The 144,179-nt window shown below is 38.7% G+C and overlaps 4 protein-coding genes across 6 annotated transcripts; 1 reads left to right on the top strand and 3 right to left on the bottom strand.

Moving 5' to 3' along the window:
* Positions 1-59,486: 59,486 nt before the first annotated feature.
* Positions 59,487-78,551, top strand: LOC110161414 (NXPE family member 3-like). 2 transcript variants are annotated; one of them, XM_055153900.1, is made up of 8 exons: positions 59,487-59,544; positions 59,658-59,697; positions 64,975-65,089; positions 71,431-71,946; positions 76,635-76,930; positions 77,035-77,102; positions 77,200-77,394; positions 77,498-78,551. In XM_055153900.1, exons 3-8 carry the CDS (start codon positions 64,991-64,993, stop codon positions 78,049-78,051), a joined length of 1,728 nt encoding a protein of 575 aa, XP_055009875.1. In that variant the 5' UTR covers positions 59,487-59,544; positions 59,658-59,697; positions 64,975-64,990; the 3' UTR covers positions 78,052-78,551. The 2 variants fall into 2 exon arrangements, with proteins under 2 accessions (XP_055009875.1, XP_055009874.1); XM_055153899.1 differs by having other exon boundaries at positions 59,498-59,544; positions 59,614-59,697.
* Positions 78,552-79,995: 1,444 nt separating this feature from the next.
* On the bottom strand, positions 79,996-86,368 carry LOC110161711 (angiopoietin-related protein 5-like). 2 transcript variants are annotated; one of them, XM_020926519.2, is made up of 7 exons: positions 86,292-86,368; positions 86,143-86,217; positions 85,449-85,467; positions 85,253-85,344; positions 84,599-84,716; positions 83,836-84,021; positions 79,996-80,532 (listed from the first exon to the last, which is right to left on the bottom strand). In XM_020926519.2, the coding sequence occupies exons 2-7, from the start codon at positions 86,209-86,211 to the stop codon at positions 80,231-80,233; spliced, it is 786 nt and encodes a 261-aa protein (XP_020782178.1). In that variant the 5' UTR covers positions 86,212-86,217; positions 86,292-86,368; the 3' UTR covers positions 79,996-80,230. The 2 variants fall into 2 exon arrangements, with proteins under 2 accessions (XP_020782178.1, XP_020782179.1); XM_020926520.2 differs by having other exon boundaries at positions 85,449-85,464.
* A 1,344-nt stretch (positions 86,369-87,712) lies between these two features.
* On the bottom strand, positions 87,713-104,779 carry pkp2 (plakophilin 2). The gene is made up of 13 exons (XM_020926637.2): positions 104,486-104,779; positions 103,425-103,495; positions 102,064-102,644; positions 100,988-101,126; positions 98,108-98,315; positions 97,069-97,246; positions 95,122-95,239; positions 94,302-94,463; positions 93,319-93,495; positions 91,949-92,102; positions 90,331-90,523; positions 89,041-89,128; positions 87,713-88,445 (listed from the first exon to the last, which is right to left on the bottom strand). The coding sequence occupies exons 1-13, from the start codon at positions 104,676-104,678 to the stop codon at positions 88,377-88,379; spliced, it is 2,331 nt and encodes a 776-aa protein (XP_020782296.2). The 5' UTR covers positions 104,679-104,779; the 3' UTR covers positions 87,713-88,376.
* Positions 104,780-107,391: 2,612 nt separating this feature from the next.
* Positions 107,392-123,960, bottom strand: LOC110161788 (diphosphoinositol polyphosphate phosphohydrolase 3-beta-like). Its single transcript, XM_020926619.2, has 5 exons — positions 123,556-123,960; positions 113,913-114,023; positions 111,580-111,624; positions 111,404-111,491; positions 107,392-110,374 (listed from the first exon to the last, which is right to left on the bottom strand). The coding sequence occupies exons 1-5, from the start codon at positions 123,649-123,651 to the stop codon at positions 110,157-110,159; spliced, it is 558 nt and encodes a 185-aa protein (XP_020782278.1). The 5' UTR covers positions 123,652-123,960; the 3' UTR covers positions 107,392-110,156.
* Positions 123,961-144,179: the final 20,219 nt, after the last annotated feature.

Genomic DNA, 144,179 nt, shown 5'->3' with positions numbered 1-144,179 from the left:
AAATGTATGACAGAATCTGTGCATATTAACACTTATTGTAGAATTTTAACCTTTTAAAACATGCCCAAATTCCCCAACCAAGGTACAAGGTTCAAGATCTGGAGATGGGTTGTATGGCAGTTGTCCCGCATTTACCAGTTTCATAGGATCACTACAATCTACTGAACCTTACCATATCTACAGACACAAAAAGGAAACTGTGCTCTATTTTTTGATCCATCCTACAATGGAACTGGGAAAAAAGTACAGGTGCAGTGGGTAATAATGGAACTGAAACTGCTAAGTCTTGATCAGGAGTACCAAGCTGGAGAAATAGGCTTCCCTTGTAAGTATTTTAAAATTCATGAACAAAATATATGACTTCATAGGTTTGTTACTGAAACGTTTGGCAAAGTAAACCATCAAAATGCTACAGTGAATATACTGTGTCAGCTACTTGTGTTCAAAACCAAAGGAGCATCGCCTCTCAGTCTATGCAGATGCAGCTCTCAATGCTTTAAATAATGCATGGCCCCACTATGTTCAATACATATTTTATCATTACATGACAAAACAACTTGCAGGCGTTACAGCCCTATGAAATGTGTGTGTCCAGGGCTCACACTAACCCTGCTTTGAACTGTGTGTAAACAGTTGCCTTTCATTCTTTTGTGTGGACGCATGTACCAACCTGTTGCATGAGCATAATAGACTTCAGTTCAATTAGTAAGTCCTTTATGAAGCAGTGTGAGGTAGAGTAGAACTGGAAGTACGTGTGTGAACAAATACCACAGATGAATCAATACTATGCAAATGAATCAGTCATTACAGAAAGCCAAAGTACGCCCATGAGCAATTTACACATAAGTGACAGGGTGACTTTGTAAGCCTAAAGCGCCATATTTGAACCATGGATTCAGCGAAATTATGCAAACAAAGGTAAGAAGAGGTCATCCAATAGCTACTTAAAGCCCCACTATGTAACCCATCCATCCATCTATTTTCTTCTGCTTTATCCAGGGCCGGGTTGCGGGGGCACCAGTCTGAGCAGGGAGGCTCAGACTTCCTTCTCTACACACACCTTCCTCCAGCTCTACTGGGGGGGATCTCAAGGCATTCCCAGGCCAACCCAGAGACATAGTCCCTCCAGCATCTTCCCCAGGGCCTCCTCCCGGTGGATGTGCCTGGAACATCTCGCCAGGGAGGTATCCAGGAAACAGATGCCCAAGCCACCTCAGCTGGCTCCTCTCAACATGAAGGAGCAGCAGCTCTATTCCAAGTTCCTCCCAAGAAGGCCGGGTACTCTGCACTGCTGTTTGGCCCATATGCCAACACCAAAGTGAGAGACCTGTCCCCAACCTGAAGGTGCAGAGACCTGACCCTCTTGTTCAGTGGGGTGAACTCTAGCATGTGGCAGCTGAGCTGTGGGCCATCCCACTGCCATTCCCCATGGGCAACGGCAGAAAAATGGAGGGTCAAACCCCCCTCAAGGAGTTGGGTTCCAGAGCCCAAGCTGTGCATAGAGGTAAGCCCAACTATATCTAGCCAGTACCTCTCAACCTCCCGCACAATCTCAAGCGCCTTCTCCCCCCGTGAGGTGATGTTCTACGTTGCCACAGTCAGATGCTCTGTCTGTAGACTGGGTTGTTGAGACACCCATCCACGATTGCTGCCCATTCTTCTATGCACCCAACCCCTATGATTCCCTCTGCGAGTGGTGAGCCCAGAGAATGGTGGACCCAAAGTATAACTTTAACTTTCTGAATCATACAAATGACACGCCACCTACAGAAAGCAAGTGGTGTTGCTTTGAGAGCATCTTGTATGCTTGGATGTATCTGAATTAGGTTTTATTAAAAAAAAAACTCCAGTGCATGTTTTACCTTATAGAAAAGGCTTGTAAATACTGAACATCTCCACTCAGACATAGCACACATGTGTAGTCATTCAGTTAGTATATGATCCGCCTTGTCTAAATACTTCTGTGGTCTGTGATACTAAAAGTACATGGCTAAAATGCATGCACAGTTTAGAACAGTCCATTGTGTAACTGTTCGTATGAATGGAAGTGTTTATCATTTTAACCATTTCCTTTGTGTAACTGGTGATCTGTATTCACACCAATGTAAATGAGCCATAACATAACAAATAGTGCACTGTACTGTGTCGAAGTTTCTTTTGCCAAAATAGTTGTGGGATTCCCTGTGAAATTATGCCAAATACATGTGGTTCACTTGACATCAATAACAATGGCAAACTCCCTTCATCACAAATGTATAGAGAAACTAGAAAACATTTCTAGAATCTCAAAAATAATATTTGCATACAGTGTCTCTTTTTTCTTTGAAAATCACCGGACAGTTTTTGTCAAGGTTCCGGTAAATCATACTTAAACAACATTATACTTTCATTATGACAAATCCTGTGTAGTCAAAGAAGCGGTTAATGTCAGTGTGTCCTTATGCATCACACATGTCTCACTAGTGTTTAATGTCTTTGTAAGGTCAGTGTGAAAGCAGGAGCAATGTCAAAGTGCAGTGACTGGGAGTTCACCACTGGGAGAGAATAAAGGGAACTGTGGCAACATGCAATGCTATTTAATTCTAAAGTATTGAATTATGTAAAAGCAAAGGTATCTGTAAAAAGACACATATTCTGATCTGATAATTCAAGAAAATCAAGAGAAAATTCTAGAAATATCTTCATGGAGACCAAACCAGACCAACATACAGGTCAGATTTGTGGAGAGGCAACCCCACTCACAGTCAGAATGCATGTTTTTTGTTTGTTTGTTTGTTTGTTTGTTTTTTCTTTTGTTTTTGCTTTGTTTTGTTTTAGCTATAAAACTACCTGTAATTGAATAAATGCAAAGTAGTGCTGTTTAATGTCATACTGTGGGAAATTCAAAGCAGAGCAAAGACATATCCATAGAAATCCCCAAACAAAAAGTTACATATTGCACCTTTAAGCTCTTATTAGCTACACACTTACATTTAAATTGACACCCCCATCCTACAGTGTCTACCACAGGAATGCCTACAATGCAAATTATCCTCTACATAGGTTTAGCCACAGTAAAGATTAAAGCTAGGATTAGTCTCATGTCAGACCTATACCTTAAACAATGGTGTTTATTTCACTGTGGAAGCCCAGTCCAGGTGGTTATGAGTTTTGGGTGGAGCCAGTGAGCAGCGGGTTCCACCCTTGGGTGCTTTACTAACCTGTTAGATCTAATATCAAAGGTGTCCACAAGCTGACACCTATCACCCAGAGGCGTCTCAGGACATTAAGGTGAAAAGGCGCTCCTTGATGATAAACCACAATTAGCACTCCACTGGCCTGTCTGGTACTGACCCTACAGGGCCTGGTTCAGCTGCAGACTCTGTTAGTGGACAATAGACTGTGATCAATGAGTTTGCAAATGAACATGTGCAGAAGGGAAAGGTGAATCACTGTTAAAATCTTATCTCCACAAAACCATTGTATTTTAAATGAACCATTTTGGACTTTCGTGATTTAAAAGATTTTGCCTAAATCACAATCACAAAAGTATCAATTCAAAGTATCAGTTCAAAAGATTATTTGATAAGTATGCCATGTCTCTCAGTTTCCCTATATAACCAAACATATATTTCTATCATGGAGAAAAATGATAGAACTGTCAGAACTGACTTTATTGGGCACACTGTAAATTGAAGTCTGATCCCAAAATTTCTTGTCACCAGGGCTTATCACTTCATCACTATTATAAAATCTTAATCATAAGATTCATGGAATCGTTTAGAATCCAGAGGAACCGATGGCCAGTGATTCAGTACGAACTTATCCACAAACTTGTTTTACTACAAACTGTGTAGAGAGCAGTGTAGTCACATTTTTGCAGTACCCTCTTTAGACTTAAGTGTTCAAATAATGCTTTATGCATGTATTTTTCATGCATATTTGGACAGTTGGTTGGGCCAAGCCAAATATCGGCCTCTGCTGGAGATGCAAGGCTGATAGCCAATATGCTATATATATCGGTTGGTCTATCTTTAGTGATTTCCAAAGGCAACAAAACATGCACAAGAGACAATATGGAGAAGGATCACTAGGGTCCTGCACTGTGATTGTCACTACTTTTGATCAAGATTGACCTGATGAAAGTATACAAGTTTTCACCCAAGGGAGAGAACAATGACAGCAATACAGAGAGATACAAGATGCTTTATTCACCTCTCAAAAGAATAAAAGCAGTTTAAGCAGAAACAATTGAGGGATTGAATTTATTGGATGTTGCACTGTCATGCCCTGAGCCTTTATTGCAAGCTTGTATTGTCAGTTCAATTGCCCTGAATGTCTAGTGTATCTAAACGTCTTCAGGAAGTCCTCTCTGTATCAGGCATTGGCTCTGTTCCCTTAGATATCTGTATTATCAGCAGACCTGAGCCTTTCTAAGGGACCACCCCATGGAGACGGGGCCACAATGCTATCGGGACAAGCAAAGTCAGAGATGGACAGGTATAGACTCCAGTGCATTAGGGATTTTTAGTGTCGGCAAGATAAAGGAAATCATTGCAAAAGAAATGCAGATTAGAGGGTCAAATGGGACGTCATGTGAGCACGCTGTCGGGAAGAGTGCGCCTCACCTTCAAAACCACATGATCTGTATCGGCGTCTGTCTCCCAGGGAATTGTGGGAGAGATAATAGAAGCCACATGCAGGGAAAGTGGCGCTGGGTACAATGATGGTAAGTGTTGAGGTTACAGGCATAATGAACAGGTTTGCAAAATAAGGACTTGAGTATTATAGGCTAAGATATTTCGACTGCTTCAGTATTTTCACATGTTTTAGCTTGAACTTGGCATAATTAAATTAAATGTCAATAATACAAGGGGCTAACCAAATCACAGAGGAAGGAGAGATTAATGCAGAACAAAGAATTTTGAGGACCACAATAAAGGAAAACTAAAATGGGAAATTAATTTCTTATATAAGTTACACACAAATGAAGACTATGACTATGGAAAAAGATGTCTACCTGGGAATTCATGCATTAATTTAATACTATACAGACACTCTGGCTAGTCTAGAATGAGGTGTCTCCATATTTTTACACAGAGGAATATCAGTCTGGTTCCCACAGTCTCCATTGCTTCTCGGGACAGATTCAGAGAGTACCATGCAATCAGGTTTGTTTATTTCAGTGATGCATGTGAAACAAAGGAGCTCATTGGTCACCTATCATTTACATACAAAATCACATTTCTCCCACCTCACCTCAGTTATACAAAGTTTAGTGTCTCACTCACTGATTCTGCAGAAATCCACAATGTTTTTCAGTCTCCTGGTATAGTATTTTTTTCTTTTTTTTCATCCTAAGCACCAATATTTGTTTTGATACAGACGGACCAGTCATGCCCCTTACTGGTGAATCGTGCGCCTTCTGAACTCCAGGAAATATAACTAGAGACCAGACTCACAGCTTAATAAAGTAATGGGGAAATGTGTATTCTGAATCCCAACAGGGCAAACACCTCAATAAATCTTTCAATACAGGCAGGTTCTATACACACAGAAGATGCAAAAATACACAAAAATAAATCAATGATCAATATATTATGATTGCATACAATTTTTAAATAAACATGTCAAATAATGCACAGGAAGTCACATTCAAGAAACAACAATCATTCAAAACCTGGCCAAACCCTCAATGATAGGCTGTCACAAATGTGTTACAATGACAACAGCTTCTACCACTCTGTTTCCTGTGTCTAAAGCCCAAATAACAATCGGACGTCAAACTGTGAATATACATCAGGATGCTCAAAAGTGAGTTCACATGACTTACATCTGTCACACATTAGATTATATTGTGGCAAGGTCAAATACAAATTGGATTAGAAAGAGAATGGGAGGATTAAAGGGTATTCACAACAAGAGGATGTGAGTGCAGAGGATGGTGTTTTCATGTATGCATTTTAGAAAAGTCTTAACTGGATACAAACATTAGTAATTTTAAAGTATGGCTGAAGTGTATTACTGTAATTATGGTGATGGCAAATTTGAGATCTCAGACAGGTAGTTCTGATTAAGCTAGGCCTGTCATGATAACAAATTTTGAAGTGTGACATATTGAAATAAATAAATATAAACAATAAATAAAAATTACTGAAACTTGACACTGACACAATAACAAAACAGCAGATTTATACCACAAAAACTATTCTAAATCAACATACAATAAATACAATATTGTAAAAAAATCATGAGCTGCATAAATAAACAGCAGAATGAAACAAATAGTATTTAACTTGCATCTGTAATGAGCCATAGAAGTTATTTATTCAACCTTTTCAGGCTTAATTTTTATCGTATTGCTAAAAAATAACCAAAAAGCGTGAAGAAAACGATAAATATTGATCCAAAAATATTGTTCCAGCTTTGATATACTGAACGATAAGTCAGCACACTAATTACTGTGACAGATCTAGATCAAGCCAAGATGAGTCTCTGTACAACTGTGCACTATACCCTCTACAGGTTGCCCCGGTGACCTTGGAAGACGGGAAAAATGCATAAAATTTCTCAAAATAGCAGAGCAAAAGTAGCAGGTTTGTGTAACAGTTCACACATGTTGCCATTCCTCATAGACTCCTCATTTGTATCTTGTTGACAACTAAAATGCTCTGTTGGTTTTATGTGGACAGAATTGGACAGCGTTTAAAGATGGGGCTGGAATGTGGATCCACCTCTTTCTGAAACAGCATGAGTTTATTCGGCACCTGGAAACCATTTGGCCTTATCATCTGCCCCTGCCCTCCCTCTGTTCTCCCTGTGTTCTCTGGACCTCTCTAAACTCCCTTTCTGTCTACTACACACTGGGGACAGCACTGTAAAAGTGAAGTCCAACAGCTGCTGAGCACACAGTTCAAATCTGTTGGCTTTGAACCTGAAATTATGGATTTTATCTGGACTTGTGAGGACTACACTGCTTATTGTCACTATCACTGCAATGTGTCAAGTATTATTACACCCACACATCTGAGCCTTCAATATCAAAGAAAAATGTTTCTGCACAATGTTGAAGTACAGTTTTAGACAGTAATATCAAGGGTAAAGAATGTGTTTGTTATTTCTGAAATGAAACTAGACTACAAGTTTATTTTGTTTTCCACATTTAACTGCATTTGAATGACAATAACAAACAATACCGTTTATTTTAACAAGAAATGGAAGTGATATCGCCATGATTCACGTGAACATGTTTCCTGCCAGAGATTCAAATTCACAAATCCATGCAGTGTAGTTTCAGTGTCTTGCAACAAGGCATGTGTGAATAAAATATTGCATAAATGGAGATAACAAAACCATGGATTTTTCAATGCCATCCTTTAGTCTGGCTCTCGCTTTTCTGCGTCAGATCCGCATCGACCCACGCGCACAGAACCTCCCACCACCACGCGCTCACACGTCCCACGGCGGAGACCCGACCCAAAACCGCAAGAGACTCATCCAGGCTACCGTGCGCCTTTACGCACAGCTGCACACTGAGCTACGTGCCACAACGTGCAGCACTATAAGAACTTAGAACCACTCACTTGAAGAAAATAATATCGTAATTTTTCACACAAAAAGAAAGAAACAAAAATACTATCTTCAAGATAAAACAATTCTCTCCGCCTGGAGAACCTAAGAGGAGGTCTACAACCCTCATTAAAACAAATGGGCACACAAGCCCCTGGCTGCGAGGTGCATTTTGGGTTACGACACTATTGTAAAGCTTTGGCTCAAGATGTTGGTGGAAAATTTCTTGTGAGACGAGAAAGTATGCATCGGCTTCCCACATTTACGCACGACGCACGCAACAATCCATAACGTCACAGAGCTTCCCACAAACTATGATAATGTAATGGATGTGATGGTTACATACTAAAGTAGAACATCTGATTATTAAGTCTGATTATTATTTGTTATAAACATTTAGTACCCATTGTTTAGTAAAATTAAACAGAGTATATGTGTAGTTTACTGGCCTTATACACTGGACTGGGTACATGACACTTTTATTTAGAAAGATCCCAAAACATAAACAATTCAATGTAACTCTCAGCTCGTTTGGCGCGCACACGTCATACAGGGAGCGTCTACGTTAAACAAACATACATCTACCTAGCATTTTTACGTGACGTACCATACAATGCACAAGAATGCATTTGTTTCTATGCTATATCCTGCAGTCTTACTTTAATGCTATAATGGTTCTTGCAAAACATGTGCCAGACTTTCTGTTCCCACACACGCATAAAAACACATGTGCCAAGAACGCACGGAAGGAGAGGCACGCAATAGTACGCTGTAGTGCGCATTGTTCAAATAAACTGTGTCAACTGTGCCATATCATCTTTCACTGGCACAAACTCCACATCCACGCTCAATTAGCAGCAGTTACACTCCAGTTCTGTCCATTAGTCCACGTCAGTCCAAAATTACAGACAGGACCACATCCCGCGCGCGTCTCCACACTTTCTCTGCACTTTCTCGGGGTTGGATAAACAGACTTTGACTTTGAACAGCAGGAGTGTGTTTGTGTGCTCAGCGAGGCCCAGCCCTGAGTTACCTGCGCGAGGGACGCTGAGTGTGCCTTTGGGCTGCGCACGTTCTATCAGGCTTTACCTGCGCGAGCTCCGGCTTAACAGCACATTTGTGCACGGTAATATCACGCAAAGGCTGTACCCATGTGTAAACGTACAATTATATTCACTACAACTGATTTAGATCAATAATATGTATCAACACTGCCTTTACAAAACTTATTTTCTAAGTTTATCTTTCTGTAGCCTGTCCTTAATACGCTTCTAAAACCATTCAAATGTTCACTTCGAATGCATTTAAGACCAGTACAGAATGTGTGTAAATTACTTCTGAATTACCTTTAGCACATTAGAACAGACTAGAACAGCATGAGATCCCTGGATGAGGTCTCCAGGCTTAAACCCAAATCCACGGGGCGCTTACAGGGAAAGTAAACAGCACTTCTTACCGTAATAAAGGTAACCATAGCCTCGGCGGGTGTGTATCCAACAGCGTCGACATGAAGGTGATTGAGTTTTAGAGAATCCTTTTGGCGAAAACTTCCCACTGTTCAGGTCCCGAGTGTTGCCGCCTGTCTGCTCCGCGCGCCACACGGCTCTGTCCCGAGCAGAGCCGGGATCAGCCTGTAAAGCTCGCTCTGGTCTGCGCGCGTGCGTCAGTGCGCGCTTGCCGTGTGTGTCCTCTACATAATCTCGCGCTCTCGCTGCTACAGGACAGATGGCCTGGCGCATGATGCAGTTCCGACCTGTCTGCAGCGGAGTGGGCCTCGCATGAAGTAGGGAAAAGAACCCCCAAAGAGCTGTTGAATAATTTGATTAGTTTTCCCTGACTTATGTTAAAACTATATCTCAAACATATTAGCAAGTTACGTTAAGTTACATGATTAATAATAATAATATGCCCTGATGAAAAATGCTCAGTCAGTCAAAAAGAGCAATATAAACAGACGAATAAGAAGTGCATTGCAGTATAATATTTGGCTGTGACCAGTCTGCCATGACTGAGCAGTTTGCCACATGCATGTCTCTAAATGCTAGCTCATCCTCTAAAGTAGGTTAAGTGTTGCATTTTTAACAAGTACAAAAAACCCTCATCTCCAGCTCTGCCCTTGGATGCCCCACTAGACAAAATAATTATTATCCCGGACAACTCCAAATTCTTCAAATATTTAAAGAAGAGAAAGAACAAGAGGAGGTGGGAAAGGGGATAATGCATATCATAAATGCCAAAGACGTCATGTGTTTCTTCCCCTATCCACAGGATGCTGTTGGCATTTACCGGCCTGGTATTTTTAAGTGTAAATAAGTCTGACTAAATTTTTTGTGTCAAATGAAGTTACCAAAGTGACAGGGCTAGTCCCTTGTCAGAGTTTTGTCAGAACAAGGAGAAAATAGTCATCTATTCACAACTTATAACACAACTTCTAAAGCATTTTATAAAGTGTTTTATATGCAGTCTGAAAGACTGTTCTGTCTAGCCAAGAATAATATTTGCACTATCAAACATGCTCAGTTTTAATCACACTAATCTTAAAACAACTAAACCAGTAAAACCAAACATGACCAAAACTAAAATAGCAGTAAATAAATAAAACCAATATTTCTTAAAAAAGAAATAAAAGGCACAGGTCACCAGGTGTTAAAAGGGTTTTAAGACAAGACTAAATGTTGCAGATAATTTGCGATCTTCATATAAAAAATAAATAAATAAATAAAACATTGTATATCAATAGTATGATGTTGTCAAAGGTGCACTGTGTAACTTGTTGGTGGGCAGTCCACCATATGCTTTTCTCCATGGAGATGCTAATGATTTGTCTAATATGTTTCGCAGTATGGTAAATCTTTCTACCAGAGGTGGGACCAAGTCATTGTTTTTCAAGGCTTAAGTCAAGTCTCGAGTCACTGGCCCGTAAATCCAAGTCATGTCCAAGTCATCTGCTTTGAGCTTCAAGTCATTTCAAGTCTTTAAACCAAAGTAGCAAATATGGCTTAGATTTGTGCCATTTATATGAATTTTAATCAAAATTGTACTTAAATAGTATATGAGTATTTATATAAGAGTTGTAAGAAGCACAGTTTTTTTCTTTTTAAATGTTTTAACAAGATCTTAAAGTCTCAATCAGTCAATCTGCACTGAAATGAAAGGATCATGTTCTATGTAGTTCCCTCTGCTTTACTGTATTGTGCTGTATATTACTGTAGTACATTTGAGGATACAGTATCACAGTACTTCAGTTACATCCAAAGTAACAAATAGAGAAGTGAGAGGGACATGTTCCAGTTTGTTCCTGTAAAATTAAGTACTGCATTTATCAACTGTAAAGAGAAAAATATTTCCTAAAAACATAGATTTTTTGCAGAAGCATCAAGTTTCTCAAGTCACAGGGCTCAAGTCCAAGTCTAGTCCCAAGTCTTAGTCCATTTGATCAAGTCAAGTCTCAAATCCTAAAAATAATGACTCAAGTCTGACTAGAGTCCAAGTCATGACTTGCAAGTCCACACCTCTGCTTTCTACTATGGAGATCAGACCAAGTTACAGGTCAGATCTGTGGTGAGGCAATCAGCTCACAGTCAATATGCTTGTTTCTCTAGGTATTTTTGAGCTATAAAACCACCTGTAATTGAATAAACCTAAGGTAGAGCTGTTTAATGTCATACTGTGGAACATTCCAAGCAGAGCAATGGCATACCCCTAAAAACAAACAGGTGACAGACCCTCAACCAAAATGTTACATAGTGTACCTTTAATTCAGGTTCACCAACACACTAACACCTGGTTAAGCCTAAACCATTAGACCTGAGCTTCGCTGACAGGCTAAATCCTGACCAAATTGCAGGCCACATCCCATATAACCCATGGTGGATTATATTTGTTAGCACAGTAAATTCCCCTTTCTCTACACTGACACCTGAATGCGTCCTACTTGTGGACATGAGCAGTAGCCAACATTAACAGCTCCAAAAACAAACAAGATTTTTATTAAACTTATCAACAGGCTGCAATAGAGAAGGCAATGTTTTAGTCATGGTATTATGCGTGCAGAGTTGCTTGTCATTATATAGGAAATTAGCTGTTTGTTGACAGAGCCGTATTAATTAAAAAGAGTTGAATAAAGCATGTAATCAAGGGTCAATTCAATGAAAAGGTTTCATGCTAAAATATAATGAAAAAAGACAGGTGCATAATAGACTAAATAAACAAATGACTATTGAACAAAAGGGAAGCTATGAGAGATGGGGACAAGGAAAATGTTGAGACTAAACTGTCCCTGGTCTGTTGCTATCAGTCAATAATGGCCCGTTACCTTTGCCTGTTAACGAATCACGTCTCATGTCAAATCCATACGCCACATGCAGCAGCAGAACCGTTAGCCTCCTTAGTCTCTTCATCTAATTTTAAAGAATGAATATTGTGCTTGAGCTTGTCATATAGTTATAATCTACTACAACCATGGATTTAAAAAAAAATTGTACCAATATGACCAGATGACTCTGCCAAATCTTTCATGTATCACTGAAATAAAACTGGAAAACAAAGTAAGTACAAAGCAGTGGGCGTATGCCGGTGGCAGAGAACACGGGGCTGACTGGCAGCATGGCATCTTGAACATAAGTGATTAAAGACTGCTCAAACATGCACGAATCACTCTAAATACAACAGAGTGAGTAAATGAGAAGGGAAATCAACAAGTTCAACAAAAAAGAAAATTTTATTCTGCATAACAGGTCTTCTTTAATCAGCAGTTTCTTGATAATATGGGGAAGATTTATTGTATTTCCTTGTAGTTGTGACAATTGTGGAATCAAAATTAAGCCATTTCATTTCAGCCTACACAAAAACAAATGTAATATCCTTTTATTTGTTTATGTCACATTAACTTTACATTCTTCACAGACAGGGCAATGTGCAAATACAGTTGCATTAATTAACAGAATTTAGCCAACTCCACAGAGAAATCCAATCCAATCTGAGAACAGGGAGGTTCTTTATAGCCCACAGATGAGTCTTTATCTTTTTGGCTATAACAATAATAATATTCAATTGTGCAATAAAACTTTAGTGCAGTTGCAGTAGCCCTTGCGAGCCTCATAAGCCCTGGTGCTGGTGTCTGTTTTCACACTCCACATGAAACTTAATTGTGAGTGAAAGTTCTGCATATCCTACTGTGTGATTTTTATTCTCCTGATATATTTGTGCTTTGGCTGTTCGAGGGTTACTTGAGATGTGTAAATCTTCAGATACGATCATGGTTTTAACTTACTGTTTGAATTGGGAAATGCTCAATAAAAAGGAGAAAATTCAGTGAATGTTTTGATTACACAGATTGCTTCTTGTTGATGTAGTTTATTGCTATTAACCCATTTCAGAAGGAGTTTGCCTGTAAAAAAAAAAGCTCAGTTCCCTACCCAGGCAGTAACTTTTCAAATGCAGTCTATTAAAAAAAAAATATCTTAATTCTAATAATAGTAAAAAATAAAACTTCATACAGTTGAATGTATCTTGCATTTATCTGCTGTAGTGTTATTTAGGAGAGAGTTACTTGATTGGGCAGCTGTGGAGGTGTGGGTCAAACTGTATATGTTGTGTAACCAGTGCAGGCACATTTGCATAAACGTGGCCAGTCTGGTTTCAGTTTAAAGACAGCTACATTTAAAAGAAGAAGCTGGAATGTGAAATGATTGACAGGATAATCATGTGTGAGCAAAACAGTGTCTTCTGTAAGATACAGAACTGTAGACATTCACTGAGACAGGGTGCGTTCATCTTTATTGTTTTTTGGTGAAAAAATTATAATAATGCATTAGTCCCACTCTACACTTGGTGGTGGTAAGCTACAATCATAGCCACAGCTGCCCTGGGACAGACTGATGGAAACGAGGCTGCCAATCTGCACCAGCACCAACACTCAGGCTCTTATCATGTTTATCATATAGAAACAATCCATAGCTGTCTTCTGATTAATTTCATCTGAAAGAAAGTGCAGAGCAGACTTGGGTGCAGGAGCTAAAGTGCTTAACTGTGATGTATACGGTTCATGTCTTATGAAGAAGTGATACAAAAAACAACAAAGATAAGATTTTCAGGTGGAGTTACCATAAAGTAGGTCCATTTGGTTGCCCAAGATGTCATTATCCCAGAACGAAAATAATTAATAATCCCTTTTTTTTTTCTTTGTGAAGATGTAACTCTGGAAAAGTCAAGATGTGTTTAATACAACTATATATCTAATGCTGACAACCAGTGTGTATTGATCTTCTTTGTGAGTCTGTGATTGTTCAGAGCTCCTTGTTTATTGTATGCTTCCTCATATGGCACCCTTACAGTGTTGTTTTTCCCATCTGATTTTAACAATATGATGTTATGTGACAAAGTAATTCTCCAAAAACATAAAAACACATAGTTTTAAACATGGCAGTGATGTCACATAGTGCATTTTGGCAATTACATCCCTGTTGCTTCACTGTGGTCATTTGTAGCATATTTGTACACTGTGTAATTCGTTCAGGCTGCATTAGCACACTGACTAGGGTAATATGACTAATATTTGGGCTCCCAAATCAGAGTTTCCCATGAGCCTCTTGACCCCAGGACCTCGTCAGTGTAGTGTACAACATGAGAGCTGGTTTGGTCTGAGGCTCAGGGTGTAGAGCTGTGCCTTCAGGTAATACAACCATGTTTCTATTAATTTAATAAAAAGTATTCACTGGTTCATATCAAAATATAATATATAAAACCACCTTTTATGTGAATATACTCCAGTTTGCTGATAAGCATTTTATATAAAGTCTAATTGCAATTTTCCATTTACAGTTTGGAACAGGATGGGCACTGTATATAGTGATATGAAATCTATACTTAATAAAACTAAAGGTAAAAAATAAATACGTATGAAACAATTGAAGGAAATTCCTGCTTTTGCCCAAATGCACAAAAAATCTTAAAATTTAAAGCAGTTGACAATTCAAAATGAAATTACTCATGTACTTGCTGTGAAGCTTGAGTGGAAGCCTCCCTGCAGCCACAGTTCATTTAACCAAAATACAGTTATTAAATCAAAAAGGTATTGATCAATAATGCACAAGGAGATTAACCAACAGACAGGCACATTAACCAATTACAATGTAAAACGTAATAGAAAATGCTTGTATTTGACACATACCTTTTCTATCCCACTTGGACACGGTGATTCATCTCTGGTCTAATGCTGAAAATGCACAGAGTGGGTGAACAGGTTATGTGGCCTGTTGCCAAAGGTGTTCCCCTGCCTTTCACCCAGTCCAGTGTGATTCATGTTTGTTTGTGTTAGAGGAAAACCTCCACAGCTGTTCAGATTTCCGCACAAAGACAAGGAGATCTGGACTGGGCTTAGATACAGACACTAAAAGGATTAACTATACTGTGTCCAGTGTATGTTTGAGAGTAAAGTGGAGAGAGAATTCTCAGCAAGAGCACTTAGTGTTGCTGCGTTACAAAACACACACAAATATGAGATGATCTCCTCTGCTAGAGGCTTTTTTATGTATCACTAATCCTACAATGTGCACATGCGTTTAGTTGGTACAGGCTATAATACAATAATCATTCAGAAAAAGAGAACACACAAAATAGAGTTGGTACGTCTCATACACTGGTTGCTCTGGAGAAAGATGCTAAATTAATCTGATGTTGTACCTTTGAGCACAACACCTCCCCTTGTCTGTACCAGTGTGTCAAATAGGTTAAGCATGCACTGTGTGTTTGTGGGCCCATTTTGACTTGTTTTTAGGTTGAACATAACTGCATGGTGAAGCCTAAATTCAGTTGGACTTAAACTGGCAAAAGGCAGAACATACACACAATTAAAGGAACTCATAAAGGGAATATTGAGGCTTCTATTGAGAAAAGATAATTAAAATTTCCACAGCTATATATTTTAAATGTGAGATGGGAGCAGGATTTATATTTTCTTTATATTTACAATTAAACTCAAAATATTACAATGTATTATTCATGTATTATTGTTGTATTATTGAAGCCATTTGTATTTTTCTTGTTTTTTATTTGCAGTGTTCTGATGCAAGATCCATCCATTTGCTGTAAACATATAAATAAAAGAAAACCAAAAGCAGATGTAGCTTGTAGCTGTGTTTCTTGCTCATAATACAGTAGTGATGTGGGTGGCAGCTCCTCCCTGTTGGCCCAGTCAGACGTGTTGGTTTAAGCTGTGGCAGTAAAGAACACAGTGGGCCATGAGAGCTTTGTGTTGGGCAGAGGTGAGTTTTGAGTATTGACTTTCCCCACACAGATGAATGTAGTACTCGTATGTGGGGACAGAGTTATGTGAGAGGCATGTGTGTATGTGTCCATGCGTGTCCACCCTGAACAACAACAGACAATTCTTCAAACCGAATGGCCCCCGGAGCACACGCTCACACAGGCTGGAAATGTATCTGATGAGCAATAAGACCTGGAATCATGGACTAATTCAAGGAAGGATACTGAATCATGAGGATATTGTCTATGTAACGCCGCAGTCATCCTTTGAAAAAAAAAAGTATTCTGTCTAAAACTTTTGTCCAGTTGACAGAAGTAATTTTTTAATTCTGATATTGTAGTATTCGTTAAAATGAAGATACATACACATATACAATTTTGGAATAAATGAAAACAACTATGAATATATTATGTCAGCTTTTTCCATTTAAAGTACAGTACAGTTTATTTGGAACTTGCAACCATTTATCTACTTATTATTATTATTTTCAGTTTAATTTAACATTTCTTTATTAAGAAAAAAATCTATATAAATACTCTTTGATCACAGATTTTTGATGAGCACACAATGACATGATTCACTACATTATTCATTTTCTCAGTCCTCCTCTAGGATGAGTAAACATCTGGGTTTCACTTGCATCCAGTCGACCAAATACATGACAGAAAATAAACAACATGTTGTCTTGCTAAGGCGACATGTTGTTTATTTATATATGGCAATTTACTGCTCATTGTTTCTCTAGTGAAAGAGCATCCTCTGCTTGGTTTTATTGGTCAAATACATTTGAACTACAGGTCTTAAGAAAACAATGGTGTTCTTAAAAGGCCAAGCCTGTAGAATCTGTGTAGGCGTGTCTCTAAAGCTTTTAAACGGTTCTCTCACAGATATACAGGAGATTCAAAGCATCTGCAGTCAATTATAGCCTCCGACCTACACCACAGACGGATGTAAAGTTAAGATTTACAACCTGAGGAAGAAAAAATTTATAGAGAAGTCAATGGACAGTAAATGTCTGCTAACATGATCATTTTATATTTTTGTAGCTCTATTTTCTGATTAGAGTTCTCATGTCCTCTCTGTGTCAATAGGATAGCTGTCTGAATGTCTCTCCATCAAAGTCTTGTGAACTTTGATTATTGTCCAGAGGTCTTGGGTACTAAGAGTTCAGTTAACCCCTATGGAAAGAGGATGATAATGAATGAATTGATGAATTTAGAGCTTAACCTTGAAGTTCTTTATTTTCTGTGACCACTGATTCAAATGTTAACAAATGGTAAATAGTCATATTTGTATATAGTGTATTTCCACAGTCAACACTCTCAAAGCCCTTTGCATCAAGGAACCACTTACCCATTCACACACACATTCACATACTTGTATATGTAGACACTCGGGGCAAGGTGGATTAAGTGTCTTGCCCAAAGACACAACAATATTTTTCATCCATGGCAGCTGGAATTCTCTACCAGCCTGTTGGTCAGTGGATATAACAGTGGCTCAACCAACAATGTTTCTGTCAAGAGTGGGATTCATACTAACAACCTTTGGATATGTCACTAAAGCAGGGGTCTCACACTCAGATTACCTGGGGGCCACATTAGATAAAGTCTGGGCCACATTGAGTATTCGATTAATAGCGGTTGCACGAAAAAAAGAGAGAGAAAGAACAACATGCAACACACTTTCTTAATCTTTAATAACAGTCCAGAATATGAAAATGTATTCAGAACTTAAGTTTCAACTAATACGTCTACTCTTCTTCTTTTGCCTACTCCTTGCTGGTTGAAACCTGGCTACGATTCATCTTGTACAACTGAGAGATATTTGGCTTGTAGGAGGAAGCATATGAGATCCTCAGGATGTATTGAAGATGCTCATCAGTGAGCCTTGACCTGTATTAGGTGCTTTCACACCGACAGTATTTGGTGCGCACCAAACGGTCCATTTGAACCAGAAGTGGTTAGCTCGGTTCGTTTGCGTTGGTGTGAAAGCGTCAATCGGACTCTGACCCGGACCAACTCAAGCGGACCGAGACCTCAAAAAAGAGGTGGTCTCGTTTCACTTGAATCCGCACCTCTGGTGTCTGTAATGACCACTGTTGGGCAAGTTACTTTAAAAACGTAATGCGTTATTTATTACTTATTACTGTAATTTCGAAGTAATTCGTTACATTACAATATTACTGCATTTAAAATGTAAGGCATTACATTACTATTGCATTACTTTAAGTTACTCTCACCAAAATAACTGCGAAGATGCTGAACTTTTGCGCCGTATATGGACTGAACCAGGACTAAACCAGGTCTAAACCAGGTCTAAACCAGGACTAAACCAGAGCTGAACCAGGACTGAACCAGGACTATAACAGGACTAACCTCGGACTGATTCCAGGACTGAAGAGGAGAACTAAACCAGGACTGAACTAGGACTAAAACAGGACTAAACCAGAACTAAACCAGAACAAAACCAGGACTAAACCAGAACTGAACTAGGACTAAAACAGGACTCACTGTCGGGACGGGCTCGAAGGTGACCGCAGGAGAAAGGAGCGGCTCTGCTCTGCACCTCATGGAGGTAAGAGCGGCTGTTGCCCGATCGCTCTTTATGGACACCGTGCTCCGCGGGCTCGCGGCCCTGATTTCAGCAACTATTTGCGGGTACCCGACCCGGTGTAAGACTCTGCTACAGCACGTAACTTCTACCTTCCTTCAGCGTGTCCAGAAGTCCAACTTTTTGTGCGATAGTGAGCATCTTCCTCTGCCTTTTGGGTGCGAGCGCAGGAGCCTTTGTCAGTGCAGAACGTTTTGTCGACGTTGTGGGTTTTGTCGGGGGAGAAAACTTGCAAACATACAGCACTTCGGTCGACTGTAAACCAGGTCTAAACCAGAACTGACCCAGGTCTAATACAGTTCTAAACAGCGTAGAGTTCTGTGTCGGTCCTTTCCCGCGGTTACCTGAAGGTCTACGCGGCCACGTCTCCGGCGTTTCCCCGCTGCTGATATCGCGGTGATTTTAGCGAATTTGTATGAAGAAAAACACACCACTTCGATCCAGGTTAAAAAAGCATTGTAACGCGCGTTACTCACATTTGTACCGAGTAAAATATTACTATTTTTTCTCCTGTAATGCCTTACATTACTGCGTTACAGCAAAAAGCAATGCATTACTGTAATTCGTTACTTTTATAACGCGTTACTCCCAACACTAGTAATGACACGCTGTACGCTGTACGATTCCAGCGCAGTAACAGATTGTTGTCCAGACGCAGCCGCGATTCATTTTCAAATTATTTTACCAACAATGGCCAATACAGAGAATGTAACACACGAAGATCAGAGCAAGAACGTGCGAACGTGTGGCTCCAGAGTGAGTCAAAAATGGGGGTGTGTACTTCTGTTCAGGACCTGCACAGGGGTCCCGGTGTTCCCGTAATCATGTTTTCACACCGCTAGTTCGATTATTTGGTCCGCACCAGGCAATAAAATTGTTATTATGTAGCAAATACACTCCAGTGTGTCCGCGTTCACACCACCGGCAAACAAACCAAAACTGGTTCGATTCACGTGTCTCTGTTTCCCCGGTAAAACAGCGATACTCCAGTTATCAACACCGATGTTCCTGTTAAAACCACGGGCCATCCTCATCTCAAATTATCACCATGAACTCATAAAACAGCAACATGTAGAACTTTGTACAAACTCACCGCATCAGCCCAGAGCTCGGGTAACAGCAGCAGCCAACAGCGCTCACAGTAGCGCGCAGCTCCTCAGGACGGGGCTGGGGTCTGGTCCTTGGTCTTCTGTTACAAACTCGTTGGTCAGATGGTCCGGAGGCTCTGTCCTCCATGTGCTGGTTCCAAACGGTGGCGAGCAAGACCAGTGCTTGATGGACTGAGTCCGAGCAGGTACGTTCCGTCGTCTGCGCGCTGGTTCTGTGCGGGAAAGCGAGAATGCGCTGTGGACTACAGGTCCGGGCGCGCTGCTCCGGTTCTCCGCGCTCAAGAACCGCGGCTGGTTCCGAGGTGGTGCAGCATCCGGACAGAAGCGTGAGTCCAGTTTGGTTTGTTATATGTTGTTCTGAGCGTCCGTCCTCCGCGCATTTGGTTCTTCCCGGGGAAAGCGCTTCCTCAGGTCGAGGCTCCCCGCTCCAGCTCCTCTGAGCCCGGCCTGAACTGGAGCTGCCCCCGCTGGTTCGGGACTCTGGTTTGGATCTAGTCCGATTGTATTTCTCACACTAGGCTAAAAACAGGGACTTTTTTTAAGTTGTATCAATTGAATGGGCGATTGCCTATTGCCATGAAATTATTTGGTTAATTAAAGCCTAAAATAACAAATGGTTGGTTGGTTGCTTGCTGCGTGATCACGGGGAACACCAGGTCGTCTCTGTGCGTGTAGGTCCCGAACAGGGACCTACACGCCCCAATTTTGACTCACTCTGGAGCCACACGTTCGCACACTGATACTTGTTCTGATCTTCGTGTGTTACATTCTCTGTATTGGCCATTGTTGGTAAAATGATTCGAAAATGAATCGCGGCTGCGTCTGGACAACAATCTGTTACTGCGCTGGAGTCGTACAGGTGTCACTTCAGGCAGAGGAGACGCGTGTCCCTCCCATGATGCATTTCGAATAGTCCGTTTGTCCATACTGTCTATGGTTTGGACCCGGGTTCGCGTTCACACCAGAGGAATCGCACCAAAGTTGGTCATTTGGTGCGGATTCAAGCGAACCGAGACCACCTCTTTTTTGCGGTCTGGATCCGCTTGATTTGGTTCGGGTCGTCCGAGTCCGATTGACGCTTTCACACCAACGCAAACGAACCGAACGAACTAACCACTTTTGGTTCGAATGGACCGTTTGGTGCGCACCAAATACTGTCGGTGTGAAAACACCCTTAGGCTTGAATTAACCAAATAATTTTATGGCAATAGGCAATCGCCCATTCAATTGATTCACCTTCAAAAAATGTCCAACTTTTAGCCTAGTGTGAGAAATACAGTCGGACTAGATCCAAACCAGAGTCCCGAACCAGCGGGAGCAGCTTGGGTTCTGTCCGGGCTCAGATGACGTGGAGCGGGGAGTGAACAGCGCTTTTCCCGGGAAGAACCAAATGCAGACACCAACTAAACTGGATTCACGCTTCTGTCCGGATGCTTTGCACTACCTCGGAACCAGCCGCGGTTCTTGAGCGCGGAGGACCGGAGCAGCACAGACCTGTAGGTAGTACACAGCGCATTCTCACTTCCCCGCACGGAACCAGCGCGCAGACGGCGGAACTTACCCGCTCAGACCCAGTCATTGTGCACTGGTCTTGCTCGCCACCGTCTGGAACCAGCACATGGAGGACAGAGCCTCCGGACCATCTGACCAACTCGCTTGTAGGACGACAGAAGACCAAGGACCAGACTCCAGCGCCGTCCTGAGGAGCTGCGCGCTACTGTGAGCGCTGTTGGCTTCTGCTGTTACCCGAACTCTGGGCTGATGCGGTGAGTTTGTAGAAAGTTCTACATGTTGCTGTTTTATGAGTTCATGGTGATAAGATGAGGACGGCCCGCGGTATTAACAGGGAACATCAGTATTGGTTACTGGAGATATCGCTGTTCTACCGGGATACAGAGGCTCCTTAATCGGACCAGTTTTGGTTCGTTTGCCGGTGTGAAAGCGCCACACTGGAGTGTATCTGCTTCTCATATGTCAAACATGGATGGAAGACCTTTGTTTTTGCCTCGTACTTTTTGCTAACATATCACCAAGCCTCTGGAATAGATCACTGCAGTTTTGTCATGCTTGCATATTGACAGCTGTGTTTACCGCTGAGTGCGTGTGGATTTCGGCGACTCACAGGTGGAGCTTGGTCATCGGGTTGCCAGCAAGTTACGCACCGAGTGTTGAACAGGTAAACAGACTGTCAATGTCTTATTATTTCTTATTACCTCCTCCAATAAAGGTCCCATATTTATGAACAGGGGAATTCTGTCAGCGCCTCCTCTGCGCTCTGATACTGTGGTTGTGGGAGCATAAGGTGAAGTGAGCACACGTGTACCACCATGTGTGGTTTGTTTTGGTTCTTCGGTGACGCCGTATGTGCACGTGTACTTGTATTAACAGATCCACTTAGACTCGTTGCTTCACACCTGCTGTAAATTGAGTTTTGGGATGAAAACTGCGTTAATAATCTGTTGTGAATCTGCATGGGCACCGATTGCAGCTTCATCTGTCAGTGCGGCCCGCGGTAGAGGGGTGGGATTGTTCGTACATCTACCACGGGCCGCACGGACATTATTCTTTGGAATTAAGTGGAGGGCCGCAAAAAATCCTTCCGAGGGCCGCAGTTGGCCCCCGGGCCGCGAGTCTGAGACCCCTGCACACATGTCAATAATGAAAAACTCAGTGTGCAAGATAAGTGCAGTGTGATCTTTTAATTGTTTTTGTTCCACCTAAAAGGTATTCAAATGCTTTCAGGTTTGAACCAAATCCATAGCATATTTTCTCTTGAAAACTGAGATTTTTTTTGTCTACTGCGCATGTGGAACTTCTGTGACAGTGAGTGAAAATGTATCTAAACCAAGATTGATCAAAAGTAATACAGGGAAAAGGTTAGAATGAAATTAATTGACTAGAATATAATCCTGTAATTTCTCATATTGTCTGACTCGACAATTCTAGACCCACCAAGCATAGGGACTAGACAATAACATGTCCCATCTTTTCTTGCTACTTTGGTCAACATTCATCATTCAGTGTATTGTCATAAATTGTGACAGCTGTCTAATTGTAGTCCAGGGAAAAGCTGTATTTCTTATGCAATGGTATGAGGTATGAGGAAACCCTTAATTTGTATAATGTGTTTACATAGCAATAAAAAGGAAAAGAAAACTCAAACAAGGTGGCTTTACGAGATTAGAGACTGGACCCAAGGCTGAAAGAACGCTCGCCAAACTGCAGAGAATCACTATTTAGAAAGGGACATTTTCAGTAAACACCAAATTACAAAACACTTAACCAAGTTTACAGGGTTTTTGCAAAATGACCTCAAAACTAAACTTGGACACTGGCTGGCCACTGGAGCCACTGCGACTTCAGAAAAAGTCAGTAATCTTCATATCTGTCAAATGCACAGTTCTAACAAACCACATCTGAACATGGACTTAGATCAGCCGTGGGTGCACTGTACTGGGACCTCACTCTTTAAAGGGCATTCTTCTGAGAGGGAAATGGTAAAGAGAAATTAAGGACATCCCAAAATTCAATCTGTGGTGACCATTCCATGTGTGAAAGTGGTGTCTCTCTGAATCACTCTTTTGCAACTTGAACCCAGAAAGACAAAATCTATGCACAGAACAATATAACAGTGTATTCAGGTAGTAAACGGGCCTCTGTTTGCTGAACAAGCAGTAATAATCAAATGAGATTAAATCCATGTGGAAACATTTTACAGGGGTTCAGGAAAGGCAAGTATTTATAGTATTGTTTAAATTCCTCCTCTCAGCCCTTAAGTTACAGACTTGACTTCCAGTTTGTATAGGGGGTGTAGGTTCCCTTAAGGTAAAAGCACAGGTTACGACAGGGTCAGTGGCAGCTTTTACTTTGAAAGGATCACATTTCGAGCCAGTTTCATGGGTCATGGCTTCACTTTAGCTCACAGCTTTGACATTCAAACTGTAGACGCAGGTGAGAACATATACAGGCTACGCTAACTCCCCATCTGCAGGGGGGCAGGCAGGTACGTTTTAACAGCATGATAAAGGCTGCTTTAAAAGGAGCCATTAGAGGAAACACAGGCTGGACTAATGCATTGTAAACAGCTCAGTTAAAGGTTTAAGACATACCCTATACACTTTTACTTTTTAACTTATTTTCATCAAATACATACACAAGAGTTATAACTTATGTGATTCAAATATTCCAACTTTGGAAATTTGAACAAATATAAACCAAAATCATTTCCATTATCATCCTTTATATTCATACAGTACAGAGTTTAAAAAGAGAGAAAGAAATAGGACGTAATCACATAGCAGTTTATTGTGTCATGTGTGATTATTCTGAGAGGTATGGAGCTCAACACTGACTGCTCACTCCGGTTCAGGAAGAACATTTTCTATTAAATTTTTCCCCATAGACTTTTAAAAAAATTATAATATCAAGATCTGAATGGCATCACGGAGGTTAAGCAGCTTTGTGGTGACTAATATCCATAATGTGATTGTTTTAAGTTCAAAAAAGCTGTTTAAAATGCAAGATTCTGAAAAATGTTTTAATAACCTTGCAGTTTATAAAGTTTCAGAAACAAATTTAGATTAAAATTATAGATCTTGTGGTGATTAGTTAAGATATAGCTGATTATGCCTGATCAAGCTTTTAAACTTTTAATATATGAACAAAAATGAATTGGAATTCTTGTTCTGGGGAGGCCGATCATAGTTCAAAGCAGTGCAAATGTACTGTGGAAACTGACTGTTACATCAAGTATGTTTTTAATTTAGTTTAGTTTAGTTTTACAGGTTCACCTCTCAAGTCCTCAGGTAGGGGTTTGATTCTGAGAACATACAAGAAAAAAAAAATATATATAGAAATAGTAAACAACAAAATGTGTCCAGGAAGAGAATATTTCAAATCTTAATCTGATCTGTTCCAAACGTATTAGTAACATATGCACAGTATTACATTAGTCTCATATGACCAACTGAGGGATTTTCTGTAGCTTCCAGCACTTCATGTTTGTTCACATAGTCTTCTGCCTCACACATATTCAGTCCCCAGGCAAAAAGTGACATGTTATGACTTTAATTTAAGATATTGCTATCGGAAACAGACATACATGCTCTATGGGAGAAGTCCTCTTATGAGTCATAATGATGCACCCTTCCCTCTGGTTAGAACGGGTGACTTTCTTTTCAAGAAATATAATCAAATTGTAAGACTTTGTAGCAGCAGAGGCCTGGGGTTCCCTTTCAACTTTAAAGGTTCTATATTACACAAAATGCATTACACAAAATCTGGTGAGCCATAAACTATAATGCTGTTATCTCCTCAAAAACATACCCAGAGTTGTGTTTTGTTTCATTCACACATGTTTGAGTAACCCTTGTTTATTAGTCACCATCACCAAAGCTCAAAATGCTCTCTCAAAATCTTTTTTTTCCAACAGCTGCCTTTTACCTTTTGTTCAGTAGAGATTGGCAATCCCAGATTTGAATTTATCCAACTTATTCTAGTGAAGGCATACGGATCTTAAAAACACAGTGGAGCACTTCCTGTATTAGTGTACAACATCAGAAGGTAGAACAGGCTGTTTTCCATTTAAGAGAAGAAAGCCTAAATATGTAGGGTTTGCGTGTTAAACGTGTGTATGAGACAAAACACAACTCTGGGTATGTTTGTGATGAGGAAACAACATTATAACAGATCATAAAATAGTTTAATACAGGCCCTTTGATCATGCACCAGCAACATGGCTCAATATGGTGACTGACTGATGCTCTGATGTTCTAATCATTGCCACATTTGACAATAGAATATATTCCTTTGAATTTTTCCTACCAGATTTGGCAACGCAACAAATCACCAGTGATACAAGGGCACTGTTTTCAAGCACAAATCCGCCAGTGAAGTGATGTAGTTTGAACTTTGTTTGGGAGGTCAGAGAAACAAGAGGGAGGACGGAGCTCACAAGGGTGGACATGAGAGGAGGAGGAGGCAGGAGGCAGCAGGTGGAGGGATCAGGGTAACTAGATGCTGTGGTTTGGTTTACCCCACAGCAGACAGACAGCGTTAGATCACAGGGGCAGATACTGGGGCCTGCAGAATGGACAACAGCTCAGACCAGCCAGGGTTAGATTGCCCCGCTCGATAAAACTACAGTTCCCATATGGGACAGGAGCAACAGGTAACACTAGAATAAGTGGTCCGCCTGGAGTAAATACAGGCTCTTCTGATGCAGAAACGAAGGAGCAACCACAGGGCAATTGGACCGATTACAGAGAGAAGGACAGAGCTTGTTTAAAGGACGGAGTCACGGAATTGTTTTTATTTATTTATTTTTACTTAGATTAAGGTGCGGTGATAATTTACTTTTACTTAGATTAGTTGGTAATGCAGTTTTGTTCTTCTTCTTCTTCTTCTTCTTTTTAATTTTATGTCTGTCTGTAGTTGGTCACCCATGTAACAAATTATTTCCAAATACTATTGATAATTTTGCATATTTTCATCTATTGTTTTATATACTTTTTGAACACCAAATTTCTACTATTTAAAATAATTCAATTAAAAAAAAAAAAAAAAAAGTGGTTTCATTCTTGATTTCCACTCACATTTATTATGTTGATTAACAAATTAATCATTGCATTAGCGCCTTTGAGGACACCCAAAGAGCTTTACAGTGCATTATTCATTCACACTCTCCACATGCGGTGCCCTCATCATTTTGATCGACCGCAACTATATGAACCATGAATATAAGAAAGGCTGAAGTGTCTTGCCCAAAGTCAAAACAGCAATATACCTCTGTATTGGCAGACACTGAACTGCTACACTTTGAGTTTGGGGGGAAACCCTGAATGAAATTTATAGCTCTTCCACTACGCACATGCACCAATGTTACTGACTGGACCTAGATAATGCAACTGTTTTAACTCCGTAAAATGTTTTGTCAATCATAGTAGCTGGTGTTCCTCTCCTCCATGTGAGTCAGATCCTAGAATTGACACCACATGTATCTCTTTGGAGTGTGTTTGATTGACAGCTTAAACAAAGACACCAGAGCTACACTTATACTTATGGGCCATAGTGCACCTGTTCCTCTCCCCTCAGACCGTCTGTGTGGGCTGCTGCTGTGTGTGTGTATGAGGTTTGTCAGGGGTGGGGCTATAGAGCCTCAGGACACTTTGTTTCCATAACCCTGGACTCACTACAGTTTCTAAAAGCTTCAGGAGTGATTCATTTAAAATTATTGTAACATAAAAGTCATGCTCAGATGCTTAAAGGCAAAAATAAACAATATGTTCATGACAAACCAAGTCGTCACCTGTGTATTGTGACTGTAAAATGCACAACCTAATAATTATATATGTTTCAGTGATTCAGTGCACTGACTATTACTGGATGTTTAACCTTTCAGAGAACAGAGAGCTAGTTCTTCATGAGCACCAATAAAATGATCAAAAATAAATAAGAAAAAAAAAAAAAAAACACACATTCTTGGTGTGGGATGTTTCAATTATTGTCACGTTACTAACTGTGACATGAAGCTTTAGTTGCCTCTGAGTCTTGGACATGTCTCACTCACCTCTGATAAGGTGCAGCTTCAAACGCTTGACAAGGGCAACAACAGCTACACCTGGTGGGGAGAAACTGAACAAAAACATTTCCTTTAGTTAGCATTATTCAAGAGGAAAGATGAAACAGGTGTCCACGTGGCCCTGACACCAGTACCCAGTAACGCAAATAGATACACTGAAAGCCCCACTGTGGAACATCTATGTAGAAATAAACTAGGCAAAGCAATAATAGTTCTATAGTGCAATTTTAAGCCACTTGTTGGCCCGGACTTGGAGCCTTTTTCACATGCCACTGCACTTGAACTGGGGGGTTGCTCTGGGGTAAGGAGGGTCACAGGTGTACGCCCGTAATAAGTTAGTGCTTCACCAGTGCATTTATCAGCAGCAGATCGGTTAAGGACTGGTTTACGTGTAAAATTGTTTGCTGAAATGCCAAGGATTCAGTTTTTGAGCAGTGTCTTTGTTATTCTAAACCTGGATTTATTGAACATTGGCAAAATAATGTGCAGTACAATTCATCTCAACTGTCACAGAAAACCACATCTGTTTATACCAGTGCCATAACTATATGACTTTATTGAGCTTTTAACAATGTAGTTTTAGTTAAAAAAAAACATAGAATTTGCTTTACTGACTTAGGTCCCTGTTACTGTAAAAGCCAGTACTGCATCTTTATAATTTAAAGGTCTCTGAACTTTCTTATCTTTTATAATTGCAGAGTAGAATATACATTTTATTAAACAGCTGCAAAAAAAAAAGACTCTTTAATGGTCTGTAAATGGTCACTCTCCATTTGCCCGATGAAAGCCTAGTTGCTGAAACATGGCTGTAAATAAAGCTCACTTAGTGCGAGTTAGGCAGTGTGGGATTCATTCTATTTTTGATTTTGATGAGCATCACACAGACCCCCACCAGTGCACCTGGCTTCAAATATACAATGTGCAAAGCAGCTGAACAAATGCAACAAATTTATCTTGTGTTATTTCTTATAAATTTATAAAGTTCTTATTTGAACAGTTGCAGCTTTCTTTAGAATTGTGGTGTGTATTTTATGAAACAGCTGAACAAATGCTATTTTCCAGACAGATACCAGACACCTGATTTAAAATGTTTGGCAGTGTATCGACAGTTTTCGACAGAGCAAAAGCAGTCTTCCAAGAAATCTTGGCCAATATTTATAGTTGGACAATAAATCAAAGGATTATGTGTGTGTTTAAAAGGCACCACAGGTTGGAAACAGCTGGAGCTGTTGGACACAGTTTGTTACAGAACATCAGGGGAGTTTATTTTTAACATGTTAATCGTTTGAACAAACAAAAATATACAAATAAAAACAGTGAGGAAAAAAACAATAGATTTAGTTGTTACTGTTAAAAATATTCAGCACAAATAAAAAAAAATCACAACATTTGAAACCTTATCATTTCAAAATTTAAGCAAAATAGTTTTTACTCTTTAAGCACATTTTTAAACGCGTACTTTCATACTTTTACTTAAGTAGATTTTTTCATGTGATACTTTTACTTTTACTTGAGTATTATTTGGTCCAGTATCTGTACTTTCACTGAAGTAACAAAATTGAGCACTTCTTCCTCTGCTGCTAGTACTTATATCACTCATCTGTCCATGTCTCATTGAAAACAGCCCATTTCTTACTGTTCCACTTCCATTCATTCATTCCGGCGGGCGGTGGGAGGAAGACTGGAGCCTGCCTTTAGTTCAGCTCTGTCAGTTTTATCAATGAGTCGGAAAGAGCATTAGGACATGCTTAAAACCCAAGACAAGTTTTGGCATTGATGAAAAGCTACAATACATGCACCTCTTTTTCCACCTTTTTTTTTTTTCTCAAATCAACAGAACTAATGCACTCTTTCACTACATCAATAAATCTCTTGTTTAGCCTCCTGTCTTATAACTCTAACCTCAGTAACTTCTCCTGTTGGAAAGGCCCCACACACAGGTCAGAACTGATTTCAGAATCTTATCATTGTGAGGCATGAGTGCTTACCACCACACGACTTGTCAAATATCTTGGTTAACAAAGTAGAACAAAAGTGAGCTAAACTAATCGAATTACAGGGCCTATTGTTTAACTCAAGACAGGTCAAAACTCAAAAGGTAGCTACTGATGAGAAACAGAAACATGATCTTGAAGCAGAGGGAAGTGAGAATACCTGGGGTCATAGAGAGGTCATGGAGAGGTCACAGTTAGGTCATAAGGGTCAGAGCTGAGGTCATTTGGAGTTAAAAAAAACACATATTGTGCTTGAGCCTGCTAATCTGTTCTGATCCTGATAATCTACAATGCCTGTGGATCCTTACGTTGCACATTTCAAATCGTAATATTCATCTAAAATGACATAATAAAAGAAACAAATCTTCTGATTTCTGCAGTGCCCAATGGGAGCTGATGTAAACGTCATCACAACAAAAAGTTCGCAACTCAGATTAATAACTGCAGGTCCCGCTAGTGGGATGTGGATAAAAAAAAAAAACTAAAGCAAAATTACTACACGACACTACTGAACTCATAAAGGTATCACTGAAAAAAAAAATTAATTGGAGAACAAAGTAGAGAGCAGGGGCGTATACTGGTGGTGATGAAAATCGGGGCAATATATATTCTTGAAAATTAAAGATTGCTCAAACGTGCAAAAATTACTCCTAATACAACTTAAAAGGGTAAATGAAAAAGGGAATCACCGATAGCATCATTAAAACCTATGAAAACTTGATTTTGCATGCAGGCCTGCTTTAATAAAAAGTTTAGTTAATAACTCAAAAGAGAACTAAAGAATTAAAATAAACATTAAAATCCAAGTATTTGGGCAATTTCCACAAGCTCGAACAAGAACAGATTCTCTTGTTCCTTGAAGGCACTAAAGCCCAACAGCTTCCCTCTGCATCCTGTTTTACTACTTTGTCTGTCTTATACGTTTTTTTCTTTCTCAGAACATAAATTGTATTCAACATAGTTTGCTGTTTCTTTTATTAACTTCTTCAGTCTCAGATGAAAATAGCTGTTCTATATTCTTCATGGGAACTGCTGACTGCCATCGGATGCCCTTGACACACCCGATGAGGACCAGACCGAGTCCTGTTCTCAGAGAGAATCCTACAGTACCTCCAGTTGTTTGTCAAAATACATATGGCATGAGACAGACTCACACTGGAGATTAATTACATTTTTTAAAAACTACTCTTGACCTGTCTGATCCTTCTCAAAGTTACAATATCAATTCCAAACATTCACTTGTCACATAAACTCAGCATAAGGAGATTAAATAATACATGGTCACAAAAGTATGTATATGAAGTCAATCAAGTTTAGGATTTGAATCTAGACTGATGCTGACTGTGAGAGCTGTTCTCTCCTCTCCTCATCTGGCCTTTGTTCAGACTCACCTGTGCTCCCTGCTCTTCTTCTGTCAGGCCAAAGTGCACACTATCAGATAGAAGTAACACAATATAAATGGTAGCTTCATGGTAATCACATTTAAAATTTATATTTTTAATCATTTGGATGGGAAAAAAATATTTCAAGTAAATAATATGTTGTGAGTTTTTGTAATAAACTGAGATATAGAGCTACAAAATACCAACATGGATCAAAATCTACCATCACTTGACTGGTAAAGGTCTAGGTAATCCTTGCATCGAATCTCACAGAAAAACACAGATTTTGCTCACAACTTAACTTTTAATAATAACTTATATTTAATTAACGATGCTTTGTTCCTCCTCTTGTTGCCATAAACCCTAATGTAGCATGGCCAGCAGACATTAACACAAACACGTAAATCAAACCAACAATGCCTATGGTAACAGAGTCTATAGTGCCTGGCAGGACACCATAAACATTTATCTATTCTTCAGTATTATTAATGACCGAGTTTCCAAAGACCATATATTTGAGCTGACTATACTGTGGTGTGACGGACGACTGCAGCCTCTCTCTGACCTCTATCCTCCAGTTTTATATTCACTGTTGATTTATTGATGTTTGGTCAGTGAGTACATGTCATTTTTAAAGTACTACATATGATGAAGTCAGGTGCAGTAACATGTACCATATAAGGCTGAAGGGAATTTGAAAAAGGAACAGCTTGTGTTAAATGTGAAGGAAAATGTGTTTTATTCTACTTCATCATCAATAGTAATAAAGTACTAATAAAAATAAAAATTCTAAAAAGTTTATCTATAAAATAAATTACGGGGAACAAAGCCAGATACACTTTATTTTACCATATTTTAAGAGTGCACCACTTTACTTTTTTAGTAGAGCAGCTGTCACCTGTTTGTCTCTGTTTCCTTTTCCAAGGAAATTAGCAGGCAAAGCAGCAGTCAAGGATCTGTGGGGATGCAAGCTCACTCACAGTAAAATTGCATGTTAATGCAATATAAACACCTAACACTGAATAAACACAAGATAGATTTAATGCCATGCTGTGGAACATTTCAGGCAGTAACACATAAGACTTCCACCAGAAGAATAATGTAGTGCATGTTTAAAATGGTTGTTGAGTTATAAGGCTGATGTTTCAAATAATTCATACTCATTAATTTATTTATTTTTAACCATTATCATGGAGATGCTATTACTTTGACTGTAATACTGTATTCCACAATATTGTATTAAACGTATATAAGATCAATTTATTCAATTATTGCTAAAAAAAAAACAAAAAAAAACAAAAAAAAACACACTTCTAAATTGGCCTGGTGGCATCTCCTTCTTCTTTCCATTGAGATTGAAAAGCTTAATGCCCGTCTTTGGAACATCGCAAGTAAAGCAATAACATCTCCATGGAGACATGTAACTGGTAGACCCTCTACATGACAAAAGATAATATCCAGGTAAACTATAATGACTTTTTACTTTACTTGAGTAGATTCAACTTGATTACTAAATTTATTTACAAATGGAATAAGTGTGTTTTTCTTAATTAATTTAGTTTCTTATTTTCCGTGCAAAGAGTTGCTGTTTTTCTTATCTAATGTAGCAAGAGTAGTACAAAAGTCTTGTTCCACTGGCAGATAATTTTACTTGTCAAGTGAAATTTACTAAAATCAAGATCAAACTTTCTTAATTCAAGTCATTTTAACTTGGCTAGATTTTAGTTTTTGCAATGTACCTGAAAAGTTACACAATACACCTTTAAAGTTTGTTCAACCAGCTACGTACTTAACATTTATACCTATTCTTTATGTATTGTGATTTGAACTCCTTCACCTCCTGCTCTGCATTAGCTCGTGTCCTGATACATTCCTGACTCTCCCCCTTTTCCATTCACCATAGCCCCAAACCTCATTCTCTCTCTGCTGCTCCTGTCTTCTTCAGGGTGACTGAAGTGCCTTGGCCGTAGTATTGGTTCCCATGGGGAACACCCTCTCCTCTTCCACACCATGGCCCAGCATAGAGCAGTGTAACCCCAGAACCACACAGCGTCCAGGGATCACTTACTGAATTAGCATAAGGGACCGGACCTGCAGGAACTAAGCGCCCACTCAACAATAGAGACTTATTTTTTATCATTGACTTTAGAGCGGCCATTATCCCGGCTCAAGTGACAGGCTCAGCAGCACCTGTCCCACACTGCCACCATCCTGCAATACAAAAAATAAAATGCCTCAAAATCTACATATTATCTTGATTTAAGTGCACTGTTCTGGTGATTTGGGAGGAATGTTCCACAGCATGGTTTTAAACTTGTCTATCTCTGTGAACATAAGCATGATCCTTAAAGAGGCAAGCCAATCCACAGTAAGAGTGCATGCATTTCAAGGTATTAAAGAGCGTGATCTTTTCTGTGAACATCCAGGCAAAGCAATAAGCAGGTGGTAGACCTCCCACCAAAAAAGAAAACCTTTGAGTAAAGTCAAATGCTTGGATATAATTAACATGCATTGGAGATATATGACTACTTTTAGATCAAGATTTGCATCTCTGTCTCTTTCAGTCTCTCTCTAGGACTTTCTTTCTTTATCAGGTTTCACATCTGCCTTCTACTTGTGGAAAATCAAAAAAACTTACAGAACACTTTAAAGGTGCACTATGCATCTTTTCTGATTGAGGTCCCCAGCTGCTTGCTTGTTTATGGAGATGCTACTTTGGGATGTCAGTATGGCATTAGACTGATCTGTAATTCAATTAAATGTGTTTTCATTTATTTAAAAAAAAATATCACAGTAACATGGCCTGGTCACTAGGGATGTAACAATTACTGAAATATCACGATATCGTATCGTCAAAGTTCTCACAATAATATCATGGACCATCACAATAGCGAATTACAAGTCTCTGCTTAAATTAAGAGAGACTTGTAAGAGTTATGGTGCAGGAACAGCCAAAAAAAAAAAGAAAAAAAAGACAGAGGAAACTACATAGACCATGATCCTTTGCTCCATTTCAGTGTAGACTACCTGAAGAAATATCAGTTCTAAGCACTTTTAAGTCTTAGTTCTTTGGATTAAGTCTTGTCAAGGCAATTTAAGAGGATAAAGTAGCATACTAGCCTCCACAAAATATTGCAGTAAATATCATACTGTCAGATGTGTATCGTGAAAATATCGTACAGAGAGATTTGGATATTGTTACATCCCTAATCGTGAGCCTCTGCACCATATTGTGAGCTTTAGCACGATATCGCAATAAGTATCGTACCTTGAGGTTCATACCGTGACGTGACGTTATCGTATCGTGAGACTTTGATATCGTTCCACCACTTCTGGTCACATCACCTGTTTTTCCTCCACTGAGGAAATGTTTAATACAATGCTGTGGAATATATAGGCAAAGCCAGAACCAGTATAGTGCTCCATTAAATGCAATTAGAACTTCAAAGCAGAATCTAATAAATATAAGTTTGTCTGCCCCACTGGCTGAGATCCACAGAAACTCAAATATTTAGGAAAGCAAAAGAGGGTTGCCAGTGAAAAAGAGTAATTTCCTGGTCAGAATAACTTTTTTTTTTTTTTTGAGCTACAAAACCAACTGTAAATTAATAAATGTAAAGCAGAGTTGTTTAATGTCATACTGTGAAACATTCCTGTCAGATCAATGGCATATTTATAGAAACAAGCAGGTGACGGAATCTCAAACAAAAAGTTACACAATACAACTTTAATTGAATTGAATTTCTCCTTACATAACACCTTCTGCAGTGTTTTTGAGTAACTCTAACCTCAGTCTAACAGAAGACTTACAGAAGTGCTCAGAGGCTGCTGTGTGGTGTTGGGACTTCGTTACCTCATGACTGCAGTTGGCACACTACAATGTCATAAAAATCCAATAATGTGCCCTAAAACTTCCTCATCTGAGACACTGGAGAGTCAGGGATACATTACGCTGTTGTAGTGCTTTAGTTATCAAATAAGAATACACCAATTTTTTTTTTTTTTAAGTTTAAGGAATCTGTTCCAGTTTACCCCAATCCCTTATATAATCCTCACTTTGAGCAATTTCCCAGTGGGTGCACATTTGGATCCTTGGCTCTCTCAAAGTACAAATTGGCCGGAGTAAACAACCAGTAAAATACAGGTTTACTTGGGATACATTGAAGTATCCCAAGTAAACCCCGCCAGATATCAGGAAGAATATAAAATTTCTATCCAAAAAAGTTATACTTTCTGAGTACTAAAGTGTTTTCCCTGCTAGGTGAGATTGCTAACTGCTTCATCACCAAATACATGCCATTGATGGCTGGATAATGAGTTTAAGGAACATGGGTTGAGTATGATCAGTGTTATGCATTATAATAAACTTTTTCATCCATCTGTCTCTCTAACAGTAATAACAGCAATGGTTGTGAACGTGCATTTCTAAATCAGAGCTCTGTACAAAATGATAAATATTCCCAGGGGATATTTAAAGAAGCTGCTACTGGGACCAAGAGACAGACTTGGACAAATCTGGAAACCACATTAAAATGTCACTGTGAGAGAAACCAGGGATCATAAACTAACTCTAGATTTGGCTGTGACTGAAGACTGTCAGTTTACAGACATGTTTTGTATTGCCAGGATATCCGCCAACGGGATCACCATGCCTTGCTTTGCAAAAATTATGAGGTTTGTGAGGTTTGTGGAGTCAGTAACATCACAAAAATGATGTTATACATTATGTGATCAAGTATTGTCAAAGACAGAACACACCAAGTTAAAGACTGCACTCCAGAGGCTATCACCTATAATTTGGTACTATGTATGAAGCACCTTTGAATATTGCAGCAGGTTCACCTAGCAACCATAGTGACTTCAGACCATGGTCAAGAGAGCAGTCTAATAGAAAATGGATGAGGAACATCAAAAACATCAACAAGTCGTTTAAAATGACCAACCAGCTCATAGCTGTGCCACGCACCTCACTCCAGATGACCACTGAGCTATAGTCATTCAAAGTTCAAAGTTCAAAGTTAGCTTAATTGTCAATTTCTTCACATGCCCTAGACATCCATCCATCAATTTTCTTCCGCTTATCTGGGGCCAGGTCATGGGGGCAGCAGTGTAAGCAGGGACTCCCAGACTTCCCTCACCCCAGACAGGTCCTCCAGCTCCTCCGGGGGGACCCTGAGGCGTTCCCAGGCCAGTCGTGAGACATAGTCCCTCCAGTGTGTCCTGGGTCTTCTCCGGGGCCTCCTTCCGGTGGGACATGCCCGGAACACCTCCCGAGGGAGGATCCCAGGAGGCATCTGGAACAGATGCCCGAGCCACCTCAACTGGCTCCTCTCGACGTAGAGGAGCAGCGGCTCTACTCCGAGCTCCTCCCGTGTGACTGAGCTCCTCACCCTATCTCTACAGTAAGGGAGCACCCAGCCACCCTGAGAAGGAAACTCATTTCGAGCGCTTGTATCCGCAATCTCGTTGAACCATCACCTTATCGTGGTGGAGGGGTTTGAGTGCCCAAATTATCCTAGGAGCTATGTTGTCGGGGGCTTTGTGCGCCTGGTAGGGTCACCCAAGGCAAACAGGTCCTGGGGGACGGGTCAAATGAAGAACGGTTCACAAGTGACGTGGGGCCACCCTTCCATGGGCCCACCACCTGCGAGAGAAGCCATATGGGGCTGTTACAAGTAGATCTGGGTGGAAGTCGAAGGCAGGGACCTCGACGACCGGATTTCTGGACACGGAGACGAGACATACAAAGGAATCGAAATTCCGTTTCTCTCTATCCTATGCATAGAAAACCACTGGGAGAGATAGAGGCTGCTACGTCTGCACGCTCCACCATTCAAATAATATCACCTTTCAAGATTTGCTGCAGCAAACCGTTGCAGTTACGTGGCCTTTGCGTCTCAGTTAAAGGTCTCAGTGCAGTTTAACAGGAGGACTGGTCAGGGAGGGTCAGCAGATCTGTGTCAGGGCAGTCTGCTCTGTGTCCTGCAGTATCGCAGCAGCCTCCAGGGGTAGTAAAGTTAAGTATCTGACTTAAAACTTGTATATAAAACAAGTATAAAAGCAAGTATAAAAACTCTGTACAGACATCACTGTCAGACAGGGCCTAATATCATGCACTCCCTCATGCATTCCCTCTCCATTTATTGTTTGCCAGTTAACCAACCAGAACCGGAATCAAATTAAAGGCAATATATTGGGTTACTTTTCTTACCCAGTACTGTTTCATCCTTGTGTTACTTGGGACATGGTCAGATTATTAAAAAAAAAAAAAAATCATATATAGACAAAACATAATACCAAAAACTGATACACATGGCTTTAGTTTTTATTCTTGCACCAGCTAACTAGACAATAAAATAAACTATCTTACCATTGCATATTGTCTGTCTGTATCTAGTCTAATCTAAATTTATCCAAGACCAGTCACACATTTTGATGTTAAATGGTGAAAAAACAGCATGCTGACATAGTATTTGTCCTCTAAGCAACAGTGGAGAGGAAAGACTTCCACTTTTGGGCAGAAACCTCCAGCAGACCCCGGCTCAGACAGGACAGTCGTCTGCCTGGACAGGTTTGGGTCAGGGGTGAAAGTTTAGTCAGTTGTGTTTGGGTTCATAGGATGCTGTCAAAACAAATCTTGGGAGAAGTTAATTATTAAAGCCCTTAAGCCCAGTGTTCACTGCACAATTTTGAGATGAAAGATTACTGTTTGTGGAGAAAATCTTGTGGCGTAACTGAAATACATGGATTGTTGGTCTTGCAATTAGACATGGGAGAAAGATATTTCACACTGCCCTCTCAATGATTTCTGACATGCAGCAGCTCCATGCTTGCAAATACATAATTTGTCTGTGGTTTTAGTTGTTTTTACATGTATCCTAAATAGCAACAGAATACTATTGAGTGTATTTGAGTCCCTTTGGTAGAATATGAGTTGGCCTACTATAACCGACTGAGGCATTTTATCAACAAGGACCCCAACACTGCTGACTTGAAAGTGTCTAATTGTGATGTTCTTGTGATTCATGGTTCATTTTCAATCACTACTTGATCAGAATGGTGATAAAGGTCTAAGACTTGAGCTCATGCCGCCTTGAGTCAGTTCAGATCATTATATAATCCAGAATTAATAGTGAGCTTCTTTCATTCACACGTTTATAGTCAGCCCGGGCCTGAGGAGAAAATAACTGTCAGCTCATACAGAGGGGCTACACAGTACAGAAAGTACACTATGTGAGGTTCTTTTGGTTGTTTTAGGATTTTTAATATTTTTAAATCTTAAGTTTGAATTGACTTAGAAGTGACTTAAAGTTGACTAGAAGAATTTCTTTTCGGGTGCATTCACTTGCCTTGGTTTCCCAGTTCAATCCTGATGACAACATGGTTTGGTCCTGTTCTAGTCCTGGTTTAGTCCTGCTTCATACAGAGTTTATTTTGTCCCAATTTTGCTGTGTTTTTTTGAAAGTAAGATCACACCTTTAAATTTGTCATATTAGGTTGAAAGACAAAACTCAATCTCAAAACTGACTGAAACAAGGGAAGAATATCAAGTGAGAATGAAAAATGAGGTTAAAAGAGTTGTGCTTCAATCTTACTGAATAAGTTTATGTCATCTTCTCACATTGTTTAGGATTCCCCACTCTGTGCACAATGAATTAAAACATGTGATTACACAGGGCGACTACATGTCCTGACACTCCTGAATGCATTAACAGAAATGAGTGACAGGAAAGAGAGAGACATACAGGGCTTGTCTCCTTTAAGTGGACAAAAATAATGTCGTTATGTTGTAATTCTGTTATTAGAAAATGTGTTTAAACATCTAAATCTCTCTACTGACAAGTGGTGCTGACCTCTTTGCCAGATCCCCATTGAAAATTGAATTTCGATATCAACGTTTTCTTGGTTAAGTAGTTAGGATCAGTCTCCAGAAAATGAATTTAAGTCAATGCAATGTCCCCAAGAAGCATAGAAACTCAACATACTTGTCTTTGTGTGTGTTTCTTGCTGATTTCAAATGTAAATCGAATTTTCAACAACATTTGAATTCCTTGTTTGCTTATTAGCTGATTTTGAACTCACCATCTGTCTTCTCTGATCCGTAAATGTTTGACATATTTACTTTATGACTTTACACGCTCGATCCATACAATTAGCAGGGCATGTCATTTCTAGGCAAACTCAAACAGTGGTTGTGTTTGTGGACAGTAGGACCTCTCAGCATTATGTCTCTTCTAATAGCAGCCGCGTGAGGAGCATCCCGGGTTAAACCACAGATGTCAAAACAGTGCTTTTGTAAAATTTTCACTCTGATAAAAGATTTTCTGTGATGTTATGTAATCATTAATAATTTAGACGGAATTACACAGTGTTCAAAGACTACACCACCTCTGTTTGTTACCAACAGAGGAGAAGTCTTATTAACGTCAACGATGCTCAGAGGCATAACATTGTGAATTAACTCATAGATATATTATTGTTTCCAAAGCCAGAATTACACCTCGTGAGGCTATTAGCGGGGTCCAAAAAGTCTGGGGAAAATTCACTTGATAATAATGGACAAAGTGTTACATAATAGAACAGTGAAGAGATGCAGCTAATGTACTGCCTTTGGGCTGGAGACGAAGCATCATTTATATTACTGTAAAGCGGAAATATGTATAACTATATCGACTTATAGTTCAGTAAATGATAGCTGGAACAATATTTTTAGGGACTCAACATTTATCTTGTGTAAAATTTCTTGTATAAGTAATTAAGTAAACAATTTCAAAATTACCTACCCCCAATCTCCACCCACACTCTGGATCATGCATGTATTGGATTAAATTATTTTGTAACAATAAAAACAAGTAGAGTTTGGCAGTTTTAAGTAGGATGTCAATGGACATGAACATATTTCAATCACTAAGCCCTTTTAGATAAGTATTGCAGTTTACAATGAATACAATATAAAATAATGATAGTAGTGCTTGATGTGCACTGTCTGGTAAGTAATAACCAATAAATAATGTGTTTTAATTTATCATTTATCAACAATTTACCATTTATCAACAACTATTTGACTGTCTGTATAATGCCTCCCTTGAATTCTGTCAACTGGACTGGATTTTTTTGTTTTTATTGTAATTGCAGCTTATCTAATATCTGTTTGGCTGTTCACCACTGGTTTACAGATGCATACATTTGTAATGTTGTGTGTCTTGTTCCCACCTCCTCTCTCCTGTTCATGGAGCCTGTAGTCCTAAAGTAATAAAATAATCAGTGTTGCCAGATTGGGTTTAGTGATTTCTGCCCAATCATGTTCGAAAACCCGCACTCTTGAGCAAAAAAACGCATTTTCATTTATCACAGAAAAAAGGAAATTTAATATTTAAATAAAAATGTTGTAAGCAATTTAATCTGTAAGCTTTTTTAAAAAAAAAAAAAAAAAAATGTCTGTCTGGAGAAAACGTGTTAAATGTAAAACAGTATTTTCATTTCTCACAGAATTTTTTTTTAATTTAGCCTAATATTTGAACAAACATGTTGTAACATAATCTATTGCCTTTAGGGAAAAAAATGTCAGGATTAAGAAAACATGTTATGTAAAACCTTTGGTAAAACGCAGAACATTGTCTTCATCACACATAAAAATGAATTTCATCAATGGTAGGGTATACCCTAGGCTACTGCAAGAACAGCTGGCAAACACAGAGCCTGCCCACTCATACATCGAAGAACTGAATCTATGCAACAGCTGCCGGGGAAGTCTGAACATAGCAGATATCCATTCATTTGTACACAGGCCGGAGCGCACCTCCATAAGACTGGACAGGAGTGAAAGTCTTATAAGGTTCCTCACATTATTGTGTATTTTGTTGATTGATGTGAAAAAATGCCCAAACTTGTTGAAAGTAGCCCAGATATTATATGCCTGCCTAAGGCTCTCTCTCCCCACCCGACGTAGTCAAAAGAAGCCCAGTTGGGCAGACACCCGTCCAATCTGGCAACACCAGGGTCAATAAAGTTTATCTAAGTCTATCACGCCATTCAACACTCACCTGTTCCAGTATTAGAAGCCTCACAATTCTTCTCATTGCCAGATCGTCTGTTACCTCTCATGGTACACAAAAATATAGATTTTTTTTATATATACCCGTTTTTCTATAGTCTTACCTTGACTTTACCTTTTTTGTGCAGAACTCTGTCTCCAGCCCTTGGTCCATCTCCAGCTTTGTGTCACCTGTGCCCTGCTCCTCCAGCTTCCATCAACTATTTTAGCTCATTAAGACAAGAAGGATGAGTCCATCATTAGTTCGTTTAAGTGTGACATACATTGTGCTAAGACAGTAAGAGGCTGATCTTGTATTTTAATTTCATTTGGACATTTTTGGACAATAAACCTTCTGAAACATTCTACTGTGTCTACCTTGAGGGTTATTCAAGCTCTAGTTGTTATAACAGTAGAGAAGCCCACAGAGCTGTCATACTTTGCATAATCATTCAAGACCTTAAGGATGCTGTACCTCCTGCGTATTCTCCTTAGTCCAGTTGTTTTGGTTGTTTTGTGTCGAGAATTATAAATGGGTAACAGGTTGCTCCCCTTATCTGTTCAAAGACAGAATGTCTTTCCTTACCTCAAACTGAACAAATAAGCACCAATAGAGTGAAGATAGATTTTTTGATTCATCAGAGTCTTCCTCAAAGTTTAAAAAAACATCTGTGATAGCAATGGGGTCAAACTGCAGGTCACATGATGTTTGCGTGGTTCTGACGATGGGTTAATCCAAACAGGAAGTACAGATGAGCAGATCACGCACAGATTACAGATTTCAGAGGTTTCATGTCAGACTGTTCTTATGTAACAGTGGATTTTATCACTGGGCGGGATAATTGTCTTTATATTATGTTTTCAAGTTCTAAAATACTGTATATTTGATACATGTCCGCTTAGTTGGTTAGTGAGATGTCTTGAAAACAAATGAATAATGAAATTCATGCCTCATTCATATGGGCCAGGTGACTGTTGTGTCTTGCCCAATGACACAACAATAGCACTTAGTCTGGGTTTGAACCACAGACCTTTGAGTAGGTGCACAAGTATGTAATCCTCTGAGCCAGTGTTGCTTTTCTAAAGTTTAAACTCTACAGACAGCAATGTGTAGACCCAAAAATAAAATTGTTGACCCTCACTATTAAATAACTAAATTTGTTAAGGAAGAATAAACTTGAATTTACTCACACAAGATTAAATTTAGGCTTAAATTGTGCGTTTGGAGTTTACAGATCGCTAAAAAGACATCAGTGCTGTGATAGTGGGGACAGCCCTCTGATTACTCTACTTATCATAAATGCAACTCATCTAATATGTGTTGGTGGTTGGTAGTGGTTCCCCTCTGGTTTAACAGGTGCGTAAGCTCTGACATGTGGTGTGCACATGTCTATGGCATGCCGTTTTAACATTTAAAGGCTAAGTTTGTCTGTCCAGAATTAACATTGTAGATATCATCAATGTCTTTCTGGCAAGGCATAAGATCATTGTGTATAGTGGAAATTGTCATTTGAGATACAGTATCTGAAACGTAATTTTGACTGGACAAATCGACAGTTTGCGATATCTGTAATTCTGTATGAATCTGTAATGAATTATAGATATCTGCTGTTATGTCATTGAAAATGACAATAAACTTGTCACACATCAAAAATGACAACTGAAGATATCTGTTATTCAGTAGTTTCTAGACAGATTGAAAGTTAAATATATCTCAACCATCATTATGACTAGTACAAATATTTATTTGTACTAGTCAGATATATTTGACAAATATTTATTTGTACTAGTCAGATATATTTGACAAATATTTGACAAATATTTATTTGTACTAGTCACTACTATTTATTTGTACTAGTGTCATATATTAACTATTAAAACAGCTTGCCATACATGTTTGTAATGTTCTGATATCAGTGTGTTTGGTAAATGCCGTTTGATCATAGTCTGCTGCAAAAAGAAGACAGTTGTTTGCCTGTGTGGTTGTGACTGTACAGTAGTGAAACTGTATCGGTGCTTGATCTCTGGAGGCAAAGAGCTTATAACTCTGGCTCTGGGTGCATTCAGTGATTTGTAGGACAAATAAGGCAGAATGTAGTTCATTTTTACTTGAAAAAAGCATCTAGGGCTAATTTTTTGAAGGATCTTCCCCAACGCTGATTGTCAACAGCTATTATGAATTTCCTCCAATTTCTGTTTTTACCTGTTTCTTCAATACTTTGGTTGTATTTTCTGCCCACTGAGGAGAGAGGCCCATAAAGCAGAGAGGCAGAGAGGTTATTTACTATTGGCTCTCTTCTCTGTAATTGACAAGTTAGGAATGAAGTGTCAGATAACAGACCTAGGATGGGACCCTAATGTTCTCCAGTGTAATCTGTCTCACCTCTAAGTGGATAGGAAACTACAGCTTTAGCCCATCCCAGAGTAAAAAAAAAAAAAATCCCTCAGTCTAGTACTCACAGACTTAATCTGGCCTGTGGGGAGATTATTCTGATGTGTCAGGCCTTAATGCCCTGCTTCGTCATCCGGGATGCCCCTCCATCACTGTCCCAAGTGAATACATCCGTTTGGTCTTACACAGCAGTGGGATGGGGCTGAAAGGAGATGCAGGATGGGAGCAGATTATCCGTGTGTCCCCCATGGAGAGCTTGTGGACAAATCAAAATGAAGAGATATAATTACCACTAGTCTTCAGTTTTGTTTGACTGTCATACTTACATCTCTTTAATACAAACTATCATATATCATCATATTATTAATATGCATCATCCCTATTAAATAAACAAACATAATCATATGGATAATTTCAGACCTGGAATTTCTAATCTCGACTGAATTAAAGGTAAATGGTAGCTGTTACCATGAAAACCGCTTCATGACACACAAGGTGGAACAGAGCATTTTGAGCCTTGGAGATGTAGATGTACAAATTGTGAGTGAAGCAAAACACAACTCCAGGTATGTTTGGCAAAGGGAAAAAAATATGGTTGGTGTGGTGACGAAGTGCAACCTAAATGTTGTGGAGGAAAGCACAATGTTGCCTATTGGAGGTGTGAATCGGTTAAAAAATGGTCAATGGCCAGGACCATGATGTAGGTCAGAAACAAAAGCACCCAAATGTAGTCAAAGGAAAAGTGACACAGAATATTGCAAGAGAAAAAATGATTTTGTTGCTGGGAGCCATTTTAGACATGATGGAGGGAGACACACCTTTTTGTCCAATTGCACGCAAACAGCTGTGTTTATTTATGTTTGATACTCCGTTGTGTATTTTAAATTGAATCTTATTTGAAAGAGAAACATTGTATAATCTCAGAAAATAATATATGTTATATACTGCATGTAATGCTCCATCATGCTTCTGTATCTTTTCACATTTTAATGCCAGAATTTCCTTGAGAAATTGAAATGGGACTTAAGCTTCCTGTTCGGTTAAATTTTCACTAGAACTGTTATGAACTGTGAAACAAAGAGCAGGTCCATTACATAAGAATTTGTGTTTTGAGGAATGTAGTTGTGGTTTGAATCGGCTGATATTAAAGAATTTTTTTAATCACTGACCTTTTAAATGGAGATTATGTTCCCTTCAAAGTGTTGAAGCTCAAACATTTCTTTGTTAAACTGGGGAATTCCAGTGTACTCACTGATCTGAGTTAATGCTCTTTTGAGCAATTAAAGTTGTAAGAAATTGTAGTAATTGAGTTTAAATTGTTTTAAAAGGCAGCATATGTGAACAGTTTATCCGCTTATCCGGGGCCGGGTCGCGGGGGCAGCAGCCTAAGCAGGGACTCCCAGACTTCCTTCACCCCAGACACGTCCTCCAGCTCCTCCGGGGGGACCCCGAGGCGTTCCCAGGCCAGCCGAGAGACATAGTCCCTCCAGCGTGTCCTGGGTCTTCCCCGGGGCCTCCTCCCGGTGGGACATGCCCGGAACACCTCCCGAGGGAGGCGACCAGGAGGCATCCGGAACAGATGCCCGAGCCACCTCAACTGGCTCCTCTCAACGTGGAGGAGCAGCAACTCTACTCCGAGCTCCTCCCGTGTGACTGAGCTCCTCACCCTATCTCTAAGAGAGCGCCAGCCACCCTGCGGAGGAAACTCATTTCGAGCGCTTGTATCCGCGATCTCGTCCTTTCGGTCACTACCCAGAGCTCATGACCATAGGTGAGAGTAGGAACGAAGACTGACCGGTAAATCGAGAGCTTCGCCTTTCGACTCCGCTTCATCACAACGGTCCGATACAGCGACCGCATCACTGCCGAAGCTGCACCGATCCACCTGTCAATCTCACGTTCCGTCCTTCCCTCACTCGTGAACAAGACCCCGAGATACTTGAACTCCTCCACTTGAGGCAAAGACTCCCCACCCACCCGGAGAGGGCAAGCCACCTTTTTCCGGTCGAGAACCATGGCCTCAGACTTAGAAGAGCTGATCTTCATCCCAGCCGCTTCACACTCGGCTGCAAACCGCCCCAGTGCACATTGTAGGTCCTGGTTCGATGAAGCCAACAGAACAACATCGTCCGCAAACAGCAGAGATGAAATCCTGTGGTCCCCAAACCGGACCCCCTCCGGCCCCTGACTGCACCTAGAAATTCTGTCCATAAATACAATGAACAGAACCGGTGACAAAGGGCAGCCCTGGCGGAGTCCAACATGCACCGGGAACAGGTCTGACTTACTGCCGGCAATGCGAACACAGCTCCTGGTCATACAGGGACCGGACAGCCCTTAGCAAAGGGCCCCGGACCCCATACTCCCAGAGCACCCCCCACAGGACACCACGAGGGACACGGTCGAATGCCTTCTCCAAGTCCACAAAGCACATGTGGACTGGTTGGGCAAACTCCCATGAACCCTCGAGCACCCGATGGAGAGTGTAGAGCTGGTCCAGTGTTCCACGGCCAGGACGAAAACCACACTGCTCTTCCTGAATCCGAGGTTCGACTATCGGCCGGATTCTCCTCTCCAGTACCCTGGCATAGACCTTACCGGGAAGGCTGAGAAGTGTGATCCCCTATAGTTGGAACACACCCTCCGGTCCAGGCAAAATTGTATTCTGGTAGCCTTCCTCTTTTGTAACTGGCAACATTTGACTGGGAAATGAGATTAGACCCAACTACACAAAAGGTTCCAATATACTAGACGAATCTGGCAATCTTGATTACCTGCCCCAATATACCTCCACCTATTTTTATTGACGAAACAGAAAACATCTCATAGTAAGGTGCATTGAGTAACTGGTACAGTTTTCTGGTACAGGGTCCATCAAATGCTTTTCTCCATGGAGATGTTATTCCTTTGTCTGGAATGTTTCACAGTATGCTATTAAACATTTCTAACTTCATGGAGACCAAACAGGGCCAAGTTACAGGACAGATCTGTGGAGAGGCAACACCACTCACTGTCAGAATGCCTGTTTTTTTAGATATTTTTGAGCAGTAAAACCACTTGTAATGTAAACACAAAATAATTACATACAACTTGTCATGGTATTGAACTCACAGAATCTGATGTTTAGTCATAATTCATTTACCTCTTTTAAACAGCACATGTCATAGAGAACACATCACATCCATTTTAACCTCATTGCACTGGCTCCCCATTCATTAGAGTTGATTTAAAAAATTTTACAGACTTTTACTCACTGGCTTTTACCCAACATGATATTTGTGTGGTCTGCTGACTGTCTTTTATTGTTTTTGTTTAGACTTTTTCTATTACTATTTTTAGTTTTATGTTTTTTTACTTGCTTATTTTGTACGTGATATTTTATTCAAAGTGTTAAGTTACATTGTGCCAATTCTGTGCAGCACTTTGGATACTTAGTGTTGGTAACGTGCACTATACAAATAAAGTTGAGATGTATTGGAAATCATTGCTTTACCAGCCTAAATACTTCTGACGGTTTGCTTCACTGCTCGTCCTAATGTGAACAATCAGCATCCAGAGCAAACATTAACAATCTGAAAGGAGCAGGATTTTACGCAACACTGTTTAAAGATCTTTGATGCTATTTTGATTATTTACTGTGTAAGTATAAATAACTTTGAGAGCTCAAACAAGAATCTGTTCAGATGACCTCAGATGAACTGATCAAATATGATGGGATTGTTTAAATATGTGGAACTCTGAATAGGCAATAAGAAACAATACTTTAGCTACTTATTTCATTTCATTTTAAACTGTGCAGTTGTCCAGAATTATTTCTTACTTATGTAATGCCTTTGAATAATTCACTGTGAACTTTCAAATGTCAGAGTGAGATTTTGCTAACATGATAAGCCTTACAAGAACTAGCATCCTAACCATGCATTTCCTTATTCTTGCCTTATAACTGGATGCAGACAGCACGCAGCAGGCTTATTGTGTCCTCAAATTATGCCAGAATGTAAACAATCAGGTGGAGCCAGTTCCTTAAGGTAAAACCTACTAATGGGATTAGATAAGAATGGTGTCGGGTGTAAAGTGCATGTCCCCGATTCTCTCTGTTTATCAGTATCCCTGCAATGCAATCTTTCAAAATCTTCACTAGAGGGCAGCATTAAACAGTTAAGCAATGAGCAGTGAGTTCACTCAAAAATACAAAAGACCCTTTTCAGTTAATAGATTCTGGGTGACTAAGGCCTCCCTAAATAATATCAACAGCATGCGTGAAAAAAAATAATAAATTGGAATGCCACAAGAACACTTTGGATCTACATTCCACACTCTGTCATTAAAAAGGCACTTTCATCTCCTCAGACTCCACTCACTACATCCCACTTGGTACTTCTAGTAAAAGTTTGTCCTCTCATTCTGAGAACCAATGGGCAATGGGTTACAGGTTGTCAGGTTGACAACCTCACATCACTAATGTGCTCCAGCTCTCACATCACCCCCACCCAGAATGGAAATTAGATAAATAGATTCTCTTAAGGTTTCATTCAGCTGGAATTATTGGAATGGGATTCAGCATGTCCTGGGTCTTCTTCTGGGCCTCCTTCTGGTGGGACATGTCCAGAAAAGCTCCCAAGAGAGGCACCCAGGAGGCATCCAGAAGAGATGCCCGAGCAACCTCAACTGACTCCTCTTGACATGGAGGAGCAGAGGCTCGTAGATTGACCAGTAAACTGAGAGATTGCTTCCCCCTCGGAAGACGTGATGGTGGGATTGAAGCACTGCTTCTCCCTCCTAAGGCATCATCCCTCGCCAGTATCAACCATAGACCGTATATAAACCAGGACTAAACCAGGTCTAAAATCAGGACTAAAACAAGGATTAATATCAGGACTAAAACTAGGTCTAAACCAGAACTAAACCAGGATTCAACCAGGACTAAACCAGATCTAAAATCAGTACTAAAACAAGGACTAAAATCAGGACTAAAACAAGGACTAATATCAGGACTAAAACAATGACTAATATCAGGACTAAAACTAGGTCTAAAGCAGGACTAAAAGCAGGACTAAAAGCAGGACTAAAACCAGACCTAAAAGTAGGTCTAAAGCAGGATTTAACCAGGACAAACAATGCCTCGTGGGGGCTCGGCTGTCTTTACCTACTCTAAAGGTCACCTACATCCAGCAATCCATTGTGTACATGCAACCCAAAAGTAATTGCCTAAAAGTAGTTTACGAAGCTCCTCTTTTAATCCTGGGAGCACGGTCTCAATGCCGACATGGGGGGCCCAGACAAGTTTAAGTGACAAATAAGTAGATCAAATAATGCAAACATGCCTGTGTAATTACTATCCTTAGTTCAGTGTAATAAACTAGATATTAAGCAGGCAATATATACTCAACCAGCATGGCCAAAAATTTAAGTGCTTAAAACAAATAGGCTATGTAACCATCATCTTAAATTTAGAATAATCATAATAACGAAAGTCTCTCATCAAGTGCAGTAGACTCAAATGCTTTAAGTAAAAAGGTTATGTAGTGACCATCTTAGTGTCATCAAAAATAACAAGAATGAGTCCACACACCCTATGTCGGAACTAGGTGCTGTCCTTCATTTCTCCCTGCTCTGTATTTTCTTGAGGGGCTCATCTGCTTCCACTGGTGTTTGGAATGTGTATTTTTTACCTTTTTATGTCTGGAAAGGCAAAGCCGAATCGAACGTCTCTCTTCTTAAGCTCTCCTCAGACGTGATGAAACTCTGCACGCTGCTGCCAAATTCCGCCAGGTCCGGAGTGAACTAAATCTCCGTAGTGAATGTCTCCTTTGGTCCTTGCGGCCCTGAAGACCCGCTCCTTGTCTGTGGTTTAGAAAGCACATTATCAGGGCTCTCTGGGAATCCACATCTCCTCTTCTTTTCCCAAGCCTATGTGCCCTCTCTATTGTGAATTTTGGTAGCATGATTTGGGTCCCAGATAAGGCCTTTGGAATGATGAGTTCAAGGAAGTCTTCTGTGTCTTCTCCTTCCTCACCCTCGGGCACCCCCTGGAGCTCAGATTGTAGCAGCAAGATCTGGACTGAAGATGTAAAAGTTTACTCTTCATAGTTTTGTTTTAGGCCCGCAAAGATTTCACCTTGGCTCTCAGGTCTGTCAGATCATTGTCATCACTTCTCTGCCTCCGCAACGCACCGGTCACACCCGCCCAGGTCCCCTCTCAGGACTCTCATGTCCGCATGCACTTTGTCAAATCTTGTGATATATTCTGACTTTATTTCTACTTTTATAAGTGTCATCTCAGCCTTGAGCTTGATTAGTATACACATTATCTGGTCAAACGCTGCATCTTTCGTACTATCCTCTCCTCCGACCACGAGGTCTAAGTCGTGGAGATCTTCACCTACGGGCTCTCCATCTGGAGCTGCAGCAGGCTCTATGCAAACATTAGCCTGGGAAGCGAGTATTTCTCTCTTTGTCTGGATGTCGATGTATTCTTTCCTTTCAGTGTCTTTTTAGAATTTGCCATTACTTGAGGCATTCTGTTCCTTGATTTTGGGGGTATGTGAGAATAATAACGGTTTTTGCTCAGGGTTGGCAAAGAGGCTCAGCAATGCGACTGACTACACCTGCACCATCTTCAGAAGTCCTCGCAACAGTATTTAAACAGTCCAGTGCAAACACCCAACAAAATTAAAGCAGCAGTAATAGTCACTATAACTTACAACTCATCATGAGTAATAGATTGATTGAATGTCGATAGAAGCAATAGTATTTACGTATTGTCCATATAGCACTTAAAACGCTTTGGAAGAAGTGTAGGGAGTGGACTGGCTGTAACAAGCCTCCCACCAGACTGCAGAAGGATAAAGTTGATAGTGATGCAATAGAATTCCATGAGGTTCTGGGCTAATTCTAGCTCACCATTGTGTAGTTTTTGTACCCAAATGGGCACACCTGGCCTGTGTGGTAACAGGCAGGACTGACCATTGGTAATGTGATCAATAAGTAAAGGGTAACTAGCTAGCATTTTCAGTTCATTCAGCTCCAGTGTACACATTAAATTATTCCCAGTAATACTATATAATATACTTGCTTTAGGGTGCACTGTATTAATATGTACAACATAGAAACAATAGTAGGGCAGGAGCCAGATCCACTCCTCAGGATGTTTTTTTCTACCTTTTTTCCACTATTATTTCCTGTTATCTTAGGCCATCACAAGTTGATAGGGACCAGCCCCAACTCGGCCCCATTTGGTCTCACACCCTATTTAGGAAAAGCTGCCGGCGAAATTATGTAACTGTAGGTACCGGATTTTCCGCACTATAGGGCGTGCTTAAAAGCCTTTAATTTCATCCAAAACGACTGTGCGCCTTATAATCCAGAGCGCCTTATATATGAATTTATTCGTGTTATAGTACGACTTGTGGGGTGGCAACCCCTATTCCGACATACCGTCATTCCAACACTTTTTGATGCCCCCATTCTGACACATTTTGATGCAGCCATTTTGACACTTTTTGATGCCGCCATTCCAACACCGAAGAACCAGGACTACTCCAGGACTAATCTTGGATGAGAGAGAGAAAGGCGATCCCCTATAGCAGGGTATTTGGCGTGTTCTGCGCCACTAGAGCGAGCAGAGCTTTAAGCACACTGCTCTGACCTCCCTGCAGGTGAGAGTGCGGTGCCAGGTTAACGAGTGCGTAAAAGTCCGCATATTTAAGTGTGCGCACGAGGAGAAGCGGCTCTGCAGCCACCTCCTTGTAAGCTTTTATGAGTTTATAAGGGACTCACGCATTTCTGGGTCCCTGTGTAAGCCGCTCTGTCCTCCATGACCAGGTATAATTCCAATCCTTTAGACGTACTGAAAGTTCTTCAAGCATTTCTACTGACAGTTTCTTACACAGATTATAAGTTTATTATTTTAACATGTTCTTTCCTTCCCCAGACCTCAATCATTATAAATTCCAAATTTGCACCTCTATTTCCACATCTATACTGTATTCCTTGTTTCACAAATATTTCACAACCACCACCTCTCCCATCAGCTCTACCCATCCTCACGTTATCATATCCTTTTAATAACAAAAAATATTTAATTTAATTATTAAAACTTACTGACTTAAACTACAGTTGGTTTAAGCCACGTTTCCTTAATACATATGATTTCCGGTTTACGAAGAAGGTTATTAACAAATCACTTAAATTCTTGTCCATTTGCCAATAAACGTCTAGCATTGCACTGTAAGATAATCATGTGAGTTGAGTGAGTTGAGTGAGTTGAGTGAGTTGAGTGAGTTGAGTCATATAGCGCTCTTCACAAATATTTGTCACAAAGACGCTTTACAGATCTATTAATTCACTCCATTCCCAGTGGTGGTAAGCTACTATTGTAGCCACAACTGCCCTGACTGAAACGTGGCTGCCATTCCAATCGACGCCATCGGCCCCTCTGACCACCATCACTCACAATATTATTTATTATTTATTTTGTATTATTATACATATTCTCCTAGGATAAATCCTTAACACCCCAATACTTCTCAGCTCCTTTGCACATTATTTTAACCCTTTCAGTTCTGTGTTTAGCTCGACTGGCCCAATTAAAAGCACATGCAATAAACAACACCAGATTCTCACTAGATACCTGTACTTTTCCCTTACTCAAAAAATTAAGCTTACCAGGATCAACAACAGCTCTGTCCCTTTGTCCAATATTCTGTACTGACCTGTTTCCTTGTACTTCCTTCACTCCTTCAGCATAACTAATATTATTCACTGTCTTCACCTGCTGAATCTGAATGGCACTCCTCCTTACTGCACACCGCTAAAGGTCATAGTGTATTGTGTTGACCACCACTGCAATATGCCCAAACCTGTGGTATTTATAACATCGGAGTGGAGGGGGCACATATGACTTCACTGGGAAACAAATACACCCTATTTTAACATGTTCTGGAAGGACACTCTCCTTTAAATTCAAACAATACTGATAAACTCTCCACCCTCTGTCCATCAACAGACCGTAACAACCTCTTTAGTCTCTCCACTGTCCCACCAGTTATAGTTTGCTTAATCCTGTCTAGATTTTCACCCACTGGGACCCCAGTAATCACACTTCGAGACACGCTCATTAGTCTCCACTCCACTGTTTTGCCACAAATACTTTTAATCCTTAATGCTTTGTTCCTTTGCTCTTCAGATTAACACACAATCAACAGACTACCATCCCTCAAATCCCTCAGCTTCTTCTTTAAAGCTGACGACAAACTTAGAGGGCTAACATCAACAGGTTCTCCCTCCAAAAACTTCAATACCACTCTAAATTCTCTCTGCTCTACTTTGCTTCGAACTGTTCTGTTCTCTTCCTCTGCACTACTCATGTGGAAATCTTTTACTAGCCTGAGAGCTATTGTCTCTATTTTTCCTCTCCATATTCTCACTTAGTGGTGTCCAGGCTATCAGATCCATATCCTCCTCATCATACCCCTGCCTCTGCAATTTAGTCACAAATCATCTTATGCCAACTGCCAGAAAGTCAAAAATACAGGGAAAATTAGCAAAGCTTTGGGGCAGGAGTGCTACTTGGATATACATTGTGCACGATATACATAAATTGTGCAGAATTGTCCTTTTGGTGCTCTTCAGCGCAGGGCAAACTGATTTGCCCTGATGAAGGCCAAAGGGCCAAAACGCGTTGGCGTGATTATAACTATCTGCCATGTGGTATTAAATGCTTTTAATTATTTTGTACTTTTTGAGTGTCTCCGTTTTTTCCTACTTTATACAGGGAAAATTAGTTGAAATCAAAGTTTTTAAATCTTTCACCAACATGACTGCCTCACCCGGCTTCTGTCAGACACGCGACGCAAAGTGGAGTGACACCTTCCCCTTCCCCAATTTGCAGTCAAGTATCGGGGGGGGACAGTGACAGATACAGCAAAAACAGCTTATTTAGCAATAATCTTTTAGTGGCTTACCCTACTTATCTTGTCTTCTGTGCATCTGTCCAGTGTGCAGCCTTCCCTGTGATTGTGTAGTCCTTTGACCCAGACTGAGAGACCATTTAAAGACTCAGGAAACTATTGTCAGTGTCTTCAGTTAATTCGCTGATTAAGTTGTGACATCATGACTTTCCAATACTGAATTTTTCACAATATTTGAATTTTCTGAGACACTGAATTTTGCGCTTTCATTATCGGTAAGCCATAACCATCAAAATGTCAAGAAATGAAGACTTGAAAACATCACTATGTGTCTGAGTAGTATAGTCTAATTTTTTGAGATGTAGTAGTATAATTTTCAAAGGTAGAATTAGGGATGTCGCGGAAACCACAAAATTGCAATACCACGTATGATCAATCACACTGCCCGAGGATTCAGGTGACCACGGTAACTGCATTTTAATTGTTACTCACTCGAGGATCCGAATAGTATAGTCCACAGCACCAGTACAGGATCTGAATTCATCCTTGCTGTAGATGAGACTCAGCTCTGTCTTCAGCCTGCTGCTGTTGAGCACTGGATATGCCTTTAAGGTGATCTTCAAAGCCTCATCAGGAAACTCCTCCTAGTTGAAAGCTAAAATAACATGCAAACATATTCAGTATTTCTGTTTACTATGCTACATATCAAATTTTATGTTATTTAATGTTACTGAAGTTGATCCCAGAAACGCAAGCCAGGTGCTTCCTTGACTGCAGAGGATCACTGCTTTGCTGCACAGATATTGCGTGGAGTTTGGGGGTTACAGCCCGAGTGCTCCGATCACCACTGATGCCTTCACCTTCCAGACTTTCTCCAGCTCTTCCTTGAGCCTCTGGTATTTCTCTAGTTTCTCATGTTCCTTTCTCCATATATTGCCATCGCTTGGTTTTGCAACGTCCACCACCATGGCTTTGTTCTCTTGCTTATCCACCAGCACTATGTCTGGTTCGCCATCACCATCCTGTCAGTCTGTATCTGGAAGTCCCATAGGATCTTGGCTCAGTTGTTCCCCACAACCTTTGGAGGTGAAACTGATAAAAGCAATAATAAATACAAATTTATTGAAAATTGTCTAATGAAAATGAAACCTTGGTTTTCACCTGTGGTTAAACAGAATTATTAGAAAAACAAAATAATGACACTGGCCTGGACAAAAATGGTACCCTTAATGTAATATTTTGTTGCACAAGTTTTGAGGCAAACTCTGCAATCAAACTGTTTCTGTAACTGTCAATGAGACTTCTGCTTTGGTGAACTGGTATTTTGACCCACTCCATGTGAGCAAACTGCTCTAGTTGTCTTAGGTTTGAAGGGTTCCTTCTCCAGACCGCATGTTTCAGCTCATTTCACAGATGTTCAATACAAATGAGATCTGGACTCACAGATCGCTGCAGAACAGTCCAAAGTTTTGTTTTTAGCCAGTCTTGTGTGTTTTTCGATGTGTGTTTTGGGTCATTATCCTAAGCTTTCTGACACTAGGCAAATCATTTTGTTCCAAAATACATTCATAGTTTTGAGATATTGTTGTACCTTGCACAGACTCAAGATACCCCGTGCCGGATGCAGTAAAACAGCCCAGAACAAAACCAGGCCTCCTCCATGCTTCACAGTAGGGACAGTGTTCTTTTCTTGGAAAGCACATCAGCTCCATGTTCACAGACACAAAAATGAAGCACACCAAGAGCTCCAGTTTTGCCTCCTCTGTCCAAAGAACATTCTCCCAGAAGCTTTATGGCTTGTCAGTATGCACTGTGGCAAATTCCAATCTCACTTTATGATTTGCTCTCAGCAGTGGTGTCCTCATATGAAATCCACTTTGGCTCAAACACTGACTGATGGTGCAATCTGACACTGATGTACCTCACCCTTCAAGTTCACATTTAATTTGTTTGAAGGTTATTCTGGGTTCTTTTGTTACCAGTCGCATGATCCATCTCTTTAATTTGTCATCAATTTTCCTCTTGCAGCCATGTCCAGGGAGGTTGGCTACAGTCCTGTGAACCTTAAACTTCTGAAGAACATGTGTAACTGTAATCACAGGAACATAAAGCTGCTTGGAGATGGTCTTATTGTCTTTATCTTTAACCTGCTTCTCTATCATTTTCTTTCCAGTCTGACAGTTCTCTTCTTCACTTTCTCTGATCAATGTTCAGTGTTGTCTCCATCATGTCTCCAAATAGCACAATGACAACATGTCCCCCTTTAAACAGACAGACTGAGGACAAGTTTGAAGACACCTGTGATGTAGATTAGAGAACACACCTAAGTTTAACATGTCCCTGTTGTTCAGTTACTTATAATCCTTTCTAGGGGTACCATCATTTTTGTCCAGGCCAGTTTCATTTGTTTCTTTTTTTTTTAAAAAATAATTCTTTTGAACAACAATTCAAAAGCAGTGTCTGATTTTCACTGGCTAGTTTTCAGGATTTTTTAAAAATGTATTATTGCTTTTCTTAGTTTCAAGTAATTAAAAGTAAAAACAGGACGAAACAAGGTCTAAACCCAGGTCTAAACCCAGGTCTAAACCCAGGTCTAAACCAGGATTTAATCGCCTCCACCTGTGCGCCGCGCACTGCGCCTCTGCTCGTGCTCCTCCCATGCACTGCGTGTACTGTGCCTCTTTCAGCTCCGCACCACACCTCCCTACATAATCTTCCATTAAATGTAGGATACAAGCCTGAGCCTCCGCTCAATTTCATTTCTCTCCTACGGCCCGTGGGTCAAATGCGGCCCTCAGACAAATTTTTCTTGGCTCTCAATCTTCCAGGAGACTTGGCCCAGATTATCTTCAATTAAAAATGAACTTTTTAATGCAAGTTTTTTGAAAATCTACCTTGATAACAGCTAATATTTAACATTTAGTGTGTGATTTTAAGGATCTTATCATGAATAAAGACTAATGGCTCATTCTAACGTGTTAAACATGCATATATTTCAATTATTCACTGTACTGAGCACCAGTGCACGGCCCTCGATTGGCCCTCTGCTTCATCTGTGTTAGATATGTGGCCCTTGATGAAAAAAGTTTGGACACCCCTGCGCTAGACATTTGTAAGTACCTGGAAGTGTGAGTACGGGCACAAGCCAGTCAACGAAGTGCCATACATTCTGTGTTGGCAACGATTACCGAGATCACAGATCAAGTAACAAAGAGAATGTTTGGTGAATTTTATCAAGGGGAAAGACGTTATTGCCCTTCTTCCTACGGGATTTGGGAAAAGCTTAATATTAGGGCTGGCCAAAAATTTTTTTTTTTTTAATCGCGATTAATCGCATGAGTTCGAGCAATTAATCGCATGTTATACACAAAACCAATTAATGAATTAAAAAGTAGAGTATAGCGCTCTTTTATTGGAAATGTAAATGAAAGAGCCAAACATTTGTTGTGCAAACAGCATTTCTTTCACAGGGGAATCGTCAGAGCCTTCAAGGTATTTAGTGACGGCTCAAGAAAAAAATATTGAATGGATGTTTGTACTACTAATATTTCTATTGAATATTTTTTATGCTGTGAGTAATGAACTCTACACTAGTAATAATTTCTAGATCAGTGCTATAAACTTGGACTGATATTTCTTAGGAAACAAAGGGTTAATATAATGGAATGGAAACACATTTTTTCTTCCAATGGTATCTGGGTAGATCAGTTACTCCAGCACTGAACTAAACAAACAAGCTCAGTTCAGAGCCGGTGCCTGTGGCTGAACCCGCGGCTGAGTTCGCGGCCGAAGCTGGAACCCACGACCAGAGCCCGCGGCCGGAGTCGGAGCCCGCAACCGAACTCGCGGCCGGAGCCGCGGCTCGAGGAGGCTCGGGCACGTTGCATCTCACGTGGTCAGAAAAAAGTGAAAAAAGTGTAAAGACATCAAACTTAAAGAAACGCTCGCGGTGGACTTTTTCAAAATAAAAGCCAGTGAGAAACAGACATTTACAATAAAATAAATAAATAATAAAAACTGCATTAACGGAGTTAAAATAATTGTCGGCGTTAATGATTTAATTAGTTAACGCAAAGTTAACGCGTTAACGTGCCCGGCCCTACTTAATATACCAGTTAGCCCTGTTAGCGGCACGTTATATATGTGACGTTACATATGGTTAAATAAAAAAAGTTCCCACCTAGTGTTGGTGGGTTCACCTACAAATTCTAATGCTGCGAGGTCTGACGGTTTCCTTGAAGTGAGAGCGGCTGTTGAATCAGGCTAATTGACACTGCCGTGTCTATAAAACAATAGGTTTGATAGATACGTTTACACTTGTCAATACACATGACGTACCATATTGATTATCATCATTAAAGGGATTTTTGACATAAATCTGTATTGCATCCCTGTGAGCAGTGTCCTGCATCAACACTGACTTACCCCCAACAGCGTCCGGTGAGCAGAGATACTGGCTGTTTTTCGGTGCTGACGAAATTAGTCCGGCAAGTTGGCTGGGGACTGTATAATAAAGCGTTTTTCTTCTCAAAACAATATGTGTTCAAAAGAGTGATACATTTGCATCACAAAACCATCATCGCCTTAAAAGTCAGACCTCATTATCGCTTGGCACCATTTTCTTTCCATTCGTATCACTGCGCACTGCCACCAGGTGACAGCCCCGCACAAATCAATCACTTTCTGCAGTTGTTCGGCAGTGTTTACACGCGCAGACCGCCGCGACGCGAGAGAGCAAACGTGAGACCTACAGAGATAAGTAAATAAGCTTGTATAAGATAAGAATATATCTAAAAAATGGTGCGAACTCTTGATTATCCAGGCTGTAACAACAAAAATCTGGCTGAATCTCCACACACATTTCACCGTTTTCCTGTCATGGACTTTGTGCTGAGGAAACTTTGGCTTCTTGCCTTAGGCTTACATGGAAACCAAACCAGGTAAGAGTGAAGAAGTGCCGCTATGTTTACAAGCAGACAGGCTCAAGAACCAGCTACTAACGCTGTGTGCAGTAAATCACTCAGTGTCATATCACCAGTGAAGCTTCTACAAAACGTAACTTTATAAGTCGACTGTTATTACTATTGTAAATGTCGCGTACGTGGACGTGTGGATGATTCCATGTTTCTATTAGTAGTCCATGCTTCAGTCACAGTGTAGGCTATATGTTCGCTGTATAAGAGTTTATAAATGACGTGACGGTGATTGTCGCTCACTCGGTCTCTCACGGCTCCAGCTTCAATTTGTACCACTTCTGTCTCTTCTCTCTTTGCCCATTCTAACTCCATCTGGCGAAATTCGGCATCAGTATATTCGGGATCACAAAGATCTCCCCTTGGGTTTGTGGTAAAGGCCAAGTCTTTATTGTCGGTGTGGTAATCAGACATGTTGTCGCTAACATTCCGAGCAGTAAACAAAGTGAACCAGGCGCAGCTGTCACCTGGCGGCCGCGCGCAGTGATACGAACGGAAAGAAAATAGTGCCAAGCAATAATGAGGTCTGACTGATTTAGGCGACGATGGTTTTGTGACGCAAATGTATCACTCTTTTGAACACATATTGTTTTGAGAAGAAAAATGCTTTACTATACAGTCCCCAGCCAACTTGCCGGATTACTTTCGTCAGCACCGAAAACGGCCAGTATCTCGGCTCACCAGACGCTGTCGGGGGTAAGTCAGTGTTGATGCACGACACTGCAATACAGATTTATGTCAAAAATCCCGAACTATCCCTTTAATTGAAGGAGTTTAGGATGAATTAATTTAATATGATACAAGCATCAGAGACTTGTGGAAATCTGATACTGCAAAAGACAACAATAGGGTGACAATATTTCCGTTTGTCAAAACCAAGACACCGTACAGGGGGTGGGAGGTGGGGTCTCATCATTGACATTGAGCTACTCTCACCTGGCAAAGCTTTTTAATGTTTTTCAGTGTCCTGGTGAGCTTTGAGGTCCCTGGCACCGCCATTGGACACCAAAACATATGTGCCTGCTTTGCACACTGTGCACATGGCCTACCACTTATCCCGACCGTGATGGAAAGCAGGGAATTTCTTGTACAAGTCATCGTTAAATGCGCATTTGCATGTTGCAGGCTGACCAAATGTTTGTGTTTGCTCACTCCTTCTGACTGTACAGAGACCTACAAGAGCCGCTCAATTTAATGGCCCAATGAAAGGTAATGAAAACCCGTTCATTTGCGTCACTTTTGTGGGTTTATTTTCTTTCATTGATGCTTCACTGTTAATTGAATCATATCAAAATGTTTCTTGTTACGTTTTCTTTTGGTTGCTGCCCCAAATCAAGGTCCAAAGGGGGGCGTATGTGAACCTGGTAGCCTGATCAATATGTATGTGGACTTTCTTGCTAAAATTAGTTAATCAATAAGTTAAGTCAACAAGATGTCATGTACAAGAGCTGTCTACTCTGCTGTCATTCAGAGACGCTGGTGACCAAAATCCTGTAATCATTTGAATTGAGTTCTGTAAGCTGCCTGCGCTAAAATAAAGAGATGGTAGATTTTTTCATCTCCTGAAGTTTTTTTTCTTAAGAGTTACTTGCGTGTCGCGTCTGGGAAAATTGACAATTTGGTGACCACCGACGTGATAACGTCACCCAGACGTGACCTAGATTAGACGCAGCAAAATCAATACACCAGTCTCCCACAAATTTCCTAAAAACCTCATCACAGAGGAACGCGTTCAACAAAGAAGGTATGACAGCGACCTTTTTCTCCAGAACTCGGTCTATTTGGTAGTTAAATGCGCATTTGCATGTTGCAGGCTGACCAAATGTTTGTGTTTGCTCACTCCTTCTGACTGTACAGAGAGCTACAAGAGCCGCTCAATTTAATGGCCCAATGAAAGGTAATGAAAACCCGTTCATTTGCGTCACTTTTGTGGGTTTATTTTCTTTCATTGATGCTTCACTGTTAATTGAATCATATCAAAATGTTTCTTGTTACGTTTTCTTTTGGTTGCTGCCCCAAATCAAGGTCCAAAGGGGGGCGTATGTGAACCTGGTAGCCTGATCAATATGTATGTGGACTTTCTTGCTAAAATTTGCTAATCAATAAGTTAAGTCAACAAGATGTCATGTACAAGAGCTGTCTACTCTGCTGTCATTCAGAGACGCTGGTGACCAAAATCCTGTAATCATTTGAATTGAGTTCTGTAAGCTGCCTGCGCTAAAATAAAGAGATGGTAGATTTTTTCATCTCCTGAAGTTTTTTTTCTTAAGAGTTACTTGCGTGTCGCGTCTGGGAAAATTGACAATTTGGTGACCACCGACGTGATAACGTCACCCAGACGTGACCTAGATTAGACGCAGCAAAATCAATACACCAGTCTCCCACAAATTTCCTAAAAACCTCATCACAGAGGAACGCGTTCAACAAAGGTATGACAGCGACCTTTTTCTCCAGAACTCGGTCTATTTGGTAGTTAAAAACAAAAAGAAAAAGTGATTTTGCTTTTGAGACTTTTATGCTATTTTAATTGTGTTAATTTTAAAAGAACTGTAAAAATTAATAATTGATAAATAATTGAGTGTTAGTAGAATAGGTGGCTTTAACCTATTGACGCCGGATGCTGCGCAGCGCTGAGTCCCCTGTCCGGATTGTCTGGCGATCAGCATAACTGGTAAAGGCGGGGCCACACCTGGAAGCATGGGGGGCGTGTCCTCCTCTCGCTTCCATTCACTCCCATAGAAAGACGCAAAACTGCCAGAGCTGTACTGTCGCGTTAAACCTTCTTTATCGTGGCGTATTATTTCTCCATTGAAAAATAATCCAAATGTATCCCGCACATGTTTCCATCAAGACCTGGTTTGAAGTAACAAACGTTGCTCTTTAATGCCAGCGCATGAACGCGCTCAACCACTTGATCTGTTCGCTGTTCCAGACGCTCCTATAACAGGTGCCATATCGCTATGTCGTGTAACAAATGAACATGGTCAAACACAAATGTTGTCCGTGTCTTCACTGTCATTGTCACTGTCAGCATTTTTGTGTTTGACCATGTTTATTATAAATGTTTAGCTGGCCCCACCACGTCCAGACTTTTTTTTGGTCATCATAATTACAAGGCTACTGCATCTCTATAATGCTATCATTGACAATTTGAAACAAAAAAAATAAAAAATCCTCCATACAACCTTTAATTCCCGTTATTATCAGCAGAGAGCGGCATCAGCATAAATCTTCTCATAAAATTACTGCCAACATCAATAATCTCAGATCCCTTCAAAAAGCATATCTACCACAAATTCCTGTAGTTTCTCAGTCCCCAATAACCTTAAACATGGTCCTTTTAAATGTCCGCTCTGATGAACAAGTCTTTTATTGTAAATGACCTGATTTTAGAACACAAACTTGACTGCTTCTTTTTAACAGAAACATGGCTGGGTACAGATGCACCAGTTCTCACAGAGGCCTCACCACCCACTTTTAACTTTGCTTTTTCAACCAGGAACTGTAAAAGGGGAGGTGGCACTGCTTCTATCTGTACAAACACACTAGCCACCGAACCTATTTTATTGAACAATTTTACAATTTTTGAACACCACTCACTTGTTTTTAGCAACCCTCAGATTTTATGTGTCACAGTGTACAGACCACCAAAGAAATGCAATAGTTTTATCAATGAGTTTTCTGAGTTTTTATCCATTTTACACAATTCTTTTAATATGATTATTATAACCAGTGATTTTAACTTGCACATAGATAATCTTTTAGATCCTGTTGCAAATGAATTTTTAAATGTTCTTAATTATATGGATTTTACTCAACATGTCACACAGCCAACTCACAACAGGACACACTCTGGATCTGGTCATCACCTATGGCCTGACCATTAGTGTGTTCTCTGTTGTTGACTTGGCTGTGTCTGACCACTACTGTGTGTTTTTTAACATCACTGGTTTTATACAACGTGAGACCGCTGCGAGAACTGTGAGGAAGCACCGTCTGACCCCTGAAGTGGCTGCAAATTTTATCGAAGTTTTAGATAAAAATCCCTCAATGGTTTTACCTGCCCCTTGCGATTTCATCACCGACCATTTTAATAGTAAACTATGGTCAGCTCTGGATCTGGTTGCTCCACTCAAAACTAAAAACATAACCAAAATAAAACCTCCATGGAGAACTGAAGAGCTGACAATATTCAAGAGAGAGTGCAGGAGGGCAGAACGGAGATGGAGAAAAAAACAAAACTACAATAAACTACCAATTATTCAGTGATCAACAACGTACATACAACAACACAGTAAGAAACGCAAGAAACCATTACTTTTCCACAATAATCACCAAGCACAAGAATAATCCTAAAGTGCTCTTCTGAACCATTAACAACATTTTAAACCCTGATTTTAGCACATTTTACTTGACACCCACTGACTCTCTCTGAGCAGTTTGCAGACCACTTCATTGGAAAGATAAACACTATCAGATGTGATATTTTATCTTATCAAAGCTCTGTTTTTAGTACATCTGAGTGTTTGTCTGCTCCAAAGGAAACACTGGACAGTTTTGTCCTGGTTAATGCTGGGATGCTTGACAAAGTTTTCTCCTCAGTGAGGCCCACCACATGTCTTTTAGATCCAATTCCCACCGCATTTTTAAGTCATTTTATGGATCTTTTAGGGATGAGCTTTTAACCATGATGAATTGCTCTCTTCAGACGGGGGTCTTTCCCTCTGCCTTCAAAGCAGCAGTGGTGAGGCCCCTGCTGAAGAAGAACAATTTAGATTTTAATGATTTTAACAAACTACCGACCAGTGTCTAACCTACCATTTTTAAGCAAAATTTTAGAAAAACTTGTTTTTATCCAACTAAATAATTTCTTAGACAATGACAACATCTTGGAAAAATTTCAGTCTGGTTTTAGGGTGAACCACAGCACCGAGACCGCCCTTGGCAAAGATTTTAAATGATTTTAGAATAAATTATGATTCACAAAAGGTAACCGTGTTGGTTTTACTGGATCTGAGCGCTGCCTTTGACACAGTAGACCACACTATTCTTTTAACTCGCCTAAAAGACCTCGGCCTCTCCGGTGCTGTTCACAGATGGTTCACATCCTACCTCACAGACAGAACATTTATGGTGAGTGTAGACACATGCTCCTCCAGGGTCCATAAAAATCACATGTGGTGTGCTGTGCTTTTTAACTTGTACATGCTCCCTCTTGGTGGTGTCATCAGGAGACATGGAATCAACTTCCACAGCTACGCAGATGATACACAGCTTTACATCTCCATGTCTCCTGATGACACCAGACCAATGGATGCCCTTTTTAACTGCATTCTAGAAATTAAGTCCTGGATGGCAGAAAACCTCCTCCAGCTTAACCAGGACAAAACTGAGGTTTTAGTCATTAGTCCTGAGGCCCAGAGAGAGAAACTTTTACCCAAATTCCAAACACAGTCTTTTAACCCTTCTCCTCAAGTGAAAAACCTGGGTGTCATTTTTGACTCTGAGCTAACTTTTATCCCACACATTAAGAACATCACAAAAATTGTTTTTTATCACCTAAAAAACATAGCCAGAGTCCGCCCCATTCTCTCTCTGGCCAACACAGAGACGCTGATGCATGCTTTTATCACCAGTCGAATAGACTATTGTAATGCCCTGCTCTCTGGTCTTCCCAAAAAGAGTATTTCGGGTTTGCAATTATTACAAAATTCAGCTGCACGTGTCCTGACGAGGACCAGAGGGCGGGACCACATTACACCGGTTTTAAAATCATTGCACTGAGGCCCCGCGGAAGACCCAGGACACGCTGGAGGGATTATGTCTCTCGGCTGGCCTGTTAACGCCTCGGGGTTCCCCCGGAGGAGCTGGAGGACGTGTCTGGGGTGAGGGAAGTCTGGGAGTCCCTGCTTAGACTGCTGCCTCCGCGACCCGGCCCCGGATAAGCGGAAGAAAATGGATGGACGGATGCACTGACCCCCTGACCAAATATTGCACTTCCCTCCAAGACCTCGGCTACTGTTAATCAATATTCAATTAAAGCCAACACTAAGAATAAGATAAAGAATAAAGAGCAAGAATAATGCAGCAGTGGCAATCTGTTACACAGGGAAAAATAAATTAGCTTCAAGAAGACCATTAGCGACCACCACCCCAGATATACAACAAAAGAGCATTTACCGCAAATTTAGAAGGGGGGGGGGGCACTCTACATGGGGCTCGGAGCGCGCTACGAGCGGCCGCCGGCACCACCGCCTACTCCAGACAACCTTTAAAATGTAGTCAGACACATCACATTAAAGCAAATTCTATAAGAAATATTAAAACAATAACTCCGGTATACACGCGCTGCCTTCAAAAGCCACCGAAAGCCCCGACTGCCACACCACGGCGTGCGCAGCCTTTTCTAATCGCCGGGAGCCACGCGCAGCGACTCACAGGTGGACGCACTCACGGACGCAACACAGTAGGACAACATAGTCTAATCACCCGGTTACACTTGCATGTGCATGCTCCCTGGAGAGTCCCACTCAGATTATAGAGAAAAGTCCTATCTGTGCCCCCCCAGACCTTCAACTCACTTCACATTTACCTTCTCTCATCCCAATAGTGTGTGTGCTTCCTGTGCCCTGATCCATTTTGCAAGAGCGAATAACGGAGCTAAACTCCAAGAGTTTCCGATACAAACTCCACACTGTGGACACAGTAGGCCTGAACGAGGAGCTTTATGCAGAGCTCTGCATGATTAGCACAGACCTATAGTGTAGTTTATACTGTTTAGTCCTGCTGTGTAACTCCAGCTCTATGAATGTGATAATGTGCACTGATGAAAAAATTACAAATGTGACTGTGTTAAGGGCATGTGGAAAAAAAAAAAAAAAACATAATCATTATAAGGTTTATAATTAGATGTATATATGTTATAGGCATATTTTGATTTCCAAAAGCTACTGCAGTATATCTGTACTGGATCAAGGAACAACTTTAGTTCCCTCTGTGAGGGTAAAGGGATCAACACATTATGCTCAAATACAAAGAGGAAAAAAATCTGGTAGAAGAACTTTAACAAGACATAAACTTTCTTGTTAAATGTGGCAAATTTTCATATGTCAATGCAGCTGAAGTAGAATATCACTACAACCAACAAACTCAAACTGCATTTATCATCTGACAGAAGCTGAAGGACCAGAATGAACCAGAAAGGTTGCCTCTGCACAAAGAACAAAAAGAAAGTATCCCTCCTCCTAGTGCTCTTTGCATCTGTCATCCTTCTGCTCACTTATACACAGGTAAAGAAATGGTTGCATGCTTATATACAGATTATAAGAGACTGTCACTTTTGATTAGGGTGAGCATTGACGTCAAGACATCCTTAGGTTGAAGACAGGACTCATAAAATCATTGTTATTATTTCACAGTTCATTTAGTTATGAATGCAATCCTTGCATGTAAGTCTTCCCTGCATTTTGGAGGTCATCTATTTTAGAAGTCACTGCATATATATTTATAGTTTCCTTTCTTGAGGGATTACACAGATATTTAGAGGGAAACACATTTTAATGTAGTAACAATTCAGACAATTCACAAGTGTACAGCACCTAGTATCATTGTTGTTACCATTATATATAGACTTTAAACAAATATCTAAACCACAGTGTAATATTTTGATTTATCTGTGACACAATGTAGTCATATCCATATTTATTTTTATTTATTTTAGGTAGGCATAAGGTGGCCACCCATTCACCAAACCTATCCACTGAACCTATGTGAAAAGGTTAACAGTTTAGGTTTCATGCTTGACAGTTGACTTAGCTTTGAGCCAGACATTAAGTAAGTAACTAAATCTTTTTATTATCCAAAAATGTGTGAGTATATATACAAAGACCATCAATTTCTCTCTCAAGCTTGTGCAGAGACACATGTTTTTATTACAAACCATGTTGATTACTGTAATGCTCTTCTTTCTGGTCATCCAAAGAAAACTACAGCACCACTTCAGCTACTACAAAACTCTGTAGCACGACTGCTGATTAGGACCTGGAAGAAAGAGCATATCACCAGTACTGAAGTCTCTGCACTGTTTTAATTAATTGTTTTAGTCCTATTTGTTTATCTGGTCTGCTTTTATCATATGAGCCCTCTTTGTCATCTTTTAATTGTCTCAATAGTCTAAAGTGTTTTACTTTAGACTATTCAGTATCACCCTGAGATCCACTGTGAGTGTTTATACTTTAAAACTCAAAACTTATCTTTTCAGTTTAGCTTTTACTTAAAATTCTAAACTTTGTTTTAAATGAAATTACTATTATTTTGTTTTTACTTGTTGTTTTTTTTATAGATACTTTTGGGGTCTCCAACCCGTACTCCGCACAGATGTTTCTTTACACCCACTGCTTAGTTATGCCACTCCATGTGTGCTTTCCCTCCTAGCATCTTACACCCTTCAGTTATGTTCTGGACACTAACCCCAAACCTGAGATTGGGTATGAGGCCCAGTAAGTATCACGCTGAACAAGGCAGCGACTGATCTGAAAGATAAGATCATGGCCAGAAGGCAACCACAATGCCAGTTACAGAGGCTAAGTGAAGTACCACCTGAAAGTCTCCTAGAAGATGTGAATGCAACACTGAGGTGATCCCTACCATTACAGAAACCAATAAGCTGATAGACACATAAGAGCAACCATGGAAGCCATAAGAAACAATACCCACCAGTGGCTGGTGGATGCGAGAGAAGACCACAGCTACCTACCTGCACAGAATCCAGTCACCATCACAGCAGCATACATCCAGAAAACAGTATCAGGTATGAAAAACTGGACAGCACCTGGCCCAGACATGATCCTTGCATGCTGGCTAAAGAAAGTCACTGCACTCCATGAATGTCTGGCAACACAAACAAGGGATGGGACTGGCCCTGAATGGCTAATTGAAGGGCATACGATCCTGATTCTGAAGCATCCCTCAAAGGATACAGTAGCATTCCACTTTCAGCCAATAACCACAACACGGAAGCTCATGTCAGGAATCATCTCTGCTAAAATAAGCGGGCACATCTGTCAATAAATGGTAAATGGTAAATGGTCACATTTTTCTATAGCGCTTTTCCACCTTCAAGGCACTCAAAGCGCTTTACAACAAGGAACCACTCACCCATTCACACACACATTCACACACCAGTGTACGCAGACACTGTGGGCAAGGTGGGTCAAGTGTCTTGCCCAAGGACACAATGACAGCATTCATCTGAGTGGATCTGACCACTCAACCTGTGATGTTTATGTCGAGAGCTGGATTCGAACCGCCAACCTTTAGATCAGTCTACCAACTGAGCTACTGCCGCCCAATAAATGAGCATAGTACAGAAAGGCATCGGCATAAACACCAGGGGAGCCAAACACCAACGCCTGGTTGACTGAACAATCGCCTGTGACTGCAGAACCCGTCAGAATGAGCTGTGCACTGCCTAGATTGCAGTGGCGTGGTGTCAGGGCCTGCAAGGCCTTCTCTGCTGGCCTAAAAAAATATCTGAATCACAGACTGATGTTAATTATATTATTAAATAATTCCAAATAGTCTGTCTGCTTCCTTTCAGAACATTTCCAATAGTTGTGTTGCTTCCAGACGTGCATTTTAAAGCATTTAAAGCATTTGACCTATCACATTTCAGCCGTCACTTGTTGCTAGGCACAGTCAAAGTCAAAGAAGTCTGTGTGTCACTGGATTCAGACCCGTTGACTCGACAGTCAGAGAGCGAAACAGCCAAAGCAGCAAACTGCATCTGTAGCGGAACCAGGACTAAACCAGGTCTAAACCAGCACTACACCAGGTCTAAACCAGATCTAAATCAGGACTACACCAGGACTAATCTTGGACTTCAGCAAGAGAGAGAGCAAAAGAGAGTAAGAGAGTGTCCACAAAGCATGATCGGGCGACAGCTACACTGAGTCCCACCAAGATCTAGAGCACAGACAGGCTTGAGAAGTGTAGTGACAAAGAGAGGGAAGGTAGTCCACACAGAAGGGGTCTCACTTCCAGAGGGAACAATATTAAGGACAGTTACAGTACCTTGGTAACCCACAAGCAAATGGCAACCTTGAAGAGGCAACAAGGAAAGCAGCTATGACCAAATACCTATGAGAAGGGCAAGAGGTCAGCTCAATGGCAAGAACAAGTTCCAGGCAATAAACCTCTATGCCCTACCAGTGATTAGATATCCAGCAGGAAACAAAAGCTGGCCAAAGGAGGAAATACAGAACACAGATGTAAAGACACGAAAGCTCTTGGCCATGCATGGAGGGTTCCATTCCAATTCAGCACACTGAGACTGTACGCAAGCTGGAAGGAAGGAGGCCAAGGAATAGTGAGTGTGGGAACCAATGTCCATGATGAAACATCCTAGATCCATAAGTACATCAAGGACAAGGTCCCAACCGATGATGTGCTCAGAGAATGTCTTAGACAGTGGCGCGCAGAGGAAGAGGTACTGTCAGGACAAGCCTCCATACCACTGGAACATAACTGAAGTGGCTGATATCAAGAAATCCTACCACTGGCTTGAGAAGGCTGGTCTGAAGGACAGAACAGAGGCACTCATCCTGGCCCGAGCAATAGAGGCCCAGATCTACCAAACCAGACAAACCTGTGGTGCAGGCTGTGCAAAGAGGCCCCAGAAATATCCCAGCACATAACTGCAGGGTGCAAGATGCTGGCATTGAAGGCATACATGGAGTGACATAACCAAGTGGTGGGCAGATACATCTGTATACCATGGAGACCAGGAGACCCCAAGGCCAAGGTAAGAAACACCTCCAAAGGTAATGGAGAATGAGCAAGCCAATGTCCTGTAGGACTTTCAGATACAGACAGACAGAATAGTGATGGCAAACCAGCCAGATATCGTGGTGGTGGATAAGCAGCAGAACAAAGCTGTGGTGGTGGACATTCCAGTACCAAGTGATGGTAATATCAGGAAAAAGGAACACAAGAAACTAGAGAAATACCAGAGGCTCAAGAAGAGCTGGAGAAGGCCTGGAAGGTGAAGGCATCAGTGATAATCGGAGCACTCGGGGAGAGAGAATATATATATCTTCCTTACCCTCTGAGGGTGGTCTTCTCTCTCATCCTCATCCAGCTCGGGTCCTACCCAAGACACTGTTAGTTTCTGTTTTATCTTGCAAAAATGAAAAACAAGCTCAGGGGCACAGGATTGTTCTTACAGTACTCTTAATAGTGTTAGAGCAGAATTCACAGCATCAAATGTCAGAGAGTCTACAAGCATCTACTTGAGATTTCAGAGAAGTATCAGGGGTTTGAGAGTCTACAAGCCTGTAACTGTTTTTTGTTTTTGTTTTTTTTGAGCTGACAGATAAATCTGGGAGAATCTTTTTAGTTGATACATAATTCTGGGAAAATCACGGAGCACCTGCAGTTTGCATCATTCAAGGCCACTGAACAGAACATTTTGCACTTTAAATGTAAGGCAAGGCAAGGCAAGTTTATTTGTATAGCACAATTCGTACACAAAGTAATTCAAAGTGCTTTACAGAATAAGAAATACATTCAAATCATAATAAAAACAAATCAAAACATAATCATGAAGATTAAAATTAAAAAAGAGAGACATAAATTGGAGAGAAGAGTGCGGAATGAAAACCTTTCAGTTATATGCACAGTTAAACAGAAATGTTTTGAGTCTGGATTTAAACAGCGTCACAGAAGAGGCCTGTCTCACATGTTCAGGAAGACTGTTCCAGGTTTTAGCTGCATGAACCTGAAACGCTGACTCCCCTTGTTTAGTTCTGACTCTGGGCACCAGCAGGAGGCCGGTCCCTGAGGTCCTCAGAGTGCGAGATGGTTCATATGACACTAACATGTCACAGATGTACTTTGGTGCTCGGCCATGGAGAGACTTGTACACAAGCAGAGCTGCTTTAAAGTCTATTCTCTGAGGCACAGGAAGCCAGTGCAGAGACCTGAGCACAGGACTTATGTGCTCGTACTTCCTAGTTCGAGTAAGGACCCGAGCTGCAGCGTTCTGGATGTTCTGCAGCTGTCTCACAGCTCGTTTGGAGAGACCAGTGAGCAGACCATTACAGTAGTCTAACCTACTGGAGACAAATGCATGGATAAGTTTCTCCAAGTCTGATTTAGACAGTAAACCTTTGATTTTTGCTATGTTTTTTAGATGGTAAAAGGCTGCAGATGTTATTGATTTTATGTGACTGTTAAAGTTCAAGTCTGAGTCCATTATTACCCCTAGATTTCTTGCCTGATTTGAAGGTTTTAGAGCGAGAGAGACTGGAGGTGACTGCTGACACTGTCCCTTTGTTTCTGTGGACCAAACACTATGACTTCAGTCTTGTCAGAGTTTAGCTGGAGAAAGTTGTTTTGCATCCACACACTGATCTGTTGGATGCAGTGACCAAGTGACTCCACTGGTCCATAGTCTCCTGCTGCCAGAGAGACGTAGATCTGAGTGTAATCTGCATAATTGTGGTACGACACATTATTGCTGCTTATTAACTGGCCTAATGGCAGCATGTAGAGATTGAACAACAGGGGGCCCAGGATTGACCCCTGAGGCACCCCACAGGTCAGGGCCATGTCATCTGAGACACAGTTTCCAATTTCAACAAAAATACTTCCTGTCTTCTAGATAGGACTTGAACCAGTTTAGTACAGTACCAGAGATGCCCACCCAGTCCTCTAGTCTCTGTAAGAGGATCCCATGATCGACAGTGTCAAAAGCAGCACTCAGATCTAACAGGATCAAGACTGAGACTTTGCCTGCATCAGTGTTCAGGCGGATGTCATTTGTCACCTTGATAAGAGCAGTCTCAGTGCTGTGGTGGGCTCTAAAACCTGACTGGAAAACATCAAAGGAGTTGTTCATTTGGAGAAAGTTCATAAGCTGTTGGTAAACAGCTTTTTCAAGGACTTTGCCAAAAAACGGCAGATTTGAGATGGGTCTGAAATTGTTCAGTACTGTGGCATCAAGACTGCTCTTCTTTAGGAGAGGCTTAATGACCGCAGTTTTCAACGCATTTGGGAATGTTCCAGATTGAAGTGACATGTTAACTATGTGAGTGAGTGGTGAAAGTAAACTGTTGAGGATGGACTTTAGAAATCTAGTGGGTAACATGTCCAGGCAGCAAGTAGATGAACTCAGACTGGTAACGATCTCTAAAACAGTTTTGTCAGTTACAGGTGCAAAGTGATTCAGCTCTAAGTGTCTCTGTGGCTGCATGCTTGTTATTTGTGTTGTGGAATTGATGGAATTTTTGATGCCCTGAACTTTGTCATTAAAGAAAACTGCAAACTCATTACATTTAGATGTGGAAATTAGTTCTAGTGGCAGTGGAGCTGGAGGGTTTGTTAATCTGTTCACTGTTGCAAACAGGACACGAGAGTTGTTACTGCAATTACCAATAATGTCCGAAAAATACTTCTCTCTTGTAGCAAGCATTTAGTATGATGAGCACAAATAAGATTATTGTTCACAACACTAATGCTGCTATGCTGCTGCCCATGCTGGGTTTCAGGCAGCAGGCTCCATGACATGATCCAAGTTGAATCAATGTTGACAAAATATCCTCACGTTGTTTATGCATTGTTCTGTTTTTAGAGCTTTGACTTCAGATTGCACCATTGGTACAAAACAGCTACAGTTTACTTCATGCGAACAGCTTTTGAGTTAACAACTACAACGTCACCACCAAAGACAGCTAAGCCCACCACCATGTCCACAACACAGTCTAAACCTGAGCTCCAGAGATGCAGTTACAAATATTTATCTCCTGCAAATGCAGAACAAGGACGCAAACTTTTGGACTCTATAACCTGGCCTGAAACTCTGCACCTGCCCAAACCCTTTTCACAGAATTTGACGACTAGTGCCTCTAAAAGTATGTTCACTATTGTACCTCAAAGGAAAGGCTGGCATCTGGGGGACAAGCTGACAGTTAGGATTCAAATGAAGGATTTTTATGGAAACCCAAAGAGGAGCGGAGGGGACTTTGTTATCGCCAAGCTCCAGAACCGGCAGCTAGGGGCAGCTGTAGTGGGACAGGTGCAGGATCACTTCAACGGGACATTTACTGCTGTGTTTCCTCTGCTGTGGAATGGGACTGCGTCTGTAGAGGTAAGTGAATTAACCATATTTATGAACTCAAAGACAGCAGCTCCCAGTATAGAGTTTAAGTCCCATGGTACTCCTTTCTCACAGCACACAATTAGAGATGGACTACCAGTATATGTTTGTTTCATAGTGGAGCTCTTAAGGAGCAAAACAGTTAACTTTTATGGTACAAGCATGACATTTTGCCACATTACTAACACCCCCAATAAAAAACCCTGACATAAAAAAGACTGCATAATCCCTTTCTTATAGTCTAATTTGCTTAGTTATACATTTTGCAATGTTGAACAACATTTTTTTTTTTTTTAAAGTCCAAAGCATTAAGGAGGTCATGTGACCATTTTCCTCGAGAATGTAAGGGTTGTGTGGGTTCCCTCTGATTGAAATCTGTAGTGGACCAAATATAAAAATAAGTTTAGATTTAATAAATTCAAAAAAGGTATAATTTAACAAAGGCTCAAATTAGGCAAGTTACTAACAAAAAAAGCAGGGCCCAACTGGGCCTACTAACTTACTCAAAGTGAGTCTCCACACGTTCTGATGACTCAAGGCCGCTCTCCTCTTTTTATTTCATTAGGAGGCCCTAGTTACAGAATGATAATTCTCAAGGGGAAGGGGAAACCAGCAAAGACATAATAAGAAACTGGTGCAGCTATGCATAGTATAAACACATAAAACATGATTAACAATCAGGAGGTGCCTTAGGTCAGACACCATCATAACTCTTGCATGTGTGACAGTGGGAGTTGGCTTCATGTGAGGAATCATCTTGAGGTTCACTAGAGCGATAGGACACTGCACACAGTTGTCAAACACAGAGAGGTTATTCAACAAGTGACAAGTGATTGGTACATTATAAATCAAAGAATTGTAGTACATAAATGGTTAACTCATAGGCCTAGAATATCACACAAGTATTTAGCAAATATGGGATAATAAAATTATTCTGACACAGTGCTCAAAAAAACAAAAACAGTGTAAGTAAATTAGACTTATATTCACTAAAATGTGTGCACTGAAATTAGAATATAAGTCTAAATAAAGGAATTAAAGCTTAATGCAATTAACTTAATGGAAATGAAATGAAATTATACTGACACTATGGAGTGGTGGCAGAGGTATCCACCATAAAATCCAAGTTAATAAAATATTTTATCTTTCAAAGCCATATTTATTGGATTTTTGATAACAAAAACATTTAACCATCTCTAAAGATCTGTAAGTGCCATATCATATTTCATAATGATAATTAAATGTTGAATGGATGTGAGGCTTACCCCCAAACACTTAACAGAGATCTATCTTAAATCGTTAAACTTATTCAAAGTGCTCTAAGTGCAGCTGCGGCCACATTGGCATGAATCTGTACATGCCAAATTTGCCTTTGCACACTTGCATCGCCCAGTACAGGCTACTCTGCATCCACACTTGATAAATTCATAGTATGCGTCCTTTGCCTGGTGGAGTGTGCCATGTGGAGTGCCATCACGCTTCCATCCCCTGTCTGCAGGGCTGGGGAGATCTGGTGTCTTAAAATACTAAAATTCTTAATGGTGCATTATAACTTTTCAAATGGGATGTCCATAACTTTCTTGAATCATGAAGATGTTATAGCTTTGGCTGGAATGTTCCACTGTGTGGCATTAAACATTTAAGTCTTGTGTATATTTAGTTAACGATTGAAAATGTGTTTATTGCTCAAATAACTAAAATACAGACATTCTTACATTTAGCAGGGTCTCTTGCTTGTCACAAGGGAGATGGATAAGGTTAATGTCTTACTGTGAAAACAAATCATCTCCATGAAGACAAGCAGATATTTTACCTTCCACTGGAAATGTTACATTGTGCATCTTTAAAGACGTTAAATTGCATTGGTCTTTTACATAGCCTGTATATCTCACATTATGGGTAGAAAAAACATTATTTCAGCAGTTTAAGCAAATATGTATTTAATTAGACTTTCATTTTAACATTTGAAGCTAAAACATAGTACATTTGTGGTCTTTATAATGGGTTTATATCTTTATTACAATCCATATCTCACTGTAGTACAGATGTGAACAGAGCCTCCTCTTTAGATGAGATTATAGTCTGAACATCCACAAGTCATTTGAAATTGAGAGATCACAATGAAACTACAACAAAACCTGTCACAAAACCTTGTCTAATCTCACCTGAATTTGGTCATAATCCCACATTACCATCTCCACAATTTCAAAGGTGTTCTCAGTCTGGTGTGGGATTACTTGAATGAGCAGTCCACCTCTGCTGTTGTCATTATTGTTATTATGATATTGTGATGTTTTTTGGGGGGTTTTTTTATATTTAAAATCAAGTCAAAGACAGTGTAAGAGCAGATGCTGCTAATATAACATTATGATATGGATAATAAGATGCAAGGTCATTTACACACAGGCAATTCAGATATTAATGCATAGAGAGTTCTGGGCATAAATTTGTTAGTAGTATTACAGATGTACTATGTAACTTTTCTGCTGGGAGAGATAATTGCAATGTTATATTGTATCTCAGTATGGCATTAAACTTGTCTATCTCCATGGAGACAAGACAGTAGCACAACCAGGCCATGTTTACAGGTCAGATATGTGGAGAGGTGGTTATATAGGTTATAAGGTTATATATATAGGTTTAGTGCCTTACTGATGAATATCTCAAGCAGAGCAATGAAAGCTCCATGGTAACAAGCAGGCATAATGTCCATAACAAGACTGCATTAAAAAAAACTTAAGTCATCTACAGGTTTTATATACAAAGCCTTATATAAAATGTCATTTGTGTAGTTAGTAGTTTTTATACACATACTTTATACTTTTACTCAAGCACAAGTTTCGCAGTAGTACTTGTAACTGCGTAGATATTTTGCTTTGTAACTGTACTTCGACTCTCAGATTTTCTGTAGTCTTTTCACTATTTGAACCAGGAAACTAAAAGGAAGACCGAAGAGCTGATTTAACCATTGAATATATAGGTCAAAGAAAGATTAGGGGGAGAGAGAAATGAAGATATAAAATCAAACCCACACAAAAATAATTTTCATGAAGTTTTACATTTGCCTTAAAGTTGGACTAAACATCTAAACTCCGCCCACAAACACATTTCAAATAGAGCTGATAAACTGAGTGGTACCTGGAGGACTAAAGAAGAGAGTGAAAGGAGAGAGGGGCGGGGCTAGGTGGTATAAGGAACATTGTGACTGGTCTAACAGGCATCCACACTACAGACTCCGCCCCTATAGTCAGGTATTTGTAAACAGAAACAACTGGCTGTAATCAGGGCGGTCCTACGTGATGTCACATAATACTTGATGTCACAGAGGCCACTGGAGTACACACACACTCATTTTTACATACTGTTGCCCAGATTCTTTTGCAGATGTACCTAGTTTGCTCTAAAATGACCAGAAAAGTACTAGAAACAGTAAATAACACTATTAAAGATGCACTGTGTAACTTTTTGATTCGGGGTCTGTTACCTGCTTGTTTCTATGGAGATGTCATTGCTTTGCCTGGAATGTTCCACAGTATGACATTAAACAGCTGTACTTCAGATTTATTAAATTACAGGTGGTTTTATAACTCAAAAATACCTTAAAAAAAACAAAAAACAGGTGTTCTGACTGTGAGCGGGGTCAGAGATCTGACCTGTAACTTGGCCTTGTTTGGTCTCCATGAAGATAGAAAGTTTTATTACCATACTGTTAAACATTCCAGACAAAGCAATAACATCTCCATGGAGACCAGAAAAGTTACACAATGTACCTTTAAAAAAACACCACTAGTTTAGTAGCTTTTTTTTTTTTTTTTTTTGTTATTTAATGTTTACTTTCACTTTAAAAACAGCAATGAAAACTGCTTTGCACTAGCTAGAATCTTGATACATACTCTTCTTTATAACCTATATCATAATGTAACATTATTTTCCAAAAAAGGCGGTTTAAGGAGTAATTTAGCTCTAAGCCTCGTTTTCACGTGAGCCATTTTGTGACATGCGTAGTACTCGGCTCCAGGGTCGACTTGGGCTTGGTTTCTTATCCAGAAATGTTAGTCATAGGGATGTTAATAATCTGGCAAAGTTTCATGCTTGTACCATAAAAGTGAACAATTGAGCACTGTTTTGTCTCCACTATCAGGGCCTATGCCGATTATTTAGAGTCCAGAACAACCGATGGCCGATAAGTTCTACCCTGCCGAATTAAATTTACTACAAACTCATCCATAGCCTTTTTTTTTCACAAACCTTTAAGATAGCAGTGTGGTCACGTTTTTGTGCAGTTATCCCACTCATTACAGTGTTCAGATAAATATACTGTGCATTAGACTACCACACACCAATGCTTTACACCGCCCAAAGTCCACAGAAGAGCACTCACCCTTTTAGTAATATGTCATGACTTGATAACAGTAATAATAGTTGGGAATGGTGGAAACCCTCCCAGCCTCAAATAAACTCTACCTTGTCCAAGGGCCTGCCTGCTGTGAGACAATTGTGCCTCTATGTGCCAATAACTATTTTACTATTTCTATAACAGTACTTAACTTTTATGATAATACACCTTACATTTCTCTTAGCCCTCAAAGCCTTACACTGTCTGTAATGGGACTGGGATTGGGCCACTGGGATAGTGGGAATCATACTCAAAAATTGACATTGGTGTTGGTTCTTTGTAGGTGATGCTGGTGCATACTAGTGAGTCCATCACTGTCTTAAAGCGCCTGACAGAGGAGGAGCCTGACAGGATCACCTTTGGCAGTGACTTCAAGTCTGGATCAGTCAAACACGTGAGCGTATGCAACGTGTGTCTGGATCCAAATAAAGCTCCACTGTGTAATTATACTGACCTCAACACTGGAGAGCAATGGTTCTGCTACAAACCGAAAACACTAGGCTGTGATACTCGCATCAGCCACTTCAAATACGGTTACAGCCAGAAAATCAGCAAGGACGAAGAAGCTCTCTTCCAAAAGTAGGAACAATATAGTGATCTGTGTTTAATTATAGCTGCATTGAAATATTTGTTCCAGTCAAATATAGAGCTAGATTTCAATGAGCAATATCTATTCTGTGTAGGGGAATCAACTTGAATGCCCCTATTATGGCCACAGGAAATGACACTATCATGATTTTGCCAAAAGCAGGTACGCTTTTCTGTTTCTTTAAATAATTAAGTATTGTAAAATAAATAGCTCAAAAGACTTATAAACTTTCTGTAAATCTTTTTTTTTCTTTGTTCAGGTGAGCCAAATGTGGGGAGTCCAGGATCTTCTGGATATTATTTTAACAACCAATGGCGATCACTACGTGGCCCTGCAGTACGTCAGTTCAACAATGCCTCAGTCATTACTGCCTGTCTCAAGGGGAAACAGTTACATCTGTTTGGAGACTCCACCATCAGACAGTACTACCTCTACATCACAAAAACAGTACCAAGTATGTAGGATTGTTTGTTTAGAATCTTATTCTATGGGGAGCTTTGGTCTTACAGGTAAATCTTTGTGCATGATTTTGAGATATAATGAGCCCTTTGTTTTAGACCTACAGACGTTTGACAAGCACAGTTCACCTCAAAGTGGCCCGTTCTTGGCTGTCGACTACATCAACGACATTGTGATGACATTCCGCTGCCATGGGCCTCCCCTCCGCTTTGGATATGTCCCTGTGTCCCAGCTGCGATATGTGGCTAATGAACTGGACGGAGTGACTGGTGGACCCAACACTGTGGTAGTGATAGGTATCTGGTCTCACTTCAGCACTTTTCCCATGGAGGTCTACTATCAGCGCATCATGACAATTCGCAAAGCAGCTCTACGTTTGCTAAACCGAGCTCCGGACACTAAAATCATCATCCGAAGTGCCAACATGAAAGACCTGACCCTATTCGAGAGTCTGACTAACAGTGACTGGTACTCCCTGAAGAGAGACAAGTTGCTCCGAGCTGTGTTCAGAGATACCGGGGTGTTTCTGTTGGATGCCTGGGAGATGGCACAGGCTCATTACCTTCCTCATAACCTTCACCCACAACCGGAAATCATCAAACAAATGATTGATGGAGTCCTGTCCTATACATGTCCTGGAAAGGGAGACTGAATACTGTAACAAACACAAAGAAGGAAATGAGATGAATGTACTTGAATCTATAGTTTTAAGCCATTGTGTTTATTATATTTTAATTAAAGTCTCTAACCAATAACTTATTGTTTATTTTGCTTTTTTCTTTTTTTTTTTACAATTAATGTGATTTTTTTTTTTTTTAATGCCTATGAATTTTATATTTTAGTAATTTCTGTCCATGCATGTTTATTTAGTGTTGGCAAGTAACTAAATGCATTATAATGTGATCACATTTAGCAATGTTCACTACTTGAAACTTGTATCTTGATGCATTAATGCTGCTGTTACTAACCTGGGAATACCAGTGAAATGCAGACACATAAAAGGCATTGTTGCTTGGAGTCAAGGACGGGACTGTGAGCTCCTGCTCCCCTTCACACACACACACATACACACATACAGATACACACTATAAAAACTGTAAACACATGTCAGGGCTCTCCCCCTGTCTTTTCTGGAGAGCCCGCAGCTACGCTGTTTAGTTTTTGCCTAGCTATGCTGTCACTTTTCCTTTCTGTTACTCAATAAATCCTTCTGACTACATTTCAGATTCATGGTCCTCTTTGACACTTACACCGGAAACATACATCCTTACAGCATGTACCGAAAATATGTACATGTATTAATACAGTAGCTGTATTATGGTACAGTTACTCTCATTTTGTGGTATTCAGAATACAGTTACTTGTCTAAGATCAAAGGAATACGTGATCAAACTTCAAACTACATGGTGAAGGAGAATAGAGAAAACAGCTCTTTTGAGTCATCATTGATCAGTGGTGTTTAAATGCATAACAAACAGTGAAACACACAGCTGTTATCCTAGCTCCTTTACACTGTAATGAATAATGGTACTCAATGTAATTGTGTTGTATGTACCTAGAATACCGAACTCTGGTTGGACCAAGAAACAGAATATTGTTAAAATACATGTAAATACAGGTTTCTGGTAACTGAATACATTTTTTAAAAATTATTAATTAGTGGGTGTGCTGGTGGTGGTGGAAAACTTTATTTTATTAACATCTAACTACCTGCTAATTAGCATTGTTTTAAATGGTTAAATTGTCATTAATTAGAATTTATTTAGCCTTTATTAATGGCTATTTCCCAATAAGCTTATTCTGCTATTAGTTAGACATTTACAAACACTTTCCTATTAATATAGTCCTTATTGCTGCTTATTAGTTTGATACTAAGCCATTTTTGTCCATGAATTATGATTCTAATAAGCTTTTGGTAATAAGTGTGTTGTTAAGGACTAGTAGCATAAGAAATGTAGTTTTTACTTATTTGCACTTAATACATTTAGCTTATTCTTATGTAATAAAACACTCTCTATTAGGTGTTTATAGAGTCCAACTTGCCATGAATTAAGTCATTAAGCTCTGAATATGTTCCCATTCTAAAGTGATGTTTTGACCGTAGCTAATAAATGACTAGTTTGATACAAATTTAAATTAATATGGTCCCTATTCTTAAGTGGCCTCTTCTTCACCCTTAATTCATGTACTGTGACATGCATATTAATAGTTCATATATATATCAAATATATTTAATAGTTCAAAAGGATTACAAATAGATTGTATGTAGAAATATTTGTTAATAATATTACAGATGGATAAGGACGAATTTGGGTTAGGTGTAGCTGACTCAACATATTTATTTACAAATTATCTGCCGTTGATGTAAGAAAATTGCACATCCCAAAACTACTCAAATCAACTTCAAAGACTCTCAATTTGGTCTTCCAGTATTATTTCCCCCCCCCAAAAAAGGTTCTTTTTAGTAGGCCAGTGTTTTGTTTTTTTTGTTTTGTTTTGTTTTTTGAAGAAAAGTGTTACAGTACTTTTAAATTTTAAAACTGTTTTAAAATACATATTTGTGCATAGGTGAGTTAAATTTTGGATATAATACACACAGATTTCTCAGCAACTTTATTCTGCTGTGAAATGATTTGTCCACCATTTACAACAATTCTGTTCTCTGCCACCCTCTGCTGGAGTTCACCTCAAGCATTTATTGGATAACTGTTGCAGAGGTTTTATAATTTCCAGTGCTGTTCAGTAGAAATTATTACAATTTAAGTTAAATATATTTAAACTTGTGTACAACAAAACAACACAAAGCTGAATTATATATGAAAGAACGTTGTCTACACCACTGGTTTGACCATCATCCTGGTTGCCTTCAGAGAGTATGGAGCACTGGTTTTCCAGCTGTCCCAGTGCAGACCAGATGCCCAACCGATGTGGTCTCCTGCTGGGTGATAGTCGCCATGGAGACTGGCCGACCCACAGCGACTGAACCACCAGCCCCCTCCCTCTGAAGCAGCACACTCTTCCAGGGCAATGTCCCCAAAAATACAAGGCTGGCAGCCATCATTATCCTTGTCTATGGTACTGAAGCCAAAACCATTCTGGTCAATTCCTTTGTACACACCACGAATAGCATCACCTAAAGAAAAAATTTAATGAAATAAATAATTACATGATAAAAGGAAACTAAGAATTAATAAGGCATGTGGAAATTCAAACTGAGAATTATACTTATATCATGTAAACTACAGACACATGTCAATCTATAAATGCAGTGTTGCTATATTGTTATTTATAATAGTAACATACATTGTTATATATGTTACTATTATACAGTGATGTGAAGTATTGCAATAGTTTGGTAATAGAATTAAAGGGGCCATATGTAACTTTTTGAATTTAAACATCAACTAGATCTGTCTGTGTGCCCAGATATGATGTTCAAATCAAATATAAATTTTACTGATAACAACTGTAATACTGAGTTATTCCACATTTGACATTTTGGTTCTCAAGACAATTATTCAATCAGAAAGCAGAATGATTCTCACATGAGTCTACATTAAACCTAAACAAACAAACAAACAAACAAAAAACTCTCCCTGATCCAGATTTTCACTACCTAAACCCCAGTTCCTGCAGCCAGTCATTATTCTGTGCTTCTGCTGTACTGTATGCTGTCCATATACTGAAACTTGTATGTGTCCACTATATGCAGGTTAAAGGCCAAATTATAGTTCTATTATAGGTCATACGCTGTCGCCGTCGCTTTATTGTCATCGTTTTTGTTTTACGGATCCACTTGAAGGTGTATGCGCTGAAAAGTAATTCACAAAATATACAAAATGTACAATGTACACAGTATACAAAATGAAGCAGGAAAGCAGAGTACCGGTTCAAGTCTGCATCACAACACTCATTGTATTTTTTGTTTGCGGGTTTGTGTCTTTTATTTATTTATTTTTTTCCTGGCCTCTTTGTTCTTGGTTGTGTGGCCCAGCAGAGCAGGCCTATTGTGTATTCCAGAGAACATCTTCTTTCACTGTCCAAGTCCCCAGTGCTGTTTGGAGATAAGTCAGACATAATTGTGGAACTACAGAGGAAGAAGAGAGCAAAAGTGAAACTACAAAGATGGAAATTCAAGCCTGTGGGGAACGTAAGGTCACTGAGAAATAAGTGTGGGCTTGTTCAGACCCAGAGGGAGTACACTGTATCATGTGCGATAAGGACATCTGGTTTCATTACAAAATCCCCTGACCACAGTGCATCTGTACCAACCTTTAAGACTTTGTGGGGAGATGGGACACTCTCCTTAGCCCTAAGAAAAAGGGCGGCAGGATTGCTGCTTTGGTGAATGAGAGGTGGTGCCATATCACTGTGAAGGAGCGTATCTGTTCACTGGACATTGAATTTTTGGCTTTGGGAATGCGTCTTTATTATTTACTAAGGGAATTTACTTCTGTCCTCTTCATTGGAGTTTAAATCCCTCCCTCAGCGGATGAAGATGCTACCTGTGACAGGACACACACTGTGGTTGCTGGGCTGCACCCAGAGGCTTTACTTCTGATCTCTGGTGATTTCAACCATGGCTCCTTGAACAGTGTTTTACCCATAACTCACGAGTATGTGGATTGTAAAACTCAACACAATAGAACTCTGGACTAGCTGTATGCCAATTCTAAGGATGCATACATTGCAGCTATCCTGCCCTGGGACAATCAGACCACAATCTTGTCCTGTTAAATCAGTATGTCTCTGCAGTGAAGAGGCAGCCTGTCACCACTAGTACTGTAAGGAAATGGAATCAGGAAGCCAGTCATGCCCTTCAGGACTGCTTTGAGACCACAAGCTGGGATGTGCTTTGTCAGCATGTTTGCCAACACTGACAATGGACTACATCAACTTCTGTGAGGAAACAGCAGTCCTCTCCTAGACATTGTTACTCCAACAACAAACCCTGGATCACCAGCCAGCTGAAGTATCTGCACAACAAGAAGAAGTAGGTCTCACACAGCGACAGCGTCCTGTATTTCGCTGTGGTCTGCTGGATGAGCAGCACCAGGAAAAGGGAAATTGGATGGATTGACAAGCTGATCCATGAAGCTGGACATGTGACATTTGTCACAGTGAGGGACAGGAGGACACTGGACAAACTTCTCTCCATCATGGACACCAGACTATAGAGGGACAGAGGAGCTCATTCTCCAACAGGCTCCTACAGCTCCGCTCAAACAGTGAGAGATACAGGACTACATTCGTACCATACTCCATACAACTGTACAACAACTCATCTTAGGTAACAGATATGCCTATGTCCTGACAATCATCATGTCATCCTTATACAGTTTTTCCTTACAACCTCTTGTATAGCTGAGATATATTTTTATTACTTTATGTTTTCTTTATTAAGTATTTTTCTTTGTGGATCATAAAGTTTGTCTAAGGTGCTGGCAACATAGGTTCCTTTTTTAAATATGTTAACACTGAGTGCAGGTTATATACAGTTCCTTTAAACTTATTTCTGGACAAAAATATACATTTGCTCTACATTTAAATTTAACCACTTTGCAGATTTTTTTTTCTCTCTATCTATCTATGAGATGAGAGGTTCAAATTTAGTCAGTGTACAGTGCTCAGCATAATACAGCATCTGTTGAATTAGGACAAATAACTAAGGTTAATAATATAACTTAGATTACACAATTTTTTGTTTTAGTCAAATTACGGTGATGCAAAGATGCAAATGCAAATGAGTACACCCCACCGAAAGTCTCAGAGCAAAGGTGTACATCAGACAATTGGCTACAAAAGGGTGTTACTTAAAGCAAACCCTTTCCCATTTCCTGCTGTCAGCATTGGCACCACATGGAAAAGAAATGACACAAGACCTGAGAAAGAAAATACATTTTTTTACACCAGAAAGGTGAAGGCTACAAGAAGATCAGCACAGCCTTACTTATTAGTAAGACTACTGTTGCAAAACTGGTTCAGAAATTTAGGCATCGCAAAGGTGAGGAATACAAAGAAAAATGCATGGTGCCTACAGTGAAACACGTAGGGGGTAGTGCTGCTGGTGTTGGGGAGCTGCATTTCATTGATGGCGTCATGAATTCAGAAATATATTGCTCTATACTGATGCTTCCATCACTTCGTGCCGTTGGTCATCATTTGATTGATGTTGCCAAATGTTGCCAACTTGTTCATTCTATGCCTAGAAGACTTGAGGCGGTCATTAAAAATAATGGAGGCCATACAAAGTACTAGATATTGTGGCTTAGTCTGTGCACATTTTGCAAATATTGTATAAAATGTTACTTTTCAAAGGGGGTGTAGTGTACTCATTTATGCTGTAATTTGACATTTTACCACTAGATGACACTAAAGGACACATGCTACACTTCTATTACAGTTCTTTTAAATAGAGTAAAGTAGACATCCATACCTGCAGTCCCATTGAACTTCCTGACATGCAGCTTGAAGCCTGATTTTTCATTGCCCAGTTTAAAGTGAGTGTACTCTGCAAATGCTGTGTTTCCTTCATGGTCCCAGAGATCCACTCTCAAAGTCCACTTCTTGGTCTTGTCTTTGGTTAAAGCAAAAATCTTCCTGAGTCCCAGCCAGTGGTCCTCTGCAAATAAGCATCAAGTTACAAGATGTTTTATTCAGTATGTAGATTTTGAGTTTAGATTTCATGAACTTGACCCATTGGTTTCTCCCAGATCAACAAAAGTAACTGTTAATGTTTCTTCTATTGTACTTAAGCCATATGATGACTTGAAATAATTAAATAATTTACTGCATGTAAGCCAGTGTATAAATGAGTGTTTTTTGGGTTGTTTTTAAGACAAGCACTCAGTGCACACCATGTAAAATAATTCAAGCATTAAGAAATGTTAAGTAATTACTTTTGATTAAATATTTTTATTATTAATACTAATACTAATACTAATACAGAGGATTTTTATTGAGAAAAAACCTTCCAGGTAGAAGATTGTTCTTTTATATTGCATTTGAAAAGTAAAATGTGAAACGCACCACTACAGGTATGCACACAGAGCCCAAATATACTGTTGGCCCATACTCAGTATTGATAAATGTATGTGGTGTAAACACATGAGGGTGCAGTACGATGTTCCTTCTGACAGTTCAGCCATATCTATATGGTATATGTAGACAGTGTGGATGCAAACAGAGTTGGTATGTACTTGTGTGGCTCCCAAAACCATTCTTATAGGCTGCCCAGACTCTGTTGAATTTCATCTGAGGCCCACTACGTTTTTGGAAAACTGTCCAGCTGCCATCAGCGCGCATCTCACAGTAAACCTACAACAGACAGAGAACAAGTGCGGCAAGTTTTGATAATAGTAGTTGTTGAGTTAAAAAGGACATCAAGTTAAATTTTTTCGACTTTATATTCATTCTGAATTCATTGTACATTATAAATTGCATAAATGTAATGCAGATATATTTTTTAGGCATTTTAGGTGTAAAAACTGTTTAACTTTACCCTGTTTGAGACATTCACAACAGAAACATGAAAGAGAAAAAGGGTTAAATTCTTGTTTCAGAGGGGATTTTGGATATCTTATTTCACATTTGAGTAAAAAAGATTGTAGTAGGACAAAGACATTAGGGCTTATACATGGTAGAAAGAGCTGCACTACACGACAATCAAATGCAGAGAACATATTTATGTATTTTGATAATTCTCAAAAACTGCAGGGTCAAAGTCAAAACTGAACTAGAGAGTCACATTATTTGACCTTCTGCACTACATAAAGTAAAACTGCTTGTTATTGGAGCAGTGTAACATTTTGGACCTTTAAAAAAAAACAATAGTAATTAATAAAAAATATTACCTTAAATGGGGCTCTGACTCCATTGGGCTGGATCCAATAAACTCCACTGAAAGCCTGAGGATTTTTACCCTTAATGTCACTACAGTCTGTTCCTGAGAAACGCATGGAAATGTCAGATCATTTCAATCTGGAGAACATGTCTAAAATAATAACTGATCAGGCATATATGAAGAAAACAAGTGTGAACATAATTTACCTTGAGCGACGTTTTGCTTCTTAAAAGGAAAAACAAAACACTGAGATTAACTATAATGAAAGTGAGTGGTTCAGATAGGTCATCATCTGTTACACTGTGTTATTTAAGGCTACATGTTGAAATATTACTCATCTGAGCTCATGCGGTGATAACAATGGACAAGCAAAGACTACTACTAGCATTAATACTGCTTTGTCTGCAATACTAGTAGTACTAAAAAACCTAGCCTGGTTTATGGGGCATGTTAAATGTACACTAAAAACAATCAATCCTGCATTTATTTAAGTACAGCTGTGATTATTGCTCAAAACCCCCTTGACAAACATGCCTCTTTATAGCCAACGGGATTCCCTCTCCACAGATCTGACCTGCATGTTTGCCCAGTGGCATTGCCTGACTGTCTCCGTGGAGAGGAAGATAAATAAGTGCAATGGCATGCTGGGGAACATGCAGGCAAGCTATAACATCTCCGTACAGTTCAGCAGTTAGCAGTCCCTTCATCTGAAAGGATACATAGCACCCCTGATGGCTATTAACTGAAAAGCTAAACCCGATTATGTAAAAAATATTGGCTCAGTAATAAATTTTTTTTTTTAAGGTCCTTTTAAAATTCAGTTATGCAAATGTGTTTATGTTCATGTTCATTTTACCTAAGATTTTTTTTTCTTTTTTATAATAGAAAAGTTTTCTTTACCTTAGATTGTTCACTGTAGGTGAAGAGAATGACTAAAATTAGTCCACAATATCCAACTTTGCGCCTCATTTTGAACTAAAGACAAAACCATAAAAAAATTTAAAATATTTCACAATATGCACTGACTAACTTGTGAGGCATGGACTTACCCTCTCCAGCTATCTTTGCAACCTTTGAGATCAGGAGCTGTGTCTTTACACAGTAATATTACTGCCACTCCTCCTCCTAACGGACAAGGCAGTCACTTGTTCTTAGTCACAGATGCCACAAAAAGTCAACAGCCAATCAGAGTAAGGCCTTGTTGTGAAAGAATTTTAACAAGTCTAGGCCAAATATTCTCACAGCAGTGTTTACCAGCAAGGTTCCCATATGTTTTTAACCTTATCACTCTCCACAGACATAACATGGTGGACAACACTGATAACAAACATGGGAAGTGAGAGAAACAGGGCAGTGCAAAGAGGAAACTTATTTGAACATTCTGACTGCAATTGTCACTAACTGTACGTTTATCATTTACTGTGAGCAGAATGAATAAGCTAATTCATAATGTTTCATTAAAGGTGCACTGTGTAACATTTCTAGTGGAGGGTCCACCACCTGCTTGTCTCCATGGAAATATTATTGCTTTGTCTATAATGTTCCACAGACCAAACCTACGGGAGGCAATCAGTTTACAGCACTACATTACAAATAGATCTGTGGAAAGTCACCCCTATTCACAAAAGGAATTCATGTATTTTTGAGCAATAGAAACACCTGTAATTAATAAATGCTAGATGTATATATTTAATGTAATACCACTGAGCATTCCAGCCAAAGCAATAACATCTCTATGGAGACAAGTTGATAGCAGACCCTGCACCAGAAAAATTGTGCATTGCATCTTTAATATCCAACAATTCATAAAATACAGTGAATTTTAATGGCAACACTAAAATATTCTAGACTAATAATACAGCCTTCAGGAAAAATGTTTGTCTGTTATTATGTTATTATACCCAGTAAAAGCAGGTGTCATGATTAAGACAGTTACCTCATCTGTCTGTGGTCAGAAAAGTAAAGCATTCATAGTGTATAAGGTCTACTTACTATAATAACATAATACAATATAATACAATATTTGGGCCCATTCATGTGAAGCCTGTTATGAGCTGTTTTAAAGCTGGTAGTGTGTTGTTAAAAATCTCTAAATTTCAACATTTTTGCATCATACCCCAAGGAAAGACCTATACCCTGAAGCACAAACTATGCAACTTTTCAGATGGTACACTACCTGATTGTTGTCTACATAGGAGACCTGTTTTGCCTGCCAAGTTCCATAGTGTGGCTTATCTATCTCCATGGAGACAAGCAGGAGATGCCACTAAAAACAGAACTAAACAGATCTGAACCATTGCTATTATAGGGCTATAGCAGCTACTAACCAAACATAATTAAACCAGGATTAACGAGTCCCACTAGAGAGGCAGATGTGATGTAAAATAGTTACCACTGCTGTGTAAGAGTCTGCATTACTTTATTCAAATAACACAAATCACTATATTGTTACAATACATTTTCAGTGTGGTTCTCATTAAGCTATAGTTATATCTAAGTACTTAAAACACAATAGTTCTACTAAGCTGCCAAATCAAAAGTAACAATATTTGTACATTCACTTGTCAGTGCTTTTTTATGATTATCTACAACATGTTTTCTTTGTTCTTTAAAATCAATAATTTAAATGCATTGACATAATTTTATTGAAACAAGTGCAGGCATACACAATTCAGTGTTTCTTTGCTAACACAGATATATACACAGTGCTATGTGAGCTATTAAAATGTTCCCAACTAGTCCCAAAGTGAGAATAAAAAATAATGACTTTGTATTTAATCTATTGAAACCAGCATTTTGTGTGTGGGTGTGTGTGTGTGTTTCTTTTTTTTATATATTTCTAGTACTAGTATATATGTAAAAAAAAAATTTAATATACTATTCAAATAAACAAATACATTGAACCAGATTGTAATGTTTTGAAATAACTGCAGACGACATTTTGGACAGCAGATGCCCAGATTTTAAAGATTATTTTGGGAGTTCCCGCTGATTGTGATGTCATCAGTACATTAAGGAGCTGATATACATATTACAGTACTTCTTCACTTTGTTGGGAGAAGAACAACATGCTCACAGTGACAGTCTTTTGTGTAACCAGTAAAAGTTGATCTATGAAGCGCTTAAATCTGAGGTCAGTCTCGCGTAGAGTTCACCGTCTTTGTTGTCCGTGAGTTGATAAAATCAGTTTTTCTGAATCCACACTGTTTAAGGAAAACACATCACGCATTACCTACCCATTTCTATGATACAATACATACCTGCTACATGTGTCAAATGTGTGTTATCTAGACATATTATAATCTGACCACATGACGATTGGCCTGTTTTGACATTCTGTTAAATTACTTTTCTCCCAGAGGAAACAGGTTTTGCTACGAGTCAAGGTAAAGCTAAATCTTGGCTTTAAGAAAATGGTGATTGGGCCTGTCACAATAACACATTTTGAAGCATGATATATTGCTACAGAAATATACAGTGATAATAACATTGAAAATAATCTCAGTAATTTTTACACAGAGATTATCATTAAAAAGTATGAGCTGCAAAAAATGATTAGTTGAATGAATTGATAATTAGCCATGTAAATTATTTATTCTACTCTCCACAGCTCAAACTTTATGTTATTACATAAAAATAACTATGAATAAAATCTCACCACGAATATACACAAGATAAATATTGGGCCCCAAAATACATTGTTCCAGCTTTCATATACTGAATGATAAGGTGACACAGGTGACAGGCTTACATATGAATTTATTTATTTTTTCACACTGTATCTAAACTGTAACTTACCTTTTTGTAGAGGCTGTGCAGATCAGTATGCTTCCACATTGAGTGTAATAGAACACACGCCGCCTGGCCAGCTCGACTCGGACCGTAACTAGTAATAAAAAAGCACAAAAAGGCAATATTTTCCATGAGTATGCACACTCCCAATCAATTAGCACTGCAAAATACTTGACAGACATAAAATGCTAAGCTTTGAAAACATGATTCAGTTTTGAAATTTGCGACTGTTGTTCAAGATTATTAACAATATGGCTCCACCACTCAAAAGGTTTGTCACATTAACATCTGAACAGATGATCAGCATGACCACCAAGCAACTCTAGGCCTTTCAGCATTTTTTTTTCAAAACTATAACAGAACGGAACAAATTACTTGCAAATTTGAAACTATGCAAAGACTTCAACAAGTTTAGCGCTGAATTAGGAGCATAATGTTTTAACAACTCAGAAGAGCTAACATTAACTAACAACTAAATTAAACCTGATTAAGGGCACAGAGGGAACAGGGTGACAGTGGGATAGGGATATTTAATGTCATTGTACTTTTTATAACTGTTTGTATATAGATTGCCTTGTTTATGCTATTTTTGTATTCTATGTTTTGTCTGTCTCAGGGACCACAGATGGAAATTAGCTCAGAGCATCTTTTCAATGTTTCTTTGATTAGTGATTATTATTACTTTTTTTCCAGAAATATGTGACTTATAAAATATAAATACAAAATACAACATGTATAGGCCAAATTTTATCCAGAATTAGAAAAAAAACTCTAGTCTGCCAGAGGGTTCTGCAAATTATTGTTTTGTAATAAGGGGCAGTACTGAATGTTGATGAAAAGACAAAACAAAACAATTTTATATGCTGTATATGTGAGAGGTGGAAAAAAACAAATGTACTTGTTATTGAGTATAAATGTAGCCGTGTAATTGTACTTCACAACATTCAAAATCATAGTGTTACTGACTACAAAACAAAGCTTTAATTCAACTCTAAATTGTTTGTTTGATTGATCAAGTTTTGTATAAATCACTTGCTTAAACTTAAAGTAAAATTGTGTTGAAAAGTAACCAGTAACTTAAAGTAGTATTTTTTATGCCTATTTTCTACTTTCACTTTTATGCCTACTTGTAATTGTGTACATTTTTAGACATGTAACTATACCTTTACTTAGTAATATTTTTATGTCTATGTTATACTTTTAATTAGGTACAATACACTGTACCTTGACTTAAGTACACGTTTTCAGTACTCTTTCCACCAGTGAATATGCTAATATTACATAATGTCTCCATACCCATTGTCCTTGCTGCTGATGTTGATGATTTTGGGCAGAGATCCCAGGTTAACCACAGCCTTCACACTGTCCGTCTGGTTCTGACTCAGGTTCAGGAGGATGTGACAGAGGCAGGCGGTCACCTCTGAGGGCTGGTCTGTGCCCCGATCATTATTAGGCAGCATGGACACTATTTCCGGTAAAACATGGGTAACTACAACACAGAGGATGAATTTTAATGGGTAAAAGGATCATATAAAATGGGACACACTCTTAGGCCGAGTTGGAAAGTATCTGAAACCATGTACAGAAAATATATATTCAGAATATTAATTTTGAGTAACTGTATTCCATCACAGTTACTTTTTAATTTCATGGTAGTTAGAAAAATGGAATAGCTGTAGGTACTTGATCACAAAATTTTTGTTCAAATTGCACAGTATTAGTGAGAAAAAATGAAATCATTGCTCTTATAGCATGTGCATGTCTGATTTTTTCATTCTCTAATTAGTGATAGGAATTGCATAACAAGTGGTGAAAAACAAAAGTATTCTGGTAACACTTTATAATAACTACACCTTATTTAGCCTTAATAAAGCATGAACAAAGACTTAATTAATAATGATTCACGCTTAGTAACCACTTAATTACTACGTTAATTAGCACTTAACTTGCACTTACTTCCCCTGTGCTGTAAATAGTAACTCAATTCTTCTTAATTACTCATGAACTAACCATTTGCATGTTTACAAATGCATATTTAAGTACAAATTTGAGCATTTATTAATGATTAGTAAACCATTAGAGAATGATTTACTAATAATGCAATGCAATGATAATTCAGCCAGCTATTATCTGTTAGTTAAGTCTTTCTGAGAGCTTTTCTAAAGTGAAGACTAATAATGTTAAGCATTTGTTAAGGTTGATCAAATTCCAGAGAAACAATAATGCATCATTAGTAAATCATTCTCACATGGCTTGCTAATCATTAATAAATGCTCAAATTTGTACTTAAATATACATTTACAAATGCACACACAAATGGTTAGTTCGTGAGTAATAAAGTAAGAAATACTTATGAGTAACTATTTACAGCACAGACAAATTAAGTTCAAGTTAAGTGCTAATTCAGGTAATAATTAAGTAGTTACTAATCATGAATCCTTATTAATTAAGTTTTTGTTCATGCTTTATTAAGGCTAAATAAGGTGTAGTTATTATAAAGTGTTACCAGTATTCTTCACATCACAGCTCTTAGGACTAACAACATCAACAGTGACTTTTCAGATTGGATGTAATATAGGACTTTTTAAAACATATTTTTTTAATTTTCAGATTATAGACACATTTGCAAAGTAATTCCAAATCAAGAAACCTGGGTCAACACATCCAATAAAAGATTACATACATTACATACAATAAAGTTTTTGTTTTCTTCTTTTAACTTGTGCTTTCAAGGTTGCTACAGCAAATTACATTTGTCTTGTATTCCTCTTGTAATGCCATTTCCAAATCAAACCTCTTTATTATTCTGGCTTGTGTTTTTGCACTTTAAAAAAAACTACGATACCCTGTCAACATGTTATTTCAAAACTTATATATCAAAACTTTTCTTATATTACAAAACTGTTGATCTCACCGATTTCTGGATGCAGTTCTCTGTGTCTGGAAAGGTTTCTTATGAGAGACACAGCAGTCCGCCTCACTTCACTGTCCCCCTCCTCCAGCGGCCTCTTGATGTGCTGTAGACCGTTCTCACGTTGGACAATAGTGAAACAAATGGCTTCAGTCACCTGCAGTGAAAAACAGTCTGTGTGTCAACTGTAAGTGAGTAGCAACAAAAATGTCAGTAAATGTGTTAGAGCACAATCTATTCCATATAATGAATAAACTTTATCTTAGTTTACTAGGGGTGGGACGAGACACAATTTCTTCGAGACACATCACGAGATCTGGTCTACGAGATCAATGACAAGATGAGATTTTGATATAATTTTTGATTAATAAATTGCCTTCACAGTTTTTTATGTATTTTATTCTACATTTTTGCTGTCATTGTAGCTGTGCTTTTTGGAACTACAGAAAAAATCTCATGAGATATTTTTTGTGTATTTTTTGTATGCACAATCTTTTTTTAAAGATCTTGTCCCATTCCTATAGCTTACATTAAAGGTGCACTATGCAACTTTTGCACGAGATGTTCCACATTAGCCCAGTAAACACATTTGTCTTGCATTTTATTGTATTGCAGGTGTTTTATAACTCAAAAATACCTTGTATTGTTTTCTTACCATGTGCATTTTGCTTCTCCAGAGATCTAACCATTAACTTATCTCCACTGTGATTATCAGTTTAAGTCCATATTGTGGAATAATCAAGGCAAAACAGTAGCATCTACATGGAGACAAGCAGGTGAAAGACCTTCTACCAGAAAAGTTACACAATGCACCTTTGAAGTAATACTTTTTAAAAGATAAAAATTTAACAAAAATTTAGTAAACCTTTTCCCCTGACAGGGTCAAATTCTAGAAATGAGGGACAGGCAACTAAATGACTGTCCAGGACAACCAAGAGGGACAGGTGGTCACCCTTGATAGTTTTGTATGTGGGGACAAATGTGAGTTACAGTTCAAATATATAATCTTTATGGGACAAAGTCACACTTCAAATTAAACACTCAAGATCCTTAAAGGGCTTATATTAGGCTATTTTCTGATTTGTTATAATGTACCTGGGGTTTTATTCTGTTTCATTCACAAAAGGTCAGATGTAGAAACAAAAAAACACAACCACTAGATGATATTACAAGGTGGAACAGAGCATTTTGAGGTTTAGAGAAGTAGACAGACTAATAATATAGGATTATTAACATGTGTGAATGAAACAAAACACAACTCTGGGTATGTTTCGGTGAGGTAACAACATATAACATGGCTTAAAGGTCCTATATTTCTCAAATTTACTCTTGTGAGCTTTAACAGTTTGAAAATCTACATAAAAAAGTCTTACAGGCCCGTGCCCAGCTGTGATATTCTGCAGCGCGCCCAGTGCTGCCTCCTGTGTGTGGTGACGCACACTGCGGGCGATGAGTGACAGGTACATGCGCACAGTGATGGAGCTCCACAACCACTCCACACCGCATGGATTAGACTTCTCCTCCAGCAGGGGGCAGTGTCGCACCATCTGCTGAAAGACATGCAGCACACACGTAAGTTCAGAGGGTTCATGTTAGTATCAAAGGAGTATGATGCAGTAGAATGATCTGCTCTGTTATAGATCCTATGTAGCTTTTATCAGATATTTAGGATTTTAAGAGAAAAACTGAGTTGAAAGGGTACGTGCCAGTATCACTTTAAAGGGGCTTACATATACTGATGCTGGTGCAATGCAGTGAGAGCTGAAGTCAAACTGTGAAGGGGCTGTACAATAAATTACATCTAAACAACTCTGACCCATTATAGTAGCAAAGTGCAAGTTAAGCAATGGCCAGTTGGGTATGTGGGTATGGGTGTACAAACTCTGAAGCAGAGCAAGGTCAGGCCTGGTTAGTACTTGGATGGGAGATTAAACTTCTCTGCCTTATATTACTGAATGTTATGATACACTATAGTTTTGTTACAATAGCACTTTTAACCATGCTATTAATAATCATAATGATGTTGGTAGAGCAATGGCGCAGTGCTATATGCGCATACACCTACAATCAAAGAACTGCAAAGGTTTGAAGTTCAGTCTTTCAACCAACCCATGCATCTTATTGTGTCAGAAAAATGACAAATGACTTTAATGTCCAAAAAAAGTGTTAAATAAAGTTATTGCTTTATAACCATTATCTGGCTTAAAAATGTGCTCAGTGATATACAATATAAAGACACTGGAGTTTCAATTGACAAAAATGGAATACATTTTAATATTTTTGAACCACCACAAATATATTCCCTCTTACAAAGGCACCACAGTGGGCTAGACCTCAATACTAGTAGTAGTGTTACCTCTGTGATCTTGGCGCTGCGGTTGGTGAAGCAGCCCACAGGTTTGGTTCTGGGGGCCAGGCTGAGTCTGGACTGGTGCAGCTCCTCAGCATACTTCCGGGGCAGCTCCTCCTCAATCTGATAGGACAGGTTATGAAGGATACACACACAGTTCTCTGTCGTCTAGAGGGAGAGAGGGAAAGAAAGAGAAAGAGACATAGAGTGAAAGAGAAAAAGAGAGGCAGTAAGAGGGAGAAAGAGAGAGGGGGGTGAGGGAGAGAGAGGGAAAGAGAGAGAGGGGGAGAGAGGAGAGAGAGAGAGGGGGAAAGAGCAAGAGAGGGAAAGAGAGAGAGGGGGCGAGAGGCAAACAGGGAGAGAGAGGGGAGGGCAGATTAGATAGGCATCTTAGAGGTCATGTTGATACCATTACAAGATCATGGGAAAACTAAAAACAACCCCCAAGAACATTTTGAATACAACCAAATCTAAACTAGGGCTGAACCTGGTCTAAAATAGGAGTATACAAGTGCTAAAATTCTAACAATTCTTTCAAAGTTTATCTGTATAGCTCCTGTTACAATCATTATACTGAATTATTTGCATTTCTGCTACTACCCCATTTCCATGGGGTAGCAGTAGGAAATACTAACTCACAAAGTGAATGGTTTCATACGTACATAAACATCTCATTATGTTGTGTGGGCAGACTATATGAAGTACCTGTATTATGCATTGATGTATGACGAAGTATGTGCTTGTGACTGTGAAAGTGTGAATGATTTCTTGCTGTAAATCCAATTGAGATAAAGGTTGAAAGTTGCATTAAAATATATGATTTCACCTTGTCATCTGTTTTGTAGTCAGCTATGGCGCCTCTGATGTAGTAGACCAAGGAGTCGATGAGGTTCTCACACTCCCTCATGGCCTTCCTCCCATTCAGTCCAGCTGAGCTCAGATTTCTGAACATACAAAAGACCCAAAACCATAATAGGTTTTATCAATAACAACACTAGGGACAATCATGGCAAATAATGTCACAGAATATCACAGTATTTTGATGTAATCCCTGTTCTCTCTATGGAACAATCCAACACAGCAATTAGCATTGTCCAGTACACTGGGTCTTATTGTGCACTGGTGAGACATGAACTTGGCTAGTACTGAATAGTCACAGATTTGAATGAATTTAACAAATTGCATTGACTGCAGTTATTTAGGTAATATGATGCTCTCTGCAGAGAACAAAATATCATGTCTCCATGGTGTCATATTATGTAATCCTGGCATAATACTAAAATGTCAAACTCAATTTTGATACCAGGGAAAAGCTTGATAATCAATACCAATGTCACTAATACCAAAACGCCTGCTAAATTTTGATGAAGATCAGTCTAAGCTATTCAGGAAAAGGCATGTTTTTTTTTTTTTTTTCAGTATTGAAACCAGTGCTTATCTTTGGTTCCGATCACTATCCATAAGAGCCATCCCAGACTGATATGTAAAACTCTATTGAGAGGGTGAACAATATCAATCTGGCAAGAGCCAGTTTAGTAGTTTAGAGCTCTGCAAACATTATAATGCAGTAACAGTAACATGGGCCCATATGTGGGGCAGATTTTGATTATTTCCCCCAAAGTATATGATTTGAAATTACTACAAACTCAACTCTTGTCCATCTACTGCACTGTTCTACAGTGCGATACACTGGTCTATCTCCCCAGTTTTGACTTATAATTTTCCTGGTTTTGAATGGGATGGAGAACCTCATAAGGAGTGCTCTGTAACACTGAGGTGGATAGGGCTGAGTGACTTTAACCTGCAGAGGCACAGAGAGGAGAGAGAGGGGCATGAATAATTCAGACTCCCACTGTTTTCATATGGATATAGTTGCCCGATGAGCGCAGGCTCTGATAGCTGTGGCTTTGTAAACAGAGGAGATGCATGTCCAAACAGGAGCAGCTTCAACAATGAGAGCCTTAATCTACTCAACGGCACTAGAAGGGCCTGATGAACTGAGATGTCCTACAGCAGAGAGATGCTGTCATGCACTTATATAACTGCCCCAGATCAGTTTTGCAGCTACTTTTGGGGAGCATCAAAAAGAGGAGCTTATGTAATAATTAGCTCCAAGTTATGCTTGATGTTTAGAAGTCTTTCAACAGACTTCCTCTGCATTGTTAGGCCATCGCTTTGCTTTGGGTTGCAGCAGGATGCAGAAGTTATGATATTAGAAATAATGATGGACTGTTATGGTGTAACTAATTAATAATAAGTGACAATGTTTGCTCATTTATCTCTCTTTTTTAATCAATGCACCCACCCATAGATATTATAGTGTTGATTTGTTTTTGGGCAAGAAAACACCTGCTAAAAATGTCTGTGATGTGTGAGTAAGTGTCAGACTAACACATTCTTTTTATTACTGTGACTTTTAAACACTTCAAATAGCTCTCCAAATATACTTCAGTAGTTATTGATTATGAGGGGAGAAAAAAACGTGTAACAGTCTTCATAGTACAATTGTGTTTATTGATTTTGATGTGTTGGTAAAATATTAAAGGGGTAACTGGTGGTTATTCTTTAAAGGTGGATTATTTAATGTTTCTGGTGGAGAGTTCACTACCTACTTGTCCTCATGGAGGACATAGGTTGGCAGTTTGAATCCCGCTCTTGACCTGAACATCACTTTTTGACAGGTCAGATCCTGCTCCCACAGATGTATGCTGTCATTGTGTCCTTGGGAACGACACTTAAACCACCTTGTCCCTAGTGTCGGTAAATGTCTGACCTTAAGCAGCCCGTGGCATTGTGGAACACATCCTCGTCAGCAAGCATCTCGTCTTTAGGGTTCTCTCCCTCAGACAGGCCGGAGCTTGGTACCAGGACGGACTGGGTCAGCACCGGGAGGGACTCCACAGACAGGTGCTCTTTCAGAAGGTCATGAGAGGACAGGTTCCACAGCAGACCTAAAATCACACAAAGTTGATATAGTAATTATGGTGACAAGCAATACATACAAACATACAAATGTTTCTGTGCTGTTTGATTAGAGCCTTTTGCATTTTATATGGAGGTTACCACATGTTAAGCCCATTGTAAGTAAATGATACTGAATGAATGATAGCAATGAATGTAATTTCAATACTAATATATAAAAGTAAACTGTATATTTAAAACAAGATTACAAAAGTACAAAGACTTTGCCTGTAAAAGTTGTATCTTTTGATTTGCATATAAAAAAAAGGATCAATGCAGTATCCTAAAGGTTCCGCAGTAGAAGGAAGCTTTTTCAAACTGGGCTGATGAATTAAATTTAACAAGTCTCATCTGGTTAAGTTTAAACAAGGTCTTTTGGTGTTACAGAAACAAGAATAGACAGTATTCATTGTGCAAAGCCCTTGTAGTCACAAGGTCATGGTGTTTCTCAAACTGTGGTCTGAGTACCTCTGGGTAAGATATGCACTAATAGTGCTGTCACAATAATAAAAACTTGATATCAAGGCAAAGACTTGAAATGCAATGCCACTTTCAATATCACAATGATAACTTAAACTCTTTTTTGGTCTTATACTAGTTCTGATGTAGATCGAGATCATTCTAAAACTATTCAGGAAAGGTACGATCTGTTTTGGCTTTTGTCTTGTTTAGGCCTATGCGATTTTTATTAACATGCATTTCTGCTGAATTTAAACCATTTACTCTAATTTTAGCTAATTATTCTCTACCATCTTCTCCAAAGCAGTGTACAAGCCAAACATTATTTAACATGATTCTCAGTGAACAAAACAATGACTCTATGACATGACATCAAAATCCTATGGACTCACCAGTGAGCTGTCTCCTGGTCTCCACATCTCTGCTGCTCTTCAGTGCACAGAGTATCGTGGACAAACCGTTGTTCTCCTTCACTTCCATCTTGTTTTCGTTGCTCTGAAACACCAGATTTCTCAGAGCCCCGGCTGCCACACGCTGCACCTCTTCACTGTCATGACCCAACAGCGCCATGAGCTTCCCAATGCCACGCACATAGTAAACCTGTATAAAATGAGATAAGATTTATGATAGACACTGTGAAGGACATATAAAAGGAGCTAACCTTTTACTTGATTACTAAAATGTTTTCTCACTACCAGGTTGGCTGGCAACACTTACATTTTTGCTAGAAAGTCTGGCCAGTTACGTTTAGTGTCTATATCCATGTAGTACTGTAACTGATAAGAGAAACTCCTGTTACCAAATAAAGCTAAGTGTAAATTCAGCCTCGAAAGCCTGTGCACAGTAATAGTGCAGAGGGTGAAAATAGCACTTATTTCCTTAAAACAAAAATAAAATAAGAAAAAACTGATCCAAATGTGTTATGTAGCAGTTATTTATCTCTGTGGTAGTAACTACAGAGCAACCTTGTATAAATAAAACATCATATATCAGCGCCAATATTCAATACTAGTATCAGATCAGTGCATCGATATTGCTGCGTCCAATAACTGTCCAGTTTACCCCATTTAAACCCACAATCCAGATGGCCCATTCACTTTCCAGTTCATGTCTCACTCTATCTCCTCTCATCGCCCCCTCCTCTCTCTTTGGCCTCATCCTCTACCACCGCCAGGCCCCAGGGGGAAGAGGTCTCCTAAATGTCATCTAATCTGCCTATGTCTATCATCACTGCAATGTCTTCTGATGGGGTCTACGTCCACAAAAAATAAGCATTCAGTATATTTCCTCTAGTTAGACCCTTCATGATAATTATTATATCTATTACTAATATATTACTATATGATAAGTACTATATATGTGTTATTGTGACAAGCCTAGCTCCAGTACTTCTCTTTGTTTCTTTTTATATAGAGCTTTTTAGACACTGACAGTTCATCTATATTACTACTGCGTCTGTCATGATAATACATTTTGAAGCGTGATATATTGCTGAAGAAAATATAGATGAGAAACGATAATATTGAAACTAATTTATGCCGCTGACACAAAAACCCAAGAGTAGATTTAACCACAAAAATTATTCTAAATCTACAATACTGTTAAAAAAAAATTATAAGTCGCAATAAATAAACAGCAAAATGAGACATGTATTTAGTTTGCACCTGTAAAAAGTCATAGAAGTTATTAATTCAGCCTTTTACGTCTTAAATATTATTGTATAGCCAAAAAATTACCACGTGTCGAAAATGTAAAAAAAAGTGTATACTATAAATATGGAACCTGAAAAATATTGTTCCAGCTTTCATATATTGAACGATAAGTCAAAGTAATAATTATTGTGACAGGCCTATTTACTAATATGACAGAGCTGCCCTGGGGCTGTTTGAGAGAGATATGGCTGCCAATCTGTGCCCACAACCTTTCCAACAACCAAAACCTCACTCACAAATCACATTATGTTTAAGCAACAAGGGTAAAAAAACAAACAGAAAACTATAGACCTAAAACAATTACTCTTTCCTGACCTACTTCTTAGTGTGCCAAGGCCAGACTTGTCTTAATCTGCAGACTCACAGTCCGGAAAAACAAGTTTTATACATATTTTCTCACATAAAATTAGTGAATGTGATTTTCAATTTTTTGCAAATACTCAGGGCACAAGATTGAAGTTTCTAAATAAGCAAAGTAATGTAAAAAAGGAAATGAGGTTAAATAGAAAAAGTTGTAATGTGCAATAAATAAATCATACAAATGTTTCTGTACTGTATAATTAGAGCCTTTTGCATTTTATATGGGGGTAAAGTAAGTAGTAACTAACAGTAGTAGTAAATGTACCTTGAATCATAATAGAAATACAATAAATATTTCCCTTGTCAAGCTTAATTTTTATTTTCAGTGCACAAAGACCAAAAAATGAAAATGTAAAATGAAAAATTCTATACAAACTAAAATGAAGGAGCAAGCGAGTGCATCAAGGGATCCAGTAGCAGTATTAAACATTTATAAAAATGTGTAAAAAAAGGTAAGGTACTCATCAATGACTAGACCACAGTAACTTGAAATAATAGAAAATGCATAAACTGGAACAAAATGCAATCAAAACATGTCAGAGGCAGACTTTACATTATAAAATGAAAGCCCTTTGACTGCATTATAGATCATTTTGACTAATATGTTTCAAAAAGCCACTCAAACACAGTTAGACCTGCGTTTGTTCGTCACAGAGGTTTTCTAATTTAAGGCCTAATTGTGTACCTGTGCTGCAGTTTACCCCTGAATATTTGATGAGCTGCTCCTCTCAAAAGCAAAGCCCTTTTGTTGTTTCTCTGTGCGCATTTCCTCTCAGTATACTACACAAAACAGACAAGCCTGATACTAATTTAATCAAAATTAAACCTGAGTGTTCACAACCAGCAAATAGCTTATTTTTTAGTAATAGCAGTAACCTCTTATCATGTACAAAACATCTGTTAACTCTGGAGTAAAGACCTGCACATGTAGTTCATAATTCAATGTTCTCTCAATAGTTGATGCTTCTATTAAAAAATCTGTTTGGGAAATGTGAAAAAAAATTTTGTAATACAGAAATCACAATTTGCCTTTTTTCCCCCACAACTGTACATTTGTATAATTAGGAATAATTTGTCACCAGTCTCTTGCTATTTTTTCTTCTTATTTAGAATTTATTATTACCATTTATACTGTGTCCAAATAAATTCCCTTGTGGATCAGTCAAGTTTGTCTAAGTCTAATTTATTGACTGGACGTACCATCTTCTTGGCGTCCGCGCTCTTGAAGCACTGGTTCTGAATGAAGCTGGCAGCGCACACCAGCGTTTCCTCATTGTCCTGGGACAGTAGAGCCACAGCCCTCTCTATGGTCATCTCCGGAGCCCTGTTCTCTGACTGTCTGTAGAGGAAAATACAAATTCTTTATGCTCAAATTGCAATTAATAGCTTGATATCATAGCATAAAATGTCATGATGTCAATCTGTCAAATTGAAATGATTCAAGATTTTTGAAAGAAATATTTAAACAGAAAATTCATAACGTTCACTCCTAACAATGTTCATTCCTTCATAAAATGAATTCCTAATGTTTTTGGTTAGAAACTACATCCAGGAACTGGATATACCAATCTTGTGGCTAAAGTCCTTTCACCCACTTTCATCTAGAGATGCTTAAATAATACCACTAAATTCTGATCATTTCAATTTTATTTATTTAATGTAGTTAAGGTTATGATATATAGTTAATGTATACTTTACAGATCCCATGTAAGGGAAATTCATCATCTGCATTTGGCCCATCCTTCAACTCAGGGGTGCCCAAAGTTTTTTTCCTCTGTGGGCCAAAACACATGCACATTAGCATGTTGAGGGCCAAATCTAATGCACAAAAATATATATTATGCAAATAAATGAATGATTAAAATGGCTTTAAATATTAGGAAATAGTCAGGATTGTCTGTCTTTTTAATACAAAATTGAATCAAATTAGATTATTCTTACAACGCTCAGTGACTCATCCTCAGTTCTTGAGGTAGGCTTGGTCAGGACTACCTTAGCTGGAGGATTACCTATGGTACATGTTGTTACTTGTGACAGAGAAGGCATTGAACTTTCTGCCAGTTTTGTTTCATAGACTAGTAATTAGAGATATTACTATTACTATTAAATTTGATTTCGATTAGATACTTTTAACTACATTATTGACTGTATTAATACTGTGGTAATTTCTTCCATGGACCAATAATGTTTGTCATCATGAGTCAAGTTATAAATTATACAATCCTATAGTAACTCAGAGATATTACAGAGTCTTATATAACTAATTTCCTTCTTACAGTGCTGTGACATTGCCCGTCCGTATGGTCAGCTCGCCATCTGGTCTGGCTGTATCCACCTCCATACTGGTGGTAGAGGGGGGGTAAGAGTTCAGTCTGCGGAGGGCGTGGGTGCTTCCTCTGACACGGGACAGCCAGGCTGAACCACTCTCAGGGGGTACCGTCCCATTCAGTCCATGCCCTACACTGTGGTGCTCCTGTTTAATGGAAGTCTGTCTCTGGGACCATCTTGAACTGTTGCTCTGCTCCACATTTGGGTAAAAAATTTCATCTTCGAACACTGGTTGAGGTAGAGCAGCTTGTCTGAAGGATCTCTGTCTGTAGCTGGCACTGGATTTCTGTGGTCTCAAGGGTCTTGGTCCATCTGAAAAGGCATAGCGATGATAGAAGTCCGAGGACAGTGATCGATCTAGAGTGATTCGGTTGAGTTGGGCAGGTCCCGGTACAGTATACATGCCCATGCGGTGAATCCCAAATATGACCGGGTGCGGGAGGGCATCAGGGCTCGGGGGTGGTGTCACCTCCACCCTCCTGCATGGTTTGGAGGAGAGGGAGCGGTTACTCAGGCCTAGTCCGTTAACCTGAGGGGCAAATATAAGAGAGGTTTAGCTTAACTGAACTTATTGTTCCCAGATGTGGTGGCAGAATACAGTTTAATAATTTTGTGTATGAATAATATAGTTAAAACAAATGTTACAATGCAATTCTTTAAAGGCCCACAGTGTAACTCCATGAAGTTACAGGTGACGTTACTAAGCCAAGTTACAAGGTCAGATCAGTGGAGAGGCCAGAGTAAGGCACATTTTATCAAATGAAACACCTACAGGGCAAATGTAAATGCAAATAATGTAGGGTTAATGCCATACTGAGGAACATTTCAGAGAAAGCAACAACATCTAACGACTAAAGGCAATATTTTCTATGTGTCTAATGGTTTTATGGGGACCTATTTCACTGAGACAGAGTATTAAAAATAGGTCAGAATTTATTACTGCATGTAAGGTGACTATGTGTGTGTAGTTGCTACCAAGTTGCTACTGAATGATCAGCAATGATACCTTTCTACAGAAATTTACCTATATTCAAAAACAGCCTACAATACACTACCAGTCAAAAGTTTGGACACACCCTCTCATTCAATGTTTGTTTTTCTTTATTTTTACTGCTTTCAACATTTTAGATACAAGCAGAAGACACTGAATATTTTCACACAAATCCATATATATTTGATGCCTTCTGTATATATATATATAAAATGTGGAAAGTAAAAATGACGTCAATGAGATGGTGTATCCAAACTTTTGTAAAACTGACTGTGACAGGACAAAGCAAACAACAAAAGAGAGAACAGAAAATGTTACCTGCATGACTGGTACGTATCCCTCCGAATGATCAAAGCTACTGGTTGTGCTCCTCTGTAAATGGACACTTCCTGGAACAAGGACAAGAGATCATAAAAAATTACACAAATGTGTTACAGTATTAGCACTTTCAGTGTCACTGACTCCAGCACCACCAACAATGCACCCATTAACTTTCACTATAGACCTAATTGTTTTTGAAAGGACAGGTCAAGCTCTCGATGGGGACAATAAAATGTACCTTGAATTGACAAAGGTTTTATGACAGATGCTAGTCCAGTGTAAACAGTTTGCACATCCAGAAGGGGTGAGGGGTTTTACCCTCCTATAAGGCAGCAAAAAGAGTGTTGATGATGTCGTTATCTTTCATTGTAATAAACAGTGTATACACATTGGTGTTTTTACATGGTATAAGCATCTTAAGAAAACATAACTATGTATGTTTGATATAAATATAGGCATATAGAAAAACTTCAAGCAGTTTTTAAAACTACACATTAGCTTGGCCTGTTATTAACGTCTAATTGATGTTATGCTTCAAATGTGCATATAGGTTCATTGAATGATAAAAACTAAACTAACGCTAAACTAATTGCATTACCATTATTAGTAGCTACTAGTAGATCATTATGAATAATCCGCAAACTAATAGTTATCTTTTGGTTAATATGACACATAACACAATTTAATCCATATAGATGTAGACTGATGAACCATAATTGTAGGCCTAATTGTTGTGTCTGCTCCACACGCGCCCTCAGGTGGATAAATGAAACCATGAAACCTGTCAGACCAGAGACCGACGCATTCCTCTCATAGAACCAAGCGGCTAATGTTCACAGAACACAGAACACAGAACACAGAACACAGAACACGGGTCACAGGAAAGCACTGTGCAGCCATTCCACCTGTACGATATTCAGTTTTGAACGCGGCCACAAGGGTCGATTATGAATCGGGTAACCGATAAAAGAAACCTGTTGTCATGAAATAGCCTTAGTCTCTAGTGTCGGTTACTTTCCTAGCTGTGTCGGTCATTGATTGAATGTAAATCAGGTTACCATTTGGCAGCGTCTTCCTGCCCTTCCGCGCCAGCGTGAGCTGAACCTGCTGGTGTACGCGCAGGCTCCGGTCGTTTGAATTAACTTTTCCTCCGGGTTTTGAGGTCGTGTCGCTCGGCAAAGCAAGACTCGTGTCGTCCACCACAAACGGGTCCTGGCTCATTAACGCGGACTTTAAAAAACCCTCGTCCATTATATGGAAAGTCCACTGTTCCCGGGTATCTCCAAATGTTTCGCGTTTTTCAAAATAAGCCTTGTTTCTTGGCTGAACTTAGCCCGGCTTTGTTGTGAGCGCTGACAGTGAGAACGGGGCGGGGCCAAGAGGCGCACCTGGTGTCAGGTGTCCCCCCTGGGTGTAGGCTGTCGTCCAATTCTCCTCTCCTGTGCTGCGAGGAGTGTTTGGGGTTTATAAAGGTAATGTTATTTGTTTAATGTGTAATAATACACTACTCTACTGGGTGCATGAAAATGACATGTGCACAGGCTTATGCTTAGTCCTACGCACCTTTACAATTAGACTGTTTGTTTTTGTATTGATTCGTCTATTTTTCTTTCTTTCTTTCTTTTTTTTTCTTCTATTTTTCTTATCCATGTAGTCTCCCTACTCACCTTGTCAGATTTGCCAGATTAAACTGTACAATAGCTATAGTCTGTTGGGTTGGTAGTAGTAGTAGTTAGTAGTCATTTGAAATATTGTCCTATTCACATACACATTTTAAAATGCGCTCCTACCCACCTTATATTTCCTAATCTTATAAATACTTTCATGATGATGATCCGGACGAAGACTAATCCTATACTTTCCCTGTGAGCCTAAAAGACAAAACCACAGAAACAGGGCAGCTCCAGGTATCATGACTCACCTGGCTCTCCTCACAGCAAACCCTTATAGATTTGCAATAATGAGAATACACCATCTCAAATGACTTTTGAGTGTAACTTGATTTTAGTTTGTGAGTTTGTGACAAAAACAACATAAAAGTAATGGACTAGATTTATATGGTCTTTGTTGTTTTTTATTATAGTGCATGGGCATACACACATTACACACACAAAATTATCAATGGAATAAGCTACAATTGTCATTGTAATTTCTAGTGATACACTCCGTTTGAAATAAGAGAAAGAAAATCCTGTTCCACAATTAGGCTATACCTTAAGCAATAGCAAAAAATATTGAGGCTATCAGTTAGAAATAATCACTTAATCACGGTTTAACTAATCTAAACTAACCCAGAATACTTATGAATGACATTGACTAGTTGTTGTAACCTGCACTGTATGTTACTAATACATTGTTATTAATGTACTTACAGGATTCATGACTTGCCTCTTCTATGGCCTGTGTGAGCAAAGCAACAATTCTACTCAACCAAAAGTAGGTCTATATTTGGCTCAAGGTCTGAACTGTGGAACTTGTCAAACTCGTAAACTTTGCTTCTTTCCCCAACAAGGTGACACATAGCAGCTTCTCATGCAAGCGACCATTTTGAGTTATGGGTGAGTAAATACACAATATTTTATAGAGGACCATACTTCAGTTTATAGGCTTTAGTTGAAGGTGGGAATGTGGGGGTTCAAAGATGTTCGTTTGAATACAGTAAATGTAAAATTGTTTTATTGTTAATTATCACTGAGAGATAAAATATATATATAATTGCAGGAATTTCAGAAGTAGCAATATCTGTTAAATAGTCTGTAATAAAATTCATAATGTAGAAAATCCCTTTTTTAGACCATTAAGCTGTGTGAATTAAAGTTTTGTAAGTAGGCTATCTGATTATAATAAGTAGTAATTTACTTATGTATAATAATAATGTCAGCAAACCACAGATGCCCTGAGGAAAAATAACAAAAGATGTGGCTGCCAATTTGTGCTAACACCCATACAACATTCAAACATGAGGTGTGTCTTGCTCAAGGACACAGCAGTGGTCGCTGCTCAGATCAGGGTTTGAACCACCAACCTGGTTATAAGAGGGTCTGACACTGGGCCACAATCAGCAACCTAAAAACAAAACTATATAATTGGAACTTGAAAATATGTTATTGTACATGGCATCATTTTTTGAAAGATATTAAGTTTATCTCATCTCCTGAACCAGGAGTGTGCAGTCTCTGTAATTTGACCCAGAGTCTGGAGACAAAAATGTCACCTAGAAACGGTGTAGAGTTGCAGGTGATAATCCCATAGTGCAGCTGACTGTAAGGGGAGCAGAAATAACACGTTTTACCCAGGGCCATAGAACAGGTTTTCATTCAAGTCACAGTTATTATGACTTTTAAAGCTAGTAGCTACAGGTAAATACAGTATTGGGGAAAGAAAATGTATGTAGTAAATCAAAAGGTGAAAGTAGTAAAAAAAATGCGCATGAATGTGCAAGAATATGATGTGTGATTTACTTCATTAACTAGAAGTCACGAGTGCATGTGACTGTTTCCTCGTTTTATTCATCATGATCTGTGTACGTGAATTTAGCCTTTAAAATAAGCAAATATAGAAGTTGTTTAAAGATGCCACCTGCTTGTGTCCATGCAGATTCTATTGCTTTGTCTTGAATGTTTCACAGTATGGCATTAAACGTATCAATCTCCATGAGACATGCAGCCAGGTCACATCTATGGAGAGATGACCCTGATGACCCTTTTGAACAATAAAAACATGTTAAACTGAATAGAATAAATAGATACATTAAATGCCATATTGTGGAACATTTCTGGCAAAGCGAAAGCATTTACATGGAGACAAGCAGGTCGCGGACCCTCCACCAGAAAACGTACATAGTCCACCTTTAGCTAATATGACACTATGGCACACTTTTAGTTAACCAATAGTATGTGAAGATCGGTTATGCTTTTATGTATGCAGTTGCTTTATGTTGTGTGTGACACACAAAACAAATATGTATTAGAAGTATTTTTAATGAATCTTTTTTCATAAAAACAATTGTTTCCAGTTCAGGTATCCAAACCACTTTCAAAACAATCAAGCAGTTTCTTTTTTTTCACCAAATTTGAGACAAAATTGGCTTGAGATGTTACACCACGTTCAGAAAACATTCAAAACTGTCCAACAATCCTTTGGGCACATTAATTTTTAAGTTATTTTCTGGCGTCTTGCTTTTCAAATATTTTTTTCATTACAGCATATTTCACAGCTACAAAAGGTAGACAAAAGTTATTTTTTCTGCAGATACTGAGTTAGATATAAAAGGACCTAATTTCTACATATTTCAACAATACTTCACCAATGATTATTAACTATTTGCAAAGAGATATCATGTAAAGCAAGTCTAAACATGTTAATTAGTTTCAACTTGTCTCACACTTTTGGCACATTTATATTCAGATGCACGAAGGCCTGGTGTTATTTTAGTAATACAAAATATGTGACCATATTATTGTGTTTATTTTACCCCTATAAGTCAAAAATATGTATCTTTTGGTGTATGGTCCAATTTTACTATAACTACAACATTGTTTATATGTACACCTTTTTCTTCATTAATAGGTGCATTGTGTAACCTTTCTGGTGGAGGGTCTGCTACCTGCTCATCTCCATGGAGATATTTTGCCTTGCTTCTCCCAAAGTATGAAAATAAACTTTGTAATCACAATGGAGACAGGTTAATAGTCAGATCTATGGAGAAGCAAGCCTGCACATGGTACAAATTCATGTTTAAGGTATTTTTGAGCTATAAAACATCTGTTATTGTGTGAGGGAGATATGTTTAATGTCCTACTGTGGAACATTTCAGGCAAATAAATAACATCTCCACGGACACAACCAAGTAGCAAACCCTCGACCTTAGAAGTTACACAGTGCACCTTTAAGCCAACCAACTATCTTTAATCCATCATTTAAACCAGAAATATAACACATTGTCTATAGTCAATCTTAAATACTTAGCAAACCAGCCTTCAAAGCTTAAACTTGTGGCACATAGTTTCAAACAAAAATCCTGTACATATCTTGCGATAGTTTGTGTAATTTTTACATTGTTTAAAAAATTATAAAATATTTTCATACATTTGTACATGTTCATTCAAGGTTAAAAACACAATTCACTGTCTTCTAAAACTATATACAATTTTATTCTTTACTTCTCACCATTCAGCTGTTAACAGAGGAGCAAATAAGTGATTTCAGCCGTAACTCAAACTCAAATGTATAGATTCTTTTTAGGGTGAAAAAAAAGTGTTACTCAGCAGCATGGAGGTAAAGGAAAAATATGGGGAAAGAAATATTTAATCAAAATGTAGACGTTTTAATTGTATATTCTTCGTCTTCAGCATTCCTTGAGTCTTATAGTTTAAAACTGAAGTCTTCTTTGTCAACTTTATGTAAATACTGAGCATTAGGATGCTATAGCTCCACTTCAGTCAATGAAGTTCTCAATTTGAGCATTTTTTAAAAAATATATAATTGGTTTAACTTTCATGTTTTCACCTGACATTCCATCATGAGAGTCCAGATTATAAACACAACCCATTTAGACAAATAGAAGTCAAATGGTATATGGTGGAATTTGCACCAGCTTAAAGAAAGCATATTCTAAATACGGCACACTGTAATTTGCACTGTTAAATACACCTTTGACAATATGGGACACTGTGATGAAAGGTATGCACTTGTAAATGGACAACAAGATGGTCGGTATGCCAAGGTTAGTTCACTGTCAATGCCTAAGCTGAATTTTAACCATTACCCAACTATGTCAGACTAGACCAAAACAGCAGCATGACATTTCCAGTTAAAGTTTCTGAGGTAGCCACACAGTCTGACACTGTACCTTTTCCCATATATAAAACAGAAAATTTAATCGGATAAGAAATACATTTTTAAACACACAACATTTTAAGAACATTTTAAACGTCAAAAAGTCATAAATTTGCTGCATGATATGAAATATGGCCATTGGAAATGGAAAATATACTGAAAATGATGGTATGGATGTCTTCTATTCAATGTTTCAAGCTGTGAATGCGGTTAGATCTATTTTTGTCCTGTTTTAGTGTTTGTGTCGTCCCCAATTACAGCTAGTCAAACATTTTTGGTTCTGAACTAATAGCTATATAGTACTAGTTTTAGTTCTACTCTAGTCCTGGTTACCTGGTGAAATCTTAAAACTTTGGGTTATTTCAGTTCATGATGCCAAAAGTGAACCATTACAAAGGTTACTTGTGGTGGAACTTGGTGTAAATAGATTAAGAATAAGTGAAAAAGTTATATAATACTGTACTGTCTTGCCCAATAGACTTTTTCAATTTATGAATAAGACACAAAATATGAACACATTCTTGGGTCAGTACCCTTTTGATGGGAATCTAAGTCATCTCCCCTTAAGCAAAAATAAAATGTTTTTGTCAAATATAACATTCACACAAGTTTTCTGTAAGGCATTCCTTCAAGTTTATCTTGAAATCAGCAGGTTATTCTTCCCAAAACTCCACTTAACAGTACAGATTTGTTCAAAAGTGAAAAAGCATACAGCAAAACCACTTTTTCCTCCCCTCATTCCTGTACACCAGTGGGAGTAATGACTTTGGTCTGTCCCAAAAATATCCTACAAATGAACAAATATCTCATCAGTCTCTTCATGCAGGTGGCTGTACAGGTGGAGGTTTGTGCACGGTCCATTGACAGTTAATCTCCCTTATCACTTTAGTCCTATCTGCGTGAGGAGGTGAGGACACCCCCTGTGGACGCTGTGGTGGTAGCGCTGAAGTGAGGGTAGTTGTCATTTGCCTGGGGGCTGGGCAGAATGGAGTTTCCGTTTGTGGAGGAGCAGTTGAGCTGAAGTCTGCGCAGGTACTCGGCGTGCACTGGTTTGTGGCTCTGCAGGACTTTGATGGCCTCATCCACAGTGAACCACTCCCGCTTACGGCCTGCAGGGGGAGACAGAGGACAAGTTAAGAGCTGAGCAACGTTCATTCCGTCAATGCAATAATTAGGTACAGGGTAGAAAAGTGAAATAACAAATAATGTTTCCTTTTACAATCCTATTTTATATTTAAATTTTATATTTTGCATGAAACTGAATGCTCAAACAGTTTAAATTAACTTAGCAGGATTGTAAACCATCCAATAAACCAAATGTGACCAAACATAGATTAAGACAACATTAGTTACTACACTACTACCATGTAAAGTGTATTCCCAATGACATATGTTTTCCGTTTTTGTGAGCAGCTTGGGCAAGTAAGTCTGTCCATTGTGAATTGGACAAAATTATATCTTTGCTTAGCTCCTGGGTGGGATATGAACAATTTGAGGCATATTTTCTGTAATCACAAAGCATTGTATTCCAATCCCTCTACAATCTTAAATATTGGGTTACAAAAACAGGTATGACCAGGAATAATTCAAGGGTTTACCAGTCCTGTAGCAGAATGAGGACTGAAACTAGACCAAGCCAAGTGTAAACTAGGTCTGAAAGAGGTTTAGCCCCACATAGCAACCAAATGCTAAACTAGTTTTCCTTACAGACTACTGATGGACCACCACAAGAAGCCTGCATACCAGAATGACAGCACTGGAGCAAGTAGGTTTTTAAGAGTAGTTATATAGACATTTACAAGATATAGAGCTATGTGCATAAACAAATGATACAGCTTTCCACTCCAATAAAGAGGGGGCTCCAGACAGATTTGCCTGGATACCGGAGTCTAGCACTGACAGCTTTAATAAACTACTGCTCTGAAGTGGGGAGACTGCGGCTGCAAGATCTCTGGCCCAGATTTATGTTAGGCTGTTCACACTACATAGCTCTCTGTATATACACTCTCTATATGCACAGCTACTGGGTCGTATACAGGAATAGAAGGATGTGGTACACTGAAAAAGGTGACCCAAGGAAACAATGCAAAGAGAAGGTATAGCTGGAACAAACATGGCTGGGTGAGGGGATGGCGTACCTATGTTGACACTGTCCTCCCAGGCCTCTAGTGTCTCTGTGACAGTCAACACGTACACATATGTTCTGTGTTTACGATCCTGGTTTTGCTGTAGGGTCAAACAAGTAAAAATATAAGCTTTTTTTTCATTATTAGCAAGTTTTAATAGTAACAATTTGCTCAAACGCTTGACTCACCTCAAATACACCAAGCAAACGCCCCAGTTTTCCCCTTACACCAGCCTGAAACAGAAAATATATTTATATGTTTATTTTTTATGTCAAGAATTAAAAAGAAAGGGTCAGTAATTTCACTTAATTTCAAATAATGTTTGAAAGTCATCATCATAAATAATGGTGAAAGGCAATGTTAGCACCAACATCTCAACTGACTCCCATCGGACACTATTGCATTTCAAAGTAAATGGACATAATGTTTAGTTATGAAAATGTTGGCATGACTCGCTGGGCACATGGTTTTGATACAGCTCTTTCATAACTTCATGAGAGTTAAATTACCGCCAAGACATATGACATTTGTCCTATCACTTTCCATGTCGCCTCAGCATACTTCACAGGTGTCAGTCGCCCTGATGTGAAGCCAAGTTTAGCCCTGTGACGTACCCCAGAACACAGGGTCCTGGGGCAGAAGGAGGAGGAGGGAGGGGGGCGTGAATACCAGCACTCTCTCCCCCTCTCACTCCCACCTCTGCTGAAAGTGCCCATGTGCCCTTTAAACATCTCACCTCAGGGGGCGCATGCTGTTAGCGGGGTAAAAACCACGCAGAGAGCTCATGTTAGAAGCGTGTTAAACTGCACTAGATAAACTGGACCACAGGAGGCTGCAAAGTGCAACTCCAAGCATGTTTGGACAATGCCTGGTGTACTTTAGTATTTTGTACTTTTTGGTATTTTGTACTTTCTGGTATTTTTATTTAATGCATGTAGAAATGAATAAAGTATATATTTTAACGCTACATTGAGAAATTGTCACTCCTCTCTTTGTAACTGCTGCTGTGAGCCTTGTCACTTTGGTCTTAAAATGTACATTAACCTGCCCTACATGGTCCTTATGTTTTTATTTCACCATTTTGTCCATAAATAAATAAAAATTCCTAATATGGAGCTTGACTCCAAATTCACCCTATAACCGCTAGCCTCATGAGCTTCATTTGACTGGAGCCAAACACTATGGGTGATGTCACACTTCCATAATTCATTTCTTTATGCAGTCTATGGTTGTGGCAACTAATTAGGTTTGGCCATAATGAACAAATCTCTTCTTGCTGTAATAAATGTGCTAAGGAAATGAGGAGGTCAAGGGTCAATGATCAGCCGGTCAAATTAACCACATGTTTAACCACACAAAGCCAGAGTCACAAGTTTCTTTTGTTTCTTGTTTCTTAATCAGCTTTTTTGGTAGCATTTTAAGACCGTATGCTTGGGATTCAGTTTTAAACACATTTAAAGCAAGATCTGAAAAATACATCTCAAAAATAGTGTAATTTCTTTTAGTCTATGTACTGAAATAATGGCACTATGGAAACTGTAGCTTTGGATAAAAAGAATATATGAATACGAAGTCTGCATTACGTTATTAGTTTAGTTTAATGGCCAAATAAACTAAGTTGTTACACAAGAAGATGGAAACCGTAGTCAAAGGTCAAATATCATCAGCACTAACCCAGCCGTGGTGTCATGGAGGGACCTGAAGGCATCTCACACTATTAACACTGTCCATTTTACATAAGAGACGGTGCATGTCCAGTAAGTGTTTGCTATAATGATTTTAGTGGCATACTTAAAATAGCTCTGGTACATTCATGAAATGTTATGGTGAAGCCCTGACCACAAGCATTTGAGAGATGTTCTTGTAAAACAGTGAAAGGAAATGGCATGCAATGTTATCAGTAATAATAATAAATGTGGTAAAGAAGTGGATTTCACACTAGTAAGTTTCCATAGTCGTGTGTGTTTTGTGTAAACTTTTGGGTACTGCAGTCAGATTTCAATTGAGACAAAAGAGATAAAATTGTATTACACTCAACTCCTTTAAGAAATATCAGGTATTGTTGTTTGATACGGTCATCATGCAATCAAGCTGTACAACAAAACTGCACAGATCAAATGGAAAGTAGGATGTGAGCTGATGTGACTATGGTGCACCTGACCCACATGTGTTTGAGGGAAGGGGAAACCGGAGAACCCAGAGGAAACCCATGGAGGAAGCTGTCCAAGTGAAGTATATTTTTTCTAAGATAAAATAAAAGCAGGAGCAAGCAACTGACAATAGCTCCAAATCCAACAGTATCAAAGTCGAATGTGTATCTATATGTCCCATTTATCAGGTTTGACATACCACTGAGTCAGGAGTGCCCATATTGCTTTATCTCTTTGTTGCATGTTCATATTGTCCAATTGAAAACGTTTCATTTGAATCACAAAAAACATTCTTCAGATTACAGTGTTGAAAATTTGGGAGCGTGTTCAATTTCCAGGGAGTTAATCACAGTTAATCTGACGTTCTTCACCTCCTCAAACACTTCTCTGACAGCGGCTCCACACGGCTCCTCCTCGGGCTCCATCCCTCCCCCGGGGACGATCCACTGGTCTGGGTGCCGACTACTGCTCACCAGTAATACCTGCGAGACACAACAAAAACATGATCAAGATTGGGCTGATTTTATTGCCCCAGTTTGGAAATGAGTCCTCTGCATTTAACCCATGCTTTAATGCTGCTGAGGCAACCTGACAGTAGGCAGGGCAGGCTTGGTCGCTCCAGATCTTGAGCTAAGCTTGGTCAGGACTGCTTTGCTGGAGGATTTTATCTATTTACTTATTATCTGGAAATTTACTGGATTAATATTTGGGCATAAATTGAAAATTAAGTATCTGACAAGCAACATCTACAAACATTTAGTCCCTACAAGGATTTTCTGAAATACAGGTTATTCTTGCATTAAATCATATTTCTGTCTCTTTAAATGTTACAGCACCAGGTTACGTTCAAAATGTGCATCGTGAATTACATCTTGATATATCTTGAATATAAAAGCAAATCCAGTTTTAACATTACAACGAGATTTTGTTTATCAGATTTAAATCATCTGTTCATGTTTTGTTTGACCTCAGAAATCTAAATTCAAAGATGGTAACTGATCTAATCTTTTAATGATTCATTGTTTGTATTTTCTTTAACACCAACTAATCGTTACACAGCTAAACAAATCTTGTAAATCCCACCAGACTCAAATTCAGTCTCTGCTTAGAGACATACGGGGCTTGAATTACCCTTGTGTAGCAGTGTACTCAGATGCACAGATCACATGCTCCTGTGTGGGCACTTTTCTGGACGTATCCTCATGGCCTACACAACAAACCGCAAGAGCATCACATCTGCTAAAAACATTTTCACATTCCCTCACCCAAGCATCATCGGGCTGACAGTTCATTACAAGTGTCTTAATAAAGTCCGCAGCCAATACAGCAGAACTGTAATAAGAAATGAGTCAAGTGTTGTTGGTCTGTGAATGTAGCCAGCCTGCACACTTTGATGGCATCATGGATGACCTAATTCACACAGACATATTCAGGTTAAGAGCAAAGTACCATCAACAAAAGGGTTTTATAATGGTATAAGGAAAGTAGGGAAGATTCAGACGTCATGCTGATTCCCAATGCTAGTGTTGTCACGATATACTAAAATTTTGTCCAAACATGTTTAAGAAACTATTATTTTTGATGGCAATTACACACTATTGTCTAAAATATTAACATGTTGTCTTATATTAGTTCTGACATCAATCAATTTAAATAGTATTCAGAAAAGTTCCAACTAGGTCATACTTAGAGGAGATTTATTCAGATGAGTATCTAGTTTCAAAACTGGTATCAGGTATGCATATTTTTGGTTAATGCAGAGTTAATGCATTTCGATAAGGTTAAAAAATAAGAAAAACATCCGCAAGGCAACAGGAAAGAGTTATAATAGTAATAGTAACAGTAACAAATTTATAATGAACCTTCTTTTACAGTTAAACTGATGACATTTAAAACCGAAATGCTGTTGAAACCTGAAGGCAAAATTTATGTACTCTTCTCTAGGGATAAAAAAAGTCTTTAATGCTAATCATAATAATCGTTATTTATATTAAAAACACAAAAACACATTTGAAAATCAAACTAAATAGCATTCACTTCCAATGAAAATTACACTTACTTTTAACGTAAATCAAAAAGTATAATGTGTAAGTTTCTATTGCACAAAATTAAGCTTTTAGTCTTGTTATAATACTGTTACCTGCTCAAAAACATACCTGGAGTTGAGTTAAGTTTCATTCACACATGTTTGAGTATCATGTGGGGTAGTTTTCAGGGGTAGTTAACAGCTAACTTTTACCTTTAGTTCAGTAAAGATGGACATTTCCAGGGCTGAAATCATCCAAATGATTCTAGTGAAGGTGTTTAAAAAAACCCAGTGGAGCACTTCCTGTATTACTACATGACATCACAAAGTGGAAGAGAGTGTTTTCTGTTTGAGAGAAGAAACAACAAAGATATGCAAGGTGTGTGTGTGTTAAACAAGTGTGAATGAAACAAAACACAACTAGGCATGTTTTTGGTGAAGAAACAACTTTATAACATAGATCAGAAAAGCGCAATATGGCCTTTTTGAAATCTGACTGTCTTTTCTTTTCATTTTTCACTAAAATTATATTTTTAAAAAGTGAAACAATGTAAACAAACTGTGCATCTCTGGGTTAAATGTCTAGCACAGCAGATGGCAACTGTCACCTCTGCCTCAACCTCATCCCACAGCGTAATCTGCACAAGTCTGTCAATGTGGACTACTCCTAATCTGGACTCATCTCTCACTTTGCTTCACTGTAATGGGATTGGTGCTGCTGCTGCTACAACACCACGCTTCTGTTAAATGTCTGTTCTTTAAATGTCCTGATGCAAAATGTAAAAATCCAAAACATATTGAACAAATCACAATATTTCTCAATTAAAATGGTTTCTTGGTGCAATTAATGTCTCATTTTCTTACCATATGTGAGTAATAACAAAGTCAATATATAAAAAGAATGGAAAGGTCAGATATTCAGTTATAAAATGTAATTAATTGAAATATTGGTGAGATTTTTTTTCATAAAACAATAGAGAAAAACAAAATATTAGCACAATGCAGACTTATTAGGCAATGTGAATGAAAGTAAATTAGGATTTTACTCACTAGGTCACGGTGTCGATGCTCGCGTTACAAAAACACGTTTCTTCTCACTTCTCTTGACACTAAAATTTGATAGTGTCACATCCATTTAAATTTATACTTTAATTCATTTCCTGATATTATTTTTTAAACGGTGCATCTTCAACTTCAAAGGGAGCGACTGGACTTGCACATGCGTAACCTTTGACCTTTCCCTGCTTCCTCACGTGCCAAACTAAGCCACCTGTTTATTCCCATGTAGGTTAGGATCAACAGGGAGGACTGCTGCAGACGCTACAAATACTTAGACTGGGAACGCTAGCCAATGTAGCCATGACGTTGTCTGCGGAGCTGAAGATAGCGGTAGCACTTTCAAAGGACGACAAACGATTTTTAGGGTCACAACAATTATAGAAAGCACATTTGAATTTCAAAGTTTTAGGACATAGTTAAAAAGCTAAATCACTTCATTCAATGTTAATAAGAAGCATCAGAGGGCTTTTAATGCAATTCTGAATGTCACTGGAGTCAAAGGAACTAAATTGAAAAAAAAAAAGAAAAAGGCAAGCCATTTGAAACACGCCGTAGGCTAGGAGGATGGACTGTGAAAGGTGAAAGGTAAATAATGCATCAGAAATAGATTTGGTAAGGAGCCATAAGTGAATGAAAAGCAGACACAAAAGAAAGCTGGATATATGAAAGGTTAATGAATGGGCTCACCGGTGCAGTAACAGCGGGTAAAACAATTCAGGTCACATGGGTTACACATATCTACAAAACTCAATGGCAAAGATTGGTGATGCATATATATTTGACAAATTTCAACTAAAACCTAAAAATAAATCATGTTAGTTTGTTAACCTTTCAAAATGGCAAGCTGTTGATGCTTTAACATGCATCTGACTTAACGGTGTTACTGTTATTAAAGGTGCATTGTGTAACTTTTCTGGTGGAGGGTCCGTCACCTGCTTGTTTCTGTGGATATGTCATTGCTCCACCTGGAATACTCCACATTAGGACATTAAACAGCTCTACCTCACTCATTCATCTGTGAGCGGGGCTGTCTCTTCATAGATCTGACCTGTAACTTAGTATGGGATTAAACTTTTCTGTCTTTATAGGGACCAAACCAGACCGTGAGTTACAAAATGCAGTTTTAATGTAGGTTTGTGCCAAAAGAAATGACTGCTCAAGGCCAATTTGTTATAACACAAATATCTAACAAAAGATTACCCATTCTGTATTCGTCACGTCTCCAGTCCTCACTCCTTTGTGGGTGTGGGTGATTCACTGATAGTACGTCATATTCACTTTATCTGTCACTGCTTGTACTGCTGCTACTTCATACTGCACAGTTTGAATAACAATGTAGTAATGTTTTCAGCAGAGTAGTTGGGCATAAAGGCTCATCTTAACAAGGGCGTTCAGTGACTGATGTTTACAACACAAAACTGAGGGCAAAGTTCATTTCACATTTGGATCATTAGGTTTTTGACCTTAGATAAACTTTCCTCTTCAAAATTAGTAACTATAGCAACAGGGTCTCTTGATTAATTATGGAATGTTGAGTTCACAACACACTTCTAAATTTAACAATGAGCAGCTCCCTGCATGATACAATTTTGGCAACGCCACATCAGCACCATCTAAAATCAACTACAATTATACTAAACCTTTGATGTTACATTACTTGGTTAATCAATAATAATTCAAAGTTTGATTTCATAAAACTTGTCACATAACAGCATTTCCGTTATTTTTTTATTTTTTATTTTTTGGCCAGAGCGTCAATCAAGTATCATCGTAAAATTGAGAAGCTGCTTCTCATCATAATTGTAACATTGAAGCTGGATATTGTGGCATTTATAATCTTGAACTAAGAGTAAACTTTACAATGGGCTAAAACTCTGATTCTGATCAAACGTGGCAAGAGAGAGAGATGGGCACAGATTTAGAAATGTACCTTACGTTTAGTTAAACTAATAATAATAGAATAAACATAAAATCTGGACCAAGAATAAATCTGAATTTAACCAGGTATAAAACACAGATAATCCTGGGACAGGAAATTACTACATAAAGAATATGGGGTCTAGAACTTCATAATTTAAATGTTATGAATTTCCCCTTTTACAGAAACTTAAAATTCTCTCAGGATGGTCAGATGACAGATTTACTTCTGGACTGGAAAAAACTGCTTATATTTGGAACGTGGTGCAAGGTGAAGAGGGAGGAAACCTCAGAGGCAAAACAGTTGGTGAAATCTGACTGTTTTGCAATTCAACCCAAGCCCCACTGGGAATGAGGCATTGGTCAAATCAAAGGCCATATACTGCAAATCTAGTCAGGACACTTCAAAAATGTAGACATTTGTTTGCTTTTCGGCCACTCTTAAGCTAACAAAAGCAAAAAACACCACAAGAAGCTTCTTAAGCTATAGTTATGGAAAAGCTACTGGGTTTGCGATATTTAGTGACAGAGACTTGTGGTGAAATGGAGATGCAGGGCTGTATTTAGCTGTAAAACTTGTGGAGTGACAGTTGAGACATGGGACAGAAATATGCCAAGACATAAACACCTCGTATTTCTGAAGGAGAGTGCTTTTTTAAAATCGTCCGCAGTAAAAACAAAATAACTCGCAACTAACAGTTTAAAGTACGACAAGTACAGCAGGGCACAGGGCTGAAATATACCAAAATTTTACTATAAGGTATATTATTTATAATAAAATAATGCTACAAAAAAAAATCTGTGTAATGTTAAAAATGAATCAGTCCTGTGTGTATTATAATCAAGAGTATAAAGTGATATTTCTACACTTTTGTGATTTTAGAGTTCGCTAGGTGTGTAACGGTACACAAAAATCACGGTTCGGTTCATTTTCGGTACAATATAGGAACAGAATACAAAACCAGTTGTTTATTTGTGTGTTTATTAAACCAAAAATTTGTTTTAACATTATATAAATGGGAAATTTAAATAAATGCAAAGTGCTGCTTGGTGATACTAATAAGTTAAATAAAATATTCTCATATAAGCAACAAATGTTTGAAATATTATAAAAAATTAATTCCTTGTAAACAGTAAACAAAACTTTTCCAAAAGTAAAGCACAGCACTAATAGTTCCAGGAAGAACTTTTACTCAATCTTCAAATTTTTGGCCAGAAAAAACAACTTGTCCACACTGTCTGCAGTAATTGCAGATCTGGTGGCAGTGTCAATGTCCCCAGTGGCTGAAAATACCCTTTCGCTAGAGACAGGGGTAGGGGTGCGATTCCGTTCCAGCGAAAGGCGGAAGTGAGGACCGCAGCGCGATAGTCGTAGTTTTGCGAGCATTCACGTGGTTTGGAGGGACATAGTCGAGGGAGGCGGCTGCCCTAACTATAAAGCACTGTGGAGAACTCTGCCAAATCACGGACGAGTTCCCTTGTAAATATTATAGAGCCGATGTTATATTAAAGATGCACATGTAGTGGCAGAATGTAAACACACACTCGTGCACAGCCGAGCACCAAACTGAACGTCCCGTACCGAAACAGTTCGACACAAATACATGTATCATTACACGCCTAGTTCTCACACATTTGTTTTTTAACAGCTTGGGGTACACAATAAAAAAAACAGAGAGAATATTGTCTAATCCCAATATAAACAAATTTTTTAAAATAGATTTGTTATCTGTATTGTCAAATAAAAGAATGTGATTTTAACATTGTCACAGCTGCTCCTCGGACTAATAAAAACATCACATGAGTCATGCAGCATTACGTTAATAGAGAAAGAACAGTTTGGTTCACAAGCACTGGATTGTTGTTTCCATTTCTCTAAATAAAGTCATTAGCAAATTTCTTTTTTGTCTTTCAGACATGGTCAAATCAAAATTACAACTGAAAGTACCAAAGAGAAAGTGACAAAAGTAATAGTCTTATGATGGTCTTATGATATAAAACACTACAAAATGTTGTAACTTTGGTATTGGTTTAGGTAAATATTCCAGTGTTCTATCAATAGTGCTGCTGGAAGTGCTGATTTCAGTGTATTTGCAAAACTAATATTTGCCATAAGATTGTCCATATGTTAGTTTCTTTTTTTTCTTTTTCTATAATATAAATTTTTCAGCTTCCCTCTACTTGAGTCATTGCTTAGTCCCCATACATGGACTGTTGTGGGGAGTTTAGTTGCACAGAATCACATCCAGAAGGTTCAGCTTTCTCCAAAACAAAACCGTGAGTGAAGAGATCTGCTTACAACAACTCTCTCTTATGTGATCAAATGTCCCCAAGCACAGGCCTAAGCCATACATACAGTTGAACTAGGCTACCCGCTGGTACAAGAGAAGACATAGGTGATTTATTGTTGTTAACAGGACAATATTAATAACTGGAGGTGTTTTTTTTTTGTTTTTTTTTATCAAATAAGGTATTCCCTTCAGTGATGCAACAATATCCAAATCTCTCAGCATGACATGTTCAGATATATGGTGAATACTCTATTTTTACCCATTAAAAGACATTGGTTCTGTCATAATCCAAAGAACTAAGAATTAAAAGTGCTTAATAGAGGTTATTTCTTCATGTAGCCTCCACTGAAGCAAAGCACAGGATCATGACCTATGTAGTTCTATGTTTTTTTTAGCTATTGCTGCACCATAACAATTAATTTTACTTAAAGATGGCTTAAGAATTCTTAACAAATTATTTGAATATGATTTCACAGACAGACATGTCAGCCCTTGTCAAGAGGTCTACAATTCAAAGAGCCAAACCACAAACGTGTGTTGTCATAATATTCATGCCAGTGGATGCATCTCAAAACAATACAATTGGTTCTAGGAAGTGCAGAGAGTGATTGGTTAAAGGGAAAATTCATCATCGTAGTCAGAAAAGCTTCTCTGAGAAATATTAAATTGAAATTAATCTTTACATAATATGTCCAAACAGGTAAATATAGGAGTGACTTTCCAACTTTCAACTGTATCAAACATCTCACTATATTGTTTTGTTTGGTCTTAAAATACATTTGATTGTTGAGCATACAGAGCAGACATAACTACACTGACCACAATGCTTTGCTTTCAGACTAACCAATTTAAAACAAATCAACAGACAAAAGAAACTTGCACTAACTTGTTTATGTTAAACTTTGAAACTGTGACAAATCTTGCATTTTTGTTAAGAAAAAGTATATTATTAAAGATATAACATATATTTTGTATTCAGTATTAGATAATAATGTAAAATGAATGAAAAAAAAACATGCCAAACTGTAAAACATGCCAGAAGATGCTGGGAATGGTGAAGCTGTGAGTTGTATGTTTGAAAAAAAAAAAAACAATTACTGTAAAACAAGGGAAGATATCACTAGAACAAAACGAGAAGTTGTGGTAGGAAACAGTCAATTTAAAGAAATTAGGAGATTTCCTAATGTAAGTGAATAGTTCAAGCAACAACATAAGAAATAAGAGCGTAAGTAGAGCCATAGATATTGTTAATGACTTATGTTTTGGGGGAAAGTGAGCAGTGCAAGTTACATGGACTAGAGTAACTTTTCAAAACAAGCTGTAATTTAGTTTTAAACACACAATGTTATTCTTACTGTATTTCTTACTTTTTATTTTTATTCTGAAGCAACCATGCATTGTTTTAACAGTTTAAAGTATTTGTCAACAACTTTTCATGATTTAATGTGGGACATAATGTTTGTTTCTATTTTCCTGTGCCCTACTTTAATTTTTTTGTCATGAAATCAGTGGTATATAAACTGTAGAGTCCCAGTATAGTTTCCCAATATATTTAGCTCTCAACTCAATGTATTATTTATGAGCACGGTCCATCACGTCAGATTGCATGTGACAGCAGAAGTACATCTCTGGGCAGCCAAAAATCGCAAAGCTTTTAGGAAACACGCAGCCTCTTTTTAGTGAAGTCTGCCTCAGCACAGCACAATATTGTGTAACCTTTTGGACATTATACAACACAGAAAGTGAAGGATACACATCAAGTCATGCAAGAACGATTTTGCTAAAAATGAATTTGGTGTGATGTAATGGCTGGACAGAGGACATGAGGACAAACTATTCAGAATCCTCGTTTAATTTAATTGGTTTGAAATTAGTAGCTGATAGATTATTATAGCCTATGTACTTGTGTGTTACAGTAGCCAATGGAAATGCACGCAGACAGCACCTAAAAACAGTGCGTCATTAGCTCCATATACACAAATAAACTCTTTATAAAAAGGATGTGCTCTTAGGAAGAAAAATACCCTAAACAAACAGGAGCACACCAAACTGTCTTGTCACCTCAAATCTATTATTTACAATGTCACTGCTCCTTTAAATCATCATCCAGTTCATTTTTGGAGGCAATGGCCACAGTGCTTCTGCGATCACAGATGTTCCGCTGCAAACTCTACGATGCGTCATTCAAAAAAAGAACTGACATTACACATGTTATATGTATTTTTCTTCACACTCAACTGGGGCTAACACTATTAAAAGAAAACGTGCAACACAGTGCCTCGCCCCCTTCTTATTATAAACGAGAGGTATTTCGGGGGGAAATGGAGCGGGGCTGGCTTCAAAATAAGAGCATTGCTAATACGCCATACATGTTTGGTGCGTGCGCTTTTTACGCAGTCACTTTATTTGGAAATTCTCGTTCCCCTACCATTTGTTGATACTTGACAACAGCCTTTTCTCTACATGCACCCCAAACTAGCCCAAACTGGATAGCCCACAGCGCATCAGCACGATCCCCATTCACTCCATTAGACACAAGCGCACTAAAAACATGGTACAATGTGACAACGCAAGTGAAACCCATTCACGTCGATACGATACACGTAAAAGGCAATACCCCACATCACTCCGCACTTAATTCACAAGCTCTATCTTGCTTAAATGACACACGAAAATTTAGGAGGCCATTCAACAATATAGCTACATTGATTGATTAGTTACCTCTTCCTCGCGTTCATTTTTGAAGCACAGACACGCCGCTCGCTTCTTGAACCCCTCTCCGTCGTAGGTCCTAGTCTGGTTCGGTTTTAGCTTCATTGTTGATGCTGTAAAAATGTCTCTTTTTACCCCCTCAAAAAGAACCGGTAAAAACGGAGGAGGAGGGAGATTTCTCAGTTGCAACTCCGCCGCATCGTCGTCGTAGCTGCATCCAAGGCAATAGACTGACTGGATTTCTTGAATTGCAAAAAATTAAATAAAACAAAGAGGCAAATCGCGAGGTCTCTCAAGGATAACCTGCGAGGGATGGGTCCAAGCGACTGCCGCGCGTTCGTCTTCCTCGGTGGGCTGTAAACGCGCGCAGCCGTGCTTAGATGATTTGGCGCATGGCTGGTGGTGGTGCTGAGGTCTGGCTGACTCGGTACAATGAGCAGGCACACTGGAGGTTCACATATGCAGATCACTCCTCTCCGGTAGGGGCCAGCTGATTGGCTGGGATCGTATCTGTGGGAAGGGCTTGTGCCATGTCACAGCAGTAACAATAAACAAACTCAACGTGTGATCTCTATTCAACTTTTTAGTGAACTTCATTTTAGCAAGTCTTTCGGTGAGTTTGGCAGTTTGTAAGCTTAAATTGTAATAATTACATACGCAGCTATATTAGGAAATTGATCTCTAACATCATTAAAAAAAGATTTGTTTTCGGACTATTGATTATTGATTTTTTACTCTATACACTGTGAGCAGGGGTTACTGTAGGCTAACTGGATAGATTTTTTGGTAACTGTCCTTTTTTTCTTTTCTTTTTTCTTTTGTTTTCTTTTAACATATACTTGTACTTTTAACCTGAGGTGGAGTTAGCAATTTGGGGACCTCACTATAATGCACGTTTTATAGGATTATTGTTTAAAAGTAAACTACTCTCATTTAATGCCATATTGAGAGAAAATCAAATTGCTCTGAAGCCTCTGCCAGCCCTCCAGGTTTGGGGGCCCTAGGCAGCTGCCTACTTTTGCCTAATGATAGTGCTGCCTCTGCTTTTAACTGAAGAGGGCTGTAATTCTCTTAATTATCATCATGTAATTGTAATTAGATAGGCCTACATTTAAAATAAGGAGTTACTTCAAAACCCTATCGCCCCAAACCATAGCTGTTCACAGTTGTATGGCCTAATGATTTTCCAAGTACACTATTTGAATTTGTATATTTATTCAGATGTTAAAAATTGGAAGTTCTATTAACTGCTTCTGACTTCTACAGTGAATATATAATGTAAGAAATACCCCCTGAGTGAATGGCTTCCAATCTACAACAACAGCCTCTTTGATCACCACCAATCACTTACTCAAATTCTAGTTTAATGTGACGATGTGACGATGTCATACTCCCAAATGAGAGACAAGGGCCAGATTTCCCTATTGATTACATTGTACTTTGCTATGAAACATCCAAAAGGTAAATTCACAAATGCTGAACCTGGTATTTTCAATTATGGTAGCGACAAAACCATAGAACTCACTGTATTGCAATTTACAATTTTAATTTTAGCTGGCACCCATCTGAATGAATTAATATTGTCCTATAGTATGCTGTGGCCTAATCTGAAACCCAACAATACAGGAAACATGGGCAAAGAGTCTTGCTCAAGGACACACAACAACCATTTGCACTAGCCAGAGCTGGAATTGAACTACTAAACCTTCTGCTAAAATAAACACAGAAAAGACCACTGGTCTGGGTCTTGTTGCCTTGAGCAATTTTTAAGAAGAAAATATTTCAGCAATTTCCTCGCAGTAATGTAAAACAATACTGGACATGCAGTAGACCTATATGCCATTTTGTCTTTATTACTTGTATGAAAATTCCCCCCAGACATACCACTGCAATGAATTTCAGTGTTCATAGTCTGTGTCTGATGGTCGCAGGGAGGTCATGTTTTGGTTGTACACACGGAGTAGCGGTGCCCTGGGTGTGTGTGTGTGTGAATAAGGATAAGATATTTCTACTTGGCCAAACACTGTAAGGTCTGTTATGTCATGTATCTGATGGCACTCCCCTGTATTCTCTAGGAGGAGTTCATAGACTATTCACCTGCATTGTAAATGACTGAGTCGTACTTTAAGACTGAGGTGTAACAATAAGATAACATTGACTAGTGACATCTACAACCTGAATGACAAAAGCACAATACCTGAAAATAGGCTGATAAGTTTTCAGCTGGTCTTATGTAACTCAACCAGTGAATGGTGAAACACAACCCAATATCCTCATTCACTCTAAATGTGTTTATTTCAAGCCTGGTTGAATGGAGAGAGGAGTGTGTGTCTGGAAGGACATCGAGCTTAATTGAGCCACATTCAAAGGAAAACTAGTTTACCACTACTATATCGGTGGTATGATCATCTTATAATAAAAATGTGTTTGATTTAAATAGCGTATAAAGATGCTTACAGTGTTTTATTCATTCACTCCACACTTGGTATCTGAGCCATCTGCCCGTCCCAACACCACCAGCACTTACACACCTCTTTTATAGGCAATGTGTGTGTCTTGCCCAAGGACACAACAACAGTATGCAGCCCCGCTACAGCACCTGGTATTTCCAATGGTTTCTTTTCCAAGTACTAACCAGGCCTGGCCTTACTTAACTTTGGAGATCAAATGAGATTAGGTACTGACAAGAAGGTATGACCACACAGCTTCATGTATGTTCAGTATAATAGAGCAAATGTTTTAGCCCAACTTTGAAGACAGGTCTTGTCCTGTATAGTTTGGTTACATTTAATCTTTATTTAGTCCTGCATTAGGTATGTTAATTGGCAACAGAATATGCATAGTTTCTTTTATTCTGTGTTCTCTGCTCCAGTGTGATTTTAAAAAATGGAAAAGAACCATAAATATTTCTGATTTATCTTTGGCAATTTTACTGTCTTCAAATACACTGTGAACTGAAACTACACAATGTCCCTGTAACCCACATAAAGTTCTTGACCCACAAGATGTGAATGAGTTCCACTGCGGCGCCCTTTAACCCTGTGGAGTAAGAGGAAGTTCCATGTTTGAACATCTCTGATAATAGCAGGACTCTGATCAAAGGCCTGTGGACCATCAAAGTGCCCACAACTGACTGACGCAATCAACTCTCACAACAGGCTATCGTAATCTATAGTAACAGTATTATAATGTGGTCATAATACACACGGTCCCATTGATAGTTTATCTACAAATAAGGGCGTATATTATTAACTAAAGGATAAACTCTGAGAAATGTAATAAGATTATGAGCACATTCACTTTATTCCGGTGGGGTCTGCCACCTTCTTGTTTCTATAGACATATTATTGATTTGTGTGAAGTGTTCCACAGTGGCATTAGCTCTATGCAGACATGTGCCACAAGGGCAAGTTACAGGTCAGATCTGTTGGGAGGCAAGTCTGTTCAAGGTGTGTTTTTCAATGTTTTTTTTTTTATTTATTTTTTTTAACAAAACAGGATGTATAACTCCAGTGTCACACAATGACATATTTAACCTGTGAATATATTTACAATATCTTATCAGGCTTTTCCAAAACACGATGTCTTAGAAAAGTTAGAAACCCATTATATAGATCAGACATAGAAAAAAATATAAGTGAATATAAATTATTGTTCACATCAAGAACAAAAGCTGACTTGTAAAATTTTGATCTACACTGTAAATATTTGTTTCAGTCTTCCTCATATACTTTATTTAGCTACTGGCTGTCAATTCTTTATACAGTTCCTAAATGCAGTAACAAGTGAATCTACTGTCTGTCCATATAATAATCTTATGAGCTCACAGACAGCAGCTGCATGAAGAGGAGAAGGTTCACAAGTTACTAATGTTAGTTACATGGCCTTACTCAAACTAACACAAATAGACTACAGCTAATGTGATTTACATGCTATATACTGGTTTCTGATCAGGCCCTCTAGATGTTTCTCATCGTCAGAGATGATACCAAATCTCTTATTTTATCTGCGGTCACACTGTCTGGTCACCATGTTACTGAAAAGCATAATCTCGTATTAGTCATGCACGGAGAGGTTTGGTTGAAAAACACAAAACAATGAGTCACATTTTTGAATAAATTGTACTGTCTCGGAGTTAATTTTGCAGTTTTCTTTTGTTTGAGAAACATACATTTACTTGAGTAAAGGTTTTGCTCTTCCAGCTGTGAGAAAGTTTACAATTGACAAAAATGTGTGTTGACCATTAAGTTTCACGTTTTTCAGGTATTTGATAAATTACATTATTTTCAAACAATAACCCAAAGATATGCATAAAAACATTTCCATTAAAAAACGTAGACTTCAATTCCAATAATTCTGATTATTTGATTGAACCTGTAGCTATGTCACTTACACCACTCCTTTGACTTGATTTAAATTTTTGAGATGACCTCAAACCATAACTCAGATATGTCTGGCATGTACTCTATTACACTTGAATAGTAGTAGTTTTTTGCCCAACTATATTTTTAGCCTTATTTGAGTAATTTCATGGATCAATACTCCTATTTCAGTAATAACTAACTGGGATATTTGATACCCACATCTGTGGATTAAACAAGAGACAACCCCGATTTAATTTTCCAGCAAATTATGTGTGACGTGATCTTATTGTGAATTCCGTTAGTGCATCTTATCTGTTGTTGTGTCCTTCAGCAAGCCACTTCACCCACATTGTCATCACTTCATGATAGTGGTCATAATGCTCTGTTCCACCTTGTGATTTCATTTCATGTAGTGCAGTTTTCAAGTTAACAGCTACCTTTAACGTTTTATTTAGAGACTCCAGAGTTCATCATCCAAATGATTCTATCAAAGGTGTAAGGAGTTTAAAACACAGTGGAGCACTTCCTGTATTACCGCATGACCTCACAAGGTAGAACAGACTGTTTTTAGTTTGAGAGAAACCCATATTTCTGTGTCAAACATGTGTGAATGAAACAACATTATAGAAAAGATCATGAAATCGCATAATGTGGGCTCTTAAAGCAACAGCAAACAGCAGCATTTTAACTGTTGTTATGATGAATAATATGTATTTTTATATCACCAAGCTTTAGAACACTCTGCCCCCCCACGTCTGAACAGCCCCCACAGTTGAATGTTTTAAGTCTTGTCTTAGAACCCACTTTTATTCTCTGGCTTTTAACTCTATATGAGTTGTGTGGTCCTCTGTGTCTTTAATTTATTTAATTTATTTTACTTATTTACTGCTATTTTATGATTTTTATCTTTTTGCTTTTATTTGATTTTGCTAGTTTTATTGTTTCAGACCTGGTATGACCAAATTTGAGCAATTTACCTTTTTGCTGTTTTCATTTTATGATCTCTGTGCAGCACTCTGGAAACTGCTTTGTTTGTAAAATGTGCTATATAAATAAAGTGGATTTGGATATCCAGGTCAAGTAGTTCACAGATCATATGATTTAAGAAAGGACATAAAGGTTTATATTTGACATGTTAATTCACTTCAGGATGAACTTGGATTGAACTTGAGAAAGTTAAACACAAATATAACATTTACCACTTCGTCATATTACCGTTGGGTGGACAGTAGTCATGTTTAGAGGAATAAATCATGTCATCATAGTGCTGTTAAGTGGCTCATCATAATCTGGGCCAGCATAGGATGACAATTTAGTCCCATTTTAGCTGAGGGAGTGAGAGGAATAGAGGGCTCCTGTTACTTTTGGCTCCCAATGCAACTCATACGGAAACGAAGGAGCTATACCAGCCAAGTGATAAACAGGGGTCAATTACACTTTAAAATTTAGACACATCATTGCAGTGATGAAAATACCAAATTCATAAAATACCACAACTAGTACATATATATACATATATATATATATATATATATATATATATATATATATATATATATATATATATATATATATATATATATATAAAACTCTATGTCATATCATATTCAATCAAAATTTTGCTTCAGGAACATTACAAGATGCCCCATAGGCTATTTAATTTCAGAACAATTTCAACACTAGCATTTTTTTTTTTTTTTTTTTTTTTTTTTTTTGTGATGTGAGGGATTTCTGGTTCAAGAGAAATAGTATGATTCCCTGAACTAGAAAATTGCTTCTAGTGCTGGGCAATTTATCATACCATTGTGAAATTGGACCAGTACCTTGGTAGAGGTCAACTCTCTCCATTTTCTTTTACTCATATGTTACTTGTGTTTTTCTTTTGGTTTGCATGTTCTGTCCGAGTCTGATTTACCCCCATCAACCCAAAATATCAACAATCTGCAAAAATCCTCCAGCTAAGGTGATCAAGCCTTTGTTCCTGACAAGTTTGCCTCAGTGGCATTGAATGGTGGGTCAGATGCAGAGAACAAATCTTCGGGCGCAATAAGTAATATGAATAATGGATAATACTGATGTTGCATTGTTTATAGCATTTTTACTTAATTCTTGAATGCAAATTTTTAACTTATTCTTTTCGGCAACTCAAATTAACTCCAGTTGAGCGTTGATCTGATTAGACAGGTGATCTCTGACCTTCTCATGTGAGGAGACGGCGCCAGGCCAGACACAGCACCTAAACTAATAAAGTCAGAGCATACTGTCCTGCTAAAAACTCACAGCTATTTGTTATGTGCATGCTTTCCTTGTCACACTGTTGATACTAGAATAGTATTAGTTCAGAAATGACACAACAATATTCTATAAGCCTTGAGTTTAATGGACATCAGTAGAGCATTATTGTTAAAGGTGCATTACGCAATTGTAAGAATGAATATGAATATATCTGATTTAACTTTTATTTGGGGATTTCATGTTTAATATTTCTGGTTAAGTACTTAATTACTACAGAAATACTTACCCCTGCCTCCAAGAAATACAAAGAGGGGGATCAGCCCTTTCAAAAAAGAATCAAAAATATGTATATATGTTTTGATACTGAATGTCTGAAACCATTCACCACACAGATAATTGTTTATGTGTAATTTCAGATGTCATTATGACCCAGAGCTCCTTTCATTCTGAAATAGACTCTTGACAAGCGGCCAAGGCTAAAGCGAGAGTGAAAGCACAATAAAGCTTGTGATAAATCCTGGCACTGGAACTGTCATAAGAAATCATTGGCCTGTATGAATCTGCTAAGTCAGATGCCCACACCACTTCCATATCAAAGCTTTGGAGTGAGTGAATAGAGATTTCTGTGAATGGATAAAGAAACTGAATTAAATGAAACATACACCTACCTTAATTAGCCTTAATAAAGTGGTAGTTAGCTTCTACTGCCACGGCTGCCCTGGGACAGACTGCCGCCAGTCGACCTCTCCAACCATCGACCTCTCCAACCACCACCAAGTGAGAAGTTGCCACTGGCGCCCCACTGTGGCACCTGGAATTCCCAGCAGTCTCCCATCGAAGTATTAACCAGGCCCTGTCATGCTTGGCTTCTGAGATCTGTCGAAAGGGGTTAAAGCGGTATGGTCATGTATAAGAAAGTCTGGGCACACACATTATAAATGATTCATAATGCCCATGGCCAATTTTAAGTATGCATCTTTGTAATTAGTACTTTGGGGGCTATTAATTAAGTTGTTAATAAACTTGAATCATAATCACTATTTGCTCATTATGAATGAAGTAACCAAAGTAATGAATCAACATATAATCTTTGCGTATGAAAAGGCATTTTGAATTGAAGTAAGTCTGTGCTTAGTCCAGTGTGACTGACAATAGTGTCTTTCACGTTTTGTTTTGGTGTTATTCTAGACTGTGTTTGGGCCCAGGACAATGCCTCAGTTGAGAAGCAGGAGGATAATGTCTGCTTGTTGGCACATATAAAACCTGTCATTATGATAGCGGAGCATAAAATACCCATCACAGTAAACAACACTTAGCACTGTATTACCGACTGCAATCACCGTGAGAGACACAAGGTGCAGTTAGAGCGGCTTTCTTTGCTCTTTAAATTTTCTGTTTATCAGTGGGGCTTAAATGGTTTGTTTTGGAAACTTACTTCTATGGTGACCCATTTTCATTTGTTCAGTTATATTTCTGTAATGATTTACTGTGACCTGAATGGAAGAATAGTATTGTGTCAGTTTTAAAAAGTCATTAAAAAAACATTCCCAACTTGATTTCAATACCAAGGGAAAGATTTGATACCCGTAAACAATGTTGATACCACAATGATAATAAAAAAACTACTTTTTTTTTAGAGAATAGACTGTTTAAACAAAAAAATAACAGCAGCTTGTTCAATGTTATTTGAGTTCCTATAGTAATTCAGATCCATCAAAAGTAGTATTAGTGAGGCACTGGAGGCACAGTGCAGCAAAGAGGATGTGGGTTCAAATCTCAGGTTGGATCAGTATTTGTATTACTTGAGCATTGTAGAACTTTATCAAATGAATGGTAAAGTTATGTGAAAATATATCTTCATCATCTGTTTACAGCAAGTTTCTGGCACATTGAAGCTGTTTTGAATGTAATATTGATTAGTTATAGCTCTGGAATAAACTAGTATAGTTTAGTTTTTATTATACTATAGTATAATAAATTAGAGGACTGAAAAGATTTGTATGTGTGAAAAATGAAGAAAAAATTATTTAAGTGACCTCAAAAAGTCTAAAGTTGCTGTCATACAAACAAAAATAATATTATTAACCTCATCAGACGTTCTTGGCCCTACAATTGGGACCCTTTAATTTGTACATTTGCAATACTAAGGAAAGAGAAACACTTTAGTTCTTATATTTAAACTTATTTAATTATTTTTGGAAAGCCCCTTGAGATGCGTCATCTCTTTTACAAAAGGGTCCTTGTAAATTAATCTTCTGAGCCAGCAAAAACCACACAACAATATTTAGTCACTTTTCACCCAAGACCATTAACCTTTTCAGTGCTGTATGCCCCATATAAAATGACACAGACTGCACTTGTTTTAAGCCCAAATGGAGTCATCACTGCTGCCTTTCTCTCTCTCTATCGCTCTCTGTCTCTCTCTGTCTGTCTCTCTCTATGTCTCTCTCTCACTCTCTGTCTCTTTGTCTCTTTCTGTCTCTCTTTCTCTGTTGTTCTCAGGTGTAGAGCTAAAGCTCAGACTCTCGACACTCTGTAATCACAAGGAGATTAGTTTTTAAAAGACACAAACAGAAGCAGACAGTGACAGCCCAACTGCGACGTGGTGATGACACATCAACCAAAAGTGAGATCTGAAAAAGCACCAGACTCCAAAATGACAGGAAAAGAAGAGATGCAGTCATAACAATAGAAATACCCACTCACTGGTCTGTCAGTGATCTAAGCACTTGGTAATAAGAGTTTGGAGCTATAGGATTAATATATAATATAATATGACATTGAAAGTTGTTCTCAACACCCAGAGAGTCAAGTCTGTTACAATAAAAGCAAATCTTACTTTAAAAACTTTAAATGTGCAACGTTTTGTCATTTTTCTGGTGGGGGTTGTCAGATTTTATAGCCAAGCAAACCTGGGGCTTCATATGGCTTCTTCAGGGAATGTTGTATTGCTAATTACTGAATTGTTATTTTAATTAATTCATATGTTTCATTGTGTTTGAGTGTAAATTACAGTAGTCACTTTCTGGATTCACCTGCATGAAATTTCCACAGATTTGCTGTAAGGATGCATGCATTATTTTTTATACATCTACTTTCAAGTTTTTCAATGCAATAAAAATGACCAAAATGCATAGCTTTAATTTTTGGGTAAAAAGTTAAATTTTGTGCTTTTAAATAATAAAGTTTCTTCAGTTTCATCTCAAACTCATTTATGGTAGTTGTTGTAAACCACTCAGACATGTTGACACACAGAGCTTTGTCCTTGGGGGTGTTTCCACAAGGACCAAAACAGCACTGACTGATTAAAGGGCTGCTATGGGCAATAGACAACAAATGATTATGGTTTTAAACTGGCTGAGAGAAAATGGAGAATTTCTGAATTTTTATATGAGGACAAACATGACTTGGACAAAAAAAGTTTAAAGAGGGCGTACTATTTGCACACTATAGATGAGTAAAATATCTCAAGAGCTTTACATCACATTTGGTCTTTTACTATAAAAGTTGTTGATTTTATAGTTGTTTTGATGAAAAATTTGGTAAACACTATGATAAACAATTAAATATATACATATCTTTGAACAGGACAAAGTCCTCTAAATGTTTCATTTAACAGGAAGTTGAAAATATGAATGTGGGCTTAAGTTTATAAAAAAAAATCGAATAATTCAAAATCTTACAAAACAAACAAACAAACAAACAAAAAATATTTATGATTATTATTTAACTTGGATTTACTTAGCAAATAATGATGCCATTGAAGACCACAGGCAGGGCATAGCAGAGGTGGGACCAAGTCGTTATTTTGCACGTCTCAAGTATGTCTCAAGTCTTTGACCTCAAGTCCGAGTCAAGTCCCAAGTCAAATACCATCAAGTCCAAGTCGATTCTCGAGTCACTGGTTCAGAAGTCCAAGTCATGTCCAAGTCATCTGCTTTCAGCTTCAAGTCATTTCAGGTCTTTAAACCAAAGTACTTAGATTTTTGCAACTTATATGAATTTAAACTAAACTATCCTTAAAAAGTCAAGGTATATTCATATATGAGTATTTATAGAGTATATAAGTGTTTTAGAAATTAATTTAGATATTTAGTCAGAATAAAAATAATTCAGATTTAAAAGTGTTTCTCAAGTCTTCTCAAGTCACAGGCCTCAAGTCCGAGTCAAGTCCCAAGTCTTAGTCAGTTTTATTAAGTCAAGTCTCAAGTCCTAAAAATAGTGACTCAATTCCAAGTCATGACTTGCAAGTCCACATCTCTGGGGCGTAGCACTACACATGGCATGAAACTCATTAAACCAAATACACCCTAAGTTAACAGTTTTAAGAGAAGAGTAAAATGAGAGAATGACCATTAAATAATATTAAACAAGGGTTATTTCAATTTTAACGTCTCACTTTGACAACTGCAGCATTTGTACTTAAGACCAAAGAAAAATTCTGAACGTATACTTGTTAACTGCCCACTAGCTTTTGTACATGAAGATGTAGGCCTATTAATGTCTATTATTGGTGCTACCATAAGTCCCAGTGTAGACAGGCATGATGTGGCCTATTCACACTGCAGCAGAAACTGCAGTGTAAACGTCTGTCTTTACATCTCGACAGCAGCTGTGCCGACTAAGAGCCATGGTGCTGGTTTATGAATGAGCTGTTACGCAATACAAAGTGACTGAAATACTGACAAAGAGAGAGAGAACGAGGTATGGAGGCAGAAAGAGAGAGAGGGAGAGAGGGAGAGAGGGAGGCAGAGAGAGAGAGAGGGAGAGAGAGTAAGAGACAGAGAGAGGGAGAGACAGAGAGAAAGATGGAGAGAGAGAGGCGGGAAGAGAAAGAAAGAGACAAGGAGGAAGGGAGACAGACACAGAAAGAGAGACAGAGATGGAGGAGAGAGGGGGAGAGACAGTGAGAAAAAAAGGGAGAGAAGGGCAGTGAAAGAAAGGTAGAGAGAAAGAGAGGGATGGAGACAGATGGAGAGGGGGAGTGAGAGGGAGGGAGAGGAAGGGACGGTGAGAGCATAGACTGTATATAAACGGACATAGCTAACCTGCTAGCTGCCCAGTTTCAAATAGGAAGTGAGTATAGGGGCGCTTATAGCTCCATCAACTCTGGCTCCAATTTACTTTACATTAAAAAAAAATCACTCCTCTCTCTGTAACTGCTGCATTGAGGCGTGTCACTTGGATCTTGGTGTTTTTATTCCGTTACTTTGTCCATGAATAAACTCCTATTCCTAATATGGAACTCGGCTCCAAATTTGCCCCTATAACCTCTGGCATCATGAGTGTCATTTGACTGGAGCCGAACGCTATGGTTGTGGTCACACTCACTTAGTGCCTTTTTACTGTATACAGTCAATATACAGTCTATAGGTAGAGAGGGAGGGAGGGAGGGAGGGAGAGAGGCGCAGAGGTTGAAATTCCTTTTGATATTATTGTTAGAAAGTACTTCTTAAGATATATAATATATATTTTTTAAAACAGAAGAAGTGAGGCGGTTGGGAGAGGCCAATGCGTTTCAATACAGGTAGTGTTTTTTCTCTTTTTTTTCTCTTTTACTTGACTATTAGTGATATGTATTCACCAAATATATTAGTACTTGAATGACTACTTGTTCTTTTTCATTTTTGTAAGTAATGTCGGATCCTTACCCCCATTGACGCCAAAAACAAGGGAGTGCACACTTTAACTTGTTCACATGCGTGTCCAAACAAATCAGGAATCTGGAATTAAGATAATGGAGAATAATGACTGTTTAAAAGAAGTTACCAGCACAACATGTGCTCAGATTCTCACCCAGAAGTGTTTATGTCTTGAAATGTTGGTAGTCTCAGACTATACTGACATACTGACATACAGACATACTGAAGCCCTAAAAGCAGCATTCATCAATCTATTCATAAAAGTGACTCTGTAGAGTAAAATGTAAATGTGTTGAAATTCCCTGACACAGTGGCTTCTCTGTCCTGTTTTGACACATTGTCCTGGCCTTATCTGTATTTGATGTTTAAGGTCTTTTTTGCAATGTTTACCATACACATCACTACATACCACTGTCTGAACAACACAGCAAAATAAATGATCACTTCAGCTGTAAGTAAATCTTATTCAAACATCTAATGCTTTTTTGTACAGATTAAGGGCCCATGTTACACAATTTTCTAATCTGTTATAATATTGTTTCCTCACCAAAAACATACCTGAAGTTTTGTTTCATTCACACATATTAACACACAAACCCTGCATATTTAGGCTACCTAAGTTTTCTCAGACTGAAATACTCTCCGTTCCAACCTGTGATGTCATGTGGTAATACAGGAATTAGAATCATTTGGATGATTTCAGCCCTGGAATTGCCAATCAGACTAATAATGCAAAGTTACTCAAGCATGTGGGAATGATCCAAAACCCAACTCTATGACTAAAAACTCCCGAGAGTTAATTTTGTGTAATGTAGAATCTTTAAGGTTAAGATATGGTGCTGCAGGACTGTCAACAAAATGTGGGAGCCCCTGGCAAGAAGGGTTACATATTGGCAATAAAACATATGTAACTGAATAAATGCAATTAAAATTTAATGCAAAATTGTGGAACTGGAATATTCCAGGCAAAGCAATAACATCTGCATGTATAACCCAATGCCAGAAAAGTTACATAGTGCACCTTTAACATACTATGCAGAAATGATTCAATTAACAGTTACCCAATTAAACTTATCAATCTAAGATATGACTCTTTTGACCTCATTTTTATCATATTTTTGTCACCCCTGCTCCTGAAAAGTTCAAGGGTCATCTCTAAGTAAACTGGCCACAGTTTGTATTTCCTAAGTTTCCTAATCTGTATCTGTGCAGCTATGAAGAAGCCAGTTTAAACAGACCAAAGCTGACCTCTGCATATCAGCGCACATTGATCAACATTGTCACTAATACGCACGCTAACATGCCGTTAGCTAACATGGGTGGTCCCTCTGTGCCATAAAATACATAGTTTGAATGAATACGGTTAATTATTCACAGTTAACACGCCCTGGCTAGACGAGCAAAGACTGACTGAAGAATAGTCAATCATAGTACTCAAGTCATAATTTAAATTAAAGAAGGAGCATCAAATAAATATTGGTACAACACTGGTATAAAATAAATAAATCAAAGTAAAAAAAAAAAAAAAAAAAGAATGGATAAGGTTAAATAATTATTTAACACACCTTTGCAAAAAACAACTGACTGCACTACAGCAAATAAGAAAAGAAAGAAGAAAAGGAAAGACGTAAGAAGAATAAAGAAATTAAGGCATCTTCAATTAATACTTTTCTGGTAGGGTTCTGCCATCTGCTAGACTCCATGGAAATGTAACTTCTTTGCTTGAAATGTTCCACAGTATGGCATTTAACTTTTCTATCTAGCATGAATTACTGGCACCATAATAGCTCAAAAATACCCTGAGAAATGTGCAGTCTTACTATGACCAAGTTTACCTCCCCACAGATCTGACCTGTAACTTAGACTTTTGGTGCCATCAATTTGTGTCTTCTGTAGAGAAAGATACATTTAATGCCATATTTGTTAACAACATGTAGACAAGCAGAAGTGGTGAACCATCCACTAGAACAGTTACACTTTTATGTCAAGCTTGCAAAAACGAATAAGTTGTGAATTCTGGTACTGTAAAAAATGATGTTGGTAGCAATAAAACAAAATTATGGTCAGGATTTTTGAGGCTTGGATGAAAATGGATGTTATCAAGTTTAAAACCAGCTAAAACACAGAAAGTCCTTGTAAATGTAAATGGAATGGTTAATAATATTTGAGATGATCACAGGATGTAATGCAGTAGGCTAATAGTGTTTGAGTTGGCATGAAGGAGTGAAAGCAGAGGAATGAGGGAGGGGTCTGGGTGTTTTTACTGCACACGTACCTATCATACAAGCTACAGTTAAGTGTGTCATAAAACTGCTGTTTGGTTTGAAGGAAAACATATTATACAAGATGTGGAGGAGGTTCAGACAGGGAACTGAATTAACAACCTATAATTGACAGGAAATCTAGTAAAATTACCATGAAAAGATTATTATATATTATACCTGAAAGTTCATAAGAATTCAATATGCCCATCGTTTTTGTTTTTTGTGTGTGTGTGTTTTTTTTTTTTTTTTTTTTTTACAGTGGGGCCCTCTGGGGGGGTCTCTGGGTCATATGCTGGGGGTCCCTCATTTCTTATGATGTACAATCCCAAACGTGTACTCTGTATTTCGTTGTTTTTGATGGAAACAGTAAAATAAGAACTATGAGACATTAATCTTTAGTAGGTTTGAACTTGTGGTTAGTTGGTTGGTTAATTGGTTAGCATAGTTGGTTTGAACTTGTGATAATGATGCCATCCTGATGATCAGTAGGGGCTTTCATACTGATAAGAGGCCCCTGGACTAGAAAAGTTTGAGAATCTGTATTTTAAAGAGCATCAGTAGTATGCAGCTTTGACTTTTGACAGTCTCTAAAGCTATCAGAGAATTTATGCTAATCAATAAAAAAATACTTTCAAAACTAGACAATAATTACAGTATCAAATTTGAAAAACAAACAAACAAACAAAAACAACAACAAAAAAACACACGCATGAAAATCTCACTCTTTAATAGATTAAGAATAGTCTAAAAATAAGATCACAGTTTAATTGATGAAACTTATTTTGTGTTAAAAATTATATTCTATGTGTTTTTATCATCATTTTGGTATAAAAAATGGTATCGAGTAATAAGCCTTTTCCTTTTATTGAAACTGAGTGAAATTTTAGTAACATGACGGCACAAGCATCCTGACACCTTTCAGTTTTCATTTTTTTTGTACCAGTTAAAACAGTCACAAAAGAAACACAATGGTTTTCTCAACAATATTTTAGTATTCAAGTTACATAGAAAAACTAAGGGGAATAAGCTGCTATCCAGTACCCACCTCAAAGACATCCAGGCAAAACTTCTTGATAAGTATTGGTTTCCAGTAAAGTGAAGTGACTGGCAGTCCCTCCCTAAGTGGTGTTACCTTCTGGGACCTCTGTGATTTCCGACTCTCCCTGTGTTTATGTGCTGCAGCTGTTAAATATAGAGAGAGGAGCGGTGCTGTATGTTCCTGTGATGGGACAACCAGTGAAACAAACATCGCTGCAAAGGCAATGTGGGGATAGAAGACAGAATGACATTTACCCATCTCTATTATTTTTTATTATTTTATGTTGATATGCTGAGTTTGTGGTGTTGTTTGACAGCCTAAATGTTTTAGTCAATCTGAAAAGTGACTGTCAAATTGAGCCACTGTTTGAGCAAGTCTATGTTCATATCATACTACATACAACTGTACAACAACTCACCCTTGTGTCATATATTTCCCCTTATATACAGTATAGCATAGATATATTTTCCATTTACCATATTTCTATATGTATTGATATTTTTACTTGTACATGACACCAGTCTCTTGCTATTTTTTCTACTTATTTAGAATTTATTATGACCATTTATATTTGTGCTCTTTGTTATTATAATACATTGTGATGTGTGAGCTACAAATAATTTCCCTTGTGGATCAATAAAGTGTGTCTAAGTACTGAAAGAGTTCTACAGACTAATGCAAAAAGGATGTTTGTGTTTGTACAAATCTGTCAATCTGTGCTGAAATAATGATCACTTCTCACCCACTTCTCACACTGTTGTCCTTTTAAACAGGTACACGACATTCTGATTGTCCCTGTGACAAAGCATGACCTGTTCCCATACCGGCCTATAGAGGGTAAACAAAGATCAGTGAATAATAAGATCATAAGTAGCACCATACCACCTTGAGAATGCCTGATCTCATCTAATCTCACAGGGTTGGGCTTGGTTAGTGCTTAGATGGGAGACTGCTGGGCATACCAGGTGCATCATGCTGTTGTGTCCTTAGGCAAGACACATGAACAATGCACAATATTATGAAGCATCTTTGAGCGCCTGTAAAAGTGTTATACAAAACTAATGCTTTATTCTTTTATTAGGGAATTATCATTAGGCTATTTGAATGAACACCTCTTTTTTTTGTATTTCTTATTTTATTTATTTTAGTTTTTTGTGTTTTAGCTGAAAACTTTATTTTTCATTGAATATAATTAGTTGTAATCGTCTTTTATTTTTTATTGTGTGCAGTACTTTGTTGCCATGGGTCGACGGGTCTATCTTTCAAACTTTGCAGTTTGACTATCAGTCAAATGAAAGCAGAAATACTAACCAAATAATACATTAATGCTTTACAAAATATTGTGCAAAATTTTACTCAAATTAACCATTGCATTCCACCATGAAAAAGCTGAAATATGTAAATGCAGCTAGTTTCTCATTTGTATTCAGAGCCAGAGACTTCTTAAGTATTCTGCTGCAGAGTTGTATAACAAATCCTTGGAAACAGCCCGTCCCTTACCTCACTCACTGAAGGAAGGAGGGGATGGGATTCCCTTTTTCCTGATGCTGTGGATGAGAGCGCAGTGAGGCTGGTTACATAAGGAGCCGAGGAGGGGCAGGTCAAGGTGCTGCAGTCTCTATGGATAAGGGATGGACAAGGACAAGGCTACACAACAATAAAGATGCAATATGTAACTTTTTGAGTGGAGGATCTGCCACCTGCTTCCATGGTGATGTTATATTACTGTACCAGATATTACACAGTGTCTGGCATTCATCTTATCAATCTCCATGGAGACAAGCAGATGTTGCCAGCAGGTCAAATTAAGGGTCTAGAGGTGATATTTTTCAAGGTATTTTTTTGAATAAAAACACCTTGAATAAATGGGCGGCAGTAGCTCAGTTGGTAGAACATTCACCCACTGATCTGAAGGTTGGCAGTTCGATTCCAGCTCTCGACATAAACATCACAGGTTGAGCTGTCAAATCCACTGACCCACAGGTTGGCTAGTGTGATTCCAGCTCCCACAGATGAATGCTGTCGTTATGTCCTTGGGCAAGACACTTAACCCACCTTGCCCACAGTGTCTGTGTACACTGGTGTGTGAATGGGTGAGTGGTTCCTTGTTGTAAAGTGAGTTGAAGGCTATAGAAAAATGTGACCTTTTACCATTACCAAATGCAAGATAGCTAGTAATGCCTTATTATATGGAAACAAGCAGAAAAGTTACACAGTGCACCTATAAGAATACTTTTGTGTCTTCATAGAGAGATTCGTCCTTTAAATTTGGCCTATCCTTTTATACCAATGAGGAAACCTGTCTGGAGCAAGGGGATGCTACAGTCTCGTGGCGGAGGACCTTCTCCAGATCTGCATGTACAATAACAAAATATGGGCTACATGATTCTCAATTCACCCATAAATGGTTCATTATTCATTCCACGGTCAAACTTGGTGGTAAGCTATTTCTGTCACAGCTGCCCTTGGGCACATTGAAAAAGACTTCTAAAAGGCTTCAGAATGGCAGGGGGTTGGCAGTAGGATTGCTGCTCTGACCCAAGGCATACTGGGTGTCCTTGGGCAAAACATTTCAACCACATTTCTCACTATGTGTGGCTATTAAAAGAAAAGGCAACGTGACAAAGGTGCACTTGGACTTAGGGTAAATGTTATTGCTTTGACTGGTATGTTCCACAATGTAGCATATTTTAACGGAATCTTACTGTGAATGGGCTTGCCTCTTCACAGACCATACCTATAATTGGGCTTGTAAAGCTGCAGGTTTGTAACCATTGAGTTAGGTAGGTAAGTTTAATGGAATATAACATTCTAGGCGAAGCAATAGAATCTCCATGTAGACAAGAGTGCCTATAAATTAGTAGTCTGTGTAGTCTATGTGATGTACAGTATTTTCTAATTTAGACAAAAGACACTTTGAGCTGGCTCTTTTTTCATCTGCCCAAAACAAACAGAAAAGTCAAAAATGTTACTTATTGACCCCACACAGCTTTGTCCGTTCTCTGGTTTCCTGTAAATGCTGATGCACTTGACACTGAGCGATGAGGAGGAGGAGTTTGTCGTCACCTCTGGGTTCAGGACCTGGAGAGAGAAATGCACAGCTCACCTGCAGTCAGCAATCACTCACACCAGAGACCATCCACACTGTCACTAACACCGCTATCTTTAGGGTGTGCATGGGCTCTGGCTTCATCTGTTGCAACATTTAAGCCATATATATATATACAGTTCTGAGCAAATGGCTTTGTTGGTGGAAAATACAAGATACGCAGTGAAAAATTTGGAGACTTCTTCCAATATTCTTCTATTATAATCTTCTAATATAATTTTATAAGTTTTGAGTACAGTTGGTCATTAAGTGAAACGAGCCACTTCCATTTGATACTAATAAGATACAACAACAACAACAACTACTACTACTACTACTACTTACTGTATTTATATTTGTTCATCAAAGAAATACAGCAGAAAGGTAAATGTAACTATTTCAGTTCAGTTCAATTTATAGAGACAATGATTCACATTTATGATTGTTTTGAGACTTGTGGATGACCCCTGATGCTATAAATAGCTCCTGAAATGTGTCACAGACTATTATCCATTAACTTACATTAGTATCCATTGTCAACTGGATTTTAAATGGGGCTTAGGGGAGACAAACTATCCATAAAGAAGTGAGCAGTACTAAACAACCTCAGGCAAATAAGCTCTGCTCTGTCCTTGAAAAGGTTAACCTTTTCGGGTTAAGGTGCTGAATTACAAGAAAGACATTTGTCTCTGCCAAAAAGAAGAAGAAGAATTTAAATTAATTTATTAGTAGGACACTATGTGCTTTTGCTTTTGACCCATCCCTCAATGCCCTCCCCTGACCCTGAGAGAGATGGTCAGGGCTAGCCTGGAGTATTTGCCTATTGTAAATGTTTTGGTTAGGATATTTCATCCATTATTTACACAAAATGATTTACACAAAATTAAAACTTCTTTTTTCCTATTGAAATGTAAGGACTTTAATAATAAATGGCTGAATTAATCCTATAATAACTTTCATTAAGAATTCTTAGGTTTTCCCTCAGTAACAAAGATTACCCTTAGTTAATGATTGGTCAGCTATTACAGATAGTGGAGGTGAATTGTTTCCTGCAATATTTCTCTGAGAATAAAAGCGACATAACAGCCAGGATGAGTCACTGTTGCCATATAAACGCTGCCTGCATCAGAAGAGATTGTGAAATCATCTCAAACAATCCTGGACCTGGGTGACATCTGCCGCCTGCTGGACACACGTGATATTAAAATAGTAAATAATGCTTCTTGTCATGTGAATTTATGCAATAAGCTAAGGCCTATTGTAGGCTGAGGTCTACAATAGGCATATATAGACTGCTCAAGAAGACATTTAATATTTGAATATATATAATGGATCCACGTAATAAAAAAAAAAAAAAAAAAAAAAAAAAAAAAAAAGGTGCAGATGAACACTGTTGCTCAATGGCTCTCTCTCTGCTGTTCCTTAATGACTATAAAACTGTAAAATAACAATACTTAAAAACAAGCTGCAGCTAGTGACCGTAAAAGAATAATTAACCTACGTCAAAAGTTTCAAAACAATATTTCGACTATTTCTAATAACTATTCATTAAAAAGATTTTTAATGGTTGTAACACTATGTATTACACTGAGTACCACCATCGCTTAAAGATGCACTGTCCGGCATTTTTAGTGGAATGTCAGCCACCTGCTTGTTATTGTATTTTTGAGCAACAGAAGCCACTATACTGAATACATGCTAGATGGATATATATATGTAATGTCATACCATGGAAGATTCCAGGGAAAACAATAACATCTCTTTGGTAACAAGTAGGTACCCTCCACCAGAAAAAATTGCACCTTTAAAGGAATTATTACAGAAATATTTTATGATATTGTCAGTTTTATTATATGGAATTCCAAATATCTTGTCTTATCACATTTAACTGAATCCTCTTTTTGCTCAAATAAATTATTTCATATTGGTGGCATGGCTGAAGTAGTCTATTTATGTTATCATTAGCACTTTTTGACACCAATATGAACATGTACAATATTT

Source organism: Boleophthalmus pectinirostris, unplaced genomic scaffold (genome assembly GCF_026225935.1).
Source record: "Boleophthalmus pectinirostris isolate CB_2022bp ecotype Guang Dong unplaced genomic scaffold, ASM2622593v1 HiC_scaffold_18, whole genome shotgun sequence".
Taxonomy (NCBI): domain Eukaryota; kingdom Metazoa; phylum Chordata; class Actinopteri; order Gobiiformes; family Gobiidae; genus Boleophthalmus; species Boleophthalmus pectinirostris.
This window is presented reverse-complemented; position numbering and strand designations above follow the sequence as displayed.

Bases quoted from the DNA above. Each gene is read 5' to 3' on its own strand.
- LOC110161414 (XM_055153900.1), top strand. From the start codon at position 64,991: ATGAACCAGAAAGGTTGCCTCTGCACAAAGAACAAAAAGAAAGTATCC. The intron at 71,947-76,634 runs GTAAGTGAATTA...GGTTCTTTGTAG, and splicing joins ATGGGACTGCGTCTGTAGAG to GTGATGCTGGTGCATACTAG. The intron at 76,931-77,034 runs GTAGGAACAATA...TATTCTGTGTAG, and splicing joins GAAGAAGCTCTCTTCCAAAA to GGGAATCAACTTGAATGCCC.
- LOC110161711 (XM_020926519.2), bottom strand. From the start codon at position 86,211: ATGAGGCGCAAAGTTGGATATTGTGGACTAATTTTAGTCATTCTCTTC. The intron at 84,717-85,252 runs GTAATATTTTTT...TGTCTGTTGTAG, and splicing joins GAGTCAGAGCCCCATTTAAG to GTTTACTGTGAGATGCGCGC. The intron at 80,533-83,835 runs GTATGGATGTCT...TTTTTTCTTTAG, and splicing joins GAAGTTCAATGGGACTGCAG to GTGATGCTATTCGTGGTGTG.
- pkp2 (XM_020926637.2), bottom strand. From the start codon at position 104,678: ATGGACGAGGGTTTTTTAAAGTCCGCGTTAATGAGCCAGGACCCGTTT. The intron at 102,645-103,424 runs GTAACATTTTCT...TTTGCCCCTCAG, and splicing joins GATACGTACCAGTCATGCAG to GTTAACGGACTAGGCCTGAG. The intron at 93,496-94,301 runs GTAACACTACTA...CATGTCTTTCAG, and splicing joins GCAGCGCCAAGATCACAGAG to CAGATGGTGCGACACTGCCC.
- LOC110161788 (XM_020926619.2), bottom strand. From the start codon at position 123,651: ATGAAGCTAAAACCGAACCAGACTAGGACCTACGACGGAGAGGGGTTC. The intron at 114,024-123,555 runs GTAACTAATCAA...TGTGTCTCGCAG, and splicing joins AAAATGAACGCGAGGAAGAG to GTATTACTGGTGAGCAGTAG. The intron at 111,625-113,912 runs GTGAAGAACGTC...TTTCTGTTTCAG, and splicing joins TCAGAGAAGTGTTTGAGGAG to GCTGGTGTAAGGGGAAAACT.